A 122,440-nucleotide genomic window follows, 5' to 3' on the forward strand; every position below is an offset into this window, starting at 1 on the left:
TTGAATGTCGATGCACTGGGTTGCCTGTTGGGAGAGGAATGATAAAACACCAAGATAATGCTGCTCAGCAGATTTCCTTGTCTTGGTTTCCCAAACAACATCTATGTCTGTCCAACAGCCTTCAATGAATTAAAGATTAAGGGGCAATAAGTGAGATTCTCACTGCCCTATAGCACTAAATGAACATAATACATCTTCAAGGATTTGATAGAGCAGTTGATCAATAACAGTGACTCCCCAAAATAATCAGCCCAAACACAAACATAAACACACATACACACACACAAGGGCAGACACACACTGATGTGCACATTTCACCTGTTCAGTGATGGAGGACAGTGCTATGAGGGGAGCATTGTGTACTAAAGCCAATAACACAGCAATATATTAATCACAGTGTAATGCATTGTGATTACCTCATCACAAGACATGCTTGCTGGAGCTCTAATTAGTTAGCTAATCTCTGATGTAGCCAATCTGTACTTGCAGAAAGAGGTCAATAAAGGTCATAGTATACTAAATACTTTACAAAACCTGCATTAACTAATTTTTTGGCCTTTTGTGGGCAGCAGAAACAAGCTGTAAACTCAGTGACATCACTTTTTAAGTTGATATGGCGAACGTATTAGCAAAAGGTTGCTTATTTACACATCCAACAGTTATGTAGCAACACTATAATTATTTGGAGTTGTGTTTCTGACCACCTGGCGAATGTCCAATATTCACTCTCTTTTAGCTCTGTTTTTGGTCTCCACCAACTCCTGAGTTAAATATCTGGCTCTTTAGCTGATAAATGCTCCACTATGTTCACCAGCTAGTCGCTAACTGTGTCTGTCTGCCATTTGGTGCTGAACAGGTAGCACATAATGGGTTTTTAGAGCCTTTTAGCTGAAAACTGCTTCCTACTGTGGCTCGAAACCTTATAGTAGCTTTTATTTAACTAAGTCATTATGGTCCTCCCTCTGGAATTCTCTACCACATGAGTTAAGGTCAGCTACAACAGTTTCTTCTTTTAAAGGCAGACTAAAACATATTTTTTCACAAGCTTTTAGTCAGGTTTGAAGTGTGTGGTTAATGGCTAAAACTTATTTCAGAATTGGTATCATTATTATTATTTTATTCCCTTTTAATAATAATAATATCTACTCTTATTCCCTTTTTCATTGTAATACCTTCTTATCTTAGCCTATATGTTTTTATCTTATCTTGTGTTTTTATATTTGTAATACCTTCTTGTCTTATGTGTTCTTATCTATGTTTTTGTCATGTATGATCTTTGCCTATGCTTTTTATTTTTTATTTTATTTCATGAAACACAAGGAAGGTAAAGAATCAAAGAAGAACAGTCTTTTTGGTGACGACAATCGGAGGACATTTAATTCATGGCCTGTCAGCAAGTCAAGATCCACTCCTTTCTTCACTCATCATGTTCAAAATGTACCACAAGCTTTTGTATGACTCTGTGTGTGTGTGTGGGTGGGTGGTCTCATGGGGTGTGCATTTGGGCTCAGACCTAACTGACCCCTTATGTTGTTTATCAGTCCCTAATTAATTCCAGTGGAATCTGGGCATCACTGCAGTCTCTGGTGGCTGTGAAGCTTGGAGTGGTGGGGTGTCTAGTCGGGTGTGTTAGTGTGGGATGGGTGCTTGTGTCTGTGTGTGTGTGTGGAGGGATGTGGGGGTTGCCCCGTAAAAAAAGGCCTATCATGGTTTCCACACTCCCCTAGCAGAGCATCAATCTTGACGCAAGTAGGCTCATTGTTTTGACACTCACAGCGTGGTGCTGTCTGGAGAGGAGAGGACAAACCCCTCTTCACCTATTTAATTGTGCTGAACATGATGCAACAGGACAGATCTGTGTGTATGAGTGTGTTGGTTTGTAGTCAGTTTGAAGAGCTTTAGTCTAAAATGGGACACTCATCATTTGAAAGGAATCAGACATATTCTTACAAAATTCCAACAAAAGTCCAAACTTAAAACTGGCAGCATACTATAGCATTTTGGAAATAAACTCCCCAACAAAGTCCTAATGAATATATGCTTCCCACTTATCTTGTATTCCTCTTTTCTGCTATATGGGAAGAAGAACACATTGTGAGAGATGAAGCTTTATTGATCCCCAACCTGATTTCCCCAAAGGGGATCAATAGTTTCATCTCTTATATTGTTATTTGTCTTTCCATATACCAGAGTTAAAGAATGACCAACAAACAAATCAAATTATCTCAGAATCAGCAGTTGACTTCATCTATAAGACAAGTGAATATACATACACCACACTGAATCAGCCAGTAAGAGCCTTCATCTTTCCACCATCATGAGAAGCAGAAAAAAGCATCAAGTCACAGGATCGCTCATACACTTTTATTCATATCAGGAATGCTGCCAAATAAAGTGCTGTATACTGATATCACATTCACTGACGCCAGGACAGAATTACAGTGCTGTAAATACTATATATGGAAGCTACACTTAGCAATATGTAAAACCTAAATGATCCTAGATAAAGAGAAATGGGGAGAAAAGAAATAGGACCAGTCCAGTTTCTCTCATCTCATTCTCTCCTTTCACTACCATACTCCCTGATCTCTTATTGGGCCTCAGTGGAGACAAAGACAAAGTCAAACAGAATTTGATGATTCTTAGCGTTTGTGTTAACCTGCTTATAATACCACGTGGATGATGCTGAAAGTTTCCTTTCAGTAAAATGACATACAAATAACTTTTTCCTCCAACCATCTAGGCATTTATTAAATTGTCAAACTCAATTATCAGGTGTATTAATATCCTAAATAATATAATTTTTGACACTAGAAGCTGAGTCGTATTGTTTTCCCCAGAAGAGATCAAGTCGCTGATAGCAACTCAGCAAAGCGTTGAGAGAGTGAAAATAGGCAATGGTGAGAAAAGGAACTTTGTTTAAATTTCAAAAAGGGCAAGGAAATGTTTAGGGTTGTGTAGGGCAGTAAATTCTGCTAGTTCTACGTCAAAATGTAAATATTCAGTCAATTGGCAGATATTGAGAGACTGGAGAGAGGCATCTCACAGGTTAGCACACACTATCATGATATAGGTTTTGCATATTTTGTTTTGCATCTGAGGATATAAATGCAGTCAAGGCACATTGGCTGCTCATATGCACACAAAGTCCCCCATTTGCCTGAATACTCTATTGGATAGTCCATGCTCACATGTGCAACACGAACGCCATGTTGTGTCACGCTGGGACAAGTTTGCACCAACATGAGACAGACGTCCCTGTTGTGGCTGGGAAGAGGGCAGTTGATTTGGATATTAAGAGTGAAGCAGACTCTTTGGCGGTAAAGTGAGCATCTGTAGACACATCAAAGGGACGCCTGATGCCAAACAAACAGTCACACCTACTCATACAAAAACTAGAACAACATAACCATTGTTTAAAGCAGTGGTTCCCAACCTTTTTTGCTTTTGAACCCTTAAAGGGGAACTCCACCAATTTCACATATCAAAGTCCTTTACAGGTGTTGGGGAGTACTACTGCATATGAGAAAAAAAGTTGTATAAACCCTTTTGTGGCTCCAGAGTTAGCTACGTGAAATCTGATAAATGTCCTCAAGTGATGTCACTTGAGTCAGCCTCGGTTGGGGCTGAAGACTACAGGTGTGAAAATGAAAAAAATCTGGTGGTGTGGAGTTAGAAAGTAGTGAGTTTACCAGACCTCTATAGCCCGCTCCTCTGCTTGAGGCTAGTGGCTCCAGAATACATTAACTGCTACTAGCATAACACACCCAACTGAACACAGATTTTAATGCTTAAAAAAAACAGTCTATCATGAGTCTGACAATTGTATTGGAGTGCAATGCTAAATCAGGAACTCTTTTAACATAAAGTAGTATAGATACCCTCATCACAGGATGCCTTTATGCGAGTAGAGAGCAGAATATTTCTGTCAGATTTGAATATTTTTCAGAGAGGTAAAAAGGTCAAAACTATACAGTATTTCACAAGAAAGAACTGAAAATAAAAAAATAAAACACATTTTGTATAACAGAATTATTTTTTTTATTTGACACCAGTAATCATCTCACAACCCATTGTGGAGGTCCTGGCTGTCAGGTTGGGAACCACTGCTTTAGAGGATAAAGGAGTTTACAGGTAAACAAAATGACATACAGTATTTATAGTTTGTCAATAACAAAATATCTCTCATATTGAAGGGTACATTTCTGGTAATATGTACCTTCTGAATGAATATAGAGTGTTTTGGAGAAAGACCTTCTTATATACTGCTCTCTCTGTATTCCGGAGGCAAACCACCTCTTTATATGGCCACAGGATCATGGAGAAATGGATATCAAAGGAAGTGCCATTGTTCTCACTCTCCACTTGACAGCATTTCTACTCAAGTGCTTCTGCATTTCCTGTCTGTTATGATCATTGTCACATTTTCACACACACACAGTATATTCATTCTCGTCTTTTAAAACCATGAATAAAGATTAAAAAAAGGCACCAGTTACTGTTTTTCCTGCTCATTTAACACTGAAGTACTGTATTTCAGCATAGGTCCTTCTATTTGAAGCTGTTCTGCAATACTGTAAAACTACAATGAAAAATGCTGCATCAAGCTTGTGAAACTGTGAATATGTACACTTCATCCTATAACTGCTCAACTCATGATAATGGCATAAAGTAAAATGAGTGTGTATGGATTATGTTGAACTAAAAAAGCTGTTTGAGGAGTGACGTGAATTTTGGTGCACAGACATGAATGAATGAGCTTCTGTTTCTTAAAATACAGTTTTATTTGTGAATTTACACTGATTAGCAATACATCTAAAAGCAACTCCATTAGATAACCATTTATATAGGATTTTCACAGGTCACAAAGTAGCTTGGCTCATTCTGGCATGCCAAAGCAAAGCTTGTTCTTTTTTTAAAACAGAAAAAAAGGTGGATAGAGAGGCATTAGGTGCAAACAGTCGGAAACAGAAAAGGAGAAAATAAAAAGGATGCAATGCACATTCAGTTCACCTGGGAGCAATTTATGCTCATAAAATGGTTAATAAAAAAAGCCTAGTGCTCTCTGCAAACTAAAAGAAAAAAGAAAGTGTACTGCGATACAAATGGAGGATGAAAAACTTTCCAGGAGGAGAGATTGTATGAAAGAAAAAGACTGATAAAAACATGGTGCGTTAGTGTCAGGTTGTCCTTACCCCCTGCCCCTCTCTACTACACACACATATGTACTTCCATTTCCAAACTCACACCTCCCTTCTCCATCTTTCAGTTGTGTGACCTCGGCTCTTTGCCCAGAGCCAAAAGCTATCGTTTAACACAGCTAAAGATGTGTCCCTAAACCCTCCCTCCCTCCCTCCCTCCAAATCCAATACTTCACATTGCTAGCTGGGATATTGGTACATCTGGTTAAACTGCGGGGGGAGGATATGTGGCAGCCCATCACACTTTGGCTTTGCAGAGTTCAACTGTGGGTCATCTGACAGTTACAACACAATTGTGTTTACTAGAGAAATTACATGAGGGAAGGCTGAAACTGAAATGGTGACCGGGCTCGCAGAGCGATCAAATAAAAATAAAATGACCATATGACCTCCTTATAATGTTCCAGTCCCAGGAGGAAATAAATGGCAAATTAGGCGAGGAAGCGTAGCTGCTGTGAATGTAGCTACTGAGAAAAAATAAAGTTGAGTTTTAGGGAGCCTGAGGGGTGCAGTCACTGGGGTGATTTAACAGAGGTCTCGTTAGGGTCCTTGACGCCCGAGCAGGCAGACGAGAATCGCAACCCTTGTCTCATCGGTAAAAATAATGGAGGAAAAAAATTACAATATGGCTTTAAAAACACACACAAACACACCAACAAAAAACCCACTCCATGACCCATGGTTCTCATTTCAGCTGATGACTGCAGATAGTTTGATGTGGTATTTCAGCACTACACTTTCTTTTATTTTTTTTGAGTTGAGAAGTAGAGATCATTTCTCATGTGTGACACCAATGAAAGACTATTCTTTCTCACTTCATTCTGACTTTCTGGGTCCTGACCTTTCTCCAACACCATGCCTGGCTTGCTACTTGCGCAACTTTTACCAAATACTTCACAATCTCCTTCACTGGTGAAACCACCTGCAACTAAAATGTGTTATATATATACCACAAGAAAAGTGCAGCACAATAAAATAAAATATAGTTAAAAATCTATAGCCAACATATCCAGTTTTCATATATCTGTGTTATATAGTAAATTTGTGTACTCTGAAGATTAGAATATAATTTGAGCAATCAGGCATCACTACAGAACATAGTCAGCCATATAAATTCAGTTCTTGCAAAAAGAGAAAACATGCGTAACATCTGTATTCTCTGTAAAAGCTTAGAAACGAGTACAAAACAGAGTTGACTAATACCAAATTTGTGTTTAATAAAAAAAGATCAAATTTCATGAGATGACAAACTAGACACAAACAGTAACGCTTTACTAAATTGAGATTGTTTCTTCTTTTCTTCCATTTAGTTTGGCAAAAAAAACAAAAAACACTGAGATGAAGAGGAGAAGATATGAAAATGCTACATAAATATTCTGAGTGATTCAGCGGCTCTTTGAGATAAGGTCAACTTAGTTGTGATAGGCCGACAGCCTTCATCCTCACTATCTCGTCCAGTCTAGTAACCCTTGAACTCATCTGTAGTTCAACTACAATCAGCTGAAGAGAAGGTTTGTATCAGAAGCCTGCACTTAAAGAAGTTTGAAGAGTGTGAGAGAGCGAGCCAGAGAGGAAACTTCTCTCACAGTAAATAAATCAACACAAACCCTGTGGCTGTTTTTCTGAGACCAGTTTTCCAGTGTGACTTCAAATTTCATGTGGCCTCTCAGTTCCCTACCCAGAGTCAGGTGACCAGAATGTAAAAACAAAACCTTAAAAGACCGGGGGAGTCTTGACAAAAAAAAAAAAAGGTTTAGTTTCAACTTGTGCAGTTTTACAAGATCCATGTTGCAATCCAATCATTTAATAAAATTGGATTTTTAAGCAAGAAATATGCAAGGTGGTTTCAAGTTCTATTTTCAGCCTGGGAAACAACACAGGAGGAGCCAGTTATTCAGGATCTAAATGGCCTCAAATGACACTTTACAGCTTCCAAGGAGCCCTGTTAGACTACTGCATAAGTGATCAGGTGTAGACACCCAACACCCTCTTCTTGTCTTTTTTGTTACAAACCAATTCATTTTTAATGTAATCCATTCTTCTTCCTTATGCACATAAAACCTTTTGTTAAAAAATTCAAATAAAATTAAAAACATAAAAGGACATTGAAAACGGAGACAAAATAAAAACACAGACATTAAACAGAAAAGGTGGCTGCTGCCCCTCTTTCTTCTTCTGAGCAGACGGTCTTCCTGCCTGCCTTGCCCCTGCTGCCTGTCTGCTCTCAGGCCTCCATCTTCTCTTTCTTTTTGTTCTTCTTCAGGAAGGACGGGGTGCGGAACTTCTTCTTCTTCTTGGTGTTGGGCGACTTGGAGGGCGAGCTCTCGGGGGACAGTGCCTCCTCGATCTTCTCGCTGGAGCGCACCGTGATCTCCACGCTCTCCACGCTGGTGGTCAGCTGGCTGACGCGCTTGGAAAGCTCCTCATCCCCATCGCCGTGGTTGTCTTTGCCATTCATCAGGCCCGTGTGGTTATCTGAGGGACGGAGGAGGAGTAAGACACAGGTTAGGTGAGGACAGGGAACAAGAAACAGTGGACACATCACGTCAAACAATAACAACAACACACAATGCAATTTTTAAAAACAAAAAAAAAACAAACAAAAGAAAATAAATAACATGCTTTAACATATATATATAAAATATCAGATAAATGTAATTATCTGATAAATCATCTTTCTGCTCATTTGTTTTCTAATTTATCTTTTGAAATTTTAACCCCAAATTTTAACTCTAAATCAAAGTATTTACACATGTATACAGAACAAAATGTAACAGAATCCATGTTTTTGGACAAATTGACAGAAACACCTTGTAAAATTATGCAATATAAAAAAAAATACTATAAAGTCAAATCCTCTGTTTTACTGTCTCAACAAAAAAGGAACATTATAAGCTTCTATAAAGTTGTATTTTTTACAGGAATACTGTATTTACAGGCATTCATGTAATTGTGTCCACCCCCTGAATGTCTCACTCTCCTCATGTAGTAAATGTGAGTGCTTTGCTGTCCCTGCTGTACCAAACACACTAACACCATTTGAACTGTGTGTCGAACTTCCACTTCCCACAAAGAGACGCGCTGTCCCCATGCTCTACATATTTCATAATATCAGTAAATCTGCGGTAAATCTCCAGTGACCTGGTAGCCCAGAGAGTCTGTCCTCCTTTCACCTTAAAAGAAAAAGGTGCTTCGAACAGTGGACCACACCCACTCCTTAATGACTGTTCACTAACAGGTCTGCTGGTGTTGCATCCCTATCTATAGATTGTAAATGCAGGTTAGGGGATGCAGGGAAGCGGCATCATGTTACTATGCTAAAACATAAAAACAGTGACAACTTGGGTTATTTTCATCTTAGCAAAAAAAACCACACAGGGCGACATTAAAAAGGCAGCTCTTGACCTGGTTTCACCACAACTGGCTTACTTCACAGCGGTGGTGTCAGAAAATTAGTCCCCTGAGCCAATATGCTGTCTTGAGTTAATTGTTACTCATTGTGTGGTTTTGTGTGTTTGTGCTGGAGGGAAGCTGACAGGAAGTCAATCCCACAGTGTCATTATTTACAACCTGTAAAGAGGCTGCTGTGATCTTTGTCCCTCTTGGAGGTATGCCAGCTGGCTTCAAATGTCAGACACAAGATTTCTATCTTAATAGATACAAGATTGTAGATCTAAATGGCAGCAAGAGGCAACAATTCAATACCCAGAAATCATGTGATGTGACATCATAGCATGCTCATGTTACCAACCTAGCAGGTCTGTGATGTTTAACACCAAAGGCAAAAGAGAGGCAAAAGATCTAGTTTTGATGTGAACTTGTTTTGACAATTCCAGTTAGTGGTGCGTATAAGGATGCTCCAACATTTTGAGTTAACTAGCAAAAAACTTAGGCATAGTTTGACATTTTAGGATAAACATTTATTGGCTTTCTTGCCGGTAGTTAGACGAGAAGATCGACACCACTCTCATATCTGAGCTGTAAGTATGGTGCTACAGCCAGGAGGGTATTAGCTTAGCTTAGCATAAAGACAAAAGTGCTGGGCAGACATCATCATGAAATAGTTACAATATGTAACTCACTGTAAGACCACAAATAAAAATTGTCATTTTTACATTTGTTTTGTATGGGTTAAACAATGGCATAGGCATATTTTTGCTTCTAGTCTTAATGCTAAGGTACACTAACCCATCTCCCGGCTCTAGTAGTAGTAGTATAGATCTTTCCCGTCTAAATATCTGCGAGAAAGCAAATAAATGTATTTCCCAAAATGTTGAACTATTCCTTTACGATCAAACCCAGAAGAAAATATAAATGGACATTTTGAAAAGAATAATGTGAATTTAGTCTCTTCTTGCATTAAAAATGTTTTGGGTTTGGCAGCCGCATCTGAAATCCTAGATGTCCCTGAATGCACCATCAATGAAGACTTTTAAAAGCAGTCCAAGCATGGTAACAAAATTGCTCCTCTGATGGATTACCTATCATAAAGAAGTTCTTACAACTTAATTCTCATATTGTACTGAAATGAACGGAAAGCAGTGGAAGATAAGAAATGAAACATCATCCTTAAATGTACAAAATATAAATGTACGCTTTGATTAAGTGACTGCTTTAAAGGCTTGCTTCATCACTTCTGGTGGGTAAGGATGAGTTGTCATAACAGCAGGAAGCAGTTTCATTGATTTAAACGGGTGAGTTTTCACATGAAAAAAATCATTAGTGCAGTGCAAACTTATAGCACAGATGCCACCAGTAGTTTAGGCACTGCATACTGAGCTTAGTTCATTTCATTTTAATGCACACACACTCACACACACACACACAGATCTTAAAAACACACAGCAACATAGTGAAGATCATTCTGAAAAAGTCTCTCTCTCTCTCTCTCTCTCTCTGAGTGAGTGATACCTTCTTTAGCTGGAGTGCTTTGCGGGGACTGGGTGAGAGACAGAGACTGAGAGAGAGTGGAGCCGTCGTCGGAGGTTAGCTCGTGCTCTCCATCTGCAGGGAGGGTGGGGAGGGGGTGAGGGATGGATGAGAGGATTGCGGGGTGGTGTAGAGGATTGAAGTAGTGGGGCGACAGCAGGGGTGAGTGGGATGAGAGGTTGGGGGGTGGAGGGATTTGGGATGAAGGGTCAGAAGGGGTGAGAGAGTGGGGGTGGGGGTTCGAGAGATTAGTGGTAACACACACATGTTAGAATAAGGCCATGCACAGCTGCTTTTACACAAAATTTCCAAAATCCTTGTCTGTTGATCGTCAGGCTCTCAGCGCGCCATCACTCGTTTGTTATCTGTTACCTCCTGGTGACTGAGCGTGCACTGTAACATTTTGTCGTGCCTTAATATTCTAGTGATGGGACAGATACCCTGAACAGTAATTTAAGGGCTGCAGGTTGAATCCTCAGAGCAGCTAGTGGATCCTTGTGCAACATGCTTACACAAACCCTGCTAAAGATAAGGTCATTTATTAGCTCAGATTTAGAAATACAGGAGGGATGAAAATACAAATGAATTATATCAAAAGCAATGGCTGGGCATTATTAACATATATAAACTTTTAGTGGAATTAACAAAAAGAGCAACTGAAGTTTTTGTTTTACACGTGAAGATTTTTGTCTGATGTTATGTAACACTGGAACAGAGTTAATTGAAATTAACATTCATTTGTTCTTTTTATATGGGATTTTACAAACATTTGCTATATCATGATACTGCTTCTATTGATATTGTGGAATTGATTTCAACCATATCACCCTGATGTTATCTTTATCAAATGCAGGTCCTGAGGTCAGAACTGGGCATCATTTTAAACCATAATCATGGCTAAAAATAAAGACTTTTAATGGCCTTCATATCCTTTCTCTACTTAAGGGAACCTTTTTATTTTCCCATCTGCTCTTTTTTTTATCTCCAAGAGCACCTTATGGTTGCAGGCTCTTAATGCATGAAAAACTAATTGAGCACTTGGCTTTTTGTATCTCTTACATGATGAAAACTGTTTGTTGTTGCTGTTTGTTTTAAAACAACTTTTGAAAGTATTGTAAATGTTACAGTCCAGCTCAACATTAGTAGCTTCATTAGTTTTAAACACTGATTAGTGTGAATGAATGACATTCCCATATCACTTTGACACATTCATTAGCACATTCAGGGTTACACGTTCAGTTGGCTGAGGCATCACAGTCATTCACAACTCGCTCATGCACAGTCTATAGAAGGTGGTTGCATAACAGCCTGCTCTGTGCAGTGAAAGTGCTCATATGTTCTGTATGTGCTTATCAGATGTTAGATGCATAAAGTTGAAACTTGAGGAATGAACTATATGACTAGATTTTTTAAAAATATAGAGTAAGCTGTCTTCAACTCTGTTGAAAATTACTCAATCCGATGAAAGTGCACCTTACACACCACTTACAGTAGGTTGTTTTCAACTGAATACGCACATATAGTTATACTCTAGACCATATGTGCTTCAATTGTATCAGTTTTGACATTTACTGTTTAAAATAACCACACTTTAGTTTACAAAATGAATATAGAGTGGACTGGACACTACCGATCACAGGCTAAACCTGTAACTGTGTGTGTGTGTGTGTGTGTGTGTGTGTAGCCCAAGCATATATCAGGCCATTACAGACGGTCTCCAGACTGCATCCAGATTGGCCATCGGGGATTCATGGGGCTTTGGGGGCAACAGTGTCATAGCAACGGGCTCCACTCATGTGGCGGGTGTGAAGACCTGCTGTCTGTTCGGTCTGCCATCTTAGTCATACCGCCCCTCATAAATGTGCACACACACACACACACACACACATACATTGACATTTGCACCATGTTTCATATGCACATAAGAGCATTTGGATGATCCTATAAACATGTGCGTGCTGATGCACACACATGTATACAAACACACACATTAATCTGCTCCAATGTGGCAAGAGCCTGTGCAGAATGGGGACTAGTGGACAACCCCCCTTCACTATCTGTTCACCATTGATTTTTCCACTGTCTCTTTGAAAGGCAGTGGGACAGAGGGCTAATATGATTAGCATTTACTATCCTGTGTGTGTGTGTGTGTGTGTGTGTGTGTGTGTGTGTGTGTGTGTGTGTGTGTGCAGACAGGTTAACAGAGATGAAGGCAGCAGTGAAGCCCGTGGGGACAAGCCCTCACGTTAAAAGGTATATATGTGTATGTTTGTATGTGCTACCCCAAGCAGTGTGTTAGAATATGGCCACTGGGATTGCTGCTAATATGGATGTTTATTAACAACAACACTGCTGAGAGAGCACAGAACAAACTCAAGATGTACAGTAATCAATCTGCAAGTCAAGATTTGAGGAGAAGGAGGAAGAGGAGGGATAGATTTGTAAGTTTTAAGAAATCCTGATTTGGTTCAAGCTCAGTTTGAAATCTGCTCCAGCTGTTTTAGCCGATTCTGAGCACTTGAAAATGTCAGATGGTGCCTGTTAACAACTTTAACAAGCTTCAGCAGGACATGCTCGCATCTGGCTGTTAGGGTCTCCTCTTTTCTACAGTTGAAAGTCTTTTAGACTAATGAAAAAGCTCATGTAGCACACCAGGAAGCAACCTGACACTAGATAGAAGGAGGAATCTACTAATTAAGAATTCACTTCCAGGTCAAATCCAATAGATTTTACTCTCAGCGCCTGTCAGGGATACAACCTAGAGCTGAACTCATACTGAATTTTTGAGGCTGATACCGATATCTGTGAATAATAGAAATCTTGTATATCATATCACATTGGTTTTTCACATGGATACCTCAGATTTTGTTATTAAAGAGTTGCGATAAAGATATGTATGTCGGGAGGAGGATATTTTACAGTTAAAAAATACAGTACAATTTTATTTTAAAAGACGACAGTAAATATAATGTGACAGTCAATTCTAAACAGTAAACTAAAAATGTAACTATTATAAATAACTATAAATCTAAACACAATACATTAAACTTGAGAGAAATTGAGGTTAAAATAACCCATAAAAATACTACTTATAAAACATTGCTGCAACGTGCTGCCAACATATACACTGATATCTGTGATGAGCCAATATTGGCTGATAATATCGGCCCTGCTGATACATCAGCAGGCTCTAATACAAACTGCCAAAGATGAGAGGACACTTCTTTGAAGATAGCAAATCTCAATCGCTCAAAACTGGCAAATCTTGCTGGCTCAAACTAATCACTTCCGGTGTGCTTTCAAATTGTGGCTTACAGATTGATTATTGATTGATTGATTTAAAACTGCTCAATAATTTGTTGTTAAATGAACCTTCACAGATTGGTAGGATTGTTTGCTGCTCACACAGAGGGACAAGTCTTTGGCTTTGAGTACAAGTCACTGCGTGTTTGTGTGTCTGTGCCAGTGTGTTCAGTCCATATGTCTCTCAGTGTGACTGGACTCTTGTGGTGTTTGCAAGTTGAGCGTGAACGAGTTCAGAATCAAGTCCACACAACTTTGAACATTAAAGAATTTATGGACTGGTGTGTATGAGTTTGCATGCTTGTTTAAGTGTGTGAGTGTGTGTGTGTGTGTGTCTTACCACTGAGTCCCAGTTGCCTCCTCTCCACGTTCTTGTGGTACTCCTCCATGTCCTTCTCTAACAGCTCACTGAAGGGGTTGGGAGGCAGGGGAGCCATCTGCTCCTCCTCTGTGGGCACGTATGGCTGGGGAGGAGACAGGGAGAGGGGTGAACATGGGCGCACACACACACACACACACACACACACAGTTATGTTTCCATCACTTTCTGGGACATTACATTGACTTACATTCCCTGGAGATTTACCCTAACCATAACCATAACCAAACCAAGTCTTAAAATTTAATGATTTACATCATGGGGACTTTTTGTCCCCATAAGGAAGGTAAGTCCCCACACTGTGACAGGGTAAACAGATTTATGTCCCCACAAGATTAGTAATACCCGCCCACACACGCACACACACACACACTGATGTAGACATCAGAGCATAAAGGCATGCACATACAAAAAACTCTCTCTTTTTCTCTCTCTCTCTCTTACACACACACATTTACAGACTGATTTAAACACACAAACAAAAAAGTAAAACACAATCATATACACACTCCCAAAGGCATACACACCCACTGTGTCTGAGAGGGACAATCATTCATTACAACATAACTAAGGCTGCTCATACAAAGATAAAAGTGTCAACCACATCACACAGAACAAATCTAACCACCAACTCTACACAGCCAACCAATTAGTCTGCAAACCCAAACATCTTTTTAACAGACTGTAGAAAATAAACACTCCAAAAGCACGAGATGTGTACGAATGCAATTTATGCTAGGAGCATCATCATGCTCACAAAACAAGTCACATGCATGCACACAAAACACACATTTTATAACATGTCTGCTTAGATTTCTGTGTAAAGATATGTCCATTAGAACCATCATGCTCCAACACAACATCTCAACAAGTGTAACTTGGTCTGAGGCAGAAACAAAACTGGCGAAAATTAATTTAAAATTGCTGTCAATCTTAAAACACAACACTGATAAACACATGCAATGTTTTCTGTTCTGAACGGACAAAAAGGTGTCAAATAAATCCACGAAACACAAGAGATTCAAATACAAACACCACTGCAAACAGCAACACTTAGAAAACACTTGCGTATATTTACCAGAACTTTTATCTGCACCAGATCCTTCAAGACAAGACACCAACCACAAAACCATCAGCATCGAAATTTTTAAATGTGATAATTTTACCTTAATCTTTCCTAGGTATTTATAATTGTCTCTTTAATAATTTCTCTTGATAACTAAGTACAACTAACAACATACTAGAGGTTCCTTTTGCCTTTGCAAAATGTGCTCACTTGCCTCCACCTAATGGTCAAGAGGTGTCATTAAACTGGCTGTGCTGTCCGGTGAATTATTGAAGTAGGTGATTAAGGGCCCAACACAACAATTGGACACCGACACAGGAGTTTTCACTTGTCTGACTGATTAAATCTCTTCTCAGTGACTGTGTGGGCTTGTATGGCATCACCTTGACTCTCCTCCTCGTTTTGTTGTCCCTGGGACAGCTTACACCTTTATCAATCGTGTTAGTTCATGATGTTAAGTGATCTCAGGTCATTTCCAGCACAGTGCTTCCAAAATTCCAACCTGAGTAGATGTCTAATCATCCGAGTAACTGAAAACACCTTTGAGTTACTTCTCAATAAACAAGTACTTAGGGAAATCTGTGAATATTCTGAGCTGCCCTCGGGGCCAGAGAAACTTGGTTTACTGTAAACTAAGTAAGCTGGTGCCTCTTTCAACAGGAAACAAAGCAATTTTCTGTTTGGTGGTTAAACAGTTTAAAGCAATTTACATTAATTCAGGTATTTTTTATGAAAAACTTTTGTATTTTTTGTATTTCTTTGGCCAACTGACATGAGATGATTTAGTGCACAGCTACAATCTAAAAGGCAATTAAAATAAACAGGTGTCAGACACTTCCTTTCAACCCACTGACTTAGACAGTGGGTCTTAGAAGATCTAAAGCTCTGAAGGTCTTTTATAAGATCTGAACACAAGAGAAAGGAAATCCTCACCCGTCGTGGTGCATCAACAGGGATGCCTGCAAGGTGCTGAGAACGCGGCCCTGACGTCATCACATCAAACCGGTTCTGCTCTCTGATCTGTAATAAGACAGAATACACAATGATGTCATCAGGAAGCACTTTGAATGATTTAAAGCTATGGTCAAAACAAGCTCAGAACTCAAATGTAAATGAGTGAAATGTTAAACTTTGTACAGATGTGTTTAATCCCTGATCACATGCCTTATGCTAATCCATTCATCTCCTCAGGTATACTTCTGTCTCAGAGCAATCTTAAATTCCTTTTTCAAACAGAAGCCAGCACAAAATTTCTGAGTTCAGTTTTGATTTAACCATTTTACTATTTCAGTCAAGAATTTGAGATTAGAAAAGAACATTTTTTTCCTTTGTTCTTTACTCTGAACATTTTATTTCTGATCATTCACCTCATTACAGTCAGTGATCATAGGCGATAGCGATTTAGGCTTCTGCAATAAATGTTACTCTAAACAACAGCCCCAGATGATGCCTACAACTTTACATGTAACAATGATTCATGCTGACTGAGAGGAAATAGTTAGACTCACTTTGTTCCTCTTCTCCAGCACCTCACTGGGGTTTGTGTTGAGAGGGACAAACTGATTGGGGTCCTCGATCCGGATCGGGGTTCCCGTCTCCTCTGCCTTCATCCACTGTAGAAGAAAGGCAGGTGAAAACAGGTGAGATTAAAACTGTCGGCTCAAAATAACAACGACCTAGCACTGTAAAAATATGCAAAAACTCTATTTTGACTATTGTATGTAACCCTATTTATATAGCACTTTTAAAAACAATGTTATTACAACCAGATACAATCAAACAAGACTCAATTCACTTTCTATTTACTGCTAAATATTACAGTAACATATGTATTCTATAATCTCCTGCATCTATTCTATATATTTTTTGTCAAAAAGCATGGTTTACAAACTGGGGGAGTTTTAAATGTATGGGCATCCACCAGTCAGAGAGGGTCTAATGAAAAACTCTACTGAGTTGCATTATGGGAATTATTATTGTTATGGACTAAAAGGCAGGATATGCTGCTTTGATTCTGATCATTCTTTTAAAATGTGTCTCAACACCCAACTTAGTGGAAGTGCAATACTAAATCACTGTAGTCTTTTAAAGTCCGATTCCTTATTAGTCACTAAAATAAATGCCTTCAAAGGTAAACCAGTAACTGAATCAAAATCAGTGTAGTTCTCTGTTCAGCCTGTAGATGGCAATCTAGCATCAGGTTTTAAACACAACTGCAGTAAAAACAAAGCAGTAAACACTAACTGAAAATGATCTGAATGACAAGTTGGTTTCATCCATTTTGGCATTTAAATTTTTTTTTCCATTCTATGGGATATTATTGTTTGTTAGTATTTGTTGGGTATATTTTCACTTTATGTAAATCACTTACTGCTATAATGCCTTATAGTAGATTTAAATCTCTTTGGCATATGTATGGGGCACATGATGATATTATTTTAGCGCCCTCTATGGGTAGCAGGCCTTATATGTTGGGTAGAACGCCACCTGCGGCTGGCATATAATTCAGACTGATTATGTGTTTGTCAGACCCTGATGAAGACCTAGAGTTGATACGCGTTGGTCTGTTTAGGACTGCCTAATGCTCGAAGAATATATTTATAATATTATTGCATCTGAAGACAGGGTGCCTTGGTTTTTTTCCATGGTTGTCTGCACTACTTAATGTCTAGCAAGACTTCCTGGATTCTGTTTTTTGATCTGAATGACAAGTCAGGCTATAATGTACACTTTGTCACTCCATGTTTAGGTTTATTATATAAATCCATATTCACATGTAAACACACAAACCTAAATACACATTTGGTTTTGTGTCTTATATTTTCAAGAAGATATGAAGTTCAGCTTTGTGCATTTAGAAATCAGTATAAAATCTGAAATCTTTAATCCTCCTGTTTGCTATCATGTTTCTCTCATCATCAACATAAACACACGCTCTGCTCACCGTGGTTGTCCGGCTGTTGTAGCGCTCCTCTCCACCCTCCACGCTGACCTTGGTGTAGCTGTTGGGCGAGTTGAGCCAGCGCGTCTTCTCCCTCTGCTGCCGCTGCTGCAGGAACTTGAAGGGCAGCCGTGTGGCACAGTTGTCCCCGTCCTCCTCGAACATGAATGCTGTGACTGTGGCGGGGATCTCCACGTCGCTCTTGTGCCTCGGCTTGTCTCGAACGATGGGGTGCCTGTAGGCGTGACCTGTCCTGTAGCCCTGCAGCAGAACAGGACACACTTACAATTTGTTTTCTTTGATCTGAAATGATTTGGTTTGTTCACAATGACCAGGAAGCAAAACCTCATTGCCTCACAGAAGATTCATGTTTATGTATTCCCATTTGACTTATACTCCTCCATCCACTCCTTCTACTACTAGTTCTATTGGCATCCTGTGCCAATACTAGTTCTATTGGCATCCTGTTTACCCCATGATGATCATTAAATGGTCTTAGCTCATAGCTCACATCATTATACATACATACAGAGAATGTTTTTAATTCAGTTTGTCATTTTTACACCAGGAGAGATTGAACTGAAGCAAATGCATGACAGAAATGAGCATTTATTTTACGACTTTTCCTTCCTGTAACGCTGGTTGTGCTGTCAGTTTCACAGTTAGTCAAATGGAAAAGAAAGAGAGAAACAGTGTTGTGACCATAGGGTTTCTGCCAGCACTGAGGACAGAGTCAGAGAGCCATTTCCTGTCTAACCCTTTTCTCTCTTGCCCCTCTCCCTCCATCCCCCTCTTCCCTCTTTATCCTCATCTTTCTTTTTCTCTCACTCTCCCATTTCCCCCTCTCTCTGTCGCTGAAGACTCACTTGATCCTACTGTTTTTCAAACATTTTTTCCACACTTGGCTTGACAGTGAAGTTCCGTTCTTTTCTTTTTTGTCCTTTTCTATTCATCTCAGTTCCACGGTCAAAGCTGACCTTTCAACTTGACTCGACCCCCCTTCTTCATCCAGAAACAGCTGGGTTCCAAAGCTCTTTTCCTGCAACATCCTGCTTCACATTCCCTATTTGTTTTACACATTAAAATAGGGAAGTTCTTTGCATTTGTATAATGGTTGTTAAAGGGGATGGAGAGAGTAGCTAGTTTATTTTCTTCGCCCCTCATTCTCATCACCCTCATTCCGCTACAAATGCTGTGTTTATGAGGTGTGAGAGAAGAGAGAGAGCTTTTTGGAATCTTGACAGGTTGAGATGCAATGATTTGAGAGGGGAGAGAGCATAAGAAGAGAGAAAAGGGTGGGAAAAAATGAAAAGTGTGGATTGAGAGGTGAAAGAGGGAGACAGGAATAGTGACGCAAGGGAGAGCGAAGACATTTACCAAATCTCCCACACTTAATGACACAGCAGCTCTTTGTGGTGATGCAAAATTATTATTTTTAATTGTTACTCCTTGCTTCTTCAAAATGCATTTCTCCTTTGCCCTACTCCCCCAAATTTCTAATTGTGTCATTTAAAACGTATCTCTCCTCCCTTGAACAGTTTCTGTTCTGTGCTTCCCAAGTAACATTTGCCAGTTTGACAGCACTCAGTACTGCTGTTTTCCTTGCATTTTCTGTTAATGCAGTTTAGGTTTCTGTAGGGGGAGCTCTTTTCTAACGCTGTTCACCCACGGCGGCCAACACTGCCCTTTGTAGCTAGCTACCCAGTACCCCTTCAGTTTATTACAAAGAAACAAAAATGTACTATAAAACAAACCACCGAGGATTTCTCCCAGGGAAGATATATCAGTGCAGGGTGTTTAAGCAAATGTAACACATTTGTGAAATGCCTATAGGTTGTGTCACTATTGTCTTTCATCAATCAATGACAAAGAAAAGCTGAAGACATTTAGTTGTATGAAGATGACACACTATCACTTTAAAAAACGAGCTCTCACAAGGCCACAATGTGCTAAGATTCAAGAAAGGAAAATAAATCCTGAGTACCCTTATCATGTAATTTTAATGTTTGCCTCTGAGCTTATTTGTACAAAGAAAACACACAGAAGTGGAGTGAAAAGTGAAGGTTAAGTGTTTATATCAGGTCTAGTCATTTAATGAGCCTGAGGCATTATGATAAACAGATGTGTGTTCTTTTCCTACCAGTGTATTTGTGTCAAATGCAGAAATCTTCTCATTTTGATGTCTGTGGACTCACCAGGTTATCCAGCATCCTCATCAGAGACTCAAACTCCAGCTCGCCAACCTTCCACTTGTACTGGCCGGCCATGTTGACAGCAGCCGCTGCGGCCACGCCGTGCACTCGTGATTTGTACTTCTCCTGGTCCAGCACTATCAGGTTGTCGACACCGCCAGCACACGAGATGGCATTCACCTAAAATCACGAAGGACGGAGGGAGAAGCATGTGAGCCTCTACCGATGACCGATGGCGTATGCAACACAAAATACACAGAAAGGCCTTTCTATCATCAAACATCTGTGGCATTAGATCATCCACCCAAAATGAGAATATGCAGGAACAGGCTTCCTGACCTTTTTCCACACAGAAGAAAGATGTCATTTACCAAAACCAAAATGAGATACCCTTCAATCTAAAGCTACCACAGCACCAAGGAATATACAGTACATGGCATACAACAAACTTGGCTGGGGGATTTATTTATAGAAATCAAGCTGGGCTTTGCAGGATGGATTAATATTTTCTTTTGCTTGACCAGGGAGAGTCAATCAGGAGATTTGGTATGCCTGTTACAGCGAGGGACACAACAACATCTCTAAAAGACTCCGCACAAGTGAACACAATGACACCCAAGAATCCTAAAGTAAAACACCAGAGAAATCCCACACATAACATTAACTTCAAGCTTATATCTGTCATGGCATCTCTTATAGCTCTGCCACCGTACAACACAAGTGACGACATGTCATGATAACTATATATCTGCTGATACAAACACTGTAGGTATACATCACCTGTTATGTTCCAAATGTGTTCATTTGAATGGATTTTAAATTGAATATTATTTAACCATTAATGATATACATATACATATAAATAGGTGGATATTGTAACACAAATTTTTTTCATACAGTTGAACTGTCAATGTTTAGGTCGGTTTGGTTAAGTTTGGATTTGTACTGCTACCACCTGAAGTGGCAAAATTGGCATTTCAAACATTTATCCATTAAGCTATTTAATTTTACTTTTTAGCTAGCTTATTTTAACTGTTTATCCATTACTTATAACAAACCATATCAACGATTTTTCTATTACTTTTAGCTAACCATTTATCTTAATTGCAACATGTAGTGCTCTGGTGTTTGGCTGGCTCAATATGTGGATATATTTTTTTAATCAAATTGTTTTTCAAATTAGTTGAGCTACTCGCCTATCTTACCACATGTCCCCAAACAACTGCAGAAGTACCCCCAAAGGCACAGATGACAGAATTTGTCACTGTCATACTGGCTAAGATTTTTAAGATACAATAAATTAAATATGAATGTGAAATTGAATATATATTAATCTCTCCTGCCTGATCCAGATCTCCGGAAATCCCCCCTGCCATCCTCCTTAAAGCTTTCTTATTGACTCAAAACAGGAAGAAGAACAACACCCTTCTCTAAATGCTTTGGACTGACATCAACAAGGCATCAGCTTGTTACTCCCTTCATCAAACTCCTAATAGCCTGGCTCTAAGACTGTTTAGCCAACATTTTCCACAGAGCAAGAGATTATGATTTATGGAGTGTTGTTAAAAAAGTGAGAGCGGGGAAGTGTAAAAACTGCTGTGGAGAGATTAGATTTAGAGGGAAAGCTGCCGCCCTGCTGGTCTAATACATGTGCAGGGAAGCTGAGTGGTGATGGAATGTGCTGGGTACCCGGAACAGCAGCAGTTAGCTACTGTGTGTGTGTGTGTGTGTGTGTGTGTGTGTGTACCTGGATTTCACAGGCATACTGGGCATTGTAGATGTAGTGAAAGGCCTCTTCAATGGTTTCCCCGAGAGCAACCACACCATGATTCCTCAGCACCAAAACCTGCAACACATACACAGAAACAGTGATTAGGAACAGCAGATCTTCAGAGGTCCATTTGTCTAATACAATTATGTGACAGGCCCTTTAACTAGTAAGTAAAAACCAAAACATTTCTGATTCCATGTATCAACACGGGTTGGGCCACTGGATGATGACAGCAGGACCTGGCAACAGACTGGTATTGGAAATTCCCTTGAATTCCCTGAATTTTTGCCAATTTAAATTCTGTTGATTAATGACTGATTATTTCAAAAGAAGCAAAGTGCAAGACACTCACATGGCGAAGCACATGCAGGGACAGAAATGAGGAGGCGCAGAAGGTAAGGTACATAGTTAAAGGAATAGTTTGACATTTTTTGGGAAATACTTTCGTATGTCTGTACAGCAAACAGCCAGCAAACTCAAGGTGACAGAAAGATGAGGATGAAGAAGGAGGTTTTTACACTTCGGCTTGATTGAACAAATGAGATATAACATGTTAATTAGTGAGCTTTAGAGGTGATGGTAGGCAGATTTTGTTATCTTTGACTAAGCTAAGCTAACTGGCTGCTGGAGGTAACTTCACAAATACTGCACAGGTTTGAGAGTGGTATCAATCTTCTCATCAAACGGCAATAAAGTTAATCAAGCGTATTTCTAAAAAGCGAACAAATCCTTTAAGAACGATGAGGACTGCCCAGCTGGAAGACCTTGCTCAGTGCTTAGATTTCATGGTTTTACTACCTTCGTCGTAGGCCCCAGGGCCTTCTGCAGCTCTCTGCGCTCCTGCTGGTCGTCCAGGCTGCCCTGGTAGTTATAGTAGGCGATATCACCCAGGATCAATGCCTCCTGGGAAATTGGCAGGATGCCACACTTCATAGATGACACCTAGAGCAGATACATATGAGCGATAAGAAGCTTTGACAGGTGTGTTACAGCTGTTTTATTCATCTGCGTGCGCAGCTGACATTTCTCTTAGATGCATCTTTGTGAGGAATACTTTGAAACTCTGTACTCTGTACGAGCCTTTGTTACACTGTCGAGCGCACATCACAAACACTTCCCATAACAGCGTCTATTTACAGATAATTACTCCTTTTCAGTTGAGGTGTGATATAATTACACCATTCAAATTTCTAAACGTCCCTGAAACAATTCATCTCAAAATCCAACATCTGATTCTCACATTCTCTGTCAAAAAGAGCTGCAGGTGTTCTAGTGTAATGCAAACTTACGGCAGCTGTGGCAGGAGTGTGCACATGTATGATGCAGCGGATATCTGGACGCATGGAGTAGATGGCAGCGTGGGGGCTAAAACCTGCGGGGTCGATCCTCAGGTTGGTGGAGCCCTGTTCGATCACATCACCGATGATGTTGACCTTTACCTGGGGAAACAAGGAGAGGAGACTAAGTCAGTGGATGCTTCATGGATTTCTGCACTGGAACTTAAGCTGGTGGATGTAAAGCTCTGAGTGCAAAGGGACTCAAACACAAGCTAAACAAGCTTTTTGAACACTTGACGGCAGCAGCATCTAGACATCTCTCCTGAGAAGGGAGGAGAGGGAATATGATGAGGCTGGAGGAGAGCAGAGGGAGACATATTGTAAAACTAACCATGCCCAGATCAGTGTAATCAAATATGCCCAGGCACTAAAGCACATCCAAAGACTGACATACATAACCAGATCCACCCCCTCACACACAAACACAGAGCTGATAACCTGCCAACATTACCTAAGAAGACATAAACAAAAGTCAAAATCAATGAGCATGATAACAGAAATCACATTATCAACGATTCCTCCTCTCTGTCCGCTTCTCTCCAGGAAATGAATTGGAGCGTTACCAGGAAACATAATATAGTCGGGTAGTGGACATGACGTCCTTTACTATGACAACTTCATTATCAGCCAGTTAGCAGTTATTAGATTACAGGGTGGGAGAGAAGAGTGATGGAGGGAAAGATGGAGGTGGAGACCTGGAGGGAAGAGAGTTGGATAACCTTGTTTAGTCTGGCAAGATAGTCTTAAAACATACAGGAAGGCCCTCCGTAATGCCAGAGCAGCCTACTACTCATCATTAATAGAGGAAAATAAAAACAACCCCAGGTTTCTTTTCAGCACTGTAGCCAGGCTAACAGAGAATCACAGCCCTATTGAGCCATGTATTCCTATAGCCCTCAGTAGTAACAACTTCATGAGCTTCTTTAATGATAAAAATTTAACTATTAGAGAAAAAAATTCATCATGCCCTCAACTGATACCCATTTATCTTCAAATACAGGAACCTTAGAAACAACCGTAAAACCTGATATATATTTAGACTGCTTTTCTCCCATAGACCTTCTTCAACTAACTTCAACGATTAATTCATCTAAGCCATCAACCTGTCTCTTGGACGCCATTCTAACTAGGCTGCTTAAAGAAGTTTTACCCTTAGCACTTCTTTACTGGATATGATCAATCTGTCTTTATTAACACCCCATGTATCACAGTCTTTTAAAGTAGCTGTAATTAAACCTCTCCTCTAAAAACCCCACTCTTTTAGCCAACTATAGACCTATATCTAACCTTCCCTTTCTCTCTAAGATCCTTGAGAAAGTAGTCGCCAATCAGTTGTGTCTTTATAAATAACAATAGTTTATTTGAGGATTTTCAGTCAGGATTTAGAGTGCATCATAGCACAGAGACAGCACTGGTGAAAATTACAAATGATAATTGCATCAGACAATGGACTTGTCTCTGTACATGTCTTGTTAGATCTTAGTGCTGCATTCAACATCATTGACCATCACATCCTATTACAGAAACTGGAACATTTAATTGGCATTAAAGGAACCGCACTAAGCTGGTTTAAGTCCTATCTATCAGACCGATCTCAGTTTGTACATGTTAACAATGAGTCCTCTGTGCACGCCAAAGTTAGTCATGGAGTTCCACAAGGTTCTGTGCTTGGACTGATTCTATTCACCTTACATATGCTTCCTCTAGGCAATATTATTAGGAAACACTCTTCATCAAACTTTCATTGTTATGCGGATGATACCCAATTATATCTATCGATCAAGCCAGATGAAACTAACCTGTTAGCTAAACTTCAAGCATGCCTTAAGGACATAAAAACCTGGATGACCTGCAATTTTCTGATGTTAAACTCTGACAAAACTGAAGTTATTGTACTTGGCCACAAACACCTCCGAGATACATTATCTAAAGACATAATTGCTCTAGATGGCATTGCCCTGGCCTCCAGCTCCACCATAAAGAATCTCGGAGTTATCTTTGAGCAGGATTTATCCTTTAACTCCCACATGAAACAAACTTCAAGGTCTGCCTTCTTTCACCTACGTAACATTGCAAAAATCAGGCACATCCTGTGTCAAAATGATGCCGAAAAACACTGGCACTGCACTGGCTCCCTGTAAAATCCAGAATAGAATTTAAAATCCTTTTCCTAACCAAGCTCTTAATGGTCAGGCACCATCGTATCTTACAGAGCTCATAATACCTTATTACCCCACTAGAACACTGCACTCCCAGAATGCAGAGTTACTTGTGGTTCCCAGAGTCTCCAAAAGTAGACTGGGAGCCAGAGCCATCATTTATCAAGCTCCTCTCCTGTGGAATCAGGTCCCAGTTTGGGTTCAGGAGGCAGACACTATCTCCACATTTAAGAGTAGGCTTAAGACTTTCCTCTTTGATAAAGCTTATAGTTAGGGCTGGCTTAGGTGAGTCCTGAACCATTCCTTAGTTATGCTGCTATAGGCCTAGACTGCCGGGAGACTTCCCATGATGCACCTCTCTCCTCCTCTCCCTCTCCATCTGTATGAATTTTTATCCCATTAATGCATGTTACTAACTCGACATCTTCTCTCTTCCGTAGTTTTGTGCTGTTTCATCTCTCTCCTCTCTCCTTCTGAGGTATTTCTACCACCGGAGCTGGAGAGTCTGGATCTTTGGTTGTGGGCCACTTGATGCCCCCGTGTTCCTGCTCAACAATTGCTACTACAGTTGTTGTTATTGGCCTTGTTACTATTATTGTCATTATTATTCTTATGACTATCATTCCTATTATTATTATTACTTTATTAATATTAATATTACCACTACCATTACATTATTACTATTTTAAAATTCTAGGTGGAATTTGCATTGTGTGGATGGCCGCCTGGTTCTGCCCGAGGTTTCTGCCTGTTAAAAGGAAGTTTTTCCTTGCAACTGTTGCCAAGTGCTTGCTCATGGTGGGATTTCTTGGGTCTCTGTAAATAATATTATAAATAGTAGGGAAAGTGCAATGAGATAACTTCTGTTATGAATTGGCGCTATATAAATAAAAGTGAATTGAATTGAATAACCAGAGAATAAAGACAGATGATTAGACAAAGATACTGAGGTATAAAACCTGAAGGAAGAGCAAAGACAAAACCGACTGCAGATGTCAGTCCGCGCTGTAAAACCTAATAGCAAATAGAAAAAACAGCTTTGCCTGCAGAACTTGTACAACATTGCCATTACCGTAACCACATGTTGTTCTACAAGCTCACATTTCTCTTTCACAACATACAGTCCAAGTGTGTGTTATCACAACAGGAAAGGGCATCCATCATTTGTCTGAGGCTAATGAAATACACCCAGTTCAGCTGGAGCCGGCTGAATATATACAGGTTCTCAAACTGGTTCCAGGATTAACTTATTAATAAGAAGATGTACCAGGGAAGGGTGCTGCAGTGAAATTCAGGAAAGGACTGTGTGCACCCCACCAGCTGGTGAGGGTAAAAAAAACTTTAAAAGTCCTAGGCTTGATCCTACCCTCCTGGATAGTATTGTCCGATCTCCAAACTGCCCTTTATTTCCAAGGTTCTCGAAAAAATTGTTTCTAGGCAGCTTCTTGTGGCTGTGGAAAATAATAGTACCTTTGAAAAGTTACAATCTGGTTTTTGTCAGCACCACAGCACTGAGACAGCCCTTCTCAAAGTCACTAATGACCTTTTAATGAATGCTGGCACAGGCATGTGTTCAATTCTTGTGCTGCTGGACTTAAGTGCTGCCTTTGGCACTACTGATCATGGCATTCTTCTAGATAGACTGAGGCACTGGGTTGGCATATCTGGCACTGCACTAAACTGGTTCTCATCTTATTTGTCTAATAGGAAATTCTGTGCCATCTACTGGCTACCTGTCACAACATATCAAGCTTTTGCAAGAAATCTCGGTGTCCTTTTTGATAGCAATTTATGTTTTGAGCAACATATCACTAAGCTTGTTCTATCATGTTTTTTTCACCTCAGAAAAATTGCAAAAATACTATCTATTTTAAATCTTAGTGATACAGACAGCATGCTTTTATCTCCTGATGCCTTGATTATTGTAACACCCTGTTCACTTATCTTAATCAAAAAACTTTGAAACAAATGCAGACTGTACAGAACTCAGCTGCTAGGCTTTTAACCAGGACCAAGAGGTACGATCACATCACACCTGTTTTAGCCTCTTTACATTGGCTCCCTGTTTGTTTTAGGATTGATTTTAAGATCTTATTGATTACTTTTAAGGCACTTCATGGCTTGGCTCCAGATTATATTTTAGACCTTTTAATCCTTTATGAACCTTTACGTAGTTTGAGATCTTTAGGCAGGGGTCTTCTGTCTTTTCCTGTATGTTTTGGTATTAGAAGAAAAACTCAGGTGTTATATTGGCACTGATATAGAAAAGTATGGATTAATGGATTAAAAAACCACCAGGGTGGAGTCCACAGCTTGCTCGTGATCTCTGGGTCACGTGTCCTGAATGGTGCCTTTTAAGAGCCATATGGATGTTTGGATGGATGACTGTCTATTGATCTTTCACCCAGCAGTGGAAAGTGAATGGCACCAGCCAAGCGTAACTAACTACCACCATCTTTGTTTCCACACAGAGCCACAGCCAGCTGTCAAGCGATCGAACATTGATTGGGTTACATCACATGCCCAGTACAGTATCAGTTCACACTGTCACGTCGTTCAAAATTCCGCTCCCTCACGCTGCAGCAGCCTGTCAGTCAACCCACCCTACTGCTGAGAGGCCCTTCTGATGAACACGGCACTTCTAATTATAAAAAGATGCCAAAGGAAGTGTCAGAAAGAATCTGAAATGTGACTCGGCTGGATGGAAAGTAAATGATAAGAAGTCCGTAGAGGAGAATGGGGCCTGAAGAAGTGTGGGCAGTTGAAACTTGAACAAACTTCAAGTTAAGCAAATTGAAAAGCTTGACTTTAACCTTCTGACCCTCTGATGCAAAGTCGTTTTATCATTGCATTGACCTAACTAAACTAAAAGATGAATGTTACCTAAAACCAAAAACACTGAGATGGACCAAACAGTAAATTCGTCTACAAACTCAAATGACCCCGCCTTCATCTCAGTGCTCAAACAGAGAGATTGAAAGGGAGAGGCCAGATGGAAATTGACCAAAACCAACTCCAGCCTTTCTCTGACGCTGCAGCCTCCACCCAGCTGAGCTGACCCCAACATGACCTCTCACACTCTTTATTCTGGGTGACTTCCTCTTAATCAATCTGTTTGCCTCTCTAAACACTTGAACTCAGCCATGTAACTATAGAGATCACCGGGTCAAAACAGGCTGAGAGAGAAGAAGAAGAAGGGGAGGAGATTATAGAGAGAGAAACACAGCAGCGACAGACTGGCATCAAAACACAAACAGACTAAAACACGGTCATGGAAATCTGAGAGTGCCAGACAACATAATTTTGTTGTGTCTCCTGTCAGCTGAAGTGTTGTGGTCGTCGCTCTCATACAGACAACCACAGTGAAGATGGATGTGGTCCAGACGCACAAACCAAAAATACTAAATTTTAAATGATTTTGCCTTATATTTTAATAGACTGAGCTTACATGTTACCCCACTGTCTTCTACGATTTCTACAATAAGTAGCTGTTAGCAAAAAGTTTCATTATGAGTTATGAACTTGGACTATGTTTGGTACTAGCTTAACAGTACTTCAGCTCACACATTTGGACAGTGTTTTCAGTAGTTAAGACTTTTTCCAGTGGCACAAGGTGAGCCATTCTTTCAGTCACTAAGATACCTAAAAGATTTCACAGTTTAGTGAGAGCTGCATTGGTATACTGGGCAGTTTATGCTTCATATGAAATAAGTCTTGGTAGGAAACAAAGCAACACCAACTCTGTATTGGTAAAATCATTTTCTGTTACAGAGTGCCATAGATTATGGTGAATAAAATGTTATCCGGATTATTCAGGTAACATTATCTACATTGTCATGCTTCACTTCACACAGAGAGCTAGGCACTGAGGCAGAGTGTAATATCTGGACATTTTGAGGCAGCTAACTGCAGCCACTACATCTTTTTGAGGTTGTAAAGTCGAGCCAGATGTTATACAGACAATTCATTTATCTATTTATTCAACAGAGTAACATAACCATTCTATTTATTCTTTGATTGCCCTAAATCAAGCAGTTTGTATTTAGTCTAGCTCTAGAAGTGATGAACCTACATAGACCTGTGAACTAAAATGTTCTGTTCTGTTTGACAGATATCATATTTTCTGCACTTTGTTCTGCATCAATATAAATGTTAACTAACTTTTGCATTGTATTCCCAAGTAACTAAAGCACAAAACTTGTGAAAGATCTTAATGTAAAAGTAGCTTTGTCGATTATCTGACTTTGTGTTCTGTGCTCGACAGAGTGCTGCAAGAAAATGCTTAAATTAAAAAACGACTTTGAGAAGAATAAAGAATAAAACGCATTTGTCTCAAAGACCTTAAAAATGCTGGTAAATGCTGGAATTAACTTCAGCTGAGTTTCACTGCATATCTCTGCCAGCAGGTCAAACAGTGAAATCTGTTCAGTCAGCAGTATGGCTACTACATCTAGCTGTCAAACCACACCTGCAGCCACATTACACAGGTGTGTGTGTATGTTTGCACAGGTGTTAAAGATAAAGTAGGAGAGAGGTACGATAAAGCAAATAGAAAGACAGCAGATATGATTCTAGTTTCAAGTGGCTTTTATGCAAACTCTTGCCCTGTCACAAAACATAAAAAGCAAATTATGGGGGAGTTATGTGGCTTTGTTTGGTAGACGCCAATAAATATGCTTCCTGAATATCAAACAAACCACATCCACCAGAAACATGAAAAGCATTCCAAGAATTGATTACTACTGGGCAAGTTGATATTATTGTTCTTTAGTGTCAGTTTGTGTTTTTTCAGTACTTTACAGGGAAATATTAATGTTAAAGTGCTTTTTGTGTAACAAAACTGAACCAACAACCTGGCTGGTCATGCCAAGCATATGTCATTATTTTATTCAGGTTATTCAGTTTGGTAAATGAACTGTACTTGTATAGCGCCTTTCTAGTCTTCCGACCACTCTAAGCACTTCACACTACATGTTGCATTCATTGATACAATGGAATAAGCAGAAATAAACACTCGGATGGAAACCAGGGTAGAAAGTAGAGCGAGAGCAAGAGAAAGAGGAAAACGGAGACACAGACAAACAGATGGAAATAGAAACTGAATTAGAGGGTTAAAATGTAAGGCAGGAGGAAACGGGGTTGCTAACAGATTATTACACACATTATTGCACATCTATTGACACGGCATGCCCAGCGCTGTGACAACATGTGTCCTCTCTGAACCGAAACTAGACGGACAAACAACCTGAACCACTAATTGCTGACTTGATACAGGAACGCAGCAGAGAGAAGGGACGCTTTGGTCGGACTTGTATCAATATGAGCAAAGCCACATGTACAGAGAGACAGAGAGAGACATAAAGAGAGACATGCTGACCTTTGTGGCGATGCAAGACCAAAACACTGTTGAAATGAGGTTCATCTACTATCTTTCCCCTTCATACAATTCAAGGAAGTAAATGGCTGATTAAGCAAAGTGGAAAAGCATTATCCCTGTCCAGTGAAGGCCAAAACCTTTATACTCACTGTTGGAGCATTGTTGGCAAACACACACAGACAAGGACATTGACACAGACAGACATTTACAACCTAATTTATTTGTTTCACTCTAAACAAGGGATTGCTAAAGTCAAAGGTAACCTTCAAAATCAATCAATCAATTTCTAATTGCTGTGGGTTTCTTACTTATTTGAGTTTCAGTTCCAAAGCTACACAAACACTTAAATAAATAATAAATAAAAATGTCAAGTTTATTTTTCTTTTAAAAAAAAAAGGAATTCATGTCCCAACTCAGAATCTTTCACTTGACATGAAAAGATGATATTTTTATCCAGTCATGTGAAATTACCTCACCTATTCTTGCAATTTTTTGGTTTTGTTTTACTGCTGAAATAAAATTACATGTTTTAAGGTCTGAGTATATAACTAAATAACTATGTTGGTCGGTCAGTCCACGACTTCTCGTGTTCCTTACCAGGTTGGATGCAGACGCCTCAGAAAATGACAGTCCTCTGGGGATGATGAGGATGTGGTCTTGCTCTTTACTGACTCGACCCTAAGACCAGAAAAAGTCAAATCACTTTTTTGTTGAGGTATCAAATTGATTGAAATCTTCTTTCTACTCTGAATACTGAGCAGTGAAACTATATTGGACAAAAGTCAAGTGAGTGATAAGTCAAAAGGAAATCTGTCTTTAATTTTTTGGCATGCTTCTACTTTATGTGTCAAAGTAACATGGGAATCATATGACAATTCATGAATTAAATCTCATTGAATCAAACAGCATATACTATATCCATTCTTATTGACTTCCTTCTATACTTGTGTAATTTTTCGCATCTATAAAATGTGACACATTGCACTGTGGGACTGTGAGGAAAAAGTAGTGTGACACTTAGAATCCGGACACTGAAATACATTGGTGGACAATAAATATAGTGCACTATATAGTAAACAGGGACTAATTTCAGACACAGCATATTACTGTCAACACTTTTAAGAACTCCTCAGTTTTAAAATTCAGTTGTGCTCTTGCTGCAGCATCTTACTGTGATGTAGGAGTTGGCAAAGTGGGCCCAGCTGAACAGGTCCACCAGTCTGTAGAGGCTGGCCACTTTACAGCGTGTCAGCTTTTCGCCTTTCACCATTGTGGTGGATTCCACTCCGTACATGTCGTTGATGGGAGTGACCATCCCCAGACCTAAACAATGGCATGATAAGGGTTAAGTTGAGGTGAAAAAATAGAATATACATAAAAGAAAAATGCTTTTTGCAGAGTGTTTGCTGATCGAGTCAGCTTATATTCTCCCGTTTGCATTCAAGTCTACAAGAAGAAATTCACTTTAATAGTGTGTTAGAGGAAATACACTATACACTTTTATCCTCGCTTCCTAACAATGGCAATGACAGCCACACAGGACCACTATCCAACATCCATCTTTTCATCTAATGACGTATCTGACACATCTGGCTCCACATGAAACAGAGTCCTAATTTCCACACTGAGGTGATGTAAACTGCACTCCAACCTTTAACACGTTGTTTACTACCAATGTCTCTTGGACATTCTCATCATGGGTATATTTTAAGGAAGAGCTAAACTGAACTGCTATAATGCCTTTGACGTGTAATTCGACAATAGTTGTGCATTCCAGCGCTGTGATTGGAAGCAGACTTCACATATGGACTCCTGGACAGAATTCACAAAGGATCAAAATCCAGAGAAATATGCGCAGCTCTTCCGGAGTCTGGGGTTGGGTCGTCTCGGGGTATTTATGCCCTTAAACACACAAAGCTCATGTTTTGGTATGGATCTCCTCTCTTCAAAGCCTGATGCTGTGTTTTGTTGTTCAGTGTGGTTCAAAGTGGTTCAAAATGGTTGCAGAGTGGGCAAGGGTGGTATGTTCTGTTAAATGTTAGTGTCTGGTTGCCTGGGGTAACGGGCTACAGCGCTGTGAGTACTCACTGAGGGGGGAGGTGTTGAAGCCAGCCACTGAGCTGGCCATGAAGAAGTCAGCAATCTGTCTGAGGGCCAGCAGGCCGGTGGGGTTGTTCCCCTTCCGCTGCTGCTCCTGGATCAGACTCTCCAACTCCTCCTTGAAGGCCTGGAAGAGAAGAGGAGAGAGAAAGAGTTGAGTGGGGAAATTTTTGTATAACTGAGACGATGCAATGTGTCAAAAACTAGAAACTGAACCCTCAGATTTCCTTAAATGCAGACAGGAAAGCAAATTTTTCAACACCAAAAAGGCTAATTGGATTAATATTAATTTTTATTTTTTTAATATCAACCCTGAAAATGAACAATATCCAATATCTGTATGCTATACATGAAAAACAAGCCTTCGAGAACTTTACTTTGAGTTACAAGATTGGACACCTCAGTCAGGTCTTATGCAGCTTAAACAAAGCAAAGAAAAAAACTATTTATTTCACTTTAAAGATGGAGCTTCAACCACATCAGCTTTCTTGAACTGCAATGACATTTTTAAAAATGAAAAGACAAGGAGAGATGATGGTGAGACAGATACTGAGTTGGAAGAAGAAGAGAGAGCAGGGGATTAGTGGTGACAGAGGGATGAAAGAGTAAAAATACGTGGGAACATTAAGAGAGACAGGAAGAGTGGGAATAAAGAGAGGAAGAACGAGGGAGACGTGTTAATCACAGATTAGACATGCTCCTCGGGTGTCAATCTGAATCGTCCTCAAAGCGCTCTATGAAGCTGGATCAGGGTAGGCTGGCATCCCAACAAGCTGAGTCAGGATTGGCTGTCTGGCTAGCTCACAGCCTGCATTACAATTGGCCGCTTGGTGTGACTGAGAGAGAGAGTGTGTGTGGCTAATCCTCATGTAAAGACTACAGTCATCTGCTGAATCCACAGACACAATACAGTATATGCTAATATGCTCTTATGCGGCACCACATATACACACAGCTGGCTGCGTTACATCATATAAAATACTCTATCATTCACTGCTTTCACTTTCCTTTAAAGCAAATGTTCCTCATCACCCAACAGCTCATAAATCAAATGTTCAAACAGAAATCACAAGACATGAAGATCATGACAGAAAATGTTTGAATGTGATGATGCTAAAGACTATGTAACTACTGCAGGCATGTTATATTCATACAGCTACAGTCAAACCCAGGCTGCAGAGGAAACAGCAGACCATCTAATACTGTATGTATAGCTGCTCATAATCTTAATAAGGTTGTTAACCTCGCAGGGGGCACACTCACCTTTCCCTGCCGGCTAATGTCATTAAAGCTGTGACCAGTGCACTCAAGTTCTACAAAGTGTAGAACTAGAGCGATAATACACGATGAGGTGTTCTCATATAGAGAAATATTGAACACAACGGAACACACTACATTGTGAAATGACATTTCCTCTGTTGAGTCTGTTGCTTTCCATATCAGGACACCTTGATTTTTATTGGTAGCTCAAGTTGTTATACATTTGTTTTAAAGTTTGTAGTCAGTTTAACTGTACTGTACATACAGTGTACGTCTGCAACATCATTTGAAAAGACATGTACACTGTTGCCTGTTTTGGTCCTAAGTATTTCCCCCCCATTGGATCTGGTCTGGACTCTAAATCGACTACACCTCATCATAGAGTTAGCTGACTGTGAGTCCACTTTAACTTCCTGGTGGGAATTTAAAACCAGTGATGGAAATCTGTGGCAAAATCAGCACAGTTTCCATGCGATGACTCCTCTATCAGGGCAACATCCAATATTCATGTCTTTATTTCATATTAGTGCTTCTGCAACAGTCAGCACATTCTCAAAAGAGCTGCGTCTGTGCACAAAAACATCTCTGACACTTAACTTCCCCTTGTCCCCCCCCCCAAGTCACCCCATGGGACGGTCCATTAGTGTTATGCGAATGGAGTTGGGGCCTTTGGTTCTATGCCATTGTGGGGCGTTTTGTTAAAAGTGGAGCAACTCCCCATGTCAGGACAGATACAGTCCCCAGAGCGCCACTGATTCTGAACCCAAGCCAGACATTCCTCCGTCCCTAGTGGCGAGGTTGCTGTGGCAACCGGCCTGTTGCGGATGTCTGACAGCAGTGGGTCAGAGGTTTTTGTTTTCAGTTGTTGTTGTTGTTCTAGGCATTTCTGTTTCAAAGACTTTTGTGCCATCACATTGATATTGGAGCCACAGTGCTAAAGACACACTTTACTGGAGCCAGAGCACAAACACTTGACCCTCAAGATTCTGCGTTCCTGACTCGACTAGAAAAGTTTTGGGTCTGTGCTGGAAGATTCTTGCTAGCTCGACACTGGTTGTTCTTACAAAATGACAACTAACATGAACGAAAATCATATCAGTTGCTACTATTAAACCTGCATTAATTTAGTTTTTGGCCACTTGCGGTCAGCGATACAAGCTGTAAACCAACATTGACATATTATCACCTTTTAAGGTTTTGATATGGCAAACTTGCAAGTTGTTAGCTGACAGTTGCCTATTTACACATCCAGCAGAAACAAAACAATATTAGCATTCATTTGGAGTTGTATTTCTGGCCACCTGATGAATGAATGACGGCTGTTTAGTGCTGGTGCTGAGCAGGTAGTGTACAATAGACTTTTAGAGCTTTTTGCTGAAAATAGCTATGGCTATGGCTGAAAATGACACAAAGCGATGAGAGTGAACCAAAACAGTTATGTTGTAGGCCGAAAAACTAACAAACAAAAAATTTGCTAAAGATGCTAAAAACCTCCGTATAGCTGAGGAGAGCTGGAGAGTCTGGTGATAGTTATCTGGAGTTCATCACAACGTCATGTGATCCACTGTTAATATAAAAATTTTGATAAAAGCAGCTTTAAAGCCACAAATTGTTTGACACAATTCACGCCAAAGGTGCAGAATCACCTTTATTTTTTAAATAACGTCCGATCAATTTCAGACAAACTTTCAACACACCAGACTCACAGCGTTTTGGAATGAAACCTATTTAAAATCATATGAGCATAATAACACACACATCCAGAAACACACACACACACTAGCAGGCATCTGCTCTACAATTTGTGTGTGTGTGTTCCCAAAAAGATTATGACAGCACAGCAGGGATTTAATTCCCATCATCTAAACAGATTAATCCTGGGGCCTGAAGTGGATCGTATCATTAATATTTCAGCAAAACCCCCACATCTGCAGCAATAAAAATAACATCACACGTCAAGTGTGTTTTTTAGCTGCTGTGGCGTGACTGCTCAACTCTGAAAACACTCCCACTTCAACCCAAAGACAGGAAGTCAGGTGAACCATTAAAATGACATTACATCATTACAGTGACCGCACATTCACCTCTGGATTAAAAAAAAATACAAATATCCATCCTCTACCCTGCCAGATTAAAATCACTGACAGGCAACAAGGCTAAGCAGGTCTCTCCATTTACTGGAGGAAAAAATATGATCAGAGAAATGAAGAAGTGTTTCTGTGACTGCTTCAAAATGGCAAAAGCTAATCTTTCAAAATGAAACTGCAGCGGTCTTGAGAGTATTAAGTGCAGATTGGAGCTTGGCCAACCCTTCAGTGGAGGAGTCAAAGCCTGCGAGTGGAGAGAGAATTAAAACATGGCCACTCACTTAAAGTAACAAAAAGTTGATTTGAGAAATCAAACACTGGTTCGTCTGAGGCATAAATGAGTCTGAAATGGAAATGTTTCAGATATTCTCTTGTAAAGATGAGAATTTATTGGTTCTTGTTGAGAAATAGTCCCTTGGTTGCTTCCACTGGGCAGTCTGGATGAGCTGTCAGGACTCATGCCTTACTTAAGGACATTACATCAGGGCAGATGCTTCCTGAAAAGAGTACTTTATCAGACTTTACTATTTGGTGGGCGGTGAACAGAAATACATTTTCACATGCATATTTTAGATCATCTGGGTCACATTCTCCAAGGGACAATAGAACTTTTCTTCTAACTCCTACTATTATAGGAAGTTTCTAGTCTTCCAAGAGCTTGTGTCATAAGACATTCAGAGAAGTTTCCTTTTATTGTAATTCCCTTGTTTCTGGTTCAGTTATTGTTGTAGATACATGTGACACAAACTGTTGTACGTCATCCTGTGGGAAAGGAAGACAGGACTTTTTATGACTTGGTTGCAGCAAGGCGGATCCTGCATGTTTATGCTTGTGCGCCGATCAGAGAAGTGTGTGTGCGTCTGATGGTTTTAGGATTACCTCACACACACTCGTCCTCATGAGAAATGAAACTATTAAGGTTTGATATGACTCACTACAGCAGAGTTTAATTAAGTGTATTTTAAAAATCTGGTTATTGTTCACGATGCAAACCAACGCTTGAAAACAACAGTCACAAGTAGCATGTATTGGAGTCTAAACTAGGCTTTATCAGCTGAATATCAAATGTCAACTTCTGTTTTCTTCTACCTGTGAACACAGTTTTGGGGTCATATCTTGTAGCAGGTTAGGATTACGTTCTCTCTCAGAAGAACATAGTGACCTGCATTTTCAGGTCTCTTGGTGATGGCATCCAAGCTCAAATTGCATAAATCTCAACTGGCTGAAAAAAACCAAACTAAAGCAGTAACCTCAACAGAGTCTAAATAAGACTCTTCAAACATACTTGGAAAGACATGCAGAAACATACAAGCAAAGATAGATAAAAGGGACACACACTCATTGTAGACACACAAACCAGGTGAGGCCTGTAATTTCAGCCACAGCCTCCCCAGTTATGTCAGCACAATGCTGTTCTTTCAAGTCACCAACGTGACAGTGTTACAAAGTAGGAGAGTGTCTGCCAGCAAGCTTGCCAATGCTATTGATTCTCCCCATCTCATCTCAGAGTGTGCATCAGTTAAATTGGTCCCCGACTCCGGCTGCAAAGGCTCCCCACTCTGCATGAACTCTCTGCCCTTTTTCTTGAGGGATGAACTTGTTCACCTCGACAGAGAGTGCAGGAAAATCTGAGGACAGGAGATCATTTACACTGATCACATTCGCAAAAGTGACAATAAAGTGTATCAATGTATGAAGATGACCCTGTATGATGTGTGTGGATTCATATATAATGTGTGTCAATACAAGAATTGCAGATAGGGATACACCGATCCAACTGTTTCTCTCCCAATACTTCAACTCAACAGGATATTCGCCTATACCAATTACCATTTTGACCACTCTGTTTTTCCCAAATGTAAAATTTGTGTAGCGCTACTTCACTGCATGGAACTCACTGGAATCATTTTATGTAAGGCAGCATGAAGCCAGGGATTGCTGTGGTTCTAAAAACTGAGTCAGAAGCTGGACGTGACTGAATGAATGTAACTGATAGTGGAAACACAGAATTTTATAAAGACATTGACAAGGAAACTGTATTTAATGTGGATTGGTCACATTATGGCCGATACCCGATCCGCTTAATAAGGTCAGTATTGGCACTGATATCGATCCAGAATATTGGATTGGTAAAAAACAGTTCTTTACATTTGCTTAGTGACTAAAACATTTTTGTCTCTGATTTTGAATGAAAAATGTTGATTTCAGTTGTCAGATGGAGAAAGTAGTGTAAAACTTATACACTAAGCACCCAGAGGATTTTTTTTTACTTTTAGTCTATCCTTTTCAGGTTGCACATGAGCTGAAGTGGACCCTCTAATCCTGAGGGCACTGCTCCACTGCTGGAGATTTTGCTAAGTTCAGCACCCAAGAGATGTCGTGAAATGCCAAAGTGAAACACAGCCGCCGAGACATGGCTCTGAGGGGAAAGGCAGTGGTTTTAAAAAAGTCTCTGGAGTGACTTCAACCACTAATGTTCTATCAAATGAGACCTGCAGGACTCTGAAAAGTAAAAGGGAAAACATCATAGAGAGCAGCTGTGACATTTGTCTCACACAAGGGGGTTCTCGGCAGAACCCGCCAAAGCACCATAAATTATCCACTTGTGTTTTCTGGCAAGTAGGGGGGAAGAGGAGAAAATGTGCACTTCCTCTGAAAACCACAGTACTGGTGCAAATGAGGCTGAGTAAATTTACCACTTGGCATCAGTAAATAATTTCTATGGATGATGAACAAAATGTGCCACAAGATGTGTGGAGGAGAGGAGAGAAATGGTGAGAAGAGGAAAGGAGAGGACAGGGGTGAAGTGGAGAAGTGAGGTGAGGTGAGGAGAGGAGAGGAAAACCTAATAGCAGGGGAGAAAGCAAGATGAGCGGAGATGTGGAAAATAGAAGCAGCATGTGGAAGTACAACTCAAATTCAATTTAATCTGATTGAATTTCAAGCTTTTGACCTTTTGACTTTTTGGGTAACAAATAGAGTCACAACAACATAATTTCCAGCAGCTACAGAGAAACGCAGAGAGAGGCTACACCACAGAATTCAACACTAACAAATTGATATCATGATTTATCAACTATGACATCATGAGACTTGGCTCTGCAGCCAAGATCTGAATCCAAGCTACTTGCGTATGAAATGCAACAGAAAACCACTTCTGTGTGCCTCACAAACCACCTCAAGGCAAATTTCAATCCTTGCATGTCATACAAAACACTCTTTATGTTAACCAACATTAACACCAAAAGCCTTATGAAAAATCTGTGCAGACTGTGCAGAATATGTATTATTATTATTATTATATGTTACATGTTTTATGTGACCTGAGACTAATTTAATTTACACGAGCATGCATTACCTTTCCTCCCTCCCTTTCGTCTTTCTCATCTGTTGTCTTATTTTGCCTCTATGCATATTGTTGTTGCATACAGGCAATGTAAGTGTCCACACAGCCTGGTGGGACTAGAGGGTGAAAAAGGGTCTGAAAGGGTTCAAGGTTCAGCTGTAGCCTTTGACCTCTAAAGGTAAACACTGCTGCATGAATGAGGCGGGAGGATGAAGTCAGCTGAGTTGATTCAGTCCCGCCTGATCTATATTGGTCCGACTTTAAATACAACCTGCCATCTGAGTGCTAGAAACATGTAATCTTGAGCCGCCACTAGTCCCATAACACTGGAATGAAAACAAACAGAGAGAGAGGGAGGGAGGGAGGGAGGGAGAAAAAAAGACAGAGAGAGAGAGAGAGAGAGAGAGAGAGAGAAAGAGAGAGAGGCACATGTGTAGACACCCAGCTGGTGACACTCTTGTTGTTGTTGTAGTGAGAGAAAGCAACAGACTGAGAAAGATGGAGAAAGAAATGGAGATGATGGGGGGTTGACAGCACACGTGTGCATGTCCAGCTGGTGACACGCACTTGTTATTGTTGTTGTTGTTGAATATGAGTAAACCAGCACTGAGAGGCCAACTGTCCTGAAGTCAGGGCTAAAATACTCTGCAGCCCGCAGGGAGCCACCTGTAACCGCTAAATGATAGCTGGTTGGCTCACGTTCAAAACCACATCTAGCAGGGATAATATGCATAACACTGCATGACTGCAAGTGTAACACACAAGCAGACACACACACAGTGTGATGAAGTGGTAAATAATGGCAGTGGTAACCTGTGACGTCCAGCCGGTGAAATTACAGTTATCACTGCTGATAACAAATAGCCTTTACTAGTCACAAAACCCAAAGGTATCCAACAAAGAAACAACAAAAAAATACACTTAAAGCAGTATTAATTGTTTTTTGGCTACATGGGGGCAGCAGAATAAGCTGTAAACACAATGTTGACAAATTATGATATTGTTATGGTGTACATGTTAGCAAACAGTTCCCTACTTACAAATCCAGCAGACACAGAGCAACATTAGGATTAATTTGGAGTCATGTTTCTGTCTGCCTGATGAAGGTGAGTCCAATATTCACTCTCTTTTAGCTCTATTTTTTGGTCTCCACCAACTTCTGAAGGAAATATCTGGCTCTTTAGCAGCTAAATGCTCCACTTCACCAGCTAGTTGCTGACTTTTTTCTGCCATTTGGTGCTGAACAGACAGCATACACTCGGTTTATCAGAACGTCTTTTGCTGAAAACAACACTGGAAATGAGGGTGATGACAACAGTGAGAGTGAACCAAAACAGTAAAGCTGCGGGCCATAACACCTTAAAGGGGCAATATGTAAGAATTGAGACAACTCTCCACCTGTCAAATTCAAACTCCAAAAAAATGGGCATCATATCACATATCAGGTCATAACTGCTGCTAACTGCCATTAGCTAGTTAGCTCAGTTAGCCATGAAGCTAACTTAGTGGTCCTATTAGCTGACTGAGTCTGGAATTGGGCACCAGAACCGGAGCCAGGCAACGGAACCGGGATCAGCAGCCTCCCAGTGAACACGGCCAGACCAGGACCGAACACAGCCTCAGAGACCAATGGAGGCCAGTTTGACAATAGGTGATTTACAGCGGCTCCGACCAGGACTCCGGGGATGACGAAGACATGGCGCGTTCAGGCCGAGTCAGGAGAGGCGTCAAGCCCAGAGGAGCAAGAGGAAGGTTGGGCATCACAAAGGCAGTGACAGCATGTAGGGCCAGAATATAAAAGTATTTATTTCGACCAAACCAGAGTTGGTGATTGTTGGAACAGTGGGAAGACTAACCAAGGTGGTTTTGGTGAGTTTTATTTTGTTTCTGTTGAGTTTGAATGAAGTGTGTTTTATGATGAGTTAACAAAGCAATTAAGCTGGTCTTAGTTAGGTGAAAGAGAGAAACGTGAATTCAGAAGGTGTATGGTTGTATTTTTCTGTTTATTATGGAAAATAGGTGTAAGAATATTTCCTTTCTTGGCATTTCGTGAGTTTATCTTGTTTATTTATTAGACTAAAGAAGTTACGAGAGCTTGTGTAAAGTAGCAAACTCGCCGCTTGCACACATCTCCCAGCTGGAACTACTTGAGCTGTACTATCGGACTATCGCCTCTCGAGGCACAAGTGGTATTACAACACAGGACAGGCCGGGGCTAGCAGGTTAGCATGCTAATTTCAGTAGATATCTCTGCAACACAATACAATAACATCTTTGACATGACGTCAGAACTGTTACTTCTTCACATTCTGTTGATAAGGTTAGTTAATTTTTTTAATGTTTTAAACTAAAATTCTTGCCAAATCTTACATATTGCCCCTTTAACACCTTACTCTGATATACACCATGGGTTTAGACAATTAAGATCAACCAAGAACTAGAGCTAACTAGAACTAGAGCATGGCTTAAAAGGGAACCTGAAAACACAATGGTCAACTGGTCGGCAGCATCCATGTGTTTTCTGCACCTGCCTGAGAGGAAATAACTAGTCAGTAGCCTGTGTTCTCAAACAAAAACATCACAAAGTGACAGACAAAACAAACTAACCAACCACCTAATTAAACAGTTTCACAGTGGTGTGAAATATATGGTCGTAATACATATTGAGAATACGTTTGAAAGAACACTGCAGCTGGCACTGTTTTGCTTTGCTTTGCACTGGTGTTGTCAGGCTGTGGTCCTTTGCTCACTGACTCGTGAGGCTCAAAAGCCAGTTCTCTCTCACTGACTGCCTGTGCCATTAATTCAACATGCTGAATGGCTGCTGATAAGGATGCACTGGAGCCAGCTGTGCCAGGCACACCGCAAAAAATACCAGTGATGGTCAGCCACAGACGCTCAATGACGGCCCAACAGTGCCCTGCAGCCAACTGTCTGCTTAGAGCAGGGCCCTTAAATGTACTCACTCATTTGCTCACCTCTAACTGCACTTGTGGTACTCAATCACGTACACAGACACATTCACAGACATACACAGAGTATCAAGTGGAAAACTGCATCAGCAGCACCATGCTCCTGCCCTTCCAGACATCTAGCACAAAATGCAGCGTGCCAAGAAAATCACACTGGGCATGTGCAGAATGCAGATCACATTTAAAGCTTTAAAAAACCAAAGCAGCCACTACTCAATATCAATCACACACACACACACACACACACACTTCCAGGCTTGTATTGCTCTACTTGTAATGAACATTCATTTATGACATTCAATGCCTAAGCAACGTCTAACCTTATCCCTAAACTCACTTTACCAATTACTTTGATCCTGCTGACTCTAAAACCTTCAAAGTGTATTTGTCACTTCAAAGTCATTTAAAGTACAAATGCATACAGACGAATACACACACACACCTTGCCTCTCCAAATGTGAGACCACATTGTAAATGGTGAGGAGCACTTCAGTCAGAGACCAGCCTTGAGTCAATATTGCAGAGTAAATATTCCTAATACTGTGCAGGCTGAAGTGAAAGGCTGGGGGCTTGTTGTAAAATCTCCACACAAGGTGACGCAACTGTTCAAAGGGCACAATACAAACAGAAAGATAGGACAACACTGTGTCCTCTTTATATGAGCCCATGAGCTTCACTTTGTCTGGGTAAATGAGCAAAGTGAGTTGGACTATTATTACAGAATTAGGTGTTGAGTTCATGACAGGGACGCAAATGCATTCAGGGTAAAAAAGGAAACAAACTGATCCATGAAGCATGACAAATATTCAATAAATCTAAGAAAACTATAGCATATGGTGTGTTTCTCTGTGAACTCTGACACATATAGTTTTGTGTTAAAGTGTTGCTGTAGCTTGTTCTCTCTTTGAACAACATATAACAACAATAACAGCTCCCTGTTATAATCCCAGTCTTTGCACTGCATTCTGATCTTGGCAGAGGTTGCAGCCAACTACAAACCTACAGCAAAGACACAATATCCCAATACGTTGCCTTTACACTACCATGATTGCCTAAATAATTAGTATGTGTGGTCCCAAAGGGGCTCAAACCTCTAACTGTACCTCCAGCACTTCAGTCAAGTTTGGCTTAGTAGAGCAACAGTTATTCTCAAGAATCCAGACCTCCAAGGAAAGAAAATCAAACCACTACATTATGCGTGTTGGCTGAAATATGCCCTCTACTCACAGAGTTGTTTACTTCAGCAAAACCTGACCCTACATGAGCGCCTCTGGCCTGGAGGGCACTTGGAGAGCTCCAGCAGTAAGCCCGAGCAAGGGTGTGGTAGCTGGTGGTTATATTAGGGTTTTAGCAGGCCGCTGACTGCTGTGATTCTGTGGTCAGTGTCACAACATCAACACAAGCACAAACACACAAGCACATATGATGCACTCCCTGCTTTGACTTCTTTAGAAATCACTTGATTGGGGAATAATAACTGCTAGAAAGAGAAAATGGGAACTGATTACTCAAACTATTAGTCAGTGAGGTGAAAAGTTCTTTGCATGCAGCAAGTTCTCCATTGGGTCTTCTGTAATCTTGACAACTCAACTGCCCTCTTCTTTGGAAGAAGATAGACTAACATACAGGTAGCTTTCCCTCCTTCCAGTCCACTACTTGAATAAAATGGTTTGTCTGTTCAGGGTCATGAGGGGCTAGAGCCTATTCCAGCATACACTGAGGAACAGGTGGGGTACACCCTGGACAGGTCAGCAGTCTATCACAGGGCCAACAAATATAGACAGACAAACACATTTACTCTCATGTTCAAACCTACAGGAAATTTAGAGTTGCCAGTTTAGGAATCTGGAGTGCCCAGAGAAAAACCAACGCAGACACAATGAGAACATGCAAACTCCTCACCAAAAGGCCTGAGCCAATCGATGGATTTGAACCCAGGACCTTCATGCTGTGAGGTGATTCTGCTAATCACTGCTCCACCATGCAGCCTATAACTTTTCGCCACAAATTTCAACTCAACTTGAGGATGTCTTGTCTTTTCTGAGGGAGTCATGTCATCTCTGTAGGACATTGAAGGAAAGTGTAGTATCTGTGATCAACATCAAGTTACAAATGAGAAAGCACTTTTCCCACCTGTTACATTTACCTAATCTGTACTATCTGTGTAGTAAATATGCATCTAAAGCGGCACACAAGACCCATTTCTATCTCTTTCAACCCGTTTGCTTTGTGTAGCATCAAGGGTAAACGGTGGCTTTAGCTGACACCATTATACTCTCTTCTTCAGCAACCATTTCAGCAGGTTGCCAACTGTCAATGGTAGGTCTTGTTCTCCTCTAGACTATGTCCCCCTAGTAAGCAACTGCATGAATTACCCTATTTTTTCAGGTTCAGGTTGTATAAGTATAAATGAATATTCTCTGGACAAAATGTTCCCTTTTCCCTCTTTTGACTTACGGGGCTCTGTAAGATCTGTGTGACACGTTTCTTCTGCTCCAGAACATTGAAGTCCTGCCGGAGGTCAGGTGACATGTTCTTGGCCCTGATGTACTCCGGATCGTTGACGTTGACCCGGTCGAAGTAGCGCTCCTTAGTCCCTCCATTGGGTGGGGGAGGGGTCGTTACCACCCCCTGATGGCTGTCCACACTCATGCCTGCTTCACCTCACTCTCTCGCACTATGGCTGCTGTTTGGACTCTCACCTGAGAAGAAGAGAACAGAGGTGGACATGTTAGAACACAAATGTCGTTTGAAAGGAAAGCGGGAAAAGTTTAAAAGAAAAAAAAACCCATATGCACTCCTGTTTTACATACATGTTTTACAGTATTTCACAAAAAGCACAAAAAAATGGAGTTTAGAGAACAGAACAGAGGCCAGGATTCAAAGCACTTATGACAATGTGGTATGCAAATAACATAGTCATCAGGATGCAAAACAGATTTACTTGTAGAAGGAAAAATGCAAAAGGAAAAATGTAGGAAACAGTTTCATAATGTCTATTTTTATCAAGTAAATTGTTATGCTGCCTTATTCCTACCTAAACACAAACAACAGAGCCTTCACTGATGGACACAACACTGATGTTTAAAATCCATTGCTCCCCCCTCCCACAGGATTGAGTTAAATGATTGTTGTCATTCTTTCAACAAGAGTAACTTTCTAATACAAGTAGTTACTCAATAGGGTAAGGAAAAAGTAATATATTACTTTCAAAACTAACGGAAAACATCTGCAAATGCCAATCAAATTTACTGACAAATAACATAATAAACTGTCTATCATCAGCAGATGATACAGCGTGTGTTTGTCAAAAAGGAAAATAATGGCTATGTTACTGGTCGACGTAAGAGAGGTGCTGCTCTCTGGTTTGACGCAAATAACAAGCTCCTGCACTGTCCCGACAGCAGTCAGGTGTTCCATACACACATTGTGTCACAACTGCACGTAGGCATTAGTCAGGTCACACTGACACATCACCCAGCAAAGCGTACGAGGAGGACAGGAGCAGTTTTGTTTGAACATACAGGCCTTGACTGGTGAGGTGGTTTACTCCCACTGTTCATTCTCAGGTCAGCTGGCATGACAACAAGCATTTATGCAGGATACAGGAATTGTTACAGTAAAAGCAACAAATGTGACTGACCGTCTCAATGCCTTGTTATTATGCCAAGGGACACAGACAATAAAGGCAAAAGGAAATACATTTGAAAATATGGTAAAGTTTGTTATATATATGTGTGAAAGAGTTGACTTTGTGATGCAAGACACATTTTAGAGGAATCTGACAATAAAGCACAATGCAATCCAAACTAGAAAACAATTCAATTCAATTTAATTTATATAGCGCCAATTCATAGCAGAAGTTATCACATTGCACTTTTCCTATACAGCAGGTCTAGACTGTACTCTTTATAATTTTATAATAACATTAAGTCCCAAAACACAGACGTACCTTTCAAGTGCAGTAGTTGTTGCCCTCAAAAAGCCTCATCTATCCTACACAAAATCCTGGATCTTTACTTGAGCAAAGACAAAGTGAAGACACCTAAAATGATTCATTTGTTCAACAGTGGCCTAACTTTTTATCAACTTTTTTTTTAACATATCCTGACAACTAACAGGCAAGCAAACACATGAGATCAAATATATAACCTCCTTGGTGGAGGTAAAAAGATGAATTCACAAGAGGAGGCAGAAAGGAGACAGACAAAACACCTAAAACTGCATTTTCCAGGATCCCTTGCAACACGGCTGCTGTTGTAGTAGCGGCAAAGGATAAGCTGGTTGTGTATTAGGAAGAGGCGGGGCTTATGGGAGCTCTACCAGATGGTGTCTTGGCTTGAAGAGCAGAGGAATGAGAGAGAGAGAGAGCAAGAAAGAGTTTAAGAAAGGTATCCCGCTGCTTTCAGTCTTCAAAAGCCCAGTGGTCATCTGACAGCAGGATGATCAAAATTTAGTGGTTACTCTGCCAGAAGTGACTCTTTCTCCCATTTTAGCCCTTTCTGCTCTTAAGTCTGATGGGAAACAGGGGGGTGGAGAGGTGATTTGGTCTGACACATGCTGCTAAGCTACTCACTCAGGTCAAATGCCACCTAAAAAGATGTTTGAGATTAGTGGAGTGACACACAGCTCAGTGTATAGAAGAGTCATACTCAGACCAAACAAACAGTTAAAATAAATCCTTTCGAGTGGACGAAAGTGTACCGTGGCATGTATTGTTTTTAGTGGGTTTTTCTCTCATAACCACATGTCTTCACTTGTTATTGAAGAAAACCAACTGTGCTAAGACTTGGCATTTATGGTATTGCTACTGTACCAATTTAAATATGCAAGAAAGCCAGAAACAACATTCAACACTTCCTTTCTAAAGGAACCAATGGCCTAAAAACATGCCTTCCCTATTTAGTATAATAGCTCATACCATTTATTTAATGTTTTTCAAGAAAATACCTCAACAGGTGATGTTATGAAAAACAGTTATCACCGATAGTGGTAGCTCAATGTGTTTATCGCTTGCTTTTCCCACCAAAAATGTCCCCATTGGGAATTTGAACTGGTATCCCTGTCACAACCCCTCTATGCAGATGATCTCTGTGTTTTGTAGATGTGGCAAGTCACAAACATAAAGTTACAAGTATTAGGAAAAAGTAGGAAAAAGTAAGAAAAAGAAATGTACACATCGAATGTGACAATGTTTTGCCTCAGAAAAAAATCTCTACATTTGGAAATGGCAAAATATCCATGTTATCTGTAAACCAGAGAATCCATAGGAACACAGGAAGCCTCTCACGGTCTACCTGATTCCACTACTAAAGCTGTGATTCATACTATTGAAACAAATAAAAGCCGCACAAAAAATCCTCTTTAATTGAAGGCAGCTGGGCAGAGCAGAGTTCTGTAACATGATATTGAATTCATCCTCCTGCTTGCCTGCACTGTTCTGCTTACCGAGTAGCTGTACATAGGACAGGCTAGGATAGAACCGCAAAATGATGGGTTGGTGATGGGAGTAGTATTGTAATAGAAAAATGAAGGCATAATGGGTAATTAAAAGAAGAAAGACCTGAGGAATCATGTGCTATTGTGCAATGTTTGTACCTCATCAACTCGTCACTTTACTGTTTTTACAGTCTCTGCCTCAGCTTAGAATTCCTTTACTTCTAGTATTTATTCTTCTGTTGTGCTTATTTAAAGATGCTACAGTACCCAAAAGTGAATGAAATTTAGTGTCAGTCAGTCATCCACAATGCTCAGAAACGCATCTGAGAAGTTGTGATTGACAGTAGAAGCTCATGCCTGAAATTTGCTGAATGAGTGGAATTCTGCGTGGCCGAATGCAACAGCTGTAGCCTCACCAAAATAAAGTTACACAGACCCCCCCCCCTCCAAGCTCTAAACCCTGCCTCTCCCCACCCTTTACTCACACCAGTACACCATCACCTCCCTGCTCTGTCACAAGACACACAACTCCAGCAGTCCCCAGCATGAGCTTCCACCCTCCCTCCCTCCGTCTCTGTCAATAGATCATTGTCCCTGTCCAGAACCCCCTCGGTCTGGTCACATCCAGAGAGATCGACGGTTAGGAGGTTTGGGAGGGTGCGCGGGGGAGTGCTGTTGGTGGTTTTGTGTGTGTGTGCATGTGAGAGTGTGCACAATTAATCTGAGTAAGAATGAAATCTGATCCTTGCATTATATCATCTATGTTTATAATTCGAGTTTATAATTCAAATTTCATGCTTCTTGGCAGATGCTCTCTTGTGATTCGTTTAAACACTTCTTGAATGAAACACACTGAGGTTTCACAACAATGCCAGAAGTTTAGATCAAGTTCAGTGATCGACTGGAAATTTGAAACACAATTGCCCTTTAAAGATACTGCATTGGAGGACAGTGCTGTATTGTAATTGATTTAAACTCCATTAATCTGTGGCAGATAGACGAGGCAGGCTGTGTTTACTGAAGGGCGCTAGACTGCGACCACAGCCCGAGGCAAGGTGACTGCAACTTCTCACCCTGTGACCTTCAGTGACCCTCCCTTCCTCCCCCCCTCTCACCCATGTTCAGCAGCTCTGCAGACATAAGCCCATCTATAAACAATGATTTTAATTACTGCTATGCTTAACATGTTTTTGGTTACTAGAAGTTACAAGATGAATGGCGTGAGTCACGGTAACCTCCATCTAGCCTGGCCTTAACCTTAACAACAGGCTGTTGCTGCATGGGATGGAGAGATTTATAACACTCTGCAGGTTTCTTCTATGTTTTAAACAGAAGTGAACTGCAAAAATCAATAAGTTTAGATGAAACTACATTCTAGTAGGGCTAGAACTAGCGCTTTCATTATTGGTTAATCTGGCAAATGTTTTCTCAATTAATCAATTACTTATTTGGCCTATAAAATCAGAAAATAGCAAAAAATGCTGATCCCAATTTCTAAAGCCCACGGTGACACCTTAAAACAAAAAGATTTTCAATTTACTATCATGTAAGACAAAGAAAAACAGCAAATCCTTACAATTAAGAAGGAGGAACTAAGTAATGTTTGGCATTTTTGCTTGAAAAGTGACAACTATTAAGCACTTATCAAAACAGCTAATTTATTTTCTGTTGAGTAACAACTGGTAATTGTGTTGTATTTATGTGACAACATGAACGAGCATCACTCTGTTCTAAATTTGTTTCAAGTTGAAAAAGTTTGCATGCTGCAGGTGTCAAACATGCGATATGAATAAAATTAAAAAATAAATGTAAGGCTGAAACTACGTTATAATATCCTACAGTCCAAGGTGACAGCTTTAAATGTCTCATTTTGTCTAACCAAAAGTCTAAAACCCCAATAGATTCAGTTTACTACCTTGTATGACAAAGAAAAGCAAAATCTCACATTTGAGAGCTGGAACCAGCACATTTTTGCTTAAAAATGGACTAAAACGATCAAAATAGTTGCCAATAAATTTTCTGTCAATCGGCTAATTGCTTAATCGACTAACTGTTGCAGCACTATAAACAAGTGAGAACACACATCACATTTTGAATGATTTAAAAATGTACCTCCCTTGTCAAACCTCTGTGAAGTCATATTGATGCATGACTTATTCCAATCCGTATTTTTATTTGACAGAATTAGTTCCTTCCTTTATCTTTGCTATAGGAGCTTACTGTATATCTCTAAGACAGAGTGCTCACTCATAATGCCTCAGTAGTCCTCTGACATTTGGAGCTGAGCCAGCGGCTGAGACAACACACAACTCTCCATCTTCATCTGATGACACCCAGCTAATCTGGAAACCCATGTATCTGTCGCTCCATATCTCTGTCTGGTCCTGTCTCTCTGGTTTGCTACATCTATCTCTGTCCATCCTTCTCTCTCTGACTTGATCTATCTCTTCATCTTTTATTTTCTGACCTTAAAAACAAGATACCTGGCACATTCAAGCTTAGTAGAAAGACACAGAAAACAAAAACAAATAACACAATAATGCTGATTAATATTACAAGCAGTAAACACAAACGCACTGGATAAGACGCCCATCAACACCACCACACCCCCATCCACCCACTCACAAACACCTCGTATCTTTATCTTGCCTGGGGGAAGCTTCAAAGTGTGGCTGCTTGTGTCTCTATGAGCTGCCACCCCTAAAAATAGACTAAAGCCTTTTGGGTTGTGTTACATCCCCAACGACAACAATACCAGGAAAGAATCTGTATGTTGGTTAATTATATCCACACACATTGTAAATGGCACAGTGAGCACACACACGCACGAACAAATCTGCACACAAGTGACCTGCAAAGGCATCTCATGGAAACACACACACACACACAGGAGTCGGTGTGTGTAAACATGCCTGCACGACAGATCCAGCAGTGAAACTGGAGGACGGTGTGTGAGCCAAACGCTCAGCAGCTTACAGATGCTCCAGCGGCTTTAGGTTGAGACAGAGAAAACTTTTCTTCTGAGCCCACCAACGTGCCAGCAGTCAGTGTTTTTGTCTGTAACTGACACATGGCAGCGGCTGGTTGTAGTATGGGGTGTTGGTTTCTTGTGCAACCTTATTTCACTGCAGAAGTTGCTTCTTGTGCAGGTTGCAACACACTTTTTACAGACACTCCTTCTAAATGATTGATATTCAAGAAAAGTATGCTGAAGGCTGATTCTTGTTGCTGCAGTGACCTTAAATTACTCAGTTGTGTCGTCCTTCACATAAAGCCTCTACTATCGTACACATTAGAGGTAGGAGCCTCTGATCTTTGGTGCTCACACTCACTGCACTGTTACTGCCAAGCGTGTTTATAGTGCAGGAGTGTGTGTGTGTGTGTGTGTGTGTGTGTGGGTGTGTGTGTGTGTGTATGTGTGCCCAAGCAGCCATACTAACATGGAAGTCCCCTAAAACTACAAATCAGATTTAGGGATGGTAATCTTAGGAGTCATGCTTTGGCAGCTGGTGGAAACACAAAAACACAAGACATGCTGGATTCTTAGAATCGCATTCTAAAAATGAATGCGATTAAAATCATTTAAACATATATATATATATATATATATATATTCCAGAGGAACCAAAATCCAAATGTCCAACCAGGTGTAATGACACAAGAAACCGGCACATAAACAAATAAGCCAAGCCCAACCAACCTTGTATTTCTTCCTTGGTCAGTGAATGGGAGAGAACAGGCAGTAGTAGTAGGCGGCTGAGGTAAAACACATGTCTCTGTTTTTCTCTGTTGATGGCTGTCTGCGCTCAATTTCCAACACAGAGAGAAGCCGGGAAAGACGAGAAGGAGAATGAGAGAGAAAGAGCGGGATATGAACGATAGAAAGTGAGAGCCAGGCTGCGATCAGAAAACCGGTTCTGGTTCACTTGTCTGTCCAGATTTTCCATACAGATGCTCGTTGGTTGAGCAGCCAGCAGCCAGCAGATTCTCCCAGGTTCCTGCGGGCTCTGCTCCTCGGCTGTCCCGGTGTTCTCAGAGAGAGAAGTATCAACAGCTGTGAGTGAGTATGTGAGAGGATATGTGTGTGTGTCTGTGTGCCCTCTGCGAATGAGGGTGTGTGTTTGTGTGGAAAAGAAGCTAAAGAGACCACGTGATGCAGCCTTAATCCCCCGCCCACTGGCTAGAAGCGCGCACGCACACACACACACACACACACACACACACACACACACACCCACACACACAGATTCAGGCAAACACACACATACAGGCTGCTAGACCAATGAGAGCTCAGGCTCACACAGACTAATCACCCCTCCTCCTCCACCTCCCTCGCCTGCTCTCTCTCTCTCTCTCTCTCTCTCTCTCTCTCTCTGTCTAGTCATCTTTTTTTCTTGTCTCTCTTTTTTCTTTGATCCATTCACTTTCTGGTCTCTTTTCCACATTCCACAACCCCCGTCTCTTTATATCCCTCATTCACACCCCCTGCTACCTCGCCACCCCTCTAGGTGACTGTACTAAAGGTCAGTGTTTATGAGTTTGCCTGGCAGCAGTGTAGCTACAGCCACACAACCTGCATGGCCTTTATAGCAACTTCGGCCCTTCAGAATCAATGTAATCTGGCTGTGTGGTCAACTGAAATACCAAATGCCTTAAAAAAAAAAAAAATCAGAGGACACTGTCAAAACTAAGATTTTAAAATGAAAATGTCACAATTAAATTATTCCTGGTCACGTCCCAGGTGAGAGGTCAGGGTAAGTCCAGAGCAGCTTTTTGTGATTCAGTGTCTTGCCTAAAGCAAAACTCCATTATAAACCTGGCCTCTTTTTCCTGATCCATGTTTCTGTTGATATTTGTTGATGTTGATTGATTCTCACCAAAGCTGCTACTACTGACCAACTTACATCTTGCTTTCCTACAGTACATTCCCAAATGACACTTCAAAAACCAATCCAAAAACCACTCAAAGCATGTTTTCTTCATTCTCCTTGCTCACTCTATACTGAGACATAGTGCAAATATGTCAATGAAATGATCAAATGTCTTCATACAATTTTGTCAGATGGTGTTTTGTCTGTTTCTCAGTCACTTACTTTATTCTTTGCTGGTCAGCTGGAGCTGACAGATTAATAATGAGCTGAAAATTAACCACAAGTTTGACCAATGAGTGATATGGTTAAGTCATTCCACACTAATACATATATTTTTCTGATAGCGATATATATATATGTGGGATGAATATCATACCACATCTTGAAACTGAAAGAAAAAGCTTCGAAAGGTTGAAATTCAGAGTTTGAAAGTGTGGAAAAATATACTAATACACCGGGAGAATAGTGACAAATTTGTAACTGTGAAAATGTGTTGGAGAAACACTGTAAAAAGAGTGCTGTAGTTGTGAAGAAACTTAAATACAAAATGTTACAATACAATTTGAAGAGATTAAAAAAATGTTCAGCCCATCAAAACATTATGCGAGCCTTAAAAAAATAGTTTATATCTAGCAAAACCAGTTTTATTAGATTTCAAGCTTTCAGTTTTTTTCTTCAGTTTAGAAATATGGCATGATATTCATCCCAAATACATATGATTATATAGCAAATGTATGCAAAATCACATATGAAATAATATAACTGATGGTTATTGCAACGGACCATGTTCTATTGTAATGTATTACATCATGAGTCATGAGTGATGCTGTTTGATTTTCACAGTATGCTGCTTCACCTCGACTGCTATGTAAATTTACACGTGGAACTCTTACACATTACTATGTGACACTTATTCAGATCATTTTTGATTTAATGAAATGAAAAGAGATTGTGCACACAGGTGTGATGCATAAAAGTGCTGAGGATTCAACTACAGGTACTTTTACTTTAATTTAAATAATTTTATAACATCTAAATGTCTAAAATATTCAGGATATAGGCAATCTCTTTTCTGGCTTAGTGTAAGAAACAGTGCTGGTATGTGAATTAACAACTGTCTCTCTTAGTAAGATTCATTTTTCACTCACTTTGGCACAAAACTCCAATTTATGCTAGTAGATCTGCAGGGTTTCATGCCAAAGGTTTTGGCCGAGCGCTTTTGGGTAATAAAGAGGTGTAGTACACAGTGACTGCCATCACCTGATAGCTTACATGATAAGTTTTTGTTTAGGCTCCTGGAAGAGAAAATGTAACAACAATGTGGTAACAGATGGCAAGCCAAACCCATCTGATGACCTGCACTGAAGTTGAAAACCTGCCAAAATGCCACTTTACACGTAATCCTGCATTGTTTTGTGAAATCTGAATTTCCTCCTGATATCAGTTCAAATCTGCGTCCACAGCTGTTTAAGTATGATGTTTTCCATGCTGTAATACAAAGTGGTGAAAGTTTTATGCTTGTTCAAATTCAGGTTGAACAAAGAGTAGCAAGTGTGAAGATGAAGAAGAAGTGAAAATGAATGTGTCAAATATGTATGTAATGAGGATATATGAATAATGAGTTAGTCAAGATTAATGGTCCACATGCAGGATGATTGTGAGTGTTTAGGTATGTGTAGTATGTCTCTCAGTTGCTCTGAGCCAACAGTGATTGACAGCTTGACACCGGAGGCAGGTAACACCTCAGCGGTGAACCTGTAACACAGTGCAACCATCTCAACTAAATACTGTAACATACTAATAATAATACTAAAAAATGGCACAGTAGTTTTCATGATTTGGACAAATTTGATGTACTGATATATTGTGTTATATATGCTGTTTTTTCAAGAGCTGTGTGTTTTCTGATTACTCTCTTTTTCAAACTGTCACTCTTCTTCAGACTAAAATGTAAAAAACATTATAATAATAACCCATTATAATATATAATACAATGGGTGTTATATTGATAACAATACCAGTCTAAAAATACTAAAGACTTACTGAATGTTTTACATGCATTACTGCATAGTCCATTATCTTCACCAGACTGTGGCATCAATGGCATTTGATCATCATGACCTTTTGCTAGGAACACTCACATTCACACACACACACACACACACACACACACACACACACACGCACTGTTCTGAGCTTAGCTTTACAGCAGAGAATGATGACGATCGTACACCCAGTGCTGACATGTGGGCACACAAACAGCTAGCCTAGCCCTTAGCCCCTTACACTTACTTTAACCTTCACAGCTAAGTGCCTAACCTTAACCCTTACCCTAACCTTAACCTAATTGTAACCTGTACCCTAAAACCAAGTCTTAACCCTCAAAAAGAAGTCTCTACCCATGAGGGCCGCAATTTCTGTCCCCATTCAGGTTAAAGTCCCCAACGGGATATAAGAACATGTAACACACACACACACACACTGTGCTATGCATTCCATAGACATGTGCTGGGTGCTTCTGGCTATGTTAAACAGGCTGATTCCTCTAAATGTCATCACATGCATGTGGAGGAAATAAGTAGAGCGTTTGCTCAGGGGGCTGCAGCTGGTTTGTACCAACAAACAAGAGCTATCATCCTGCAGTCGCCACATGACTTACTGTCCATAAACTTTGTCCGCTACACAAAGAACAATAATGTGCTCTTGGGAATCAGTTGTGCTGCTGGTCTATGAAATTACATTATGAGTAATGCTTATAGAAAATATCCCTATTTGTATGAAGCAGCTTGGGGGGACTATTTATTTCAGATTGAGAATCATCCTCTGCAGCATCGTCTTAAAGAAAAAGGTTTTTTAGTGCAATAAATTTGCAGGGATTTGTCTTGGTGGGAAAAGTGGAGAAACACACGGCTGAAATAAAGTACCGATGGAGAGAGTCTGCAGATTTTCAGTCCAGCCAAATGCTGACAGAGCAGATCTCACTAATTAGTTTCACCAGTTGGGGTGAAAGTAAACTGATCGGTAAACTCTGCAGCATTATTGATTGATTGGAATTTATGCCTGCCCAGCACATCATTGTGTATATCCTTGTCTATCAGTACACAATAAACTATATTGTAAATCACTTAATGACTGTATTCAACATTTATAGTCTGGTAATAATTACATTAACAGTAACAAGTAACAGGCTGCATGGGACACTCTTCTATTTGAGATTTATATTATTTATCATGCTTGCAAAGGGCCGAGCAATACTTGTAAATGTTTTTAATTTTCTTTCATTACAGTCATTGTTGTGGAACTGTGTTACTATAAGCTGTAAATGTTCTGCATAAAACACAAATATCTTTCCAAAACAGAATGTAAATAATTTCAAGAATTTCGTTTTTTTTTAAAAATTATGTATGACCATAAATTTCCTTGTTTTATCTGTGATTTTGCATATGTTGGCAGGCTCAGTTAAATATTGATAGTGAAATCATTTCTTGTGATTGGTACAATATTAGGTTGTTTTGTATTGCCCAGCCCTGTGTCTGGACACAGTATTCTCATCCGCAGTGCAGTGAATATGCGAAGTACAGACTGGCATAGAAAGGAGACCCCCCTCCTCCTGGATGTTGGTGCATCACTCAGCACTTTATGCACAACTTCCCTCCAAACACACAAACACACACACACCATGCCCAGCTGCCACTGCCAGGCCTGACTCAGGGAAACAGAGCTCCACACACACCCCTGCACAATACTGAATGCTGCCACTTCTAAATAGATTCTAAACACAGGTCATTGTGCGAGGACATTACGCTGCAGGATTGTGTAACACTAGTACGTTTGGTAGTGCCTGCTGCTCATGCTCTGTATAGTTATTAAAGCCTGTGGTTAGACAACAAAATAATTCAAATGAACAATCATTTCCCTCTGTTTGGACTGTTTTGAACAACCACTCTGAAATACAACATCTGGACTGTAATTGTTGCACACCATCTGAAATTGCAAAACATAGGAAAGCTCCTAACTTAGGAATTTACTTAACTGTCAAAGAACAAGAACAAACTTTGATGCACCTTTGTTTTGCTTTTATGACGAGTGCAAAAGGAACACATCAAACTGGGACAGTCCCAGGACAGTGTCCAAGCAGCTTTGTCTCCCTGGTTGATAACAGCAGGCTTGTCTCTTAAAGATAGCTAATAATGATCCTGTGGAAACCCAAATTACTGTTGTTGCTTTAGGCTGACTCATTCGACACATTACAGACAAGGTTAGACCAGGCGGTCAAATGGGTGTTTGATACTCTGCCATCTCCATGCAACTGTTATCAAAGTCTGATGATCAATGAGTCCTTTGCACACCACAGTGCTCTTAAGTAATCCCATATTTCTGTTGAAGTCATCCCCTCCTTGACCCCTGTGATAAGCTGTGGACAAAAACAAAACACAAGAGAGGGGAAGACCTGAGCGTCTGCTGGGCTAAATGCACGCTGGTATCCATTTTCTTACCAAAGCCCTGCCATCAGCGTTCTGTCAGCATTTCCCTCCAAACGCCAAGCAGTAACAGGAGAGGAGCGAGGGGGTGCGTTCGCTGATGCTAACTGTTGAGGAATGTACAAACACTTGAGCTCATTATTGGGACCTCTGAGCTTTTTCCCAAGAACAGAAAAAAAATAGCTGACTGGTGTTGAGACCCCACGGTGGGAAACTGACAGATGTGGTAATGCTAAGAAAATAAAACTCATTCAGTTAATGGTTGTGCGGCAACCCCACTGACATAAGAGAAGTCTTTTTTCACCAAGCTTGTTTTGACTACTTTTACTTCAAACGCCATTTGTCCACGTGACAGGGAGGTCTATGATTCCTGGAGGACAGTATAAAGCCACATGACGGCCTCCAAAAATAACTCTTGGTAACAGCATGTTAGTTCATATTTAACATCACGTTTGCATCATGAGTCGACCTGCGTGAAAGATTCAGGACAAGCAAGCCTACAGAGCACATTGAGACATTTACATCAGCCAAGGAGGATTTCAACTTCACCTGGAGGCTTTCACCCATTATACCAGACACTGAGAATGAAAACAGCACTGGGTTAAAAAAAAACAAAAAATAAACACTTGAGTTCTATGCGGTTCATGAGGAAAGACATTTTTTATTCTATACGGCGGTTTCGTCAAAAGGTGATGAGTTTGCAGCTATGATAACGATGACATAGTTAAACAATCCTTTCGTTGCTACGAGTAGATACTGTATTGCAAGAGCAGACACTGTGGGAAAACAAACAAAATATATTGCACGTTGGAGAATTGTTCAGTGATTGTCAGGGAAGTGGGTGTATGGCAAGCTTTGGTCCTGATAATTTTTTTAACCCTGCAGGGCTGAAAAAAAGTCCACTACGGCGTCACCTGGTGTACCCAGAAACACACAAACGTGAACACCCACATGCTGACAAAACCTGTAAAGGCTGTCACTCCTCTGTTTATCCGGCTCTTAATAGCCTGTCCTGTTTTACGCTTGTATGGGAGTGATCCTAAGTAGCCTCTAATCCATGTTCGAGGGGCAAAGAGGCATTTAGAGAGCAGCTAATGTTTAACGCATTGAGACGTGTTCAGATTCACTTCCTGGAGCGCTCACTGGGAACAATGCTGTCACTGTCTGAGCAGCTGTGTTACTTTGCAAGGAGAAAAAGCACATACACACACACACACACACACACACACACACACACACACACACACACACACCGTGTGTGATGTACTCAAGCATGACCAGGAAGGTCTGTCTCTGCCTCAATGTTCAGGTAGAGAGATAACAGACTTCTATAGAGACAGAAGAAAGCAAGGAAACAGAGTGCCTGTGCGTGTGTATGTATTTTTTAAGGGGTTGTTGTTACTTCTTCATTTCCTCCATTGACGGAGATAAAACGAGGCCTGGAAGTGACAATGGGAAGTCACCGCCCAATCGCCACCTCGGTCAAATGTGGTATTCCAGGTCAAGTTGAACGAAAAGCACCTCAGTGACAGATTATTTAGGACATACAATGTTTGTCTGTAGGAAATTTAGAGCATAAATAGGACCTAAAGTTAACTATGACCCACGTGTCAAGGCCCATAACTAAAACGAAAAGATTAAAACGGAAACAGCTAATAATAATGACCAATTCATTTCTATTCATGCTTTCTTGTCCTGTTCATACGTGTTGCCGCACGGGAACAACATGAATTTTCAACTGGCACAATTTTCATTTGTCACATGGTGCGATTGTATTTTGAAGCCTGATACTTTATATTTTAGGTGTGATTGCAAAATGTTTTCCACACGATGTACACACTGGCTGCTGAAATAATTAAATATATCACACATCACCTTGCACATTGTTTCCTAGGTTTATAAGTGTATTAAAATCTACAGTATAAATGTAAAATTTTGAGCTTTGTGTGTCATCAAATCTTTTATGCAGACTTTACTTTTGTCTCTCGAGCCACCAGGCCAGCCATGGACAACACTCAACTTTACATGTAACTACATGTGACATTTTAAGTACTGTGGATGTGAGAGAGCAACACTGATAACTAATAACGCTAGTCTTTTCTTATCTTTCTTGTGGAGAAGCAGATTACTAAATGGATTGAGGCAAGGCATAATTCAGTTATTTTGTTTCCTGTCAAAAATGGACAGTGGAAGAATTCAGTGAATGCTTTAGCAAAAGTTAGCTTCCAGTACACAATGTCGCATCACATTGCAATGCCTCAGCATATTGCATGCAATGCCCTAAGAGTTTAAATATCCACATGATTTATGGTGTTACGGTTTGTTGACAAAGCCTGTTATGAAGCACAGGGGTTAGGGTTTCAGCTGGTGCTCATTCGAGGTACTGTAACTTTATCTTTATATGTATCTTCACTGTATATCGCATGTGGAGGCCCTAGACCCATTCTAAACAGGGCCTACCATACCTGCGGACTGCCATCACTCCCATAGCAGTCACAGCATATCAGATAACCTCATATACACACACGTGTGCACCTTTTCCACTCCCTGTTGACAAGAGAATGCCATACAAACCTTGAGTCAACAAAAAAGGAGGACAAACGTTTACAATAAAATCACCGTCTGGTTGTAAATACAGGTTTTCGTATTCTTATGGTCAGTAGGGTTTGATGTTGCCACGCGATCCATTAAAATGTTTAAATGTGCAAATTCCCCTAGGGGCAATAAAGGTTTCATTCATTCATTCAAAACTGTAAATGAGTGTGGGACAGCTTTGAAGTTCAAAGCTGATATTAATTTTTTGAAGCTATTGAGAACCATGTCTATCACAAAGTCACACACACGCTAACGTCCAGGAGACAAAAAGGTGCTTTGTAGCTTCACATCCCACAGGTCAATTCCTCTGGGGGGTCGCCCCCTTTATCTTCGGCACTGAACACCGCTGTCCATGTAGCATGAAAGAAGCCAATGACCTTCAAACCTGGAGAATGTGTGTGCATGCATGTCCCAAGCCTTTGTGTGTGCCAACACTGACAACATAATGATCAGTATCGGTCAATACCGTTTAGCAGTATGTAGTAATTTGTTGTGACACTCTTAATTAGCCATTCGAAATGCACATGGTGTGTTTTGTTTTTTAATGGTTCATATGAAGCAGCAGCACCAGCACCAGCAACATGGTCAGCTTCATCTACAGCAGTTTTAATACTGTTCTATTCTTTCCTTTGAATGCACACAAATATTACTAGTTTGACATTTTTGGAAATAAGCTTATTCACTTGCTGAGAGATTGATAGCACTCTCGTGTTTGTACGCTAAATATGAAGCTACAGCCAGGAAATATTTAGCTTAGCCTAGCATAAAAAGGAAACAGCTAGCCTGGCTCTCTCCAAAGGTAACAATGGTCACAAATTCTGCCTACCAGTACTTCTAAAGCGCACTAATTAACATGTTATATCTAGTTTGTTTAATACGTATACAAAAGTGTCAATTTGTGGTTTTACTCTGAGCTTACCTGGCAAAAAACACAACTAATTTTATACTTTTTAGTGAGTTTTAGAGGTGTTATTGGTTGTTATTTAACTATTGGACAGAGCCATGCTACTTGTTTTCCCTGATTACAGTCTTTATGCTAAGCCTAGTTAACTGGCTTTAGTTGTACTTGTACAGTATACTGCAAAACTGAATAAAGGTAATTTATTATTGTTACATTTAAGTTAATTGGACTTGCTCATTAAAGTGATTCTGACATTGATGTTAGAGCAATTAAGGACAATTTAAAAAGGTTTACACAAACAAACCCAAGTGAAATGTAGGAATAACTTCTGATGCACACACACACACACACACACACACACACACACACACACACACACACACACACACACACACTACAGGCCGCTAATCACCCTGTAATTATAGCTGGTAATGACAAAAAACAACAACAAATAATCCATCGTTGGGTGTCGCAGCTGCTAACTGCTACCGTATGTCCTCACCGGCAGACGCTGGCTTTATAGTCAGGCAGGGGCTAGACAGCAGAGCAGTCCGAATTGCTCCATGGCTACACAACACAATATACTTTTACAGGAGAGCTGTGTGCTAATTTAGCTTCGGTGTGAATTACTTGACATTTTCTCAAAGCATCATTTGTAATTGCTGGTCAGTAACTTCAAATCATTTAACTAGGATTTGACCGGTGAACGATGACATCGTCCATCGCCAGTGGCTGACAGCCATCGACCACTGAGCCCTCTACCATCGTAACATTGTGATTTAAAAGCCCCCCCCCCCTTTTGGGGTGAGTAAAATCTTCTTACTGAAAGTGCAACAAAAGCTTCACGAGTAAAAAGCTAATAAGAGTAGTTTATCACTAGAACTAGTATTTAAAATATTTTTTTTAAATCATATGATCTGCTTAATGAGGTAACTTAAGCATAGTGTTAACCGTTCCTGCTGATGTAAATTGCTGTAAGTTTGCCTCACGTCTCTCCCCTCACAGTCCCATCCATCATTTTGCTTGTTAGTTTAGTCGTGTATGACTGATGTATCATAAATGCTGAGCCCTGTAATGAAAATCAAGTTTTCACGAACCACAACTTTCTCCTTGGCTGTGAGCACAAAAGTTGTGCAGAGGAACCTTTTCTAACCTTTTTTTATATTTACAAAACCCCTGGAGAGATCCCTTTCTATGCTGCAGTAGCTTATATAGATTCCCTGCAGTAGAGGACAAGAATACACTTCTGTCCTGGATTTCCAACGGATAATCGAGTTAATTTTTCTCAGGGGCAAAAGCTGTAGACTGAAGCACTGAAAAGGAGTGTGTGTCACTATTATAGTAACAGTAGGTATTTCATATTGGAATGAAAAGCTTCATTTTGTATGGTGGGAAATAAATAAATTTGTGGGATGCACTAAATAATGAAAGGGAATTTGTCTTCAATGCCCCATAACAGACAACTGAACACAAACAACTGCAGCTTCAAGAAAGCAAGGTAGTGGCGCCGTAAAGATTAGTGGTTCATTTCCAAGGCAAATGGTTTCTATGCCAATCCCTCCAATCCAATCTGAGCTTGTGTCTGTACCAGGTGAGCACACATTTTGCCTGAACTGACATGTGGGAACAGGCAAATTATCCATGCAGCACAATAGTAGCTTTGGGGGATTTCTGTGCCATGTTGCTTGCTTGTGCTAAGTTGATGCATGTTTGTTGTAATCAGTGACTCCCTGCAACAACCTTTCAGAATGGACTGGTTGAGTCAAATCAGTTATTTATTTATTCATTCCAATATGAAATGTCTGTAATTTGAAATCAGACTTGTAAAGTTGCATATAACAGGATCAGTAGTCATGTGTATCGAAATGTAGCCAATTTATTTTTCTCAGCATTATAAAGCACAGTTATGCAAAAGAAAGAGAATTGACAACAACTACGGAGCCAAACTGAATGCAGCAGCAATGATCCATCAACTGGAGCATGCATTGTGGCAGTGTTTCTGAATGTGCCCTTTTACAGTACAGTACGGTTTTCGTGGAAGACCACAGTCACATGGCGGATCAATAATAAGGCCTTTAATAACTGTGTACGTTTATGCTTTGGAGGAAAATAGATCTTCCAGAAATCTTTGTGCAATGAAGCAGAACTTTTCCCCTCAGAGAAAGCAGCATTTTCCACACGGAAAAGATTTCTTACCACTGACTTGACTCTCAGCTTTAATAAATGCACATCAACAGTTGGGCTGTGTTCCACATTTTCACACTATCCGAGATTAGCAGCTGAGGAACGTCAAGTGTTTGACCCCGGGTGATAAGGTGGGAGTAGGAGCGGTTTAGAAAGAACATGAAACACTGAAATACAGCACACAGTTGATGAAGAGCACTCAAGATTGAGGGTTCATTGTCAGTTCATGAACTTTCTTTCCCCTTTTCTAAAGAGACGTCTGAAGCACAATACCATTCAAATAAATCTAATTCCACACTTATGCACTATATGAAATCAAATTATCAAGCAATCATGCATTGTTCCTGTTGTCAAATGGAGTTGTACTATTGTTGCTGAGCATATGGCCCCATGACTCGTCTGTGGTCAAGCAACGAGGCACAACACTGAGTGGGCGTCAGACAGAGAGCTCGTGTGTGTGTGTGTGTGTGTGTGTGTGTGTGTGTGTGTGTGTGTGTGTGTGTGTGTGTGTGTGTGTGTGTGATACACACAGGGGCATGAGCACACAAACAGTCACACACTCATGAGTTTCTATAGCAACTCCAAACAAAACAGTCTGTGCATGTGGTGACCCCACCCCAGCAGAAAAGAGGGAGGAACCGAAATAGTGAGGTAAAAACAGACATAAAAGTTAAAAAGCAAGAGTAGAGATGAAGGCAGCGGTAAGGGACATCACATGGGAATCTGCAGCTGCATATGCTTAACTTTATGCATGCTCTATGTCTTATTCATAACAGAGACATTCAAAAAACATCACACGCATCGAAGAAACCCTTCACCATATGCAAGCTTTTCCCACTGCCCATTAAGGTCCTAAAATGTGTTGAACCTTTAGCCTAAACCTGCATTTGTGTTCCTTAAACCATCCTCAAATTTGGTAACAAACCTAAAAGCTTTGCTTCTCAAACCAGAGTCTCTTGTTTAGACACTTGGAAAGACTTGATTTCACAAGAAGACAGAGGAATTGTGAAGTAACCTCATCCCACCAGTATCCCATGGGCCTCTTATATTGTTCCACCACACAGGTCACAACTTCCAAGGTCAACCAAGGTTGAAGACGCCCACATCCACACATAAAAATGACACTGGCATTTAGATGTTTTGTTGGTTGAAGAAACCTCTGACCACTTGGACTTTTGGCATTTTCCTCTGCATCCATCCTGCCAAGATGAAAGTTGTGACTCTGCTGTTGCTGATGAAAGGTTATGGGTTAGATTCTACTAAAGCAGTAGGCATCTATGGGTACCAGGCATGGAAGATGACAAAACTAAGATGTGTTTAACTGTTTTATGGTTGGATAAATAAAGCAGAAATGAACCAGGTTAGACTTTGGGATCACAATAAAATCACTGGTTCTCCGGTAGAGATTCTACATTACATCTACAAGTGTCAATCTGCCAATATTACACTACAAATAAATGTTATATGATTGAGCACAGCTGATTGTGCAGCCGTACACTACCTTAAAGATATGATACTTTTCACAAATAGGCATTTAAGGGATTATTTTACTAATGTTGTCCTCTTCCTGCTCAGCTATGTTCCCGCCATAACAACTGCTTTGATGAGGTGTCTACCTTGAGACAGCCTGAAAATGGGGTAACCAGCATCAATTCACTTTTTGTTTTAGGTCAGTTGATAGTAAGAAAAATAATATCACAAGCCTTAACCGTTAACTTCTTCTCCTACATGACAGTAAGGAGCTTTATCATTCCGGTGAAAAGAAGCTGAAAGGCAGCTGCTGTCCTACCAGGGTGAACAGTGAAATATATCAGTGATGCCAGTAATGACTAATGACCATTAGTTTGATCCCCATTAAAAAGATTATTAGATAATCAAGCTATTAGTCGACCACGATCAAAATGGATATTTAGCTGACTAATCGGCAAAGCTGGGGCAGGTGTAGAAGTTTAAATGTTTAGGGTGACAGATAAGGGAACAGTTTTCTATTAAAAACAAAAAACAAAAAAAAAAACACTGACAGTAGTGTTCAAATCCCAAAAGCTGCTCTCTGAGCAAGACTTTCTGGACTACAGCGTGGACCCATGTGGACTGTGGATAAAATGGGTGGTCTCCACAGACTGGAATTCAGCCAGGGGGCTTTGATGAGTTCTTGTTTTATTTGAAAGGAACTCTCAGCATGTCTCTAACACAACGGGAAAGGAAACAGGCAGGAGTTCTTCTCAGTGAGTCACTGTCACTGTGCTGTGCTTTGACCCCTTCTATCACATCTGACCGCTCAATGACACCCTGTCAGAGCAGAGGGAAAAGAGCCTACAGTGTGTGTGTGTGTGTGTGTGTGTGTGTGTGTGTGTGTGTGTGTGTGTGTGTGTGTGCGTGTGCGAGTCCCTCCATGTTTCCGGGCCTGTCAGATTCAAGCCTTGGGGGTTGCGACACAAATCCATACAAAGCATCCATCATGGAAAGGAAAAGTGGTCGCAACTGATGCTGATGACATCCAGGAGGTCAGGCATCTTGCTGCAGAGGTCCCTGGAGTCCTTTCCACAAATAGTCATTCAAGTAATTTTATCAAGAAAAAATGCTACTGGTTTTCTCTGTTTTATATTATGATAACTTAAACATCTTTGGGGTTTGGACTGTTTGTTGGACTAAAGAAGCAATGTGAAGACATCTCCTTGGGCGTCACCTTGGAAACTGTGGTGGCCATATTTAACTGTTTTCTGACATGTTATACTAAACAATTAATCGAGAAAATAATAGTCAGTTGCAACCTTAAAAGGATAATATCACTTCATCTGACTTATAACATATTTCTTGACACAAAGATAAAAAGCATTGTTTCAGTGTCTTCTTCTGCTGCACCTGCACCATTGAACCTGTAACCACCCCCAACAGCGATGATGTCAGGGTGTACTGACCACACCCTGAGTTCACCTCTACATCACTGTAGCAAGGTGACAACTTTAACCACTGGAGACCAGCAAAAAGATTTTCTCCTGGTGTTAAGTTAGTCTTAAAGAAAGTTGTAGTTTGGGTAAATCTGATTAAATTGTCTTCTAGCTTTGTAAATCTGCTTCCCAAAGAAATCTTGGAACACATAGCATCTTAGTTCTGCTTGAAGCCAATGGATAACAATAATTATTGTGCAGAGATGCTTTTGGGATGTCAGGCCCTCAACATGGGGTCAGAGCTCTCTATTTAGACGTCCTGGTGTAATTTAGGCACAATTTACCCCATTTGTGGTCTATGTAATTAATTCTATTCATCCTTTTCCCTCTCTGTTTCCTTATCACTGTTATTTTGTGGTTGTCCAAATTTGTAGCCTGCAGTGTTTCAGAGCCTCTCTCTCTCTCTCTCTCTCTCTCTCTCTCTCTGACAGTCACACATACGCGCGCATGTGTGTGTGTGTGTGTGTGTGTGTGTGTGTGTTTGTGAGAAGGAAGGACAAGCTTCCTGTCAGGATGTGGGGTCCAGCAGGGGGACAGTGGCACTTAGCCAGAAGTCACAACTTTCTGCTGAAACCAAGTGTGTCAGAGTTTGTGAGTGTGTGTGTGTGCGTGTCTCCTTGTGGCACATGCATTCATGTGCAATTGTCCACCTGATTGCTCTGACCACTGAGCGAGCATACTTAATTTCAGAGGAGTCATTTTATTGACTATAGGAAATTCTTGTCCAACATCAAAGAGATTGGGGCTCATACTGTAGCGTAACTTTCATTCATAAACTCCTAAACAGCAGAGCTCCAGATGAACCTTAATAAGGCCAATTATCAGCATCTCTCCTGCACCAAAATCATAGTGGAAGGCTTCACTAATCTATACGGACTCTAGATAATTAGACCACCAAGGAGGAGAAAAATACTCCTGAGCCTGGGCCTCATAGATGCCCTTTCCCTATCCTCCTGCCTCTCTAATCTTTCACATCCTTTCTACTCTCTCCAGTCATCTCCTTTGCCTTCTCTATCTGCATTCTCTATCCCTTTCACCATTGTTCATGCTTTTTTCTCTCTCTGTCTGACGCTCTGAATAAGAATGATCCTTTATTGACTAAGACATTTTGGACAACTATTTACATCAGGACATATCTGGGACTTAAGTGACACTGTCAATAAATAATACGAAATTACAGTTTACTCAGAACCAAAATCATTACTGAGTCAGTGTCTATGGCTGTCGGGTGTATGGTAAAATTGCAATCTCCCCACTATCACATGATATTTCAGGCTGATTCATATGATGTTTTCATTCATGCATAATTGTACTTTTAGGCCTTAAAAACACAGACAAATGACAGGAAGACAAATGGCCACAATGAACTAGTATCATTTTTACAGTGGTTGAAACTTATTTTTAAAAAAGAAAATGTACCGAATCTGTCTAAGTTCGCCTGAAGTTCGCCTTCTTTTTTCCCCCTCACATTTGAGTAAGAACATGCTATATCTTTGTATAATTTCAAGGGACCAAACACATATCTGCACAAATGTATAAATGACCTCACATTCATTACCAACTGTACGGATGTGGATGAGTGTTTCTATGTTTCTGTGTATGTTTGTACAAGTAGGTTCAGCTGTTTCCTCACACACACTTCACATTCCCCTTCACACACCAGTGCACACACACACTACCACCCTTCCCGGTCAGGAAGGGCTTAAAGGATGTCCAAAGAGAAGCAGCGTATCATTGTTGTAACTTGTTGTTCCTGACAACCAGAGTGCTATATGACTCACAGTCAAGACCTAGCGATGCAATCAGGAAGGAAAACCTTGAAGCAAGTGACAATCGCCACAGCTGAGTGCTGAAGTAAATTAACAGCAGTTTCCCTAAAAGCTGCTAGATGCTGCCTTTTTTTTTACAGTTAAAGGCAATCCTCCTGTTGAATGTCTAGGGGTAATTTAAAAAAACAAAACAATTTTATTAAGAAGGGATTAAACATAGATTTGTATTACGGCATGTTTGCTTGATTTGAAGGACTCTCAGCTTATAATACTCAACTGTGATGGTAGCCACTTGCTTGCCCCGTCTTATCTCCAAATCCAGGTTTCAAAACATCCTTTCACAACTTACAGGTGATGTCACAGACGTCCATAGTTTTATCTGTGGAGTGAGCCTTTCAATAAGCAAACACTGGGTCTTTGGTGCAGCAGCAAGGAGCTTAGCACTGTATTTTTCACACCAAAGCAAAACAATAAAAAAGATGAAGGAGGCAGTACAACTCTGAACTTGCAGAAAGCTAAACACATCACTAGTGCTTACTCATGGTATTCACCTGGTTTGTTTTGTCTCAAACGCTGCCTTGCTCTTATGTCTATTTGGCATCTTGACAGGTGAATCTTTAGATTCTCCATCATCGACTTGCAGCGTGCCCGTGCCACCATCACACTGTCAATTTGAGGCAGGTGGAGAACACACCAAATGATGAAATGACAAATATCTTAAAGCCACTGCAGATGGTCAGACCTTTAAAAAGGGCAGAACAAGAGCAAAGCTGGCAAAGGAAGGATTACACAACCGATGGCAGATCATAAAGCACAAGGGATTATCTTTTCAACCTTCAAGCTTAGATGTCTGTTCATTTTCCCGCCGGGATAAAGATCACTCAGACGTTAATTCAAGAAAAACTCCTGCAGGCTAATGGTTACTAGGAACTACAGTGTGTCACTGTGCATCAGCGTCAACTCCAATAGGCTCAGCTCACTTGTCTGAGAATTTTGAGATAAATCAGGAGTCATTTTGTGTGACAAAAGCATTTTATTAAGACAAAGGTTATTTAGGGCCAAACTTCAGTTCACACCATAAACACCTGTTAAGCTCACACTATTATCTATGATAAGCTTACTTTGTAGATCACCAATGATACAAGTAACCTGCTGCAAGTATGACAGTGCCCAGACAACCGAAATCATCAGATTCCTGTGTTCCTTTAAACATTATGTAGAGGTTTGTCGCCACATTCATACAGTCACACAAAACGACCAGTGGGAGATGAACACATTGACAGCTAAGCAATCACAGCTTTAAAGTGACTAACTCAGGAGCACCTCAACAGTCAATCACTTCCTATGGTTTAAGGCCTCAGAATGCTTCAAACGAACAGGGGTGTATGATGTGTTGTCCAACCACGTCTAAAAACACAGTATTTATATCATTTCTGAATGGCCACACACAGTAGAGTACAGGCAGAGTAAAAACTCTACCGTCATAGCTGCTTCCTGGCTGGATCCCTCTACCTCTCCTTTCAAACGCCAAGAACTCGTTGTGTGTTTTGGGGGTCTTTGTAGTATTGATGCGATAAATCGTACAAATGGGGATAAGGACGCACCCTTTCAGACAATCTCTCCTCAAAGGCATTCATGGTGTTGAACTTGATTTAATACGACAAGTGACCAAAGTAGCTGTGTAAGCAATAATATAACAGAGCTTGAGAGAGAAGTTCAAAGCCTGCCTACTTCACACCTGGCTCCAAACACCAGGCCACTCTACGCGTAAAGTGGGCATGATTATCGGATTTACTGTTTCAGAAAATTCCGCCATTGGACAAGATGTTTCAGACACTGTTAGATGATTCGACAAGTGAAGCATGCTGTGGCCTTTAGGATTTAAACTGGGCACCTTTTTCTTTGACTTCTTAAACTTTTAAATCAAGGGAAAACCTTGAAGGGAATGACTTATCTCTTGTACTGCACATTACAAGACTGATTGATGCTCTGATTGACTAATTGATGAGTAAAATGTATTTAGTAACTTCAGCATGTGGTGATGATGTTGCAGACAGTTTGGGTAAAGCTGATCTTTGACATACAAACCCAAGATGAACTTTCGAGTGGAAATGTGTTCAAATTTTGTCAAAGATGCTCATAAAACCAGAGGGCAACCTCAGCAAACCCTTGACATTTAAGTAGTAGCTTTAATTTACAATGTCCCACTGTTATTTCCAAAAATATGCACTTAACATCTTTGGTATGAAGGAATGCATCTGACCCAAGGTACTGATGTCATGTCAGCTTTGCAGACATGCCACTTAATGATTTAAATTGGCATCTCAGACATGTAATCTGACACTTGGATCTATGTCAAAGGCCACAGCCTTCTGGGAGGGAACATTTAGGCAATAGAGAGATGGAGGTTATCCTGTTACATCTCAATTAGCCACTGATTTGTCGGCAAGGCAGGTAAATGCTAGCATCACCCTCAGGGTCCACATTGCAATGTCAGTTTCAATTAGCATGATTAAACACAGGGAAACAGAGAGAGGAGAAAGGAAAAGAGGGTGGAGATGGAGTGTGACCTCACTAAAGGCCTGTTGCTGAAATGTCTCCTGGCCCACAATGAGGGGAGTAACAGCAGCGAGAAAGATCGCTTTGATACATTTTTCAGCTGCGCAAGGCGATACCACAGCTATGCACCGAGAAATTCCACAACTCCCTTCTTCTCTCTCTCTCTCCCCCTCTTCATCCTCCTGGGCTGACAGCACCATCATCATCCCTTATTCCCTCCCCCCTGTGGTGTCTTTACAATCTCCTCATCCATTATCATTGGTTAGATAAAAAAAATGACTGGAAGATGATTGGATGGGAGGCACAATACAGCAGTTGGCCTCACTGTAGGTTTTCCCTATGATCAAGCTACTGTCAGATCAGAGTTTGAAGTTCTTTAAAAGTTGAGGCAGTGACTTAACTCAGTTTACAACGTGCCTGATGGAACAGGCAGACTGGTCATTTCAGTTTTTGCCTCCCACACACACTCACACGTACACAGTAGTATATTATAGTATCAGTTCCCCCACGGTAACACTCTGCACCAATATCCCTTTCAAGTCCTGCCCTCTGTTTAACCAATCAGAAAAAACGCCTACCATCACAGCAGGCCGTTTTTGGATCTGGTGTTTAAAGACAAGCATGAAGGGATCTTTCCACATTTAAAATGAAAGCAAGGAAGATTTATGGCTAGTAGGTGGGCGATGTAAAGTACGACTGTGTATTGCATATGGAGGAACTAACTTGTCACAGAAAATGAGACGCCATCTGAGGTTTCTTATTAACAGCCAAACAACGCTGGATGGTTTTAACAGAGGACAGTGGTGTGGAATTACCAGCCTGAGATGAGCAAGAGGAAATTATCTGATGGTCTGATTGGCTGCTTCTGTCAATATTAAAGCCCCTGAAAACTTGATTTCTAATTTTAAGTATTCCTTTATAACATTAAATGTTCATGACTGAATAAGCAACAGTTAAACTTAAGGTTCAGAAAAAACATTCTTTATTCTTTATTATTTATTTAGAGTTTAATACTCAAAGTTTTGTTAATTAGCATTAGCTGATGTGGTGATGTGGAACTGAGGCTCTGACTTGGCTCAGTCTGCTTTGAGATAGACTAGGTTCTGATACCCCTCTTTTAATAAAATGCACCCAACCTTTTTACTGTTGAAGTACTAACAAAATGTTTACAATATTTGAAATGGGATATGGCATTTCATGTTGTTGTCTTCTAACAATTTGCCACATGTTTCTCTTTGTTTTACTAATGAATTAATTTTAAAGGCCACGTGATTTGCTTTAACCCAACCAATATAAAATGAAAATCTTATATTTTATTTTTTGTGACATTTTAAAAGTTTGTCTAAACTTCCCTTTTTGGAGTTTTCTTTTCTTCACAGTTGGATTAAACCGAGCTACTAAATCTCCGTCCTTCTTGGAGTCCTTCCCTCCCTCCACTCCTCTCTCTCGCCTCCAGCCTGTGTGAATCCATCCGTCTCTAATCTTCTTCCTGTACGGCTCACTGAAACCTCAACGTTCATTTGTCCGACTCTTTGTTTGGCATCCAGTAGAGGGTGTCTGCCTCTGCCTCTCCCTCTCAACCCTCCATTCATCTCTTCATCCTCCATTTCCCACTTTCAACCACTTCCGCTCTCCCTCCATCCCTCGATCCCTCCACCAGTCTGTCCTCGGCTTCACTCATTCCTCCCCTCTCCCTTCATCTCTCTTTCATCTCCTTTGTCTGCCATCAGGTCCTCCTTCTCTCTCACACTCTGTCCACTCTCCTTGCTGAGAGAACGACAGTGCAACGTCCTGGCAGCTCTCCACCCTCCCTGCCTGGGCGGAAAAATAAACAACTGTCCACATGTTCCCAAGGAATTTTAATGACTTCCATAACTCTGGCTTCTTTACCTGCCAAACCCCATGCAGCATGAGAGAAACAGTGGACTCTGGACGAGCCAGTTTAGCGGCACTGATGACGAGCTTTGTGAGCCTCAGCCAAGTAGTATCCTTTGAAGAGCTGCGCAGCTTTAAAAGAGGCTGGAGGTTTCTAAAGCGAGAAGCCATATAGATAAATCTATGAGCTAAAAATGCTAAATAAAACTTCTTAGTGTCTCTCCTGCATTTTTTAAAAGAAGAATAATCGAAAAATATTTATAAAAAATGCTTGATCAGTGGGTAGCACTATGCCAAATTAACTGTAACACGCAGATTTCTTTCTTTCTGTCTCACACACACACACACACACACACACACACACACACACACAAACACACACACACACGATACATTTGCATCAATGATGACCAGGGGTAGAGTAGGACCTTAAATGCCCCATTGTGCTGGCTCAATATAGCACACATTACATGTGTTGTATAAAATTCCCTGCTGGAGGATGATAAACGTCACAGCACGCCACTCCTATTCTGCCTCAGAGACTTTGTGCGCATGCAGTGATCAGTGCAGCCTCACAGCAGGGATCAACTGAACTGACCCATGATATTGTGGTAGGGCCAAACCATAACCGTCTCTGTCCTCAGCTGAGCTGTCTCATTGCACTAAAGTGATTGGCTCAACATTTGTGGTCAGGCAGAAACTACAGAGAAAGCAGCATTTCTAAAAGTCTCCCTATGCTCTTTTAATACTTCTGTATGTCTGTAAGGTAGCATCTGTGATTTGGAGTCTTGCCTCCCATGTTACTGTTCTTACTTTGAACTACTTTCTGATCTGCTCTTCTTTACCAAGGCTACTATCAGAGACGTAATTGACGCAAAGATATCAGATTCAGAATTAGAATCAGAAATACTTGATCCCCGAGGGGAAACTCTTTCGTTATAGCTGCTCACTATCACGTCAATGCACACAGGAATAGAAGTACTAATAGAATAGAAATAGAAATAATAATAAATAAGTCCAACATGAGACAATTATTTCTAGTAAGAAATAAGAGATGTGCAAATCAAAATATAATCAGGATCAGTTTGAGCCTGTTGGCGTCCGCTACCCTCAACCTGCTGTCCAAGGATAGAGGATAGCACTGGCCACCACAGACTAATAAAACTTCCTCAGCATTGTCCGGCAGATGTTGATTGATAGATAGTTTATTGTCCATGTGTACTCCCAGGTACTTGTAATCCTCTACAATTTCCACACTGACCCCTGGATGGAAACTGGGGTCACTTCGCCCTTCGTAGGTCTACAACCAGCTCCTTAGACTTTGTCACATTGAGCTGCAGATGGTTCTGCTCACACCTTGAGACAAAGTTCCCCACCACAGCCCTGTACTCCGTCTCATCACCACCACTGATACATCCCACCACAGCAGAGTCATCAGAAAACCTCTGAAGGTGGCAGGACTCTGTGTGGTAGCTGAAGTCTGTGGTGTAGATGGTGAAGAGGAAGGGCTGCAGCTGTTCCAGCACCAGTCTCTCCAGGGTCTTCATTATGTGGGAGGTCAGTGCCACCAGTCTGTAGTCCTTGGAGCCACAGGAACGAGGCAAGATGTCTTCCACAGAACAGGGACCCTTTGAAGACTCAGGCTCAGGTTGAAGACATGGTGAAGGACTCCACATAGCTAGGGTGCACAGGCTTTTAGCACCCCGGGGCAAAGGCCATCGGGGCCTGCAGCCTTGTTTGAGTGGAGTTTCGTCAGCTGCCCTCTCGCCTGGTCAGCAGTCAGGCACACAACAAAGGTTACTTGTGGGGGTTCCACTCCAGCATCCTCCTCTACTTCTCCTTGGCCTCCCTGAACTTCACCTTCAGGTCAGCCTGGATTGCCCTCACCTCCTCCATTAATTACCATCCCTCCTAATTACCATTGGTAAAGGCCCTCCTCTTGGCATTCAGGATGTCTTTGATGTCCTTTGTTACCCACGGTTTGTTATTTGGATAACAATGGAGCATCTTAGTTGGGACAGTGCAGTCCACACAGAAGTTAATGTAGCCAGTGATGCACTCAGTAAGCCTGTCAATGTCCTCTCCATGAGGCTCCCAGAGTGCATCCCAGTTTGTCACCTCAAAACATCCCTGAAATGTCTCATAGGCCTCCTCTGAACATCTCCTCACTGTCCTTGTAGTCACAGGCTGCCTTTTAACAAAAGGCACATAACAGGGTTTGAGGTGAACCTGGTTGTGGTCTGACCTACCCAAGGGGGGGAGGGGAGAAGAGCTGTATGCATCCTTAACGTTAGCATACAGCAGGTCCAGTGTCCTCTCCTCTCTAGTAGGACAACTCACATACTGGTTGAAATTAGTCAGTGTTGTTGAAACACTGACATGGTTGAAGATACTCAAGCTTAATATGAGTGCACTCGGGTGTTGAGTCTGGAGTTGTGCTATGGTGGGGTGAATGGCGTTGCACACCGATGCCAGGTTAGCAGAGGGGGGGATGTAAACAGCCACAACAATGGCATGTGAGAATTCACATGACACATAATATGGTCGGAGTCCCACAGCTAACAGTTCAATGTCCGGGCTACAGATACTCTGCTTGTGACCAGGGTTACACCATCTGTTGTTGACCAGAACAGCAAGCCCGCTGCCTTTCCACTTACCGCTCCCGGTGATCCCTGTCGGCCTGAACAGTCTGAAAGCTGTCGATGGAAATGTTATGATCCGGGTTATCCTGGTGTAGCCATGTCTCTGAGAAGCATATCAAACTACACTCAAGGAACTCTGTCTGACTCCAGGCTAATGCCATTAGCTCGTCCATTTTATTCTCCAGTGATATCAGGTTGCCCATGATGAGAGAAGGCAGACATGGCTTAAATCTTTTGTTCTTAAGTCTCTTTTGTCTGGACCCCTCTCTCTTCCCTCGCCGCTTCCACCTCTGTATCCTCGGTGTGTCCTCCACCAGATCTCAGTGGGGACATTGATTGTCCTGGGCGCCATGCCGCTCATCTTCAGCGTGATCAGCTGTTCCCTGGTGTAGACAATGCAGCCAAACAGCTGTTCTGCAGTGGTGCCCTGACCAAGTAGCAGGAGAAGTCACGGCGAAAAGAAAAAAAAAACCCAAACACTCTCTACTCTCCTTTTCATAAAGAGCGTAGTTTAAAATACACTTACACAAAAGTTACTCAAGTTTTATTAAAAAAAGGAAAGCTAAAGTTGGAAAAAGTAAGACGACGAGACGGCGCAACGGCAACAGGCAGCATGCATGGTGGCGCATGCGCACTTTAACTTTAATGGTAAAGGGTTCAGTTTGCTTGAAACAAGTAGGTTTGTATAACGTGTCGTCTGACCTCGTTCTAAGGTAAAAGTGTTAATAGCTGATCAGAAGAGCCACACTCAGAGATGGGGCAAAAAGCCTGCCATCATAGCCTCCCTTTGGTTGCACCTCTCTGCCTCATCAATCTCTCTCCAAAAATTCTGTGTCTTTTGCGTGTCTTTATAATCTCAATGTAATGAATCATACAAATGGGGTGCACACTTTGGGTAGTTTCTTCTTGAAGACATTCATGGTGTTGAATTTAGGTGTACTCACCAAAAGTGACGGAAGTAGTTGTGTGAAGAATGAAAAAAAGAGCTTGAGAGAGTGGTTTAAACCCTGCCTTACTTTCTCACCTTCGCACAGATGGCCAATCACTACTCGAAGAGGGCATGCTTGTCGGATTGTTGGTACACCACGCCCCCTGATTCAGACATCGGAAAGGGGGTTTTAGACATTTTAGAAGTAAGCTTCTGTGAACTTCATTAAAAGGTTTCCACTGGCAAACTAGTAGAAGGCTTTTATTGTGAAGCAACAGGAACTCTGCTCACAGTTGCGTAGAGTATGACATGCAGTGGGTATTCCAACCATATGAAAGTTTGGCGAAAGTAACTCTTAACTCCCCAGTGCTAGAGGTCTCTGGTGTATTTAAGTGCACACATGACTATTCATGAATCTGCAGTGATTGAGGTCCAAAAGAGGCTCGCTGTCAGGTGGAACACCCTTGTTGGGAGTGTATTTTTATGAGGCCGTGACCCAAAGACTGTCAGGTTAAACTCCAGTGACCTGACATGAGAGTAGTCGAGGGGTTAATGGAGATCTCTGTCGAGGGCCAAGGCAGGGCAATACATAAAGAGTTACTTTTTTCACACTAAATATTGAGACCTATTTAAGAAATAGAGAAACAAGAGAAGAACCAGTTCATGCATAAAATAGTTCAGATGTAAACAGTCCATTGTAGACTATGGTGATCTAATTCCTGACCCACCAACTTTTTAATATGATTTCTAATGAATCTGTAGATTGTTTGTCCATCTCGTCCATTAATATCAGTTTTTAACATAAGGGCTGCATTACGACTGTGCATTTTTCTCCTGCCTGGCCTTCTCTTCACCTTCATTAGAAGCCCATTACAAAACCAGACAATGTGTTTTATTACAGATGTGTCAACGGTGGGGAACACCCAGCCCACTGGCAGGACCACTGTTTAGATTTCTGATCTCCTCAGTTGTGTTTTTCTTTCCCTCTCAACCCGGGACCAGCTGCAGAGGAAATGACAATACAAGGGGAAAACAACAGAGGTTAATAACATCTCCTCCCACCTACTCACACTCCCAACTCGCTTGCTCATGTATCCCAAACTGGTCTTTTTCTGTACATGTGGCTTGTTCAACCTCCCACCCTACTTCTCAATCCGCACTTCTACTCGTTTCATCTACAGGGTTGCAACCCTTGACCCTTGAAATTGATATGTCACTCTGTCTTGCACAAACCCAGGAGGCTCACACACTTGCAGATTAAGTTTCTCCCCTCCTTTCCCTCTTTGGACCCCATCCTCTCTCATGCACAAGGAATCCGTGCTGTGTTCTCTAACTTCAAGCCCACAATGATTAACAGGCCTTGGGGAGTGGACCCACAGAAGTCCCCTAAACTTGTAATGTTAGAGCTTTATGGCTCAACACAATCAAGAGATTTGTCTGTTCCTGTTTTGTGTATCTGAATGGTAAAACATCTTAGCTCTTTTATAATAGCCTGACAGTTGATATATTTCTTCTATCTATTTCCCTCATTTTAGCCATTTACATTCGCTCTTTTAAAACACAAAAGGTACAGACCACCACAAAGAGCATAGATGTATCAAAATAGCATATTGTCCAGTACACCTGATCAGGATGAGAAAGTACAATGACAGTACAAATTAGCCATCTCCAAGGTCTAATTCAGTTTGTGTTCCTGATTTCACCTCACATGCCTATCTTACACAATGTATCTATGCCATGACACACATTCCAGCACCTGTTTGCACTTGGTGGGGGAGACTGATTGTTAAAATGACTGTGACTGTGGTAAACAGTATCTGCTTTAGTAACTAGGTTTGGTTATAGCCACACATCAAACCACAGCTTGTTCCAGCACTGAGATCTTCAGCTTCAGTCTGATGCAATTCCCTTGAAGGGAGGTGTGGGACGTGAAACTGGAGTCCCTCCTCACTAAGCTCTGCTCAAATATCCACTTCTGGACAGGAGAAACCCCATCCTGACTTCATAAATGACTTCCAGGTTTTGTTTAAGAAGGAGGGAGGGAAGGACGAAAGAAATGATAGAAAGAAAAAAGAAAGGAAGAGAAAGATTTAAGGGGAAATTGGGAGGCTGTGTGCTCAGCATCCTCACCACCAGAGTCAATATTTGCCAGGGCAGAAAGGCTTCCCACAAAAGGATGAAGTCATTGTTTTTGGACTTTAAAAAACAAAGTTCTGTATGGTTTTGCAGTGTATCTCAGAGATGTACTGCAAGTTTTTTCATGTGTTTGTGCTGGTTGGTTGGTATGATTCTTAGTTATGTCGAAAGTGACAAGGCTAGGAAGAGTAAAGAAATATCCTCCTTCCTGTGTGCTCCACTCCTCCTTTTACAATCCCTCAACCTGCCACACATCACAACACACAGAGTTGCAAATCCCTACAGATAAATAAAACTTTTTCCCTTTTCTTTAAAATTCTCACTTTCATCTCAGTGCTCAAAGTACAGGCTTCCCCTTTTCTTTCATTTTTCCTTACGAAGTAGAATGTAGGATTTCAGAAGTCTGCTATTGAAGACTTTATCCCAGGGAATTGAGAAATTAGCACTTATTACATTGCATTTGTTAGCAATTATAGTGAAAGTTAATGGGGCATTAAACTTTACAATAAAAAAAACTCATAAAACACCTTTCATACAGTTTGTTACCTATTTTCCCCACTTACCACAGCTACCGAAAAACCAAGAATGGCTTCAGTTTGATGCTGAGTGGTGGTTTCTTACTCGAATAGGTTGCATCAGCATTCCTAACTAATGCTAATAAAAAGGCTGATGTCAGTTTCATACGAACAAAAAAATTGAAATTCCTCCATTCGAACAGCTGAATTGATGTAAGACACATTATAGTCCCTGTAACTCAGCACCAGTCTGCTATTACCACTGCCAAGACAGGGAGGGGAGCTGTCCTTGACAAAAGGGAGACTGTCCTTATCAGATGAAAACACCATGCCATATCTTCAAATAAAAATGTTCAACAGGTATCACAGGTCAAAGTTGAAGTACAACTTTAGGTCTTACGACCGAGCACAGTAAATGAGCCTACAGTAAAGAAGTGACATTTGCAGATGGGGATAAACCAAAGTGAATGACATGAGCCCAAAAGGAACTTAAGAATAATGGAAAGTAAAGGTTGGTCATAACTGTGGGGGAGAAATGTCCTGTTGCACCGTGTCCCCAAGGCCTGAGTCATCTGGTGGTTTTGGTGAATACTGCCCAATATTTCATTCGCTGGAAACCTTTACTCATAGTGTCTTGCAGCATTCAGTAACTGATCTCGATTGTCAGAGTAACATTTATTGGGTCAGAAACTACATTAACACTTTATTGAGCACCTACAATAAGTCTAACAGGTGCATATACTGTAGATTCTCTCTTCTTGTTGTACAAAAACATGTGAGATCCAATTTTAGTGACAAGCCATGAGAGAAACATGTCAGCAGGTCCTCCCACTTGGTGAAGACAGGTTCAGCAAAGCTTTCCCATGAACTCTGACCTGGCCAGAGCAGTCTTTAAAAAGCGTTGGGAGAAGTTTGACACCCTACAAGCCTCAACTCACTGCGGTCAAGGCCGACTGGGAGCCTGGGGTTAGAAAGGATTAACCACTGCTGGGCAAACAGTGAGAGCAAGACAGTGCCAGACATTTAGCCATTTAACTGATATTATTATCCAGAGGAACATACAATGGATATAGTGAGTACAGTTTCTCTCTCTGGCAAAAATCCAGTCTCACTGCCCTCTCAGACATGAATCCAACATTAACGGCAGAAAGAGTACTGGTCCTCAGTAAATCAAACAACAATTCAACCACAGTCCCTCTTTGTTTTTTGAGGCATTTCCTAGAATCTGATTAAGTAACATGACAGTAACATGGTTAAACCATCTGTGGGAGAGGACAACAATGAGCCAATCAGCCTATGTCAACAAAACACTAGATATGAATTTAAGTCTGGAGGAAATTGAGGATCAGTTAGCCTTATCCACGGGAATATCAAACTTTAAAAGACCTCAGTGTTTACTAAATGAAATTACCTTGACTGTAATAAATCGTCCATTTTGGCATTACTGGTTCAAAGATGGTATGTTCTTACTTTGCTTTCTGAAAAGAAACCTGATCACAATGAGTTTGGGGCCCTGTGTGTGCACCTGCATTAAAGCTGAAATGTGTACAGTCCTTTGTCAAAGCTCACATCTAAGCCCCTCAGTGGAACCCAGCCCAAATACATTTGGTTTAACTTAGAACTGGATGGCAGTGTTCAATCAGATCCAAATTACAATCATCAAAACAGAACCAAAAAAAAAAAAAGGTTCAGAGCTTTCATCAGCCAGAAACTGACAGCAATGATTTCTTCACTCAGTGGGCCAACAGGTGACGCTCCACAGCGTTTATTGAGTGTGCACTTTTATACAATTAAGCACAAATTTAAAACGTACATATATACATACACATATATAGTTTACACTAACACAGACACATAAACGACATACATACACACACACACACACACTGCGGTTGGGGATGACTTTCTTGAAAACAAAATTAAATGCAGCAGACTCGGACAGCTGGAAACCATGCTGTATGACATAATCGAAGGCAGGCTAGCCAAGCTATTTAACACACACACACACACACACAAACACACAGCCCCATTACATAAACCAGTGATTTACAAGTTAGAAAGAAGAGTAACACCCATTTCTTGGACGATAAGACAACCCCTTCCTGTCTCTTTGTAAAACACACACACTCATTCACTAACACACGCACACATACACACACACACACACACACACACACACACATACATGGTCTATCATCTCTCCTAAAGTGGAAACATAAGGAGCGGAACTGAAGAGGTGCTTGGGTCACTGAGGTTGATTGAGACACCAGGACAATACTTCACCATTGCAGCACTCAGTGTTCACCTCCTCGGCCTCAGCATGGGGAGAAAGTAACTTCTCTTGGCTACTTTTAAAATGTTATTGAACTACATGTCCAAGGTTGAAGTGCAATAAGTCACATGTAACAGTGAGAAATCTGTCTTCATTTACCACAAAGATATATCTCAAAACCTTGACCCGAGAGCAGGCATGTGGTGTTAAATTCAGATGGATACACAAATGCCTCGGGAGAGGAAATCAAGGCCAGCATGACTGCAAATCATTTGGCCTGAAGCAGCAATATTTTCTTCAGGGGCCCAGCACACAAGTCATTCCTGAAACAATAAGAAAACCTCAGAGAATGGCCAAAAGATGAAGACCAAACAAAGCCTGTTGCAAGGGTCCTGTTTTATTACTTCTCTGCAAAAGAACTCTGGACAAATATTTGATTAGACATTTCAGGATTCATGAGAGGACTGAGGCCATCACCATGGCTGCGAGTGTCATGGAAGCAGGATGTGTACGCAGAGTATACATCTCCTCTACAGACAGAGTTGAATCTCAAGGCAGAATATACTTCACTTTGGTAAAGCATCTGCAAAGCAAGACTATCAGCAACTGAAATTGCACTTGAAATGACCATTTGAGGCAGTGTGAGCAGTAGAAAGTATGTAGAAAGTCAGTTAGTGTGTCAACATCTAATTCCAAACCACTTCTGCAAAGTGGAATCTTTGAAACAGCAATCTATAATGTGACTGTAATCTACTTTTCAGCAAGATCCAACTTGCTAATACATTCAACCAATAAATTTGAATGTTTTATATGAAATCTTCCACATTCTTTTAGCATTGTGCTATCCTATTATTAGACTGCTATAATCAGTAACATTCTCAGAGGACCTCTAGTTTAAATCAGTGTGTACCTTGGTGAAGACAACAGGAAAAGTGATGAAACAACAGAGGAGAAAAGTGTGTGTACAATGTGTGAGGAGGTCACTGCCTTCAGGAGGCAGCACCATGGACGCAGGTGTCTGTGTCACTGGTGTGAATCCATCAGACTTCATTATTTCAGCACTGAGAGGACGAACTTGACAGTGAATCAGACTTTATTTGCCAGCGGCTGGGAAAGTATTTCAGCTGTGCTTGTCAGGAGGAACGGTTAGATGACAGGGAGTAAGACAACCCAAAAAAGCACTGTTTCTCATGAACAAATATCCATATTTTGCCTATGAAATGTAAATATAGTGTTAATTCTAGATGGAAATGACACTGATATTTTGAATCTCTGTTAACTTATTACAATTCAGTGCACAGGTTTATTTTATTGCACTGTAGGATGGTCTTATAGCAGGAAGATTTGATGTAGGTTGAAATTTTACCCCACCTCAAAAACAATTGCAGCACAAACAAGATTCAACTTGGCCCTAAACCTTCATATTTCACGCCAATCCAAAACACGATTACAGTTTACTGGCAGATAAAATGCACAGCAGAGGGGAAATATCTGTGGCAAAATTCTGAACGTTGAAATCGGAACAGGATTGAGCTGAAATGGTGTACAGATCATTTGTAATAGTTCTTCTGTAGAGGTTTAAGAAGAAAAAGAAAGCAAGTACAAAATGCTCTATAACCTCAGGGCCTGGAATGCAAATCCTTGATCATGCAAAACACCTGAAGTGATGTAAAAGTGAATAAAGAGAAGCGACTGTAAGCAGCAAATTTGTCGCTTGCAAACAAATAAGAACATGAGCAAAGAGCAAGCAAACCACAGAGTTTCCCATCAGTCAGTCAGTAATCCAACCATGAAAGGCGGCCTTTCATAGGAACACCCAGAAAACAACAGCCAGAAATAGAAACGAGCAGCTCCAAACGGCTCCTTATCACTGCTCAGTCAATTGTAAACAGATACCTATGAAAAGACGCTGAAAAGATCAACTAAAGCACTTGACTGTATCACTCCTCCTTTCCCTCAGGGCGTAAAGAACAGGATAGGAGCCATGAGAAGGGAAAAAACATTAGAAATCATGAACTTTTAAGACTCTTCACTTAAAAGTTATAACAAGTGGAGGACTAAATACAGGTAATAGCTCGTCTCCTATCAATGCAGAAAACCCAGCCCCCTCTATAAACTACAAGCACATAAACCTTCCCCCAGCTACCAACCCACTAAGCATGCTGACACTTGAGAGGGCGGCACCTCTCTTCTGCACACAGAAAGCCATCTCGGGCCCATTCACAGCTCCCGGCTCTATTCTTCTCCATAGTAAAAGACTTCGCAATCTGAAAGGAGGGAACGGGGCCTCTGCTGTTTCATTTAGCATGAAGCTGCAACCAAAGCGGAAAGTCTCCTATTCTCTTCCCAGCTTAGAAGTTTCTCATGTAGCCTGAACTCGTGTGCATGGGATACCAACAAAAATAAAAATCCAGGCTTCAAGCTTGAAAACATGCATGAGTTTATCACAGATTCATGGTCTTTTCCTCGGTACTGTCAGCTGAACTGCACAGAGGCAAAAGAGTAGACAGCAGTCAGATAGCAGCCCTGATGGTGGAGAACACAGCATCTATTATATCAGTCACAAAACACACAAAAGCACAAACTATGCAACAATCAGCTAGCATTGTGAAGAAACTGCACTACGAACCTGCTGAATAGCCACAAGTTTAACTGTTGCCTCCGAACCTTCTTCTTCACCAGACAGTTGTGATCCACCTGCACTGCAGCGAGTCCTCTGCCTGTACTGCTCGCTCTCTCTCTCTCTCTCTCTCTCTCTCTCTCTCTCTAACACGCCTCTCCCATTGTAGCTGAACGCAGTGTAAAACTGTTGCGCCGGCTGCCCTCTTTCCTTCACGCTCCTCCTACAGTATCTCACTTTTTTTCCTTAAGAGCTCTCCCTTCCCTACTGAAGCAGGAGCTGCTCTGCTGTATCTGGTTCTGTGCAGAGAGCAACACAACTTAACTATTACACAAGCTGCAGAGGACTAGCCAGCATACAGAGAGGGGGAAAACAGTGGGTGCTGATGGCGGTGGGGGGGTTGAAGGGGGAGGGTCAAAGCTGATTCAAATTCACACACACACACACACACACACACACACACACACACACACACACACACACACACACACAGAGGAGTGAGATAACAGGGTCCTTTCCCCTCAGGGTGCTTCAGTGATCTTTTGTGAAAAAGACCTTCAAAGATTTTTTTGCCATTCCTTCTTTCAAAATATTTTATTCATTGGCCCAGACTTGAGGGCAAAGGGAGGACTCGAAACGAAACGAAAAGCAAAAGTCTACAGAAATAAAAACACTTACTGCATTTATTCCCTCCATCACTTTCATTCTTTTCCTCCTCCCATTCCCTCTCAGCTTCCCTAAACCTTCTTATCCACCCCCTCCTTTCTTTTGAGATCAAACTTTTAATTTAAATTTCTCCTCTCCTCTTTTTCATCATTGCTTACTTTAAAGTCCTTGGTGAGGCACAAAACATTTCTTTCAGAAAGGTTTGACAAGAGAACCTTCCCCTACTTTCCCTCCACTCAAGGGTCCCTCCCTCCCCATTACTCCTCCAAAAGACATCCAGCACTTTCCCTGATAGCAACAACCTCCTCATGTGAGGAATCTCCTTCCACACAAGAGTTTAAAGGAGAATTTGACCAAAACAAAGAAAGGAGGGAGGTGCTGGTATTTAGAAATTTGGGGATTTACATAAAACATCTCTTCTCTGGATATTTAATGAGCTTTTTTCTGTGCTTTTAGATATTTCAGAATATAATTCAGCATGCCAAACCATGCCCTGTCCTTTCAAGGTATAGTTAAGACATTTTGGGAAATATGCTTATTCACTATCTTGCCCAGAATGAGATGAGAAGATTGATCACTTTCATGCCCTTATGCTAAATATGAAGTGAGAGCCAGCAGGCGGTTAGCTTAGCTTAGCATAAAGAGGGAAACCACTAGCTTGTAGAAATAGTCGAGCACATAATGCCCCATAAAACGGTGAAATGCTTTACACTTTTTGTACAGATTAAACAAACATAATGTAATGTGTTAATTAGTGAGCTACAAGTGCTGGAAGGTGTAGTTTTGTTACCTTTAGACAGAGCCAGGTTAGCTGTTTCCCCTGTTTCCAGTCTTTATGCTGGCTGCTGGCTCCAGCTTCATATTTATTGTGCAGAGACAAGAGTGGTATCAGTCTTCTCTAATTCTCGGTAAAAAAGCGAATAAGTGTATTTTCCAAAATGTCAACCTATTCCTTGGTGGATAATGTGGGGACGATATTTCCTACAAAAAGTTTGAGCAGATTTAAGAGGACACAGACTGTTAATTTGTGTTAGTGTTGTCACAATTGGTCAATTTGTTAACTGAGGTGATATAAAAAGAGGCCAGGGGAATGACATTAAATTAGCATGTGAAAGGCCCACTCGCTGACTTCACACTGACTAAGCTATCCACGCAGAGTTCAACTGAGGAGGCATCTTCACATTTCTTGCCTCCTTCTTTCCATGCCATGTCCCCTAACACACAGTTCTGCATTAAGCATGTGCACTCTCACCAGAAAATATAAGCCCATTCTGCACATTACATTATTTGTATAGACATCATTTCATTAGTGGGGTTCAAACTGATTGAGATTGAGAAGTCTGATATTGAGGAAAATCATTTCCCAAGAGGCCTTAGATTTCTCAGAACTCCGTTTAGAGGAATTAAGATGGGCATCAGCTAACATTTAACTTCCCTCATGTAAAGGCAAATTGTTGGTGTGTGTAATTTATGGTCAGTCAGAGCAACAAACAAATCTCAAATGAATTTTTAATTGCTGCTTCTTCAAAGATGCTTCCTTTTGGAGGGTAAAAGCTTGGCTTTATTGCTGACTGGCACAGAAAAAAAGCAGACAATAATTATAGGAAGCAAAAATACATGCAACTGTCCAAAGTCGGCAGAAGAAGCAAGTGAGCCAGCTGAGTCTAAATCAATTCAGAATCAATTATTCAAGCTAAGAGAGGGGGATTATGGGGAGACACACTGGCCAAGCTTCTCTATACCCAGCTGTCAATCACTAAGTGGCAGGGATTCCCTGCTTACTCTGCTTATTTGTGCGGTGAGTGTGGTTTTATGTTTGTCAAACTACGTCTAGGACGAGAGGAACACTCCCTCGTCAGGGCTGAAAGCAGTGAATCTCCCACACTGGAAACCATTTGGCTGTGGTGTGTTGAAGCTGCACTGGAATAAACGGCATCCTCAGTGTTGTCGGGAATAATTTGTAGTTAGTTGCAGCTAATGGCTCATATTTCCAGAAAAATCTCAAACCTGCATAGTCCTGCATTGTCTTATGACCTTATAAACCTTACTTATTGATGGTAAGATGCTTCATATAAAAACACCTCACACATGCATTTATTAAACAGCACATTAAACACAAGAACCAGCACCTCAGCCACTCTTACGGTCTCCCTCCAGCTCTGTCAGACAGTGCATACCTGTCCCAGAATAAACCTCGCCCTCTGGCCTCTCACAGCATAGCTGGCGCTGGATGCCTGGTCTAACATTAGCACATATTTGAGTGAAATGTGCAGGGCCCAGCAGTCTCCATGGGTTAAAAAGGGATGCACATCTAGATTATTTATGAGTGAGATTACTAGTTGTAACTTTCTACAATACCTCCTTTAAGAAGAAGAGGGAGGAAGATGGAGCAGTGCAGTTTGCAAATATCAGATGGTGTATGCATACTATACGTTAATAAGCACTCACAGGTAGGTAATTATATAGTTCAAGTAGAGCAGGATGAGCTCTAAAGTCAGTATAAAGTTGTAAATCTATGCTGGTTGGGAATTCTGTGTGTGTACATATGATCTGTGCATACCATAGTAAGATTCGTACATTATTAATCATCAAATTGCAAAGTGCTTGTCTGTCAGTATCCTTCCATTAATAGATCCGGACATAACACTGCTCAACTCAGCGCTGCAGACTCAACAACTGGACAGCGAAGTGTGTCCACATGTATGTGTATGATCCTGCTGCTGTACTTCATTGACACAACCTGCTGCTGAAGGTCCCAACAGCAGCAGATCGGACTTGAAACTGAAACCTCTAGCTTTGAGACTACGTCCACGCTAAGGCGGATAAATATGTCCCCCTGAGGACAGAATGGTTGCAGCATGTTAAACCTCTGAGCAGCTGTATTGTGTGATCAGCTATATTAGCATTCAAGTAAGTGATCTCAGAGCAGCCGACTGTGTCTGAGGAGGCATCATTTCCCCCATCAACAGTGTTTTTAGATGTAGATCTATTCTGGAAAGAGTTTTTGTCCCTGATAATTTGGGCCATGTTCATTTTGACATTGTATCAATTTTAATTTGCCATTTGTCGAGTCTACAGCCACCACATGACAAATATGTAGCTATTCCTAATCAAAAACAATTAAGTACACAGCCTGGAGAGTTAGAAAAAGCTATACCCACAGAACTGCGGCATCAACAAGAAAAAAACAACAATACAATAGTTGTCTTTTTTTTTTATTTGTCAGTGTATGTACTCTTCTGAAAGAGAACAAAATGTGCCTAAAAATCAGATCAAGTGGGTAAAAAAATAATTTCTCTGCCCAGATTCCAACTCTATGTATGCAGAGTCAATAAACCCTTTCTACTCCCAGCAAACACGAGAGGATAGCAAAGCAACGTAACTGCTGACGCAAGTTCAAATCCCCTGAAAACCCCAGAGGAAGTGCTAGGATTCACCTGAAGTGGCTTGCAGTGGCCTATTACCCTGCGTCCAGCATTGGAAATAAAGCATGCAGAATGACGTTGACGCAGGAGGGCCAATATCACAGTGACTAAAGAAATAAGAGCCATATGTTGTCAAACTGTAGAGATAAAGCAGAAAGGATATGTGGCATCCACAGTGGAGAGTATGGTGCGTGTGTCTGACTTAGTAATAAAGTTCCTATATAGCAACAAACAGCATGGGCTGATACTAAGACCTGTAATGGTTTCAGAGAAAACAGTGGAACTGTATGTATGTATGTATTATTTATGTATAATTTATAAAACTCCTTCAAGATTCTATAAGGTTTCTTATTTCATAGCCCTAGATGTTGACAAAATATGACATTTAATAAGTAATTCATGGGTATATGTCATACGTTAGAATACCTAAACCTGACAAACGCACTCGGCTTTGTTAATCATCCAGATTTAATTTTATTTATTTATTCACAGAATTCGGTCGACTCGAGTCCTGAGGCGACCTCCCCTCCCAGTGTGGGGTGTGGAGACTCTTGGCCTATTTGCAGTGGGGAGGGGGGTTTGTCTTTAATTCCCCATGTTGATTGTAACACCATGTGACAGAGGTAAACATGATGTTTCAGCTAATGAGCCCATGTCCAGCACAAGGTCAGGAGGTACTCATTAAGGTAAAAATGCACACTGTGACAGGGACTTAAACTTCACCATGGGATAGTTAGAACATGTTTGCAGGGTTAACTTGTCTTCATTTTAAATTGAGTGATCCAATTCTTAAACAGCGATGAAGGCATGTTGTTTAAAACTGACCTTACAGGTTGAACACCTATTACTCCTTTGCAAAGAAAAAAAATACTCATGTTGGCGGCTTAAAAATAGTGATGTCAGGTTTAGCAAAAGCATAAAAGTCATCTACCTACAACAGGCCGTAAAAACCTGAAAATTCAAACTAATCTCCCAGTGCGGAGCTGTTAAGACATGAAGAAAATCTCGCACATATCAGAGGGGGCTGCAAGAGTCCCCCGTCGACAGGAGGCCTGGGCTTTAAGTCTGCCTGGCTCCAGTGGAGACAGCGAGGGAAAGATCCAGACAAACACAGCTCGCTGCCAAGCATCGTTACTTACAACACCCACTCCACTCCAGAGCACTTTTCCACTGCTTGTTGCCAGATTCAGTAATGATGATATTAGATAAAAACAACCTCCTTTGAAAAATAAAAAATAAAAATCTCTCCTGCAGAGCAAATTATATTAATTTGGGATGAGCTGTTGGAAAGAAAAGAGTTTGGACATTTTCAGAGTGCTTTTATGCTTTAGGACAGAATGACTGAAGAGTGTAAATATTTTTGAATCATTGTATGGGTCCATTGTGAATAATGATGTGTAATGGTGGCTGTCAGTACCCTCTAAATTTTGGGGGTTTTGGATGTGCAGCTAGTAAAATAAAGCAGAATGATGTTTTGATGGCACACTTTCATGACAGCTACAGTATAATGAAATTCTCTATAATATATCTGGGCCCTCTAAAGAGAGCGTCTCCACAATGGAGGTAGCAAATAATTTGTAGTGTTTGTACCTGCTTGTGTTTCAGGTGTGTGAGATTTCCCATTTAGGACAAAGAATAGAAGAAAGATTAAGATAATTACATGAAAAGATCATGAAAACTCATTTTAGTGCACGAAAATGTGACTGAAGTAAACTAGCTTTAATTGCCTGATGCAGGGCACAAGCAGCCCATGGGCCAATCAGGAACAAGATGTGTCTCCTTCTTTCTTTTACCACAAATATAATGCCCGTAAAACACTTTACTTTAAGACAAACCAGTGCAGAGATAGGAGATGTAGAAGTGAATTTTAAGAGATCCTAAGGCACGGCTCGCCCCATTACAAGTGTTACCAAAAACCTAGTGAGATAAGATAAAGCGAAGAGGCCCACAATACAAATGTATTTACATAATGTACACTGATAAAACCAATGTTGCTAATGCTAATGCTTCTGCCCACAGAGGCAATGACACTCATCTAACATTATAAAGAAAGATACCAACAAACAACAAAATGAACCTTGGAATGGAAGGCTCAACACTACTCAACACACAAAAAAACAAGTATTTTAGGGTGGACTTTTCCTTTAAGAGTGACCTGACCACTGTCAGGTCATGTCAGACTTCAGTCGCAGAGTGCTGAGCTGTAACACTCCCGTCTCCTTGTCCTCCCTTTACTGCAAGTCCATTTTCTCCACTAGAGTCATGAGGAGGCTCTAATGAATCAGCCTATTGAGCCTGGCAGAACTGTGCACAGGCTTTGACACTGCCAAAGTGTGTGTGTGTGTGTGTGTTGCGACGCAACTTTCCCAGCCTCCCAGAACACAAAGCTGTCGTTTGTGGCCTCTCAGCACTACAAAAACCCCAAAGGCCACCAGAGCTGAAAGTGAATGCGTGTGAGTAAGTGTGTCTTTGATTGTATGTCTATATGGTTGTATATATATATATGTGTGTGTCATGTGTGTTTGACTAAATACGTATGTATGTTTATGAGAAAAAGAATCAGCTGCAGCTTTTTCCATTTTTTTTAACATGTATGTGGTCAAGATGTGGCTACATACACCCAGTCTGCATTTCACTGGGATGTGCCTAATGATTACAAGACACCATCATGTGGCCCAGAACCAGAGTCAAACACAAACTCAACCACCAAACCATGGCATGCAGACAGACAGCCATAAAGCTAAAGGCCACTGCAACAAGACAAGAACTCTTCCTTATATCTTAACACAACTACAAACAGAGGCCAACAAATCATATCAAATATAGCTGTAAAACACAAACCAAATACAGTACGTGCGCAATCAGGCATAGACACAAACACAGAGGGTCACCAAGGAGACAGCTGTTATTTATCAGGGAAACACCCATTCTGATTAAAATTAAAACAGTTTATAACTACAAATCAGTATATGTCAGTCCTTGGAAAGAGCCTTTTTGATTAATATCAATGCACATGGTGAAATCTGTGGGAGTGTGTATGTGTGTGTGTGTGTGTGTGTGTCCCTCCAGGCCTACAGAGAGAGCAGTCGAGTGTGAACTTGACCTTTTCCAGATTCATCTAACCATGCTGTCATCTTTCTTATAGTGACTGAACCAAACTATACAAAACAAAAATATTAAGTTAAATGGTGGCATTAGTTTTACTCATTTAAATTTGAATACCTTATTCAATAAATCTAACACAATGTACAAGATTAACAAGAATAAACTTGTAATAAGCCAAACCCCTCTTATGCTGGAGGGCTGGGTTGAACATCATTATACATATTATCCATGTCAGATGTGCCCAGCCTTTTATGATTTACACCAAAGACTCCTTGAAAGTCCAAGAACTGCATGACTTTTATTGTTTTCACCCTCTATAAAATCCATCCCTTTGGCTGGATGCCTACAGTCTACAGTTTATGTTTCTGTATTGTGGCATGTACCCACCAACAGCTGCCCATCTCTGCAGTAAAAATGTGTATAATTCAAAACCTCCTTTGTTGTGCAGATTCACCCATAGACTCTAAACCAAAGCCAGCTTAGCATGTGTGTTGGCTTGTCTTTGACTGAGTAAGTGAGTGAGAGGCAAAGACATGTCTGACTCAGTCTATATGAGGGAAAGAGAAAAAGAGATAGACAGTATGTGTGCACAGATGCTCAAACTGTCTTTAAATGCACTAGAAAGCATAATGTTTGCACTTAAAATTATAGTTTGAAGCCACACGGTCCAAAAAAATCATGATTAAGTTTCAAATTGCAGTGCATTGTCAATGAAGAAAGTACCTGATCCCTAAGAAAGGCTCAAGTAAGTATGAGGCATTGGCCGGCCATTCTCTATCTGGACACTAAACAAGTTTTAAATAAACTGGAGTATCAGTTTTGTCTGCATGTATCCTTTCCATCTAATTGTCATGTACCAAACTACAAATGATATAACTGAAAATCTATTGATATGTTGGTATACTTTCTGTATCAGCTTATACTGGCTTTAAATAGTATTAAGCCATTATAACTGCCTGTATTTCGCCAGTTGTGGAATTTGTATGCAGTGTTTTCTTTCTCAGTATGTTACATAACAGCTGTCAAATTAGCAAAGTATAAAAACATAATGGCCTTCCCTTAAGAACAACATACCTATAGAGAGGTATGTCTGAAAAGCGTCACCTGTTTTGCACGTATATTAAGAAAAATGCAGATTATCAGTATCAGTTGATAAGTGGAAAAATATCATCATCTCACAAACCATACCCGTGACTGAAAATCAAGGTACTTTCAACTAGCAAAGGAATTTCCAACATCACAGATCCCTGATGAATTTACCAAACAGTTATGTGGGCAGCCGGCATGTGTGGTTTGGACCAGACGGGAGATAAGAGCAGCTGTGATGCCATCCAGATGAGTGGAGAGGAGACAGCAAGCAGCCAGCATCAGTGCCAAGTAATACCAGCATCTCAGGTCACTGATTAACTTCACCAAGTAGTTATCTGTGTGGCAGGAAGTCTGGAAGTTTGAAAATCCAGTCTTTTGACTGGAAGGTAGCAGGTTTGAATCTAATACATTTTCTGAGGTGCCCTCAGGTAAATGACAACTGCTCAAAAGACGGTGATGTATATACAATGGGTTCATTTTGACAAAGGGGTTAACATGTATAATATAATCAAAGTATGCCATGCTTTGTATTAATATGAGCCTGTTCACTGACGTGCTTTCTTATGCCCCCCTCATTTTCTTGCTGCCACTATTGCTTCCAAACAAAAGAATAACAAAAGGCAATTTATTATGAACTTTTGCTTCACAAAATAAGAGCAGGCAGATCCCAACAAGCCACTGAACTCATATTCCTTCTGTAAAAACTCACTATACTGTAAATGACATTACAACCAGGTGCATGACATCAACAGGGTGAGGCCAGGATCGGGCTGCATGCTGAGGCATTTAACAAAGTCAGAAGATGTGGAGACTTTAAATGGGGGAGGAGGGAGATGCTGACGTCTCTTTACTGCCCTGCTGAGTAGAGGACAGCTCGTCTTACTGAAGGAAATGTAAAAGAGAAGAGAGAAGGAGAGAAGGGGAGAGGGAAGCCGGAGGATAACAGATGACAAACAGCCACAGACAGGAGCATGCACTGGAAGTAGAAGGATAGAAAAACAAGAGTAGAGACTGAGAAAAGAGAAAAGAAAAAGACCAACCAAGGACATACAGAGAAAGAAAATGACCACTGGAAAGTTTTGACCTTAGCTTCCCAACTCCTGTAAACGGTTTAGCAGTCATGTGGTTTTATATCTCTTTTCTGTTCCTCTGTATTTTTTGCTTGGCCGTCAACTTGTCTTTTAAACCTTCCTTGTTGTGCAGACACCCTCTAAACCCTCAGGAATGCCTGGTCTTTTTTTTTCTTCCTACCCCTGGTTGTGTCTTTGTTACCTGGTTACATGGACACCTTGATTACGTTATGTGATGCCAAGTGTTTCGCTCTTTCACTATCAACCTCTCTCAAAGGCATTAGTCACATAAGACTGGTTTACATGAATAGTTAGCAAGAGAGACAGAAAGGGCTTGTGATATTTTTTGAGACATATTACTTAAAGCCGCAATAATTAATATTTTTATATTAAGAATGGATGAAATGACTATGTGTAATATGAAAGGGGTTACTCGTAATGACAAACCCACAGATAATCACAGATCAGCTATAAGGAGCATGTTTTGGTTTTATGGCCCACAACTATTTCACCGCTCTCATTGGGGTCTCATTGGGGTCGTTTTAAAAAAACCTACAATAAACCCACTGTAAACCTCTTCAACACCAAACGGCAGACATACAAAGTTAGCATCTAGCTGGTGAACATAGTGGAGCATTTAGCAGATAAAGAGCTAAGCTAAAAGATAGTGATTATTGGACTTACATTCGCTAGCTGGACACTAACACGACTCAAAGAATGCTAATGTTGCTCTGCTTGTTGTGTAAATAAGCAATTGTTTGCCAATACGTTCGCCACATCAACTTTATATGTCAATGTTTTTATTACAGCTCGTTGTGCTGCCCCAAAATGGCCAAAAAATCAGTTATTGCAGCTTTAAAGAATGAGAAAAGGAAGAAGGATTGACTTAACTCTCATCACACTACCACTAAGTTTCATTATTACTAGACAATGTAGACATGTCAAAAGGCCATCATGCTTAATTCAATTAAATATGTGTGTATTACTTCTGAACTCCGCTTTCAGTGCAGGATAAACCAAATCACAGAAAGCACTATGAAACTCATTAAGGGATTACATCAACAGCTGTTAATCCACTTTCTATTGTGGTGTAATTTATAAATGGAGCATTAGGATCTTAGCCAGATGGCTTAGTTGTCCTTTGCACTCTAAATGGCAAACATGTCCAAACACAAAGCTCTCAGCTCCAGTGGGAATCCTGTGGCAGAGTCCTTGTTGATAATTACACTGAATCAACTTGTCGGCGAGAACAGACACTTTTTAAAACAAGATTAGATTCAGTTATAAAATCTGAACACACTCATTGAGTCAATTTGAGATATGCTACCAACACAAACAATAACTTGTAACTCTTACAATAAAAAAACACAGCAGAACATGTTTAGGTTTGGATAAGAACAGGTAGAAGAAGTGCATAACAGTATATGGGGGCAAGTGCTTAATGGAGCCAATGAGAAAATGTTTAGAAATCTTCATACTACTTTCCTCTGTGATTCCTGCCGAGAACAGTGTGTCTTTTGTACTCGATGTCTGAGAGAAAGAGGCATTTTATGATGTGATGTGTTCACCTTTGTTTAGCTTGTATTTAATTGAACTACCATACGTTTGAAAAAAATATTGATAAAAAGATACATATTGCCCAGCTTCATTTCAGCCTCTACAAGGCTGCTGCTGCTAACTGCCTCTGTGTCCTGGTGAAATGTACACGTGTATGTGTATCGGAAAGACAGGCAAAGTAGCAAATTCCCAATCATGCTGTGTGTAATACCATTCAACATACCGGTCTAAATATAAAGCACAGTATTATCAGCCAGCACGAGTTGCAGCAGTAATCAGAGATACACACCAATAGTGTCTTGAATACAACTAAAGCCCTCGGCAGCAAATCTAGCGAGGGTTCAAATGGTCCCATGCAGGCATAAAGTACCCAAATATGAGGACAACAGTCGCCTAGCTCGGTCTGCAGCAGTACTCCGTAAGGTATTTGACACATTATGAGACACGTCAGCAAGCAGAGCTGCATTGGTTTTTTTCCCCCTGACCTCGCCAGCCCTGGACCTGGGAGACATGCCAAACTGGGAGTGAGGGGGTGAGAGAGATGCTCTAAAGTATCTGACAGAGAGAGAGGGAGAGTGGGAGGGTAAGATAAGACTGAGACAGTTGAGACTGAGAGACAAGACAGACAACATAGTCATTTTAAATGGCCTAAATTACAGTTCCAAAGCAAAACGCTGCAAACACAGATGAAGATCCTTTTACTTGTCAGCTGAAGATGAATCAGACTGTGGCTAGGGGATGAGAGCAAACGAGAACTCCCTGGATTCACTGAGACGAGAACATACCAGGTCCAAAGCTATGCAAGTTAACAATTATGGATGGGGCAACCTTACTTAGCCAGTCACATAGTGCAAACTGCTTCTCTGTGCCCGCTTTCTTGAGAAGTTCATTCTCTTCAAGAAAACAAAGGTCCACATGGCTTTCCAGGTTATGATGTTCATGTTTGAACATCATGTTTGAATTAGAGAATCTGCATAGAAGCAGCAAAATTGGTAACATGTTTCCGGTATCATAAAAACACATACTTGAGGCAGGCACTTCTATATAAAAGATAATGATATTGGATTCAAATGTGTCCTTGGCCTTGGACATAAAATATCTGTACCACAAAGTACTTCTGTTACACCTATGTGCATATATGTCTGTTGAAGTTGTACAGTAATTTGTAGTGCATCAGAAATCTGCTTTGTGTATGCCTTTTTTCTGTCTTAATATATACATAATGTATATATTGCCAATAACAAGTAGCTCTACACTAAAATATTGAACCAATCAAAAGTTGTCTTGCACACGAGAATCTATTTGTTTGCATCCAAAGCATTTTTGAAGTTTGCTTAAAATGTGCTTGACAGTTGAAGAGAATATACTGACAGAGTATACTGACTACAGAGAGACACAGGAAAAACAGGACAGACAAGACAGGTAGAGACAGTCAAGCACTGAGGGGCATTAGGGAGGTAAAGAAGGAAGAAATCAGAACCTCAGAAAGAGAATAAGGACGCCAACAAAGTGAATGAATATTAAATACAAAACAGCCCTATGATGTCCCTCAGAGTAAGGTAGCAGGTACAGCTGCAACAAATGATATTATCTTAGTAGAGTCTGAGATATGAATTTGTCTAAAGAGTGGAACGTTCTCAAAAAATGGAAATGAAGCATGGCAGCTGTGGCCTGTGTAGCCATGTGCGGCAAAAGCTATTTAATTCTCAAATCCTAAAAGCTTGACAGTGAAATGAACAGGTGTTCTCCTACTATAGAGCTGGAATAGTTGACTAATAGCAATGTTGAATAGGTTAGAAGGCTTTGAGGATGTTGGAATGAAAGATTGACAAATGAAAGTGCTGCAGAAGAAATGTGAAGTATTTAGAAGCTTTACTTAAGCCACCAAAAGTGGAAGTAAAGTGTACTTAAACAGCCCAACCTCTGCAATACTGTAATGGCTACAGCTGCCACTGCAATCAGAAAGTGTTGTAGTGTAGTGGCACTTGACATGCTTTGTCTTCAATAGGCAATTCTGTAGCAGTATTATAAACTAGCACATGCACAGACTCTTCATGTTTGTTGTGCGTAAAAAACTGTCTAAATCCCCCAAAATGCCATAATTAAATGGTAGTTCCATCAAATTCACATCCATTCTGCACTTGGTAAATAAAGTGGTTCACATTCTTATTCTTGCTCTTTCCATGAGCTACTGACAGGTGGCACAAATTCAAAATAAATGAGTGCCAGAAAGTTTTGACAATCTCAAAAAATTACTTGAATGGCGCCACCCATGAGGTACACCACGCAGGTTAGGAAAAAATTAATTATTTGACAAGACTCAATGAGCAAGCCAAGATATGAAAGGGATTAATGATTGTTAAAAGTCTTCATGCGACAAGCAAGATCCTGATTAGTTGTCCTTACCACAAGTGGGCAAAGGCGTGAGGGAGAAATACATACATACACACACACACACACACATATATATATATATATATACACACACACACACACACATATATATATATACACACACACACATATATACAGTATATATACATACATATACACATATATCCCTCACTGGTGTCTGCCTGCTCGGCCATCCTTAATGACTTTCAGCCTGTGTCTCTGTCCATATTTATGACACAATCTCTCACACAAAGTCCACCACCTGCCCCCTGGACATTGTTCCTACATACTTTTTAAAGGAAGTATTGGACACTGTAGGTCCCACAATTGCCCTTATTATAAATAGCAGTCCTGCAAATGGAAATTGTGTACACACAGCTTCTGTCTCATTTAGACAATAATAACATCATGGAGAAATTCCAATCAGGCTTCAGGGCTTGTCACAGCACAGAATCTGCCCTTCTCAAAGTCTCAAATGCCCTACTGTTGTCTTTAGACTGTGGTAAATGTGCCATTTTAATTCTTTTAGACCTCAGCATGGCTTTTGACACAGTTGATCATTGTATTTTATTAAAGTGTCTTAAGGACAAGGTTGTCATTCAGGGTACTGCCCTCAAGTGGTTTGCCTCCTATAACTGACAGGACTTTCTTTTTTAAGATTGGCAGCCTCTCCTCCCCTGCTGCCCCTCACTTGTGGGGTACCTCAAGGTTCCATTTTAGGGCCTATTTTATTTGCTCTGTATATGCTCCCTTTAGGCTCTATCTTCTGCAAGCACAATGTCTCCTTTCACTGTTACGCTGATGACACGCAAATATAACTTCCATTGAATCCGGGGGGTTTCAACTCCATCACATCCAACCTTAACTGCCTCCAGGATGTGAAAAGCTGGATGGCAAAAAACATGCCTTCAGTTAAATGATAACAAGACAGAACTTTTTCGTTGCCTCAACTCCACAGGGAGTATAGCTAGCCACTTAGGGGCATTGACATCCTACATTCATGCCCATGCCAGGAATCGTGGTATCATCTTTGACTCTGCACTGAAATTTGACAAACAGATCAACTCTGTGGTGAAAGGTTGCTACTTGCCTCATGCCTTTGCGGTGGCAGCTCCAAAGCATTGGAATAGCCTTCTGCTCACGATCAAATGTTCACCCTCCATTGACACTTTTAAGACAAATCTCAAGATCTACATGTGTTTAATGGCCTTTGGATGCTCATAGTGATTTAGGTATTTTATAATACTTTAGATTTTATAAATTGATCTTTAAGCTTTATTATGTTTCACATTTGTGCATATATTTTGATACTGCCTTGTATTCTATCATTGCTATTTATTATCATTTGTGTGCCTTATCACTTTCAGTGTAAGTGCTTGTGTGCCTTTTTACTACTGATGTCATTCTACTCGCTAGTGTTGTGTTGTGCCATTGACTTTAATTTGTACAGTACCTTGGTCAACTCCGTTGTTTTTAAATGTGCTATATAAATACATTTTATATACATATACAAATACATACATTCATAGAAAGAAACAAAGAAAGAAAGAGAGGGGGGGGGGGGCTGTCACTATTTCCTTTACAGTACAACTTCCAACACAGTAAAATGTCTGGCCAGAAGCAGTTTGTGAGCTCACCACTGACCAAAGCCATGTCATTTATTCAAGACTCTCCAAAAAGGGCTCACTATTACACTCCATTTACCTTCTGTGTCCTTGAGAAAACCAAAGAGGAGGGCGGAGGCGTTTGGGCGACAGACCAAAACTTCAGTCAACACTACATTTCAGACTTTTTTTCTATTTTCAACTGTGAGTGTAATGGTGTAGAATAATACTCAAAACAGTGCTGTGCTGTTGATGCAATCAACAGGTGTTTAGGAAGTTTGAGCAGGAGCTGAAATGGTTCGTGTTGATGGAGAAATTCTTACCTCTCAAGGGACTGCTGGAGTTAACGTCGCCAACTAGGACAAAAACAGACACAAACACATTATTACTTTCTGCATCCAAGTCTTCGGGGGGCTGTTACAGCTATCTGCTAAAACTTTGAGCCATATTATGTGTCTGAGGTAAAGAAATCTTTCACAGTTAGAAGCACACACATTCATTTGCTTTAAATATTATTTACTCATTGTTTGTTTTTTGAAGTCTGTAATGCCAGGATTCAAAGACACAAATTAGCCAGGAATGAGTGAAATAAAAACCTGAAATTAAAAAGACAGCTCCCACAAAAAAGTCTACTTCACAGCCTGAAGCCTGAAACCTTTTTATTATCCTTGAAAACTCTGTATGCTCTATAATTCAGCATATTTGACACACTTAAATAGATACACATCAAAAAGAAGATATTCAACATTACCAAACACCTGAAATCTTTCTTTTCCACCAGGTGATAGACATGGACTTATGTTATACATCCCCTGCATGCCTTAGGTGTCTTTTTATGCAAACAGGCCAAATTACAAACCAGCTGCCCTACTATTTTGAGATACAGCAGACTAACTAACCAACTTGTTTACAAAGGAAATGTTAAATGCCCTTCTTCCCCTCTTACAGCATGAATCATTTCCAGGAGGAAAGACTGTAGAGATTATTGGACATGTCGTCCAAGTGTTCATTATGTGCTACCTACGGTCTCTATACTACAGGAACCTCTACCATCTCTGGATATAGCTCCATGTACGTGTCTTTGTACTAGTGAATTCTCACGTGAGGGTATAGGCCTCAATGTGTGTGTTCTCGGTCACGGTGGTCAGCAGTTTCCACTATGGAGAGTGGGCTGTGCCTCCGTACTGTACTGGCGGCTACACCGAGCGGCAGGCGGCCTGAGGGACTTGGTCTGCCCTTGATAGTCATCTATGTCATCTGCACAAACACCAACTGTGTCAACACCAGGGAGCACAGCTCACCGTAGGAGAACACGAGAGCTATTGATAGCATGTGAGATGTGTTATTGTTGAGGGTGCTGCGCCTGCATTCCATTATAATCATAATTGGCTACTGGGAATTTTAGGATTGGCCCAAAATAACACATAAAAAAATATTCCACATCTATGTATAAAAGAATTACGGAACAATGTGTTGAGAGAACAATCTGCGCAACCATGAATGATAAAGTGATTAACCTTGTATGAATCCACAGGACGCACATTTGTTTGTATTTCACAAAACAACTAAAAGCTGAATCCTGCATGAGTTTGTGCAGTCAAAATTATGTAACTGCGGGCACAATGAGTAAAAGTGTTGGTTGCTTCTGGGAGTTGTGGGAGAGGTTGTAGAACACCTGAAATGTGAAAAGCCCCAGATGGCACAGCAGTTGTGGAAACACACTTCTGTCCAGCTTGGCTGAATGAATAGGAATTGAAACCACCTGTTGAATCTGGTGGGGATGTTTTTAATGTTAGTGGAGGTGGAAAAATGAATTTTCCTTCACTTCTCAGGCGTGGAATGACAATGAGGAGTGTGAGAAGCATGAAGCTCGCTGACAGCAAGTCTGCATTCTTTCATAGCTCAGATCTATCTAGCCATATAAAAAGCATGCCAGCAGATCACTCAGCTTATTGGTGGATGCCTGACAGTGTCAACATAGAGATGGACTACAGAGTCTACTCATATCTCTGCTTGGGTATCTATGCACCCACAGCCTACTTAGACCTAGTTTCTTGTAACCGGATATATCAAGAATGTGCCTAGATCAAGTTGAGATGGACTGCAGTTCACACCTGGCATCAGCATCAGAGTCTCAATTTCAGATGTGTCTCGACTGACCACTTGTGGGGCGGCTGTGGCTCAGGAGGTAGAGCAGGTCGTCCACAAATTACAGGGTTGACGGTTTGATCCCTGGCTCCTCTTGTCCACATGTCGAAGTGTCCTTGAGGAAGACAAATGCTCCCGATGCTTAGGCCAGTGCCTTGCCTTGTGTGTGTGAATGGGCAGATGAGTGGCAAAACTTCAAGTCCTCAGTGATTCCTGGTTTTGGTGCTTCGTCCTCACTCTCTTGGTCAGGAGAAGACAGTATAAACAGACCAGCTAAAAGGAGTAACTAGTGCTGCAACAAGGACATGACTCCTTACCAGCTTCCCACCCTCCACCATCACTACCAATAGTTTTTGATGAAGCCAAGCGAGAAGGCGCTGCTGCCAGGGATTCATTTTGGGTCTCAGCAGCAGTGGGCAAGGGCTTTTTCCCCTGCACCAGCTAATCTGCTACAAATTTGTACCAGAAAATTCGTATCAGAAATTTGTACTAGAAATTACTTTGAACATTTAAAGTGAATCATAAGGTAAGTACCTGCTCTCATGAGGGTCCATGATGTGTTATGGTACAAAGATGAAATACATCTTAAAAGGGTACTTTTAAGTACAAAAATTTACTCTGCTGTACCTATGTAACTCTATTTATACATGTAATCTATGTGGAATGTAGTTAAAAATGCTGATTGAACAGTTGCCATGCAGAACCATGCTGTTCGAAGTCCTCCACCATTCATAGATCCTGGGGTCAACCACCACTTTAAAGTAACATGGGTGTTCTCACCCTTAACAGTCTTTGCTTCAAACTCTAACCATGAAACTATTGGGAACCACAGCTAGGGCATGGTCATTACCTATAACCCAGACATAATGACCGGGTCCACACTGTCAGCAGCATTAATACCCTGTACCAGAGCAATTGGAACAACCAGAATGAATTCCGCCTCAAGTCATTAACTAAGTCGGGCACTGCACTTGACACACTAATTATTTTTTCTTTGGGCAAGATGCAGAGAGACAAGAAAAACCAGCACAGTTACATAACAACTTTTTCTGCTGACCGCTGTGGTGGCCTCAGTGATTTGGTGGATGTGACGGTCCAGCCACACAGCATGGCCCCCTTCCGCCTCATTATATAAAATCCAGACAATAAAAGTGTTGTTTTTAACTAATTATTGGTTTAGCCACATTAGGGTAGGTGAGGTCACTTACTAATAGACACAAAGCACCTCCAGGCCTTCAAAAAGTGGCTTGAGGTGTGACCTAAGCTCTAAGGGACACTTGATCCAAAAAAAAGCCCAGGGATGAGATGAGAGTCGACTTTGCTTTCTGTCTTGTTAGTTTTGCCACAGTTACACAACAATCCCAACATCTCATTAATCTGATTCTGTCAGATGAGTTTAGAGAGACGGCATGAGAGCTGCAGTGTCCAGTCTGTTCAGCCCTGTCATTCTCTGATGGCGTGGTGGTTGGAGACTCTGTTAATTCAGAGGTATGTGGGAAATGACAGGTGATCCTATCACTGCTATTGAGCTGATTTGTGTAACTTGTGACTTTGAAATTTAATGAGGATAAGTGAGTGAGATGAGGAGACAGCCAGAGGAAAGGCAAAGATAGCGAGGCTGAGCTAACATCAGATCAGAGGTCAAATTCTGAACTGAGAGGCAAAACAATTTAGCTGAGCCTAAAGCAAAAGCAGGCGTGTGTTTGTTTATCTTCACATCAGTCGCGGAACAGATGGCAGATAAGACAGTCTGTCAGGACTTGTTCATTCAGCAGGAAACATCAGCAGATGACATTTTGTAAAATGTTGTTCAAGTGTGAAAATTAACCCATTTATCAAAATATTCACACATGGACATGACAACAGTCCACCATGATAGCTTAATAAGTCAACAGCTGCACACAGGTGATGGCAAGCTTGCTTTTAATTATTTCCAAATACCTTTGGTTCAATTTGATTCAATTACAGTATGTTAAAGCAAGACTAAACTAAAATAGTTACTGAAAGGCTGTGTTGTGTTTGCTAGCACAGAAAAATCAATAAAAAGTCCCTGTTCATGTAACGTTACTACGGCGTCTTCTACTATTCACAGCAGTTGGTCCAGAGCAGCTAACTACGAAGAGAAAACGCGATCAATCATATGATTACTCTACCTGCGGTTCCAGCTCCATAGCTCCAAAAGGTATTTGGGAGGCCTCCTGTTAGGCTATTTTAATTAACTTTAGCCTGATTCGTAGCTGCTAACTAGATAACCTTAGCTCTTCAGTCTCTAGCAACTCTGCTGTGAAGAGTGCAAGACACCGTAGCATAGGGGAAAGGCTCACTTTCACAGTAACACCGCTGGTTACACACAAGGCCACCAAGGGAAGGCATGGCCAGGAACACACAGGTGCATTTAGACTGTGGGTGTGCTAACCAGAGGTGGAAGAAGTATTCAGGTCCATTACTTGCAAAGCAAAAGTACTAATACCAACCCCACTACAAGTAAAAGTTCTGCATTCTAAACCTTACTAAAGGTAAAAGTATGTAAGTATTACAGCAAAATATACTTAGCCTACTCATTGCGCAGTAAATTATATAAATTATAGTATTATATATATATATATATATATATATGATGTTTCTGGATTAATATTACTGCTGCATTAATGTGTATGTTGCATTTTACTGCTGTAGATGTTTAAGGTATATACTGTTGGGTAGTTTAATCTACAGCAATGCATCATATTCTACATATAACTGCCGTACATATTTCTTTCAATTAATATGTTCTATAATTTCCATACATATTATTTCTGTCGTTTTAATGTTTTTGTTATGTTTGTTTAAATTAATTTATGCATATTGAGTGCTTATGTTAAGTAGGAACTAAAGTACATATGCGTTATACACAGACATTTTGAAAGATGCAACAGGAAAATCACGGACCTTTGGTGAGAAGTTAATATCTCTGCATGTGAATTTAAGTTGTAAAGAAGTTGCAAAGAAGAAAAGATGTTTTTCATTTTTGTATTTTGATCGGGGTATTTCAAGAACTCATTCCCTCTTGGTTATATGCAGCCAGCGAGGTATGTAAAGTATGTTTGTGTATTTGTATAGGGTTTTTTGCAATATATGTGAATGTGTTTATGTTTTACATTGTCATACTGTAGTTTGACGGTGGATTTCATTGACGGTGAACGTGATAGCGGAGAAAAGAATGAGAAAGGCAATAAATCCATCAGTATCCAGAACCATGGCGTCGTTTATTTCCCGGAGGGAGTGATACTACAAGATTGTTATATGGTTGCACTATTTGAGAATTTATAGTATGTTATTTTAGAGAAAGTGTGTATTTCGACATATATATTGTATATCGCGGCATAGCCTAAAAATATCGAGAGGTCATTTATAAGCTATATCACCAATGTGGGGGATGTGTGTGTGTGTGTGTGTGTGAGACATGCCAGCCTTTCTCCAAGTAAACCAGTTCAAATTTGAGCAGATACTGCATTTAATTTGCATTCACTCTTAATTATCTCTTTCAGAGATGAGACTTTGATCCGTAGCCCATTTTTAATAATATTCAAAAGTGGATATGAATTGGATGTTACCTAGCTGCCTGGCTGAAGAGCAGAATTTTCACCTGATAGCAGCAGTTTTTCAGATGGTGTGATTCTGTCTGTGCTACTGTCCACTCCGAAAGCCCCCTAATCTGACTACTGTTGACTCTGCTTTATTGGGATGTGTGTGTGTGTGTGTGTGTGTGTGTGTGTGTGTGTGTGTGTGTGTGTGTGTACTTGTGTGCCTGCAGAAACTATTGTGTATTGCCTGCAAAATCTGCATATTGACAGTCCATGCACAGGTGATGGAAGCCCCAGGTGTAAGGAATTTGTGGGATCTTGTCTTGCAGTAATTTCACTGGAGAGAAGAGCAATACCAAGACAGGCAGGTCACTAATACTAAGGGAAGATAAACACGTCTGCTCATGTCTGGAGCACTGCACACAAGCACACACACACATGCACACAATATGCATGTGCAAACATGCAGATGCCTTAACAGTGCACGTGTAAATATCAAATTTGAGCTCTGGCATACATATGGTGGACGTGTACAATATAATCCATTTCATTGCTCTGCAAAAAAAAACACAACTGTATCTTTGTGACACAATACTGAGGTAATTTGTGAGGCAATAGCAGTGTTGTTTCATTAACATGTCCCTTAACATGTCCTCTTCACCTCTAATCCCTAACACAAAAAATAGCAGTGTTCACTTCATACTGCTGACAATCTCATTTTACAAGGGGAACCCCACCATTAAACAAATACAAAGCCATTTATAGTACTGCAGCCCCTATCCAGATATTTTTCCACTGAATAACAGTTAACACAGCCTTGAAGAGTTTGTCTTGTGGGTGGAAACTGCCATATTAAGGTACGTAAACCAAAAGTAAAGGTCAAGCGTAAATATTGCAAATGTAGAAACCTTTAATAACAATCCTACAGTTTCCTGAGCTCATTCATTTGAAAATTACCAAACAAGATTTTACTTTTTTTGGTGGTAGGGATACCTTACTGGTAACATTAGGATTGCAGGGTCTTTATGAGACACACACATGCATCAATACACACTCACAAACAGAGACCCCAGCCCAGCAGGAACCTCTCCATCCCAGACCAACTACATGATAATCCAATTTGGATGATTACACGAGAAACAACTTGTTTGGAGAAAAACAACACCACTATTGTGGGTAGCATGACGATACTTTAACCAACGGATCACGAGGTAGACCCCTGACTAAGTTTTTTTCATCAGTTTAAATGGGTCTGGAAAACTGCATCAGTTAAATAATTAATATGAAATTGTAAATGCACACTGAAAGGTATTTGTGAGATAAAGGAAACTCATTACAGATTACATCGATTATATCCTGTACGATGTTAAATGTTGTCTATTGTTCTGATAAGATGACGCAGATGTCTCCTGCTCCTCTTCTCAGGTTGATCTGTGTTCAGTCCTGGCAGCCCGCCACTCTCTACAAGGCTTTTCTTAACAGATCACCCAGACAGCTGTATTAACAGGAAGAGAGCCTCACTGAAGGATGAGTTCAGACAGAGTACATGACATGACTATCCTGGAAACAGCCCCATTAAACACTCAGTTTTGTATTAATTTGTTTTATTAATAATAACAACTTGAAAATGTGATACACTATTAATCCAAGGAGGCAAACACTCCTCTTCAGGGAGGTCAGGGTTAGTGTTCAGCCATACAGCAGCGCCTCTGGAGCTGATACAGATTCAGCACCTTGCTGAAAGGTACTTCAGCTGGTCAGTGCTTGATGATGTGACATGAATCATGTAGTTTAAGGATGCAACAGCCCACCATGCTACCAAAAATTGTTGGAAAGAACAATAATTTGTATTACTCAGACAAGTTTTGTAACTGTTACTGCGACTACTGATTGTTGTATATAAAGCCAATAATTTAAGATGTGTCAGAGAAATGGTTACTAAGTTACCATGTGATGTGTTCAGTCACATTACTTAACAGATGGTTTGTTTTTTGCTGGCAGCTAGCCAAGCAGCTACCATAGCTGAAGAAACTGCTTTAGAAAGTAAGGTCACACTGTAGCTGGTAATGTGGCTTTTGGACATTCCAAGCAACCGAATAAGTCCAATGTTAGTTTTAGTCAACCTGATGTGTCTTTAGACATAGACCGCTGGTATCCAATCCATAAACTGGCAAGTTTAAGCAGAATTTGGTGCCTGTGAACTTGAACAGAGGAAACCTGCTGCCAGTCCCAGGAATCATGAAATGTAAATTCATCATATGAATGAAGATCAATATGACTGAAAACCACACAAACAAGTAATAGGACTGGATTCAAGCTATGGTAAGTAATCGTCTGTGGCTGTAATAGCCAGGCATATCTGTGCAATCTTATTTTCCTAACCTTCACATCATCTCTAAAAGTTCACCCAAACATAACCCATGTTTAAAACTAACAATCGCCAACCACAATTGTAACTCTAGCACTAAACCTTACTTCTAGCCTAGCAATAACCTAGAATCAACCTTGTCCACAAAAGGATCAAATATGGCCTTACTCAATTTATGGCCTCTCAAAGGAATAGTTCGACATTTTGTGAAATACCAAGCCAAGGGGACAGTTAGCTTAGCATAAATACTGGAAACAGGGGAAAAGGTAACAAAAACACAGCAGAGAAATAGTTGCAGTCTAGTAGAACCACAACTTGTTTTTATCAAGCGGCAACCTCCGGGGCTGAAAAATGAAGCCAACATAGAAGTTCCAAAAACTGCAGTTCTTTGAATGGCTACTTGAAGCTGGCTCCAAAAGCAAGTCAATCCCCATAGTGCCCCCACAGTTCACAGCAGAAATAAACATGTTTACAGTCTAGTACAAAAAACAGTTTTGGTCTCTATAGCTAATTTCCACCTTCATGACAACTGTGAGGAGGGTGAAGTTTTTTATAACTCACCTGTTTAAATTAAAGTTATGCATAATTAAGGATGTGGCCGCTTTGAGTGACAGGTGGGTGCCCTTTCAGGTGGCTTGCTGCTAGGTAGTTCAGCAACCATGCCTCAGCTCCACCGCTTTGCTCATTTTTGGATTAGCCAGAGTCAGGGTCTGTCAAGATAGGCAGCCGCCCCCTTTGAGCTTCACAATGGCGCTTCAAAAACCTATGCATGACGTCACGCACACTAGATCCATGTTTTATACAGTCTATGGTTTTTACACTTTGGGTTTTGTACACAAACCACATATAACATGTTAATAAGTGAGCTTTAGAGGTGCTGGCAGGAGGATTTATTTACATTTGGACAGAGCCAGGGTAGCTGTTTCCAGTACTTATGCTAAGCTAAGCTAACCTAACCGGTTGGCTTAACCTTCATATTTATCAGACAGGTATGAGAGTGGTATCAGTCTTCTCACTCTCAAAAAGAAAGCAAATATGCGTATTTCCCAAAATATCCAACTATTCTTTACTGATAACCAAGCACCCTGAAAGACTAATATTAATGCACACACACAACATAGGCCTGTGAAGTTTAGATGTAGTTGTGATTTCCATTTACGGCTGGTTATGAAATCCTACATTTATCACTCTAATGCACATCTATTAGTCTAGACCAGCTTATGCTCCCACTGCAGTTATGCTACATTTCTAGCTCTACCAATGAAAATAACACCAGTATAACTCAGAGTTTACATTGCAGCACAGTGTTAAAAAGATAGCTATGTTCCCAATAAATTAAAGAAAGACTCAACAAAATGTGTGTGATTTATTGGTAAAGTGTCATCACAATCACTAAGCCAACTTCTTATGAAAGATCCTTCTCTTTAGTTCATGCTGGGAACATTTTGGACTTGAAAAACCTGTAACACACACTAACACACAAACACACACACCACAAGCCTATTTGTCATCTTTTCCCCTTATTGTTGTGTCCCAGAGGCCATGAAACACATTTTTCCGGAACAGAACAACACCAGAATCGGGCTCAAACTGATGACATCATCTTTAGGACACACCACCACCCCAAGTCCCTTTGACCACAAGATGGATGACATCACTCGTCCAAGTTATCCACAACAATTGCTCTCGAAACTGTAACTGGCCCATTAAGGGCACAGAAACATGGTATGAGGGGATATCACATGGCCTTGTGCTACATGTTGTGTTTGTCTGACTTCCCACCCGAAGTGTATCACTGACCGTCCTGGAAGGACAGAACAAAAGATGGATCCTATCTAGTGATTTCCTATGCTGAGGTAAAGGAAATACAGCCTTCCCATACCTCCCATCCTGCGACAAGAGTCCAAGACATGTGACACGACACCACACACATCTGACAGGGTATCTCTCCCTGACTCCGACCAGATACATCCTCAGTGGAAACTCTGTGAGTTTGTGTGAGTGTGTGGGCAGTGATCCATCAGGAGGAGGAACTGATAAGGCGGAAAGTCTATTTGTCATCAGAATCTGTTTTTAAATGCTTAAAGGAAAAACAGATCTAAAATAAAATTTACTTTGGGGACTTCCTTTCAAAATAAAACTTTTTTCTGTCTCATTACATATTTGTGCTGTACAAGAAATAGGCAATTTCTATTATGATTTATTTTTTTTACAGTGGGATAGATCATGTTTTTTATTGCATTAATGGACAATAAACTGGACTGGGCTAAGAACACTCAAGCCCTCTATAGGAAGGGCCAGAGCCGTCTCTATTTTCTGAGGAGGCTGAGGTCCTTCAACATCTGCTGGACAATGCTGAAGATGTTTTCTGAGTCTGTGGTGGCCAGTGCTATCCTGTATGCTGTTGCATGCTGGGGCAGCAGGCTGAGGGTAGCGGACGCTAACAGACTCAACAAACTGATCCGTAAGGCCAGTGACATTGTGGGGGTGGAGCTGGACTCTCTGGCGCTGGTGTCAGAGAGGAGGATGCTGGCCAAACTACACGCCATCTTGGACAGTGTCTCCCACCCGCTCCATGACGTGCTGGTCAAACAAAGGAGTACCTCAGCGGAAGACTCATCCCCCCAAAATGCACCATAGAGCGCCACAGGAAGTCATTCCTGCATGTGGTCATCAAACTCTTTCACTCCTCCCTCTAAGTGTCGGGGAAACTGGCACTGATATTACTCAACTGGACATTGGATCATTAACATTACTGCGTATTGTGCAATATTCTCAATATTCTCTTACTCCTGTGCAATTTACTCTGTTCTCAGTTTAATTATTCCATGTTTGTTGATATTATTTAAACTATATTACTGCTGTGCAATATCCACCGCCTAATAAGCTGGTTAAATCTGCTACACTCAACTGACTGTACACATGATGGCACTACTATTACTTATATTATTACATTGTACTGTACACTTACTTAGCTTTATACTTCATACCCACTTGTACTTATTTTGATTAGGTGTATTATTATCATATTTCGATTTGCTTGCAGACTTAATTATTATTATGTCTATTTCTATTCTATTAGTACTTTTTCTCCTGTTTGACATGATAGTGAGCAGCTGCAACAAAGAGCTTCCCCTCGGGGATCAATAAAGTATTTCTGATTCTGATTCTGATCCATGTCTGTCAAATGTCAGAGCACATATTTGTTCTAATGTGTGTATGACAGATATAGCACATTATCATCTAAAATTTTCTGTTTTGATAAACAGAAGGTGTTCCAGAGTGGTGTTGTCATCATTTAGTTAATCACAGAAAAGTAATGGCGGTTTGATAATTTTATTCCAGTGTAATGAAAATTGGACTACAAATTTTTTATATCTACTCGTCTACCTGGCAATTAAAGTTGACATTTCAGATATCTAAAATTTGCTGAATTTCTGTTTTCAGACCATTTGAATGGACTGACAAATGCAAAATTCTGTTTTTCCTCACAGTATTTAATTATGTCAGGGTGGATCTTTCCTTTAAAGGACGGGCTGTGTTGCCATCTGAATGCACAGGATGTAATGCAACATTGAGTAACTGAAACTGGTAACAGATAGGGAACACTGGGTGTGACAGGGTGCAGTCTATCAGATGATCAGATTGTTCATTTCTGCTCAGGTTCTCTGTAATGACTGAGAAGATAATATAAAGACTGAGCCGGAGAAGATGAGTGACGGCCGGTGGGAGCAGAGACAGATGGCTTGGTGCAGTACCTGCACTGCAACACAACACACAGATACATACATTTGTATGCTTTATGTCATTTCAGAGTTTTTTTCATCCTTTTGACAGTAGATTCTGGAGAAATGATGAATTAAAAGTGAAACTCATATAAACCTTAGTTTTACGATACAAACAAACAAAAGCACCAGCAGATTCTCTAATTGGAAGAAGAGATAGATTTACACTGTACAAAAAAAGGGCAGAGAATTCAAACAAATCTAAAGGGAGAACTTGGTTGCACATCAAAATAATAACACTCCAAACACAAAAACACAAACAAACGCACACCGCAGACACACACAAACTCACAGACTGCTCGGTGATGCCAAAGGGGGCTACTGAACAGAATGCAGCATGCGTCACTAATGACATGCATTGGCCCTCCAGCAGAGGAGAAGCACAGCAACGTCAACAACACCACAGTGTGAAGACAAACTGTTCCTGTACGTACAGTGGACTGACTTGTCTTGCAGAATCATTGACCTAACGGTGAGAACACAGGCTGAGGTGAGGCCACAGCTTTAGATATTACCTCAAAGCACAGTGGACAGAAGACACACTAAAAGGCTCTGAGGTTGAGCTTTTATTCACAATAAGGATCAGATTAGTGATGAAGTACAGCAGATGTACTTCTTATGGTGTAGTAATATGTGCTCATGGGTGCTGCGGGCAGGGAAAAGATGATAATGATTCAGCACAGCCCAGAACTGGAGGGAGTCCCCTAAAGTCTGTGTTAATTTAGCATTTTAATGGTCTTCCATTTTGTTGATGGTTTTAATGGTATCTTCAGGTACCTGAGCCTCACGCTTTGTCGGGGAAGCTGAAGCTACTTGTCAACCTGCAGGTAGACTCAAGTTTATGAGCTTATGATGTCTTGTCCTTGTAATTTTTATCACATCAAGTCACAGCAGAATGCATTTGCTGGCCTGGACACAAAAATGTGCTCATGCTGCGACAGTGACTGACAGTCAATCAGTCAGTACCATTATGATAATTAGACCTATACACACATATGGGGCAAGTGGTAATACCCTGGAGTACACACATCTACATCACTGCAGCAATGTTTGCAGTAGGTCAGTCAGCAAAAACAAGATTTTTAGCTGGTTCTAAGTTGCTCTTTAAAAATGACTATTTACATAAAGGAGGTAATCCCAAATATCTACAGTCCCATTGAAATGTCAGATGTAACTATATAAAGTACAGTACTCTGAAAACGTATGTGTCACTTTAAAACATGTGTCTGTCTTCTTTGATACAGAACACAATAGTGTTGCTTTTAATTTTACATTTCAACAAAACATATGTTGTAACTGACACAGCTTCTTTAGAAATGGAATACCCAGGCAATTTTGAATGTATCCACTGATACAGTACTGATATTAACCAACAATATTCGAAACAAACACACTATGACCAATGGTGTATACTTGGATGCATGGTGTCCTGAGTGGTGTTTTTTTCCATGTATGCAAGAATGAGAGGTCATATTGGCCACAGTATTATTGAGTGTGTGGTATCTCAGCTGTCATCAAAATCAAAACAACAGTAGCCACTCTGACTGTCTGCCATGTAAATGTCACAGCACTGTTTTGTAAGATGACATTTGGCTTCATGTCACGTCTTATCCTACAAATAGAGCACACTAAATCAATTAAAACCATGTCCAAAGACAACAAATAACTGCCAAAACACAACACTAAGACCACACTGGGCAGTGCTGACACAGCATTTTAGTTCAGTGGCAGCGAAGATGAGAATCATCATTTAGTACACAAGCTGACCCAGTTAGAGATGAGACAACAGGACCGCACAGTACATACCCACACCAACAGGATTCAGCAGCCAGCTAAGCTCAGTGCTGCCAACAATGATTTGTCACTGGGTGTGTGATGTGACAATACCATGGTGTGTGTGTGTGTGTGTGTGTGTGTGTGTGTCCACAAACAGGAACCAAGGAATGGGTGTGCCTGCTAAAACAGTGGCAGATGATGTGGTAAATCTAGATGTTTGGTCAGAGAGGCAATAAAGCATGTATCCTGGACACATGAGGCCAACAAGAGTTCATATATGCACACACACACACACACACACACACACACACACACACACATTCAACCGTGGTGTTCTGTCGGGAGATGCAGTGACTTAAAAGAAAAAGTATAAATAATATGTAATTTGTTAAGCTTTGAGTAAATGAAAAAGGCAGCTAGGCTAATTTATGCAGTATAAAATGCCACAGACGTAAGCTAATAATGATGACTAGCAAACCAGTCGACCCAGGGGAGGGAAACACTGTACTCTGTTTCTACAGTGTTCAGACCATAGACTCAGAGATAATAAAACAGTTGCGTTGACGCTGAAAACTTTATTTCCACACAGAAAATTAATCAGGAATCAATAAGGGAATCGATAAAGAATCAGATCGATAAGCAGAAGTGATAATGGCATTGGTATCAATAAAATCTATCAATTTCCATCCCTAGTGGCAACCAATTTTTAACATAAAAAATAGGGACAGGAAACAGCAAAACGTGCACCCCAAAATGAATACATTTTTAATATTTGTTGTTTTAGTGAAACATTGCTGTTACAGTTGGAACCAGAATCAGACAACACTGCACATGCTTTGGTGAGTTTTAGAGACAATGGTGAAGCAAATTAAGTTGTTTGACTGTGGGGTGAAAAGTTCGACTAACCCGTCAACATCACAAACAAGTGCTGGTATTTTGTACACCAGGAATTGAGGGTGGACACATTAACTGATAACACTTAAGATTCAAATTCTGTAAAGTACCAGACAAACTACAAAGAATTTTGTTCAGTTACTGTAATAAAGCTTTTAAACATTCTTTTATGTCACATTTTCATTATTAAGCTGACGTATAACTGCATAGTATCTTAATTACTTAAAACATAAGGTGACTAAAAATGGTAACCATATTTTCAGTTTCAGCAACCACTTTTAAAAGTTAGTGTTGAGCCCTGTTATTGTTACTGAGGTAAGTCTGATGTTTTGGGTCATTTCTTTCAGCCCTTCTCTGCCACACATTCTCACACCTCAAATACCTCATTCAAACAGCGACAACCAATAAGAGCAACACATTCAAATGTGGTGGTCAAATGGCACATAAACCAATACTGTGTTCAGAAATTCCAAATTTACCCAGCTGGTTGTCAACCAACTGAGAAGGGAACCAGTGTGACAAGTGCTACCACATTTTATGTTATCACCAGCACAGTACTGACATCAACATGTTGTGCCCATGGTGGGCAAGAATTCAAAATCCAGTGAGTGTCCCTTTAGAAATACACGTTGCTAACCAGCATGATATCTGTGATACACAGAAGGTCAGTTAGAGAGTGATTTATCTTTCTGTACAAGAATGACAAAATAAAAGGTGCACTCAGTGAAAGTCACTCAGAATGAACAAAGCACACCATCTGAGCTGAATGTCCCTGCAGGATTCAAGGCTGAAGCTGTGTGTGTTTCTATGTGTGTGTATGTATAAAAGAGTCATGTTGCTCTGTAGGACTTTTATAGCAGGGTAATAAAACGGCAGAGAAACATGGCTCAATAGAGAGAAGAAAAGAAAAGAAAGACTAGGCAGTATCATGGATTTAGATATGGTGCACACACACACACACACACACACACACACACACACACACACACACACACACACACACACGCACATGCAATGTGAGCTTTCCATCACACTCAGAAATAGTGACAGTGCATCTTTTCCAGATCCCCACACAGCGAGGGGATCAACACCCATAATGAAGGCATCCACAGAAGCTCCTCACGTGGCCACACACACACACACACACACACACACACACACACACACAGCCTCTGCTGTTAATAAACCGCACATAAACACAATGTGAGGGATGGCTTCACATTGATTAATGAATACAAACCCCAGTGGCTGTACTTCACTGTACATACGAGTATTTGTCCTTTGCCAGTAAATATGCGAAATGACAGTCAATTAATTGAGTAGATTAGGTGACCTGGAAGATTTCTAATCTAATCTCCATATAAATGCAGACCCTCGGGGCACAGTAATGGGGAGGTGCCCCCTTACTCCACAAACAGTGGCTGCACACTCACTCTCATGACTGGCAAGCAGCCCAGGCTAAACAGCATACGTGCCATTCTCTGCTCACAATGGCAGCATTTCATTGGTTATCAACAGTAAAATCAAGAGTTAAGACAGATGACTGAATAAAGATTCAAGACTTCATGGATCTAACTTCTCAAGGACAGATTTAATAGATCGTTGTGGTTATATAATCATAACCATCTGATGTTAAAAGACCAGATCATTGGTATTTCAACATGACAGAATTGTTGATTTTCAGCTCACATCTCAAGTTCATAAACTCAACGATAATGAAAGTGTAATTTTAAATAAGATACAACATATTCAGTCTCATCATTCATGAACACTCCAGGTGATTAAAAGTCCAATCGTGTAGTGGAGTCGACATTCCTTGTCAGCTTTGAACTTTCATGATCTCAGATGTTTGACCCTCAGAGAGACACTTTAATAAGGTGATGGCCGCGGGGATCAAAAGAGCTGCTGTCTGCTTCCAAAGCTCATTTGGCCCAAAACTTGGCACATCTCCTTCTCCCATGGTCAGAGGCTGACCCTGTTGCCATGGTTATTCCACTCTAAAATCTATGCAAAAGCCTTCTTGCTGCATGGGAAGACCCACTGCTGGCCGGGGCTGACGCTCTGCCAGGGACTGCCCCCTCACACACAAACAGAGAAAGGCCTGTGTAAACACAAACATATTATGAACCCAATGCAAAATGGACACATATGTATCAACACACATGCAAACACACGCACATCTAAAGTGATGGCATATGGATGCACATATGGACGTAGACACCTCCCCAAGAAGTCAGCTGTACTCCACGTCAGGCCGGATGCTTTCAGTAATTCATCCAACCACAGTTCATAATAAGGTTATTCTAACCCCACCCCGCTGGGACCTCTGGCTCTGGCAACCAAACAACTCTGGAATCTAAACACTCAGCCCACACATGTATCACATCAAACAGCACGCTGACTGTGGATGCACAATAGCATGAAACAAGAGACCGTTCAGCTTCGCCTGAAACATTGAAGTTGCAGATCAGTAATGCAGCTCACTGCCACTTTATCAAGATCACCTACAATCGTGTAAGCATCAGTAGCCGACCAGAGCTGATTTATTTCCATCTACAGAAACAAGCACACAACAGATAAATAGCAACCATAGCATTACAAAATAATCTTCATTTGGAGCTTTTTTCCAAGACCTAGGCTACATTTTTTTACTCAGGCCCCCTGACTTAAGGACAGGTATTCACAGCAATATAGGTATACGCCATTTTTGCATTGAGTTGAACTGCAACTGTTGACCTGCACATTTGCGCTGTTGACCAATGGAAAGCCATCTTAACTGTGCTACTGACCTTTGAGGAAACGGAGAGCCGGAGATTTGAAAAATAAAGGAAGCTATTGTAGATTAGAGCCGTTGTTGTACTATCCACTTTTATTTAACCTCCTCTGTTTTAAGGTGTTTTTCCTCATCCAAATCGAGGGTCTACGGACAGAGGGTGTACGGTGTATGCTGTACAGATTGTAAAGCCCCTTGAGGCGAATTTGTGATTTTGATATTGGGCTATATTAATGAAATTGACTTGACTTGGAAGATATAAACTGCACCACAAAAGAGCAATGTTATTTAGAATTAATGGTACGAATACGTCTTCTCAATAAACTCTGTGGAGGTTTTGTCCCGTTATCAACGCAGTTAACAAACTTGCTAACTGCAGGTAGCTTCATATTAACTGTACAGACATGAGAGTGGTATTGATCCTTGTATTTCCCAAAATGTCAAACTATTCCTTTAAAGCACTGTATAGTATGGCTGTGTAATAATATGGTTAATAAAATGCTATCCCTGTTATTTTTTCATCTGCTTTCATTGGGTGTAACAGACACGTACACACAAGCTCAGACGATCAGCAACGGCGTATAATTCTATCCATCTCAGCAGGCCTCGGCCCTGTGTGACCAAACCCAGAGCTACACACTGAAACCAGCCAAATGAACGACAGATGAAGTCAAAACCCAGAGAGACACAAGAAAATCCAAGATAATAAAATGAAGCCTGCTTGTGCGCAAACACACACATCCTCTAACAAAGGAAAAACATTGGAGTCCAAGACTCAATCAATTTGCAGTGTACAGGGAGAGTGGAGCCACATGTTTTTGATAAATCCTCTAGCAGAGCAGGGTGAGGTAATGATGAAGTCATCTCTGTCCTCTGGACAGGTTCAAATTCACTGGGCCGTGTGCGTTTTAAATGACTTCAGGCTCACCAACACCCACACACATGCTCTCTTTTTTGTGGGGTGCTACGCAGTAAAAAAAATATTGTACAAAATTATTTTATTTAAGTTTGCAGTAGGTATCAACTTAAGGAGCTGCAGCATGTGTGCCCCTTCTTCTACACACCTGTCACTCAAGGAGCTCCTCTTTAAGGCACAAAAAAACTACATTCGTCAAATATTTTCTGCCTTGATATCTCCCTCCTCGTTCTTCACTTCCTGTTTCCCCAAAACATTCCCAAGCAATCAAGTCTTACTATGGACATGCCTCATTAACAGTCCCTGCAGACTGCACCCACTCAACCAGTCACTGCCACTCTGTTATTAATCTATGAGGCTGTGAGTCCATTCCCCCACTATAGTGGTCACTGAACTTCCTGTGTCTCTGCATGGATTTTAAGATTAGCTGAGCTCAATAGTGCCTCGGGTTATTATAAAACCATTCATTAGGGGAGAGAAAATAAACAAGACAGAACAGCTCAGACAGAGAGACTGCTGCAGATGTGTTGAGACAGAAGATTCCCCTCCTCTGCTCAGCGCTATCTAAATGTTATTCTGCAAGTACTGTAAAGGTCAAAACTATAAGCCTATTACAAATACAATATGGCCATGGAGAATAGTAAATTCTGATTGGCTGGTGCATTATTTTGTGACAGCTGCATGGCTCTGATGTACTCACTGTTCTAAATACATACAAATGTCCAAATAACAAATTACAACACAGTAAATTTTAATTACTAGTGTCATAAACACATTCTTCAGCAAGCTAGCGGTCGGTTTCCAGAGATTCTGGCACGCCTCCTCCTCAAAAGCAGTTGTGTGACCAAGATTTGTAGATGCTGTAAGCCCATGTGAGCAGGGCAGCTAAACTGCATGCCATTTATGTATTTAGGTATCAGTATGGATTGAGAGGCTGGCTTTAAAGGATGCTAGAGGCTAGTGCTTTGCAGAACAAAAGAATATCATTTATGGAGAAAATGGAGATCACAAGGAAGAGTTTGGGCCTTTAATTACATGGCTACAAGACACTTGGGCAAAAATGCTCAAGCTGTTTAGGGGAATCTAATGGACCTGTAATGTTTTGAAGCCTATGTAAAGATGGCATTATCATCAAACATTTGGAAAAAGAATAGGATTAGATTACAGAGACTGGTGTAATTCGCCATTGATTTTTTTTGTACAATTGATGCTCAATAAGTTTGGATATTTAAAACAACTTTCATTTCAAGTTTAAGAAGTAGGTAATATTCCTCTTCTTTACTCAACTAAGACTGGCTACAGGAGGCAGAAACCTCACCGTCTCGCCTCCCTAGAGTCTCAAGCAAGTGCAATATTCATGATGACCTTACGAAACACTGAGAAAAACAAGCAAGAAAATTGAGTTTACATCAAAGAGGACGTGCATAGGCAGAGGAAATATAAATATGGAGTATGTTTGCATTTTCTATGTGTTCCATCACTGGCTCTATGTTAAATATCTCACTTATAGAAGGTCCCTTAAGGATTTTGAATATGGGCCCCCTTCTTTCCGAGTCCATCAGTGAATGAGGGGAATACCGTTTTAGATTTCAGGTCCATTTGGTGAACATTCACAGCTTTTCAGAGAGCTCTACGGAACAAAATAAAGGAGCAACAAAAACAACAGAACTGAAAAATCAAGTATGTCAGACTACAGACCTTTTGGAGTCAATTATCATATTTGTCTGGGCCCTTTTTAAGTTCAGACAGCCAGGCTTTGGTGTGGAAATGGATATCCTCAGAGAGTCATTACAGGTTGAGAAATATCCAAGAGCCAGAGGTGTAACATGTGTTTTAAAGGGGGAAGAGAAGGGAAAGAGGGATGGTTGGGGGGGGGCTGTCTGCCAAACTTTTGATCTGCAGAACCAGGGGGTATGACAAAACGAAAAGAGAGTCAGGGAAGAAAAACATGAAACAAATGGTGAAAAGGCGGGAAACTGAGAGGAAGCGAGAAAATAGAAGAAGATGCATGCACGCACAGAGTAACCCAGCTGTTCGCCATTTAACAGTTACTGTTTTCTTCAGGATATAGCAGTTTACACACACTGTTGCATGCAATCCTACAGCGAGTAAGATTCATGGATACTAAGAATAAACCCCTTAACAAAACACTTTTTCCAGCCTGAGGTGTCGTCAGGTGAAAGAGTCATCCAGCAGAAAGGATGAAAAGACACTGTAACCAGGCTCAACTTGCACTGATGACATAAACTAGAAGTGAAAGGTTTCCATGACACATTAACATATCTGCTGTGAGAGAATAGCAAACCTCTTACAAGCCTGGGACTAATTATGGATTTATGAATAACTCAGCAGTACAAATAATTAAAATGACTTATGGATAGTTTGTCTCGTGGATAGTTTTACCCATGAAAAAATAACTGCATCCTGATCTGAAACTGTAACTTAAACTGAAGATAAAAGTAATTGAACCTAAATGTAAAACTTGCTGTCATGTACACTCATAAAGACTTACAGTGCTATTTTCCTATGGGTCAAAACATGCAGCAGTTCAAAATGGTGCTTGTTTTTAAAGCCCCATTGTGTAAGACTTTAAGATCTCTTACTCTGGCGACTCGTAGTGGTAGTAACAAAGAACATAGCGTCACTGACGGCAACCTGCCAAAAGAATCAGACACAGGGACACAGAAAATGCGCGGGCTAAAAAAAACAATAACACACAACAATTTCCACCGGGATTGTCTCAGTTTTCAAAAGACAAAAACGTATACCATCGAAAATGCATCCAAATAATCTTAAAGATGCTATACATGCATAAATAAATCTACACGTAGAGGCTTCTTTTTTTCAGCGTTCATCACTATATATGTCACTTCAACCACAAAAAAACAAAACAGCACAAAACAGTAAAGCACACTAAACTCCTGTATACGCTGCTAAAACACTGTCCTTTTCCCCATTAGTACATAACTTGTGGTATCAATATATAGTCTGAATGAATCCCTATCAGCTGCAGGAGGTGCCTTACTGTAACTGACCCTGACCTTCGACCTCCTTGATAAAAAGAGCACTGCCAGGCCTAGGCATATTTGAAAGAGCTTTGTTTTCCCTCCAACATTAAACATACACCATCTAAAAAATATGGCCGCTATTAAAAGACAATGAATGAAAGCAAATACTATGTACTATGTACTACTTTTATGAGATAATACTGTGCAACACTCTCAGGGTCTACACATTAATACACGTAATGGACGAATAAGCCAGTGCTTTTCTAACAAAAGAGCAAAGGGAATGTCCCTAAAATATCAAAAACATACAACAGCAACTCACACATCAGGCTATTATTATTTTACATGTTGTGGAAGTATTTTCACTAGCTTTTTGGACAAAATGATTTTAATCATGGTTATAATACCTCAATAAAGGGCTACCGAGTGCTCCTGGTCACAGTAGCAGCATATGACTCACCATTACACTTGTTTTAAGGAAAGTTTTTCATTGAAACACCAGTAAACAGCTTTAAGCAGGCAAGGCAAGGATATGCAACTACAAAGAAACGCATATCTTTAAGAAATGTTATTTAAAATGACAAAACATGAAAAAAACTCATCCATATACCTCCTGTAAGGATCACCAGCTACCGGGTCAGGAGCTGACAGCCGACCTGCAGACACACAAGCGTCCCCGGACCTTTTCTCACGGTTTGAATTCAATGGCTCCGTTCAAGCACGAAGTGTCCGAGCACTTTCCCCGACCTTCAGTCAACAGGATAGTGTTAACCCGCTCCCTGCCGGCTTTGCAGGCAGCACACATGCGGTGTAGATCTAGTATGCCGGTAAATGCGGAAACACTGCCTCACAATATTGCAGGAAGTGAAATGTCATTCACCGAAACGGGCGGCGCATTTTTTCGCAAATCCCTTGCTTGAGACGGAGCACACGTGACTCAGGCGGGCTGTTGTTGATGTGTATTATTTATGTCTGTCCCAATTCAGACAGAAAGACTGTACACTATCTACAGCAAACCTAGCTAGGGACGTGTTTCACAAAACAGGCTTTAACCATATAATGTAAAGTATATTTTGGACAATGTATAGCCTACACAGTATGCTGCATGCAAGTTTATCAGAAAATGTACCTTGTTGGAATGACATACATGCTATCTACCAGGCTACAGCTTAATGTGTACTCACTGTATACTCTATAGGTCCTTTTCATCTGCTTTTATCTGTATTGTTAATGGTGCCTATACAATTGTGGCCCAAGCATTCACTTATATTGTCATGTAAAGGGTAATTATGCATCAGTCGAGGCTCAAACAACAGTTTAGCATCCAAGTAAATGTAAAATATGACATGCTACATAGGATACAAATATGCTGCACTGCCTCCATCTAGTGGCCTTAGGGTGCTGGTGTACAACCTGTAGATAGGGCACCCATACACCAAAATGAATCATGTGAGTGCAGATCAAGGAACACAGCACTTACCTTAAATAATGAGGCATGAATCATAATGATTCTTCTGTTTTTCATGGTAACGTCACGGTTCTTGTGTCAAAAATGGATTAATGTGAAGATGTGTGTATGTGTGAGTTTGATAACACAAATAAAATCTATAAAAAAATAAAATAAAATAAAAAAGTCTTTGCAAGCTGATCATAGTTTAGTTAAATTAATGCTAATTAATAGCTTCTATAGAAAAATCAACATAATAACTAATGATTTGCAAAACCTCCAGTTCTGGATATCATATCAGGCTGCAAAATGTGCTCTTCTTGCATTTTTAATAAATGTACATGAAATCAATCAATGTAAATCAAGCATTACAAATAAATTACAGGTATGTTGGTATCAGCAGAGACAACGAGCTCTGCATCTTTGAGAACCCATTCTGCAGGAAGATGAGTTGAGATTTAATGGTTGGAAGCATCAGCTCAGATGACAGATTTGTTTGATGGCATACATGATCACTGATGTCACTGAATTATTGTTCCTAACTCAGATCCATCGTTTTTGGATCCTGAGTCAGATCCAAAAACTACTGTGAACCACAGAGAGGAGCACATTTAATTGTCTTTCAAATGCTTTGTTGTCTCTGCTCTCAGGAACTAGTATTGTTTTAGGTTACACCCAACTCCACCTAACTGGTAATCCAAACAATTACATGCCAAGAAAAACACTGATCAATGACTGATTTCACACACCTCTGGCAAAAGTAACATATTTCTTTTTTGTTTTCTTATCATATTCATTTCATCTGACAAAGATTCTGAGAAATATGATTTACTACTGACAAGGGAACAGAAAACATTTACAGGGCTCAATGTGCCCAGATTGGCTGATCGGGTCTTGTGACAACCTGAATGAAGTCAACAAGGACTGAAATAATTGGAGGGGTTTGTTGCTCTTCCTCCAACTCGTGACTCAGCTAAAAGTAGATTGAGACAGAAACCATCCACACATAGAGGCAACAGCAAAGGTGAAATTGGTATCACATTTCATCCACTGATGGAAAGAAACTAAGTACATGTTTGTTTTCAGATTAAGATTTTACAATAAACTTGATAATGCAATGCATTGTTAAAAATTAAACCAGTGTTCAGTAGAATACCAGTGTATTCTACTATATTTTCCATCATATAAAAATTGCCAGTATTACAATTTTCTGATTAAACTAGACCAGTTATAATGGCATGTGTTGTAATGATGAAATGAAAATTGATCACTTTAGGCTACTGAATGTATAAAACCAGGATCATTTTACAAGCATGACTTATTGTTCTGCGGAATAAACATTGTTCAACAACCTGCATCATGTACCTTGTAATGTCTTCATGTAATAAGTATGACAGTTTTATATTGCTGTTTGTTACTGGATTATATGTTCAGTAATGTTGCCACCTGTAAAAAAAAAAAAAAAAGTTTTTGATCATGACCTTATGAACAGGCGATGAGTATTTTCAATTCGTATTGATTAGAGGACTTGTTTGAATTCCTGTCCTTGATCTTTGACATGCTTCCTCATGCTTCCAAGTCCATTGTTTGTCATGTAATCTCAGTGTCATATGAAAAAACATTGTAACCTGTAATACATGTTTTTTTTAAGAACAAGATCACATTTCCTCATACATATAAAACTTTGCAAGCTTGCA

At 40.6% G+C, this 122,440-nt stretch overlaps 1 protein-coding gene and 1 long non-coding RNA gene across 11 annotated transcripts; one reads left to right on the forward strand and one right to left on the reverse strand.

Annotated features, from left to right (window-relative positions):
- Positions 1-4,765: 4,765 nt before the first annotated feature.
- add3a (adducin 3 (gamma) a) lies at positions 4,766-120,070 on the reverse strand. 10 transcript variants are annotated; one of them, XM_044188904.1, is made up of 17 exons: positions 119,907-120,070; positions 98,389-98,421; positions 44,878-45,122; positions 32,744-32,882; positions 31,827-31,978; positions 31,253-31,333; positions 23,072-23,221; positions 22,581-22,724; positions 21,759-21,857; positions 20,015-20,191; positions 17,823-18,080; positions 16,387-16,491; positions 15,812-15,898; positions 14,891-14,914; positions 13,774-13,897; positions 10,113-10,205; positions 4,766-7,676 (listed from the first exon to the last, which is right to left on the reverse strand). In XM_044188904.1, exons 3-17 carry the CDS (start codon positions 45,070-45,072, stop codon positions 7,426-7,428), a joined length of 2,079 nt encoding a protein of 692 aa, XP_044044839.1. In that variant the 5' UTR covers positions 45,073-45,122; positions 98,389-98,421; positions 119,907-120,070; the 3' UTR covers positions 4,766-7,425. The 10 variants fall into 10 exon arrangements, with proteins under 10 accessions (XP_044044839.1, XP_044044844.1, XP_044044840.1 ...); XM_044188909.1 differs by lacking the exon at positions 14,891-14,914 and having other exon boundaries at positions 119,907-120,067; XM_044188905.1 differs by lacking the exons at positions 98,389-98,421; positions 119,907-120,070 and adding an exon at positions 83,165-83,495.
- Positions 103,003-103,446, forward strand: LOC122872865. The gene is made up of 2 exons (XR_006377320.1): positions 103,003-103,281; positions 103,366-103,446. It is a non-coding gene; the product is annotated as an uncharacterized LOC122872865 (long non-coding RNA).
- Positions 120,071-122,440: the final 2,370 nt, after the last annotated feature.

Source organism: Siniperca chuatsi, linkage group LG3 (genome assembly GCF_020085105.1).
Source record: "Siniperca chuatsi isolate FFG_IHB_CAS linkage group LG3, ASM2008510v1, whole genome shotgun sequence".
NCBI classification, from domain to species: domain Eukaryota; kingdom Metazoa; phylum Chordata; class Actinopteri; order Centrarchiformes; family Sinipercidae; genus Siniperca; species Siniperca chuatsi.

What these genes read in the sequence shown, in the direction of transcription:
- add3a (XM_044188904.1), bottom strand. Translation starts at nt 45,072, where the DNA reads ATGAGTGTGGACAGCCATCAGGGGGTGGTAACGACCCCTCCCCCACCC. An exon ending in CTTCAACACCTCCCCCCTCA is followed by an intron (nt 31,979 to 32,743) that starts GTGAGTACTCAC and finishes GCCATTGTTTAG; the next exon opens with GTCTGGGGATGGTCACTCCC. An exon ending in CTGTTGATGCACCACGACGG is followed by an intron (nt 14,915 to 15,811) that starts GTGAGGATTTCC and finishes CTTGTCTTGAAG; the next exon opens with GATCTGGTGCAGATAAAAGT.